Source organism: Mugil cephalus, chromosome 15 (assembly GCF_022458985.1).
Source record: "Mugil cephalus isolate CIBA_MC_2020 chromosome 15, CIBA_Mcephalus_1.1, whole genome shotgun sequence".
In the NCBI taxonomy this organism is placed as follows: Eukaryota; Metazoa; Chordata; class Actinopteri; order Mugiliformes; family Mugilidae; genus Mugil; species Mugil cephalus.
The window spans coordinates 22239504-22374654 of NC_061784.1; the positions used below are offsets into that span (position 1 = coordinate 22239504).

General features: G+C 41.2%; 2 protein-coding genes across 3 annotated transcripts; one reads left to right on the plus strand and one right to left on the minus strand.

Moving 5' to 3' along the window:
• Positions 1-12916: 12916 nt before the first annotated feature.
• On the minus strand, positions 12917-69085 carry LOC125021726 (gamma-aminobutyric acid receptor subunit beta-2). Its single transcript, XM_047607879.1, has 10 exons — positions 68521-69085; positions 68266-68363; positions 67501-67568; positions 45231-45451; positions 34749-34831; positions 23607-23744; positions 21063-21215; positions 18276-18520; positions 17301-17441; positions 12917-17014 (listed from the first exon to the last, which is right to left on the minus strand). The coding sequence occupies exons 1-10, from the start codon at positions 68601-68603 to the stop codon at positions 16667-16669; spliced, it is 1578 nt and encodes a 525-aa protein (XP_047463835.1). The 5' UTR covers positions 68604-69085; the 3' UTR covers positions 12917-16666.
• Positions 69086-78961: 9876 nt separating this feature from the next.
• On the plus strand, positions 78962-105425 carry gabra6b (gamma-aminobutyric acid type A receptor subunit alpha6b). 2 transcript variants are annotated; one of them, XM_047606576.1, is made up of 10 exons: positions 78962-79565; positions 79729-79847; positions 80227-80294; positions 81242-81462; positions 82757-82839; positions 83138-83281; positions 83563-83715; positions 87095-87366; positions 95273-95529; positions 102229-105425. In XM_047606576.1, the coding sequence occupies exons 1-10, from the start codon at positions 79477-79479 to the stop codon at positions 102239-102241; spliced, it is 1419 nt and encodes a 472-aa protein (XP_047462532.1). In that variant the 5' UTR covers positions 78962-79476; the 3' UTR covers positions 102242-105425. The 2 variants fall into 2 exon arrangements, with proteins under 2 accessions (XP_047462532.1, XP_047462531.1); XM_047606575.1 differs by having other exon boundaries at positions 78969-79565; positions 79723-79847.
• The last annotated feature ends 29726 nt before the right edge of the window (positions 105426-135151 follow it).

Below are 135151 nucleotides of genomic sequence, written 5' to 3' on the forward strand. Positions count from 1 at the left end.
GACAAGAAGATCTGCAGAAAGGTATCTGTCAATCATCCGCCAAACTGTCAGAGCACTTAAAAAAAAAAAAAGATTAGTAAAAGGGTGTGCTCCCGTGACCAACAGCACCCCATCTCATCCTCTTATGATGCATTAGTTTAACCTAGTCCATTTCTCACACCTCGCTGCATACATCCGTGCACCTGTGTATATAATAAATTAATATACTCTACCGCAAATATCAGTCTTTTTAGTGTCACAGCAGTCGAGCTATACTGATACTGTGATTTTTATATATCATGTTCAGTATATTTCAAACACCCTGCCCTTTTCAAGGCTAGTGTTCCCTCACCATTTCTTTGTTTATCTTTCGATGCACCAAAATATGTGAAACAGGTATTTTCAGAACAAGCTTTCAATCGCTGAATCATTTGAGCAGATGAATAAACGATCGATGCCCTGACATTATTTGAGATAATATAAAAAGTTGTCATTCTTAGATTCCGCTCGCTTGGTCATTGAGTAAAACTTGAATTTGGTTCCTCAGAGACATCGTCACACGACTTGTCCAATATTGTGTATCCAGGTGGGACATTTACGTTATTTTACAGGAAAAACGTTAAAAAAAAAAAAACACCCCAAAAGACAAGCTCCACGTGCCTTTTGGTGCTTTGTCTTTGTCGAAACTTTTAAGTTGCTCTTTCAAATCAAATTCACCTCGAGTACAATGCAATGTCAATATAATAAACCATAAAAGCAAAGATTAATAAGACTGACCTCACACAAGCGTAATGTAATAAACTGCTGTGCCAGAAGCTGACGGTTAGTTCACTGGTGCCAGCTGTTCCAAGGGGTTTTACCTGTGAGTTTTTTTACACTGTACTGTGCAAATGTTTTAGGCAAGTGTGGAAAAATGCTGCAAACTAAGAGTGCTTTCAAAAATGGAAGTGTTGGTAGTTTGTTTTCATCAATTAACAAAATGCTGTGAATGAACAGAAATCTAAATCAAATCAGTGTCTGGTGTGACCACCCTTCAAGACAGCATCAGTTCTTTTAGATACACTTGTGCACACAGAAACTCAGCTGGTAGCTTGTTTCTAAACATTTTGGAGAACTAACCACAGATCTTCTGTGGATGTAGACGTCCTCAGATCCTTCTGTCTCTTCATGTAATCCCAGACACATTCCATGATGTTGAGGGCTCTGTGGGGGCCATGGGGTCTTTGTCGTGCTGCAGAATAAATTTTGGGTCAACCATATGCATGATGGATAAGTATCTGCCTGTATTTCTCAGCATTAACTCCATCTGCATAAATGCAGCCCCAAACTTGCAAGGAGCCTCCACCATGCTTCACTGTTGCCTGCAGACACTCATTATTGTAGCTTTCTCCAGCCCTTCTTCTGTGAACAAACTGCCTTCTGCTACAGACAAATATTTCACATGTTGACTCATCAGTCCATTTTTCTTCACCCCAGCTCCTATGTTTTTGTGCAAAGTTGAGTCTCTCAGCCTTTGGCTGCAACTCTTCCATGAAGACCACTTCTGGCCAGACTTCTCCAGACAGTTCTGAGCTGATGGACACCTTCAGATTTTGAAGGAAAATAAGCTTGATGTGTTCATGTTTCCATGGCCGACCACTGCACCTACAGTCCTACAAAATCCTTCATTTGTACCTATAAGGATAGTAACATCAAATATTGATGTGATTTTTCTTAACTTTGCTAATTTTGTAAATTGATAAAAATAAACAGTCATTATCTAGATTTTTTTTGAAAGCATTGTTGGTTTACAGCATTTTGTGTAGCAGGAAGGCAGGACCTCAATGCAGACCAAGCATACAAGAAAGCAAGGACTGGATGAAATATTTTTTTTTTACTTTATGAGGACAGTCGAGGTAAGAAAGGGCACAGCAGACTCAGGCAGAGTAATGAAATAAACCAAAAGCAAGACAAAACTTAGAAAACAGAAACACCAGGAAACACAGTGGTGCACGAACAAGGAAAATACAGGGTAAGAGAGCAGGTGAAAAAGGAAAGGCAGGACTATATATACACACACAGTGAGACTAATGAGACTTGCTGTGTGGGAGCACAGAAGGAGAAACCATTCACTCAGTAGAGGGAAAACACAGGAAGTAAAGAAAGAATCAAAACTCAATCTAATGTATGCAAAACGATGTTAAAGCTAATACCATGACACGTCTCAAACCTTTACAGTTGAATCATTTTTCACAATGCAACGATCAGGTTGAGTTTTTGAGATCCATCATGGCTGTCAGGACATTTTTGACACTAGTGTTTCCCATTTCATGTATCTGTGCAATCCCTAACTATACACTGAGTTACAGAGGAGGCACTTAAAAGATTCAAGACCTATAAGCTTCTTATTGTGAACAAGAAGCATGTATGACTTGCAGAGTCAAACGAGTGGAGCAGCATTGACTCAATATTAACAGATGATGTGGAAGAAGGAAGCGCTGTGGTTGGCCCGGACACAGTGAGTTGAAAGGAAGTAAAGGTTCACACACCTGTCCACACAAACACAACTCTAACACAGTCATGTCACACAACAGTCTCAGTCTCAGACTCCAAGATCACAAACTCTTGCTGTGAGTTCTCAACGCCCCGACTAACAAATCAACACTTCTCCTTTCCTTAGACTCAATTACTGAGTAACATGTCGATAAAGTGACTGAGACAACACCGACGCAGAAATTAAATATGTTTCTTGATGCATCGTAAGATGAGAAAATAAATGAAGGAAAGCGAATCAAAAGTTTTGCCAGTAGTAGTAGTGCCTCTGTAGTCTGTGTTTCTTTTTTTTTTGTTGAATAAGAGAACAGATGAAAAGGGAAACCAAGACTAGGGGTAACCCCAAGCTCAAAACTAAAAAACAAAAAAAACAAAAAAAAGTAATCATGCCCTTATTCTGCTTCATTACAATATATCTCTTGTTGTGTTTGGAGTCATCTGTGCTTTTGTTGCTGTCTAGGGCCTTTTTTTCCCCCTCACTGTGTTTACAGCTAACAAGTTACTGCTTCCAGAGTCCACACTTCTGCTCCTCGAGTAGTTTATCAAACGGCGCAGACAAGACAACTCGCGCTCACAGCTTACTGGTGTGACGGCAAGTGTTACAAATATGAAAAGCAGTTTGTACGAGTATACAACCTGGGTGCATCTTTCCCTCGTGAGACAGGGACTCCCGAGCTCTGGTGACAATAATGTTTCTCATCTCTTTGCAGTGGCTGGCTCAGGCCTGGTGGAGGGCTGGACACATGGGCGTTTATGGAGTAAATAAAAAAATGATGCCACTGTAAACACAGAGTAACCAAACAGTCGCTCTGCTAACGCGAAGTGGAAGTCAGGCCAAATATTTAACCCCTTGGCCAATCAGATCACCTGTGTTAGCTGTACGTTTTATAAATCTAAAATCAGTTTGTTTTGGGTGTTTTTTTGGGGAAAGTTATACATGAGTGGATATTTTATGGTTATGGTACCTGCTTTACATCATGTATTTATTGAAGGTAATGTGAGCCTTACCTTTTTTTTTCTTTTTTTAATACTGCAGTATGCACTCACAAGTTTTCAAATGCCAAAGCGACCTTAGAGACGGACTCAGCCTTTTGATCATTTCGAGGGTTTTCAGTCGCTGACTTTTCTTGAATTTTAGAACCTATTTCCTGTATTAAAGACTGCAATTCATTTTTCTTAAATGGTTAGTGGATCTCAGAATAATCAAAGGTTCTTTTAAAGTTACAAATGAATCCAACCTACACGGTTCATTCTTCGATGCACATATCAGTGCTCAGATAGAAAACTGATAATCTACTGGGAAATGAAGAATATTCTGCAACAAGGAATTTGGAAGAGGAGGATGTAATAAGAATAAATGCAGAGGAAGAAATGGAGACGGAAAGAGAGTGTAACTCATTATCTGGGAGGAAGGAGTCTGGACAAAGAATTGTTAACTGTCTTATTATGTTGCAGGCCAACGTAATCAATTCTACATTCTGGGTGTGTGCAATGCATCTTATGCATTTTCTTTTTTTAACCAGGAGAAGGATACTAATCTTAAATCTACTGTACCTAAGTGGTTTACAGCTCCTAAGCTTGTGGGTCAGTTTGACATATATGTTGCACGGACTCCAAATTAAAATGTGTACACTCACTGGATCTAATTGCCAAAACTAAATTCCCCCACACATCACAGTGCTACAAAAGGTTATAGTGAGTTTTAGGTGAGTATTTTGGCTCTTGTGTGCAGGGTAAGACACAGTGTGTTTCCCTCTGTGGATGGCAGTGTTGTTCTCCATCCACCAATTTGGCCCAGACTTAGATTTTATAGATATATAGAAGAAATTTGGCTCAGACACAGGATGAATCTGACTAACTTTGCTGAGCCTACGGCTTTGTAGCGTTTAAACGTATAACTGATGAAGTGTTTAACAAGTTGCCTTGTGATTTGCACGACTAGATACTGTCTTTATGGGGGCAGCTGTGACCTGGTGGTTGTTGAAGCAGTTTAGGGGCAGTAAAGTCCCAGGTTTGCACCCCCCGAGCCTCCTCAGTCCATGGCCAAGGTGACCTGAGCAAGCATCCAACCCCCGAAACTACTCCGTGGGCTGAACACATGGATGCTTCGAATGCAAAAAAAGTATTTCCCCCATGAGGGATCAATAAAGGAAATTAAAATAATGAATAATGACGGGGCGGTAGATGATATTAATGAGTCTGAAGAACTCTTTTTCTCTTGCACAACACCAAGTCAAAATTTGAAACAGTCACGTACTGATGCTGAAGACCAAACATCTGGTCATGTTACATGTTACACAATCAATGTAATTTCAATCAGCCTCAGCTTCTCTTTGTGCATAGTTCTAATGAGCCAATATTACTGATATAAGACAGTCAACATGGTAAACCTTATACCTGCGTTGATTGGCTTAGTTGTTCTTTGATTAACCAATCAGGTTGCTCCACACAATGTCCTATTTTGAAATCTGTGACCTCTGGTCATAAGAATTACCAATTCTTGTTTAATTAAATTCCATTCAAATAGCTACATTTATCCCCAGAAGGCAATTAAAAAGAGAGCAGTCAAAGACAAAGTATAAAAACATGTTTTTAAGTTTGCAAAGATATTCTATCTATGGGACAAGAGAATTACAAGGATATTAAGTTAATATATAAAATGGGGAAAGAAATGATTTATTCTATACTGAATATAGACTTAGACTGAGACAGACTTTAATGACCCACAAGGGAAATTACTTGGTCACAGTAGCCAAGTTGCACATAAAAGAAACATTTTTTAAAACCACAACTAAAAATAAAGGTAAAATACGATTGGATTAAAATAAAATAAAATGAAATAAGTATTATCTAGTAAAATAAAGAACATTATGAACAAATTTACAAAAGTAGTTGGCAAAACAGTGTCTAAGGTGATCCAGTTGCATAGCAACAGTGGCACTGATCGTGTCGCATGGTGTTTCCTTATCTGCTGAGGGAGTGATGTAAACTCCAACACCCAGGAGCCTGTCTCCATCCGCCCGTAGAGTCCCGAACCCGGACACAGACGCACCGTGGTCCATATGAACCCAGGTCTCCTCAAAAAACACTGAACAACTTCAGCGAGGCATCCCCAGCACTTCTTCTGAAGTTCAGCAAGAACCTCAGGCCCCAGCGCTAACAGCTGATCACTGGAATACACCAAAGGACACTACAAACTCCACAGCCAGCGCCACAGAACGCACTGCTGATATATTAGATGCAATGTTTATCTAGCAGACGTAGTGTACGGCATGAAGTAAGAGTCTCCAATTAGCTTTGAGCATGAAGCGACATCATGACTGCGCAGCGTAGCATGCGCGTTCAAAGTGCCACCCTGCAACACAACAAAGTGGTAAAAAACACAAAGATGTAAGAACGGTCGCAAACAACTAAGAGAGAAACACGAAAGGCAAAAAGAGACACGTGCACACACCCACCCACACGCACAGGCAAACAAACCCATTATTAAATGGATCACCGTGTTCCTGACTTAAATTCAGCCTGCAGTGTTGTGCATGCCCAAATCAGGACCCTGGTTTCTACCTCCCACTCACCAAAAATCAACCCCACCTTCTCCGTCTGAGTGAGATAAGCAAACCTGATGTTTTTATAAAGTTGACAATTCGCCACCAGAGTTGAAAATCAGTTTCGTTTTCATTTTCTAACCAGAGAACGGGAAGATACGGCACACTGTGTAATCTGTTCACGCAGTGCGTGTTAGAGCTGGGGTGATTTCCTCGACAAGCGAGCCAGCGGCAAGACACACACACATAAGCAGACGCAATCAGACGGGTGCACACAATGGGACCCGGCTGACAGTATCTTCTCTCTAATCAGAATCTTAATTAGTCTGCTAGCAGCGTCCCATTAACATATATTCCTCCTAATTAACTAGGGACACACACACACACAGAGCGAAAGCGGCAGAGACGGATAAATTAAATATGTTTCTTGATGTATCATAAGATGAGAAAATAAATTAACGAAGCAGAATAACAAAAGTAAAGCTTTAATCCGTCGACCTTATTCTGCCCGGACAGAAACAGCTCAGCTCCATAACTTCGCTGGGTAAAGTCTGTGCCAACCAAAGTCAACACAAATAACGTTTTGCCATTATAGCTCTCAGTACTCCGAGCAATGTTTCTTTTGTTTTTGTTGAATGAGAGAACAGATGAAAAGGGAAAGCAAAGCTAGGGGTATTAGCTTCTACCAGGGTGAGTGGAGAAAAACCAAGAGGGCAATTCACATTTGATGTCAGTTGGCTTTGAACGCACACAGCTTCAAATGAACTCGTCTCACTTAGAACATTATCAATGCTAATTACAGCAGATGTGTCATGTGATGTAGCTATCTAGCTCAGAAAAGCCAAACGCGAATATTAAAATGAAATTTGTCACTTCTGTTACACAAAGAAATTGTTAGTGTTGTTCACATGGCCTAAATTTTGATAACACGTAACACAAAAAAAATGTCAATTATAAAATCACGTAGAGCATCTACAGTAGGGGTGGGTCTTGGCAGGGACTTCACGATACTTGAGTCACGATGTGATACATTATCGCAATATTATGATATTGCAATATATTGCAGTATTCTACATTGTTCACTGATGTATATATGCTCATTAGCTCCTTCTTCCATCAGAAAGCCAAAGTGCCTCCAAAAGATGTGGAATTCGTTCACTATCGACCCAAAACATGACTTTTTCTTTTAAAATCTTTATTAAGACATTTGAAATCGATATTGTATCGGAAGAGAAAGTATATTCTATTTGATATTTTTTCCCACCCCTAAACCACAGTCTGTTTTTTTTTGCCCAGAAAGCAATGTGCAACCTGATTTAGCTGTTAAAAAAAACATGTGAAACATGGTTTTTAATGCCAATAAGTGGCATTAAAAAAAAAAAAAACTGATGGTAATATGGACACTATTCATTAAATTAAATACAAACTAAATAAATTTCATGGGTAAATTCTGAAGCTGTTGAACGTTTGTATACATAAATCAAAAATTAACGCTTTTATGCAGATGACACTGCTGTGCACCTACACCAAACCAGGCTTTTTGTTATATACAATGAACTCTTAATATTGTAAAATGAACCTTGCGTGGTTTCAAACACATTCAAGATAAGAAAAGAATGTAAATACCTCAGCTTCCATAACTGCAATACCTTGTAAAGGTGAATATCTCTATTTTTTAAACCTTACACTCTGGACTGAGGTTTTATTTACGAAAATCTTGACCATGGAGAGGTTATACTGTATTTGTGCTCACACCTGCTGGGTTCTATCTACCTTGGAGCGTTGCAAGTTACTTTAAAGCCCTTCCTGGTCACTGCTCATTATATACCAGGGTCAGATTTTCTGCCTAGCCCACCCACAGACAAGACTATTCTTGGTCTACTTCAATCTTACCCACTCAGCGGACTCATTAGAAAAAAGGAAGGGCTTTTAAGTACATGTTAGGGGCTACCTCTGCTTCTAATCAGCTGCAAATTTGCCTAAAACCTGAAGAACTGGTTTCACAAAATACATTTTTTACAAGATGTACACATCTGGCAGAAGAAGTTTGACCCCTGTTATTGTTATTTTTTTTAGGATTCATCAACTTGCTCCTTGTTTTCCCAACCCAAATGCAGGACTAATGATGAGACAGAAAGACATCTTGTGTCTGAACCAAATATCTTCAAGTTTTTCATAATTAACAAAAAGCGCTGCACAAGGCAGGAAAATCCAGAATCCAAAAATCAAAAGAATCGTGAACATGGCGTGGAAACATGGTAACATGGAAAACAAGGAACGTGGAAACATGAGGATAACATTGACGACGCGACAAGGAAGAAAGGGAAGGCAGGGCTATATATACACAAGAGGGCTCAGGTGATGACAAAACACAGGTGAAACCGATCAGGGCATTCACAGCAGGAGAAACCAATGAACAATCAAGGGATACACAAGGAAACAGACGGGAAATCCAGAACTTAACAAAATAAAACAGGAAACACAAGATGACCCAGACAGACATGACAAAACCACATGGAAACACGACAGAAAGATAATCCAGAAACTGGACAAAATATAACAGGAAACTCCAAAACGTGATGACAAAATAAAAAACAGACATAGGACCTTCACAGATATAGAAATAATATCGACCATTTTTTTGACAATTCAAAGTTCTGCTGGGAAACTTTGGCACCTGCCCTTCATGTAGATGTTTCTTAGACCTCCTCCCTGCTTTCACAAGATATTAATATTTCTATGACACCGAATCTGTAATCAGTTCCCAAGGGAGCGCAGGGAAATGTCCCCACACCTGAGACAGACCTCTATGATGGAAGCCCTTACATTCAGAGAGGCAGGTAATAACCAGGTATATCTATGGAGGGCACGCACGTGATGTCACAGCAAGCTGGAGTCTCCATGGTAACGGCCACTGAGTGGCAAAAAGTGACAGATGAACATGGAGATTAGCAGCATTAGTTTGAATCATGGGCTTTAACAGCGTCTAAACTGTAAGATTAATTAAAAATGGGGAAGAGCTGTTTGAGATTGACTGAACCAACAGATCTGAACAGCGTCGGATATATTTTTACAGATATCTGCCAAAGAATAGAGACTGTTGCATTACGGACAAACAACTGGAATGCAGGCACCAAAACCTGGTGTTGTGGTTCACAATTAGTGTCAGGTCATATTAATTTATGCTGTAGTTTTTGTCTTACCTTAAGTGACGTGCTGGAGGGCTGTCGTTGTTGTTTTGTTGTAGTTACGGCCGAGTTCAGTTCCAACTATAAATAACAATAAAACAATGAACTGAATATTTGTGGTCACTCCTCGTCATCCTTTTAACGCTACAGTGTTGTTTGGCTAACGGTACTTCTCAGTAAAGCTCTTAGCGTTAGCATCTTATATTTATCCACATTTATCATAATGAAATCACCTAAAACTAACTGAAAGTACCTGAAACTGAGACTAGTCCACTTTTCCAAATCCATACTAGTTCATGTGGGTCACTGTCGAGTCCGTTTGTCCTTAATTTGATCTGATAATTCACAGTCTTCCCGGTTTCGCTGTATTTACTCATCACCGCGTTTTGTCACCTAGGGGGGCGTGGCCTCAGGCGGTAGTGACGTCATGCATACCTTCTTAAATGTGATTTGCTCAGTTTTTCAGTTGTCTTTTTTTTTGCAGATGAAGTCTGACATTTGTCAGCTTCTTAATTCTTAAACAGAGGTGTAAATGTATTTTACATAATTACATTCACAGATGTTCATCTAAGTTCATCATTTTCATATAGTAGACATCTAAAAGTACTGATATCAGTATCGGATCCCCATTTGGTGCACTGTTCTCCCACCGGTGGTAATGAGTATTGACCGACATTACAGGTAATATCTTCACTATTAGTCTCCTCCCTACAGGCCATGTTCATTCCCTATGGGGTAACCTTGACTTTGCATGTACATAGCAAACAAACTATTTGAATAAATAAAACTTTATGTACACTGATCGTATTAACATCTCCGCTTGTTTGTTTGTTTGTGACAAACATGGACAGGAAGAGAAGGTTACAGTGATAATCTTATTATGTATTTAGGCCTGTGAAAAGATGTTTTATGGGATACACGACCCAACACATGATTTATTTTGGAACTTATAACATGACACCACCATGAATGTTTCCCACGCTGTTGATTAGGTCCTGAAGAACCGTGGTTGCGGCTATACAGAGCTCTTTGTCTCTTTGGATATTTATAAGACCATAAAAGACTAAGCCCCTGTTATGTAACCGATTTATCCACGATGGAGTCCTTGGAAGGTATCTGTGGCTAATTCTGCCACATTGGAAGGTACATCACTAATTGATCAGTCATGTCGTAACATAAGGTTGATGGAGCAAGCCTTGCAGTGTCTTGGGCACACTTCCGGTGGCATCTTCCAACTGATTCAGAGGCAATTTCTCACAAAGTCATGTTTTTGTGTTACACATATCCGTCAGTAGTGAGTCACCATTTGCGATAACGCTCGTACGATATCTGGGCTGAACAAACACCGGCTTCCCTTTTGTCAGTTTAATCTGAAGCCTAAGACTGTGGGTGATGACCGAAAAGCATGTTGTGGGTGAAAGATGAAAAGGAACATTTTGCATTAGATTCTAATGTCTTTGTCTCGATGCCAGGCCTGCCCACAGATCCGTGTCATGACTCACGTCTATCCGCAGCCACCACAGCTCTATTTCTACACCGCTCTGTTTCAGATCTCAGCGTCACACTGTGTTTGTATGAAAAGGCAATGCAAATGTGAAAGGATCTTTGTTGCCATGGGATGCAGATTCTTTTTTTATTGAAATGGCTTACACTGCGCTACGGTGTACAGCTGTGTGGGGGGAAAAAGCACATACCATGGAAACTGATGGTTATTTTTGACATATTTGGGCAAGCAAATATTTGCTCTTCTTTGAAAATGTGCTTTACTGATACATGGGTTTACCTCAAGGAAAATCACTAATTTCTTCCACCACAGATGTAATATTTGCCTGTGTTAAAGGTAAATACACACTTGGCATCAGATGCTGCTGTCACTCCCTTTAAAATAATTTTATCTGCGTTTTGCATGATTGTTCATCGGTCTCTGATGTTGGCTCGCTGGAATTTATAAGCACACCTCAATGCATAATTCCTTCCATTCCCTAGCCACCGATTTAAATCATTTGAATCAATGCCCAGTCCCTGAGGCGGTGATGCAACCTCAAACAATAGCATTTCCAACACCAAAATCATAATTGATATGTGTCTGTTATTGTGCGTTAATATCCCTGTGAATGGGCAATTTTGCGCGTGTGCTTTGACACCAGCAGTTGCAAGAGTTCGCAGATCAAATTATTCCTCTGTTTGTTATGAACTAAGCCGTTAAAACGGTAGCAGTGCTCCTTAATTTCACGTAATCCAATTAGTTTTGACATTTTAATTTGTACCACAGATGTACGTGATGTGATGTCTTGAAATTTAAAATGCAAACTCACGAAGCCAAGTGGCTTGGAACATTTTGTCAGTGACTGGGATGTGAATAAGTTACAAACTTTGAATATACTCTTAATAAGGAGTATTAAATCATCTTAATAAAGCATTAGTCTTCAACAGGGGGTCCGGGACCCAGAGGGGGTCTGCAGAGGTATTGCTAGGGGGTCGTAGAAACTTTGATTGATTAGACATTTATATATATATATATATATATATATATATATATATATATATATAAATATAATTTTCCTCCACAAATTATTGTTTTAAATACACATACACATGAATCCAATATATTTTAGTAAAGGGTTAAATGAAGGCAGAACACGTTCTCTTAGTAGGCCCCACCCCTATCGCTGCTGAGCCAATCATGAAGCCATATATTACATGGTGACTCTGTTACGTTCCCGCAATTGGTCAAGAGGCCTATTCAGTCCCCAGGTAAGATCCCAGCATTATTAGCATAAGAGATGCTAATAGTGCAGCTGCTAACATTAGGTATGTTTATGTTTATGGCACTTGCACAGCCACCCTACTGCTGCACATGTTTGAGAAAAAAAATTGTACCTGTGTATTATTTGAATAGATTAATATTGAGCTATTGGGGTCCTTTCTTAATCTCTTCATCAGTTTGAGGGGAATCCTGCTTTAAAGAGCACTTTTAATCTAAATTAAGTTTTAATAACAACTTAGAAAAAGGGGGGAAATGACTTAGATTTAGTGTTTATGGTGTTTGTATTAGCTGCATCAATAAGTGTCAAATAATTATATGAGTTAGCTTGAGTCTATGTATGTCTGGTCTCATGGGAGTTATTTGGTGGATGCCAGTTTGGGAATTCATATTACGCAACACCATCTGGGAAACACGTGACTGGTTTCAAGGGAGCCCGAGCCCACACATATAAACCAAAACGTTCCGTACTCCCACTCTCAGTTAAATGCAAACACACAGATTTAGAACTGTATACAATATTTATTGACAATGTATTAATTTCCATTGGTTTTTCATAGTAAAGACAGACACTGGCTTTTACAGGGCGTATCTTTGAGAAGGGGTACAGCTCTGGGTTTCTGGGAATGTTCTCGTGAGTGGCACATACAAGGATTTCTCAAGGTGGAGGGTGTCGAGAGGGTAAAAAGGATTGACGCCGCTTGGAGTGAATTCCAGGGCAGCAGGAGGCTAAGGCTTCTTCTGTGAGTGTGTGCAAACATACACTGTCACCGAGATGTGTCGTTTAGGCTTTTAAGATGTCAGGCTGTTGTTACTCTCCAGAGAAGACTCTGCCGTCTGATGAAATCCTTGCATTTCCAAAACCCTCAACTTTCCAGGTATAATAATAAAAAAAAACATTTTCAAAGCATTTACAACCATGTACTTTATCAATTTTACACAAGGTATTATGAAAGGATTTCATCAGTATACATACATTTTCTGTATCCCTAGAGGGCGGTGTATAGTATAAATATGAAAACTGCCAAAATCTGATTTACAAGGTTTTTCCCAAACAACAGCGTTCCCCCACAAACACACATACACACTATAATATAGAAGTATAAAAATATATGAAACAAAAAAGCGCTGTGAAGTACAAGCACATATCCAAAGTGTGTAACTTATGAAGCAGAACTTTCTTGCCAGTTGCCGTTTGTGCGTTTGGAAACACGTTACTATCTGGCAAAACACACACGCACACTGCACACTCTCACACTCAAATACCACACACACTGTATAATATGAAGATTAGGAAATATCTATGTCTATATCTATGGCTGGGGGAGGGTATCTGCCTATGCTGAAAGACCGTGCCATACTGTTAGTACTGTAAATGTGTACCGTATACAGTAACTCGTGTTAAACAGAGAAAGGAAACAAATCATCAAGAAAACATCTGGAACAATCTACTTTGCTTAGTACAATTACTGGGTGTCATTGTGGTGCCGACTGTGTAAATTGTGCTGACCTGAGAGGGTTGAGTTTGGGCCCGACACAAAAGCATCACTGGCCTCTTTTAACACTTGACCCTTTGTGTGTGTGTGTGTGCATGTGTCGAAAAGGTGGTGTACATTAATCTGTACTTAGTTAATCATTGGTACAAGAAATCGTCGCCGTACGTTTGCTGACGCGCTGCAGCAGATACATGCTGCGAAAGAATATCAACTACATTCATGAATACATGTTCACATTTTGGCAAAAAAAAAAAACAAAAAAAAAAACAGTGAAAGAAACGTGTGTGCTTTGATGAATAGAGCAAAAAAAAAGAAAAAAAAGAAAAAGAAACCAATACTTAACATTGTAAAATAGTCTATATACATAGTAGGTTCACATCAGCCTTTGCATTCTCATTATGTTACGAATGATACTGAAAAGTTCACTTTGTCTTTTCTGTAGGAAGCTCATAGGTATTTATTTACAGGAATAATATGTTCCAATTTATGACTAACAATATGTTATACGATATATACATATTTAAATGTTTTATTTATTTATTCATTTTTTTTTTCAAATTGTTATTACACGATTCCAAATTAGAGTTTATCTCATCCTCATCTATAGAAAAATGTACAACGCCAATAATTAATTTTCTAATAGGTCTCTGGATACACAACCTAGATCCTTCTGTGTATGTATTTTAAACGCACTTACAAAATAAACTACTTTAAGAGAAGAATATATTCAAAATGAGATATATAAGAAGAATTGCTGACACAAATCACCAGAACTATAAAATAAATAAATAAATAAATAAATAAAAACAATCCACTAACTTTGTGCAGATTTCAATCACTAGAAACACAAACTGACTTTGATAAATAACATAGAAATACCAGTGAGGTGAACTGCATGGGACTGTTGTTAATATTTAAGTTCCTGGGCATCGTGAGTGAAGATGCATCATAATGTCATTCTTCAAATAGTTGCATTTTTTTTTTTTCTTTTTTTTAAGAATAAAAACATATTTTCATCAGGAATGTCATTTGCAATACCGGGCGTACTTCTTTTATGCATCTGTAAATACACACATCCTTATGCTTATTAGTGAGGCGAGAGCACGGATTAAAAGGAACCAACTGGATGAGAACGTGATTAAAAACAGAACATCAAGGAGTTCCTACTGTACAGAGCTACAGAGCATGCAGTGAGTCATGATGTGTGGCTGCACTTCAATTAAACATTACAATATTAATGATTGAGTGATGAGTATTCACTCCAAACTCAAAACGAATGACTTGCCAGGAGCGATGAACCCTTTTGTGCTTTTTCTTTGTTGATTTAAATAAACTCAATAACAGCCAAAAAGACGAACAAAAAAAAAAAAAAAAAGGCGAAGGAGATGAAGCCTCTGTTCTCTCTTCTGTGTGATGTTTGGAGTTACCTTCTCTTCCTGTCTCTGTTTGATATGCGTTTACAGTTTTCCATTTCACCACTTGATAACTGACTGTGAACTTGCAGAGTATAAGCCACAAAATGCCATAAAAACACAATTCATTCGTAAGGACAGCGTGGCAGATCTATGGGGAGAGGGTTTGTGACAGTGTATTATAGCCCTAGGTTTAATTTTACTTTTTTAACTTCGAAACTGAAACATAACGTGTGTTAGTAATAATAAAGTTCCTCTTAAAACTCCCCCCACCGATAAGCACCAGATATTAGAAGAACTATGGTACAGCCTCTATGGCTTTTAAGAACGTGTGTGCAAAACCCCTTATAAAATCTTCCATGTGACTGTAGAGTCAAAAGCACAGCATCCGCAGTTATCTGTAATGAGTTCTTTTTTGGACTGACTGCTGCGTCATTTTGTGATTATCATCCTGTTTGTTTTCTTTTTCCACGTCTAAGAGGTTTTAAACCTTCGTTAATTATAAAAATCTGACTTTGGAGGCAGACACGGCACATACTGTAAACCCATTAGCAGAGTCAAAACAAAACAAAAAAAATCCTCTTAACACACAAAAAAGAATGCAATAATAATAGTAAATTGATGATATTTGTGCTTTTATCCGTTCTGAAGTTTGTCAAAGTTAGGAAAGTGTCTTTTTTTTAAAACTATTAATCTGCGATCGAAGTGTTTATTCAGGAAAGTGGGTATACAGAGCTGAAGCTGAAGAGAATTTTATACAATATCCCTATAATAAATGCCATACAGGTGACATTTACATTAACAATTGACCAAGGACTAGACTAATTACTCCGGATATACTTTTCCCCAAATACCTTGTATGTATGACATGGGGTAAAATGAATTATTATTAATTATAATAGCATATAAATACAACCAGTTTGTTGAAAGGCAAATATTAATATTTCCTTTCTTACTTTGCTCAATCATTTATTTATTTTTGTTCCTTATTTTCTTCTAGCGTTTCGACACAGTGGATAGTTATGACAGTCCAAATGGGATAATGAGTACCATTACTTTACGCTGCTTCACACAATTTAGCATTCGACAGGCTTGTTGAGTGCAATCTGAATAAAAACCTTTGGAGGTTTTGAAATGCTCTTGAAAAAAAGTTCAGGATTGGGCAAATACTTAGAAATAAATTGCATTGTGCCCCCGTGTATATTAAAGTAGAAAAAGGTTGATCAGATTTTGTATTTTTCACATGGCATGATTATGTAAATTGTGACTTTTAGGCCCTTTTACTATGGTAATAATAGAATTGGTTAATACACTTAACCTGTTGACCTGAAACTTGCTTTAGCACTTTTAAGTAGTGTTAGTGACAGTAAATGCTCATTTAAAAATAATGTGTCCACTTCTAATTGACTAATTCATATTTTGGCAATGAATTACCTTGACTAAAAAAATGTAACATAATAATTATGATAATAATAATAATATATATATATATATATAAAAAAAACTCACAAAATACGTAAAATTTTACTCATGAACAGGCACCTTATATGTTTGTAATCTCTCTTCTATAAGGTTTTCACGTGTTAGCCAGCAAATGTATCCCATGAGATGACGGATCCAGTCCTGAATACAGCAGCTCAGTCGAGTATTAGAAGATCACGCAGACATGAAACGAAACAAAAAAAGAAAAAGAAATGAGCGACATATTCTGCTGTCTGTTCTTGCCCTCACTTGAGTCCTTGTTCTTATTTTAATTGACATAATAAAGCCAGTAAACAATGTTGAAGAAGGAGAAAACAGTCGGGAAGATCATCCTCGACCATTTATCGATCGAGTTCACGTCAGTCAAGTCTGGGATGGTGATTTTTAGCTGAGAGGCGCGTCTCCGTAGTCGGCTTTTCTTTTGAGTCATGTGGCGCTCCAGCGCGTTTCGCCCAAAGTTGTGCCTTGCCAGCCCGGCTTTGCGATATTGTAGAGTTGAGCTGTCGTACGTCAGCATGGTATTTCGTGGGTCATTGAGGCCCAGAGCCAACTCTGAAACGCCCATGTCGTTCTTGATATCCAGGGTTCCCAAAAGGATGTTTTCATGTGGGTCCATCTGCCCAAGGAAAAGAGTCAAGTTTGTCTGGAGCATTTACGTCATTCAAACGCATTTTTTAAAAAATGTAATTTTTAGAAAGATAAAACACTACAAGTGAAAGTGAAAGGAATACGTGTAACATGAAGGGCAGCACTAGTAGAGGCAAACCATCAGAGAGTTATATTTTCTGGTTTTAGCATCTTTCAGCTCATTGTTTTGGTTTTATCAGTCAACACTGAGGTGACAAGATGTTGGATTTCCGTTAACATAGGCTAACATAGGCTAACATAGGCTTTTGCTTTACCTTATTCTTTTGATCCCCGAGTCCAATTGCCGGATCATCCACAAAGATCGGTTCCCACATTGAATCGTGGCCGTCAAGATCCCGCTGCTTCATTCTTGCATACAAAGTATCATCTCTGCCAACTACATTCCCCACCAGCCACTGCAGAATCAAACACACAACAAAAAGTGTTAGGTTAGCACTGAAAGTTGGTAACAGTGCAAATGTTTTTCAAATAATTCTTAAGTGAACAATTGCAAATACTTGTGGACGTGTGTTGCATGCTTCACAATACATAACTGCTGCATCACTCTTGAGAAAAAAAACAATTTAGTTATAATAATATTCTTCCTTTTTTTTCATTCACTTGATGGACGGACATTAGTGCAGACATTTCCCAGCTCAGTTAGCGTCTGTTTTCTTTTAAACATATTTCAGCGGCCCATATTAAGCCATGTTGTGGGGGCCATTTGCATCTCCGCTGGTAAACATTTACTTCATTTCATTTGGGAACAACAAAATGGAAAAGTGAATGCAATTCTGTTTTATTGAGACAAAGTGCCAGGTGGCACAGAGATCCTCATTCCCTTCGTTCCTGCTGGCATCATGTCACATTTGGCTTTCGAACTAGGAGAGTACAGGCTTATTAGACCGGCTGCACAGTGATGGAAGAAAACATTGGGTCAACCCTCCTTTTGAAGTGAGGGCCTTTCTTTTCTTTGCTAGTGATTATTCTAAGCTACTTAGACAGTTTTATGAATAATTAAATGAAGATTGTACCACAAAGAAAACAGGGAATTCTGTGAATTAGAGCAAAGGAAACTTCTTTGGCTCAGGTTTAAGCATTTAGAAGTTTGTGTGGAGAATGTGCTTGGAGATTGTTTTTTTCATTAATTGAGGCGTTTTCTGAAATGGATTCTGGGAGTCAAGTGAAATGAAGTGAAACGACAACGACGTCAGGCCTGCAAAACTGCAACGACGAGCAAAACAACTAACCTTGTTTGGATCCATCCTCATCTTTTCATTGTTGGCTGTAGTTATTTTCTCTGCTGCCTTTTTCTGACGCTGAGGGCCCCGGCCAAAGAAGATGTAGTTTACCAGCGCGTACTCCAGCAGAGCCAAGAAGACGAAGACGAAGCAGCCCATGAGGTACATGTCTATGGCCTTGACGTATGGGATTTTTGGGAGGGTCTCTCTCAGATGGGTGTTAATGGTAGTCATGGTGAGCACCGTGGTGATACCTGGTAAAGGAATAGTGTATTATACTATAGACAGTTAGTAAACAATGTGACATCTTTTGAGGGGCGGGGCTTAACTGGTTGCAAAACATCTGAAACACTATAGCCTGTAAACACCCTGTTAGCATATTTCAACAGACTGTTTCGGCAAGAATGGACGAGGAAAACACATATTTTAGAGAATATACTAATACGCTCACTCCCTGAGACCGTGAGTGTTATTTTAAAAAGCTGACTCTGACTGATGGAAGTATATTCACTGACCCCTACACTCTCATTCACTGGATGGATGATTTGACCAAAGGAGGACACAGAGGGGACGAAATAATGCTGCAATAGCTAGCAGTTAGCATTAGCATTAACATGTAACAAGAATCGCCTAAATAATGATTAACTAAACACAATTTGTCAGGACTAGTCACCGTACAATGGTAAACATGAAAGTAAAGTTAAAGGCATACAAATCGTTAGATGACTATACCAATGTCTTGAATGGACATGTCCAAGATTTGTAATAGAAGAATTTGTAAAAACAACGCCTTTTGTCCATACAAACACAGGGGGGCTCTTTTTATCAATTTAAGTCTTTCCAACAAAGATATCACAAGACGTAAGTTGAGCTACTGTGGAGGGTTACGTAGCAAATGCTGCTTCTGCTTCTGGATACCCCTGAAACACGTAGCTAACGTTGCATTAGCTAGCAGTTAGCATTTAACAAGAATCCCCTAAATAAGCGTTAACTTAAATAATTTCAGTCACGATTTAGTCTAACCTATAATGTTATCCAGGCTGAAACTGATGATGCATTACATATTAATCTGCCCTGTTATGAAGTGTGTGCGTTGTTGATTGCCTCACTCCAATCATTTCTTTTAATTGCTAAATCCAAAACAAAGTCCTCTACGACTGGCGGTGGGTGAAATATGACAAAACTTCAAATTAGTGCTTTGATTTTTCAGTTTTGCCACCAAAAATACAGCAAGACAGCATTTTCATGGCTGAAAGAGGCTGCGTTCGCCTCAAGCTTCCTTCTCTTTTGCCTCCAGCTAACTTCGTGACGTGAGACATGAAGCAGCCTATACAAGAAAAGGAGTGAAATAAAAAATGTTAAATGTTAAAATGAGTTAGTGTCACTTTCTAAAGTTCGTCTCAGGAGCGCGCCATTTTTTCTATGTAATAACTATAAATCAGGGGATGAGCACAAATTCACATCTTGCATTTTTCTCATCTGTTCAACTGTGACAATAACTCAAACTGACTGGATGTGCGACAGCTTTAATCCCCCGGCTGTGAGACATCTTTGTGATCACCCCGCTGCTTGATTAAGCCTTTCAGGATCAATGAAACCTAGGGGCCGACCCCCATGACTTTAAAACATGCTCTGGGAGACAAGGTAAAGGACTTGCACCTGAAGTGTTGGAGCAATTTGAAATTCAAATGTCAAACTTGATCTTGTTCATTAGCTGAGAACTCCTGCAGAGAAAAGTTGTTTTCAAAAAGGCTCGCCCAGCAAGCCGTGGCAATAGTTACTGTCAGACTGACTGGCTGTGCATATGTTAAGATTGAGCTTATTATGACTGGCACGATAACTTTTGCTGGCAGCAATTTTGCCAAATTTTTTGTAGCAAAGGATTTGCGACAAACAATGTGTCTGTGGTGCATGTAGAGGAATTATAGCAGCACGAGAAACCTGATTCTAAAGCTTGAATATCATTTTCCATTCAAGGGTAAAATGCTTGTGTTCTCAGCTCCTGTAGCGCCTGTTTTGAAACTGCATGCAGCGCCATTATTTACCACAATGTCAATTGAGAGTCTCAGTAAACAATTACTAAATTACGGCTGTCATGCTGCTGTCAGATGACCACTATTCAAAATAGGATTCAGGCAATTTTCCCGAGCTGTTGCTGCAAGAGCTTATAACAATAACACTGAAGGATTTCTGTACACGGTGCCCACGTGGTTTTAGCCATTACAGGTCAATTTTAATGCCCAAAACCAGGTCAAAGTAAAGTGGTTCCTGAATCTAGTGTAGAAAGGGGGGTGACCAAACATTTCCCAACTCGGTTGACCTGCCTCCATTACGGAGCATTGCCTTTTTTTTGTCATTAAATCCCATGCACGCCTTCCCTCTGGATCACTAAATGCAGCTCAGTCGTCAATCAGCGAAATTGCCCTGTCGACTAAAGCGAGGGATGGGTAGAAGGATGGATGGATGAGGCTTGGTGGATGGAGTTGGGCAAAAAGAAAGACAAGCGAGCTTCTGACAAACACAGGTGCTCAATCCACACCTTACTGGCTACATGGGGTTTACATAAGCAAGGAAAGCACAAGGACTGGAATAAAAGTTGAGACAAATCAGTCTGGTCATCCATCACAATATGTCTGTGGACTAAAGTAATACTGACCCTGTCAAAAGATGAGGCATCACATGACGACTTCGTAAAGACAGGAGGTACAGTAATTAATGAACTAGTTCACAGAGATTTAACAGAGTTTCTACAAACTAATGCTTCCCCCTTCCAGTCCCTGCACCCTTTGCCCTCACCTAGAGCCACTCTTGCAGCAGAGGCGTCGTAGTTGATCCAGAAGGACACCCAGGAGAGGATGGTGATGAGGATAGAAGGCATGTACGTCTGCAGGATGAAGTATCCAATGTTTCTCTTCAGCTTGAAACTCAGGGACAGACGGGGGTAAGCACCTGTGGCAAGGAGGAGGAGGTGAGTAAAGAAAGAATTACCGACGTGGAATTACCGACATAGCTGACACAAATTGCATATTTTTGGATGTTTGCAGTATTTTATCGTCGGTATTGTTTCTGGATCAGTTTGACTCAAGTGATTTCATGCACTGACACTGTTACAAAGGCTGAAAAAAATAACTCCTTAAAGAAGAAACACTTTAAAATGTTGAAAGAGATTATGCCAGAGTCAGACAGCAATAAATGAGCATCAAAAGACTAACAGTTGAGACAATTCCGTTCGTAGGAATAACTCTTAACGGGGTCATTCAGAGACATTTACCATTTCTTTTATATTTCTACCTTGTACACGATGAAGCTTGGAGACATTTACTATATTTAGCCTTCGTTAATGGCGGTGTTGGTCTGTCAATCCACCAGACTGAAAACTCTCTGCAGCTGTGTTCAGGTATTTGGGACAGATGTCAAATCATGACAACTGGTGATCTAATGAGGTTGAAAGTGTTAGTTAATGGTCGGTTTTGGCGATCATCTCACTTCTATATGCAAGATGTCACTTGTCGAGGAATTATCACAACATCTGTTTCATGGATTGCCCCAAACCTTCAGCACTGTTTAACAACTACTCCTAATGTCTTCACTCGTGTTCTATCAGCCACAGATGACATGTTGATGATGCATTAAAGTTTTGGCATTATGGTTTCATATGGTATTGGAAACCCAGTGCTACAACATGAGACCATACAGATACAAAGGTACTGGATTCTTGGGCTCATCCCGAGTATAGGAGCTCCTACTCAGGTGGTCCACCGCAAAGTCTCAACCGAACTGAGTAATCATCAAACCTACTTTACTCAGTGACTTAATCAGCCATAACATTATGACCACCTTCCTAGTACTCTCTTGTGCCTCCAAACAGTCACCAGAGAATGGACACGGGCCTTCTGAGGGTGTTGAATGTTGTTAGTGGGGGTCTTTGGGATCTAGTGAATTTGGAAGCCAGGTCAAAACCTTGTGCTGTTCTTCATCATCAAGGAGTGTCATTGCTATGGAGTGGGGGTGACTCGTCTGGTCTAGGTGGGTGCTACATGTCTAAGTAACATCCACATGAATGAATGTCAGGTTGAAAAGCTTCCCAGCAGAACACTGCATTGTCACAAGATGCTCCATGTCATTTATTTCTCCTGTCCGTAGTTTTAATGTCATAATGTTGTGGCAGATTGGTGTATGCATAATTGTGGATGGTATGATGGTTCTATGGGTCTCTATTTTTCATTAGTTTTTTTTCTGCTATATTTAAAATGAGCTCATAGTGGGGTTTAAATCAAGTTCCATCAACATAGCATACTTTTCTCCTTAGAAAACTGGCTCCCGTTGCATAACCAAATTGCAGCTGGATGGTGCCATAAGCAGAGCTAGAGTACACAGCACTTTACAATTTATTCGAAAGTCAAGTAGGAACAGACAAAGGGCGAGGAAGAAGGATTAAGTCTTTGTAATCGAAGCGCAGACAATCCACCGGGTCCCTCTTTAAATGTCACCACTTAGTTTTGCTATTTCAATTAGCTTATGGTATCACGAACCATAGAGACATTTGCTGAATTATTTTCCTATGAAGTGGGGAAACTGCTTGGGTAGATTAGAACTGGAGGGGGGGTTTAAACATTATTCACGAGGATAACATTGACATTGCTTATCCTTGGACGGAAACATGACACTTGCATCGGATAAAAGCCCGTGCACTTGTGCTGATGTTTGCATTCCTCAGTGACCACGAGGTCAGTTCCTTCATCTCGCAATACACAGCATGAGAAAGAGGAATCCCCCATCTACCGTATCTCTGTTTAGGGTAATGAAATAAAGCATAGCGCCGGGACACACTTGGGTAAACTTGCGTAAGTGTTTTAATGGAACACACACGCACAAACCTTGGGCTCTCATTGTGTATTTAATGAGCTTGCGCTGAATGTGTGACCCCTGCAGACAAAATAAGCTTGCATTGGGGGGAGTCTTCAATAGCTAACACAGAAACTATATTCCAATAAACAACTGTTCCCATTTACAAATGCTCGCCTTTATGGCAAATTCATGAATATGACATTGTTAAAGAAATTCATGTTTTATTGCAGCAGACAGCATTCTTTTTGTTTGTTCATGTTGAATAAGTCATGGCGTGTTGTGTTCGGTCTCTCAGCCACTGCAGCACTTCGTTTAAAGACGTGTATGTGTTTTTAATTTACATTTAAATTGCTCTGGCGGAATTTATTTTTCTTCTTCATCGCAGCAGAATAACAATAATAAGGAATTGCGGCAAATAAAGGGAGAGCGACAACAGTTAAACGGGTGCGTGCAGAAAATTGAACTCTTTTATAACCGCTGTGACATATTTACCTGTGGAGAAGACGACGTTCTTGGAGATGAGCTTATGGTCCACGATGGAGAACTGGGGCAGTTCGATCTTGTCCACGCCCGTCACCGCGTTATCTCCTCCTCGCCAGTAGAACTCAATGTCATCTGTAGTGTAACCATCTGAGCAGAGGGTACAGACAACATGAATCGGTGAGGGCTGTTACAGGTCTACATACGTGTTAATGTGTGTTAATATCCATCTGGATCCTGGGCCGTGCCGTAATCGCTTAGCATGATTAGGTCTGTGTTTGGCACTGTTGACAGCAGGCGTAGTAATTAACTAAATAAAACATGTTCTAATCCACAAGGAATGGATGAATCTAATAACCCGTTGGATTTGTGCGTGTGCTTCCTCTCCCGTGTAATGTTTGCATTTGCTCGTTGACTACTGCTAAAATTTGATTCAGATGCATTCACCCTATCTTTACGTGCGTACTATATACTGTATTCACAGGGGAAAATGTAGTGCATTCTGAATGACTGTCGGCCATTGAATTCCAGTTTGGTCTAGATATGAAAAATTCAGTTAGCACGTCATGTCCACATGTACAAAAACATATTTTTGTAGCAAGAAGTCAAATGTTTGTTTTGAATTGGCATGAAATTGCTAAGGTGTGTGTACGTGCACAGAATGAAATATTATTACAGTCGTTTTATGCGTTTTATTTTATGCTGGCGCTGAACTTGCCTAACTTCTGATACTCCAATGTTACAAAACCTTCATCTAACTAATGACTAATGCTGGCTCGATACTGAGACCGCCAAGACCAGACCAGGCGCCCCCGCCCCATAGCAATGATACTGATACAGCAGGATGCAGCCTGACACAGACACACACACAAACCAGTTTAGGAACAACTCAAAAAACCACAAAGAACAGCACAAGGTGTTGACCTGGTCTCCAAATTCACTAGATCCCAAACTCATCAATTATCTGTGAGATGATCCACGGAGGACCCTCCCCTCAACCCATAGACAGACAGTAGCAAATTAGGCCACGCCCCCATTTAAGTGAAAACAAACCATTAGTGGTTAATTTATCATGACTTAAATACAGCACAAAGCTTTGCCAACGTTAACCCTTTTGATAAACACTTTACAGTAACCTAACTGTGATCTGTCGCTACCTACTGTCATTTCAGTTCATCATCAACTGTGACCCCAGTGAGGATAAGCGGTAGTGATAAGATGAGATGAACTGACATGATTGAGTGTTTGCCGCCAACGTACACATATTGATTATCAGGGTCCCATGACTTTCCATCTTTGTCCACCTGTTTTATGGCCTGAAGCCAAACATTTTTTCAGCTTTTATTCTTCTCTCTTGAGGAGAGCAGAGAGAATCTCAGAGTTTTATCTTTTAAACGGTTCACAGAACAATACAATGCAGCAACTTCTCCTTTGTTTTTGACCATAAGGGGGCGTGGCCTTTTCAGTGACGTGAGGTTACTCTCTTCCATAGGCCCCCACCCACTAACAACATTCTGTTACCAAGTCCTTTCTCCGATGACTCACAACTGTTTTGGAGGCACAAGGGAGACCTACACAATATTAGGAAGGTGGTTATAATGTTTTGCCTGATCTGTGTATACAGCTGCACAATCACAGTTTAGAGTGAGCGATGTATCGCTACGTTATTTTCCTGCCTTATTCAAAGTTCTTTCAGGATGTTTCAGGCACCTTGAAGCCAGGTGTGTGCTGATGTCTTTGTACTCAGCTCTTGACAAATATTGTATCGTGAAAACTATAAATTATGAAACAAAGTTAAACATACTGTGTTACATCCTTTATAGTGGATGGGTGCAGCCCTCTGCAGCTCAGCACATACGCTATGAGTAAACTTTATTGTGCTTTGTCCCCTGAGCAATTAAATAATTAATATCAAGAGCAAGGGTGATTGAATAACCAGGAAGCATATCCATTATATATTAATCGGAACAAAAGCTATTCCCTCGTTTGCTCTCATTTTGGCCAACTCAGCGGGTACATCAACAACGGTAGTTATGACTTCGACCGGGCAAAGCTACCGTTAGTAAAAGCTAAATATGAAAAGTAGAAAATCTTTATTAGACCATGAAACCAGACTCTCTGTTCTTGTGCAGTTGCCATGTTTGCTCGCTTCGCTAACACTGCATGAGTCGGCAACTGGCAAAGTCATTTTAAAAACATATACTGCCAAGGAGAATTCATGCTATAATTCTGGGAATACACAACGTCAATCTTTTTTTTTTTTTTTTTACAGTACGTTGGCTTTTCCACTTTTTAACGTGAAGCACACACCACGTTTCCTGACATGAACTGGCAGCGCTTCATTACTTCTTCCATCACAATGGGAAACTTGCACTAATACCCTTTTTTTCCTGGTCTAAAAAAAACAACCACTTAATATCATCGTCTTCCATCTCTTCATGTGCGTTTGCGCTCCTCAAATTCAACCAACAGCAGGAGACGGATTATTTTGAACAATAATGATGTTTTCTGTTTCTAAACACGCAACGTCATCAGTAACGGCTGCAGCAGGAGCTAAGACTGCACGTTTTATGTTTTTATTTATTTAAAAAGGACATTGCACATTAATCAACCTCAAAGTAAATGTGCCAGTGTCCTTTTTGTTATGATGTTTTAAGAACCATTATCATATCTGTTAAAAATAATTAAAGTTTGCAATTTGCAAAGAGTCCATCCATTACTAAAAAAACAGGCATTAGGCTAAGGCTCAAAGCTAAACCAAATACAACAACCAGAACAACAGATGACAGCAGAAACAACATGCAGGCTATACGGCAGATACAGCTAATGATGTTCACATTTCTGGTTCTTCAGAAGCCAGTCTTTCAGGTGGAGACTAAATGTATTGTAAGAGGTGCAGTTTCTTGTGTCAATAGGTTTTGTATTTCATAATTTAGAAGCTCTCACAGAAATGTTATGAGGGATCGCACAGTCCCCTCTGAGGGCTGACCTTGTTACTGTGCTGCTGGAATTTTTCTGCTTTACAAAGGCACAGAGTGGTGGTGGTGGTGGTGCCTTACCATTTATGATTTTTATTAAGTTCTCCCAACTTTATAACAACATTATAACTAAGAGCTCTGATGACTGCCCTGCCAAAGGTTGCCGACCTGTCCAGGGTGTACTCTGCCTCTCGTCTGATGGGATAGGCTCCAGCAACCAGTGAGACCCTAGTGATGATATGTGTTAAGTGTTAAGTGATAAAGTAAATAAATAAATAAAATAAAATAAAAAGAAAAAGAAAAAGAAAAACTTTTTTCAACCCTTATTTTTAGGGGTGCTCGACATGACTGCTAGTATTTTCCAGCTTCTGGCTGCAGGCACTCTGCTAGTGGGGGAGGGGCCATGTATGGGCTGCATGAGTCTGCAGCATCTCCAGCAGCACAAGGCTGCTCGGGATGCCTGTAAATCTTACTGGGGTTGAAACTAAATAATGTCTCAGCAAACACACCCATATATCATCCAATACCATTAAAAAAAAAAAAAAAAATCAAATATTGGCCCAATATATAAATCTCTCATGTTTTCTTTATATTAAGATACAGTTGAGAGTCAGTAAACATGAATTTGATATGATATATGGTCGCATGCACAGACAAATAGTCTCCCCCTTTGCATTCTTTTACGTGCAACCGTTACAGTGTTGAACGCCGATGATGGGAAGATTAGAGACTGAAAGCGAATTAGCATGTTTGATTACCACGGTACAGGATATGTGTGTGTGGTTGACACATTAATACATGTTTGACAGAACAATTTAGAGGAACTCCCACGCTACTTCATTAATTATTATTAAGTAAAATATAGGCTGTTACACCACTCCTCCTTTCTCCTCTCCTCTCCCTCCTCCGGTCCACACCTCCCCGCTGTTTTTACCCCCCGACCACCACTTTCTTTCCCTGTTTGATTGCACAATCTGTCATAACTACTATTACGTGTCCATCCACCTCTCACTGTGCCGCTCCACATCTCTCTCCCCCATCTCCTGCTCGCCTTAATTAATACTTGCGTGACCTATTTAGTCTCTCTGCATTAATGAAGCAGACTGTTCCGTGGCTGATTTCAATACTCTCACGGTCTCCTCTTCATCCAAGGTGCTCACAGCACTTTACTGTTTTTTGCTATGTTTTTCCGAAACATCCATGTAACTATGGATTGAGGTAGTTATCATCATTTCCATCATCATCATCATCATCATCATCATCACCACCACCATGTGTAAGATGTAATCAGCAAAATCTCAAAATGTATTCCTAAGGGAATAACTTGCCAACAGATGGGTGGTAGAATGAGATTAATGTCTCTTCTTCCGTCGGCCCCAGTGAAAAGCACAGCAGCCGATTTTTTGGACCAACTGCAGCCGATTAAATGCTTCTGTACTAAGTGCAGAGTATGAGGAAATTCTATTAGTCGAGATTGGATGAAATAAAGGCAGGTCAGGTCAGAGGCAGATGAAAATAACTTAATTTTGGATACATTTCCTAAGTGATAAACCTGCAACTGAATAAGACTTCTTCAGATTCAAACTTTAAATGTGAATCAAAGAGTCCGTTCAGAGTCTGTCTGCGGCTGAATGAAACTCTTGTTTTTGAATGTTTTCTTTTTCCTTGAACAAATCATTGGACCCACATTCAGAGTCATTTACAAGACAATGACAAAAAGATTTACAAGAATTATACATATGATTATTTCATGGCAATATTTCCCTTTTCCACCAACTCACAACTTTTCAAATAAGACATCACTGAATCCTTGATTATTATTATTATTGCAAACTTCTGTTTAGCTTTTAGTTCAGGGGCAGCTTTTATAAGAACGGGTTTATATATAGTATGTCTTTAAAACAACTACATTCAAAATGCAAAGTATATACCCACAGTACAATAAGAGCTAATATGCAGCATACCTTAAACTATGAACAATTCAACATTATTTTTATTTTTATTGTTAGTATTTTTTTTGACTTTCCAATTTTCCATTATTTTGCTCTTGTGCTGAAGTTACTGTGTCACAGTGTTTGGCACAGATAACTTAAAACTCTAATTGTCATCTTTTGGAGTGGGAGGGAGAAAAAATAGAAAGAAAAAAAAAGGCAATCTTTCAGTTGTTACAGTCATTAGTCTAGAGCTCAGGTGTCAAACATACGGCCCACGGGCCAAAAAAGGGACGGCCAGAGGTTCTAATCTGGTCTGCAGCATGAATCTGCAAACAGAGAAAATTCCATCAAAGACTGCAATTTTTTGTAATGAAACTGTTCTAATGTATCCACTGTTTTCAGAATCAGAATCAGAATAACATTGTTGATCCCAAGGGATCTAAAAGTATACTAAAAGTATAAACCAGTGTTCACAACAAAGAGCAATGTAGGCAGTAAGAATATGTAGAGTAAGCATGCAATTAGAATAAGAATACACATATATAAAGGAAGTAGAAGTATATAAAGAAGTATATGACAAGAAAGTGTCTCTATCTATCTATTGCACAAGAAGGAATTTATCCAACCACAGAAATGGGCAGGACCGGTTGCAACACCGAGACCCAGGACTAAACAGCAAATTTCGCTCATAATCTTTTAAGAAATTTCAATTTGAGCTTGACAACCCTGGTCTAGAGTATCTTTTAACTATGAAAGGGCAAAATGAGAAAATGACTTCTTGGAATCCTTTCATCAGCACGCGATGCAAACCCGAGCATTCATTTAAAAGAATGCAGCCGTGAGAATATGCCTTTTACACTAACACAAAGGACTGTCGTATGGGTTCCACAGTCTGGGGGAGCTGGGAGACCAAAAAATAAATGAAATGGTTCACGATAACATCAGAGGAGATAGCAGTACAATACTAAAGCTATTTAACTGGGACTCAGGCATATCTCCCTGACCAAATCTGACTCAGGGCCTTTCATATCAAGCTTATGAAATAATGTTTCAGTTGATTTGTTTTAATGGGCAAGGAAGGATTTTGGAGGGAGATAAAACATTGGCTTTGATATTGCTTTGGGCAAAACATAATCGGGGAGTATTTCTCTTTTCTTTTGGCCTTACTTCTAAAACGGACTGTGGAGCATCATAAATCTGTAAAACAATGTAAACAATAGAAGGATAGACACATGTTCTCATGTGTAATCAAAGGCTTATCAATGGCTCATTCTATAAAAAATCATTTTATTGGATTGTCCTCATGTTTATAATGAAAACACAAGGGGCCTTTTACTGTGTGATTCTTTAATTAAGGAATTCCTCAGTGAATTGTTTAAGAACAATAGCTCCAAATGAAAAGGTGCCACAACTCCCTAATTTATTCCACATGAATGGTGAAACTCCAAAACGCTGTGAAGCAAACACTGCGTCTACGGCGCAACTGTGTATGTACCGAAAACCTGCAAAGTTCAACCAGTGAATGGTTTGAGAGACCCTGCTCTTCCCACAGTTTACGCGCCTGCAGGATGACTTCATTTGCAGTGCATGAGCAAATACGTGTCCGCAAACACATGGAGACGCACACGCTTCCATGTGCACACAGAAACATCCTCACACACACAACGCACGCACAAACGGGCACTTCAAATCAACCCCCTCCTGGCGGCTGCCTGATTCTCGCCCTCCCGCTCCCGCGTGGAGGGCTACTCCACTCTTAAACACGTCTCAGATGAATTTTTGATTCCGCCAAGTTCAAAGTGACTTTAATGTTATTTCTGGTGTCGTAATTAAAAATGTCTTCTGACTTTTTTTTTGTGGTCGACTGCGCGCCTGGACGGGGACAGAACATCTAACGATAAGTTAAATAAATAAGCCCGTGCGTAGAAACCGTCCACACCCCAGAGGACGTCTGCAGCTTCTAAAAATGGCCTCTGATAAGCAGAGATAGCAGCGGAGAGTCAGAGAGTGGAAGTGGCTCAGTCCATATGATGTGGATCGCTGGTGCAGAAAATATAACTATTACTTGGCTGTAATGAAATGATAGTTTCGCTGCACTGTGAGCGCAATATCAATTGTAACGTGCATCCCGCTTCCCTCTCTGTGTACACACAGTAAACACTGTTTTGACATGCATGTGAGAGGACCTATTTGTCTTAATGTCAGAGCAGCCTCCCTTAAATCCCCGATGCTGCCTTCTGCTGAAGAGCCGGTCACATCTGAGCCTATAGCTAAAGCTAAAGCCGCTAATCAGGGCCAACGTGCTTCTGTGTGGAAGTCGGCGTTTAACAGCTTACTGACCCTGCTATGATTTATTGAAAAGCTGCACAGCTGCTGTTCTTGTGAAGTCGATGTTACATGTTTTACGAGAAACTAGATTCCGGTTAAGGTGGGTCCGCCCTACGGCCGCACACGCATGTACATTGCAGACTGCATTACTGTAACAGTGACCAACAACCTGAGGGGTTTAACCGTTTTAAATAATGCAGCATTTCCTTGCACCAAGTTAAGATGATGTGTGGCCTGCTCCGCTCGCTGAAGTGCTGGATTACATATGCATCGCAGAGACGAGACAAATGCAGGATGACACGGCTTGCAAGGTGACGAACCTGGCCCTTATCCACTGACGCTGAATGTGAGAGTGTGTGCTCTTTAAGCCACGTGTAGGTTGTCCTAGTTCTTATTATTCTCATATTTAATGTTTTATTCTGCTTTTCTTTTACTGCTTTTTTTATCATTATTATTTTGCTAATAAATGTCACAGTTTTCTCTAACCTTTACCCCTAAATCTTGCAAGTGCTGCCTGTAGATGATCACTGGAACGTTTCTGTGCATCATAAGTTGAAGATATTGTTAACATAGAAAGGTGGCTATATCTCTATTTGTTCTGATGAAGCAAAACAACTAGTTACTGTCAGATAAAAAGGTGTTTATTAATTAAACCAGGATGTCAGGAAATGTAAAAATGACCCTGCCAGCAGTGAGTGGGTGAAGGAGGAGGTGCACTGAAGAATTTTAATAAGATAAAGCTGCATAAAAATATTGGTATGGCTCTTAGTGAGGACACTGAATAAAGTCTTAGCAATCAAACTGCCTCCTAAAGAAGTGCAACTAGCGCAAATGTCCTCACTCCAGTGGTGTAAAACTCAGACTGGTCCTCAGAAAGATAGCTGCACACACACAACACACACACACATCGATGCATGCATGCACACAGTTACTCTTCCCCAGCCTGCGTCTTTTAAGCTCGGTTGGAAAAAGCCTGTCACCAAATTAAAGGAGAAGGACGTGTGCGCGGGGTACTGATGACTGGCTGTGTAGCTGTGCGGGTCACTCTCATTTACAAACAGCCAATGTTCCTCCCTGCCTCCCCACTCCCCCTTCGCTCCGCCATCATTCTCTGAACTAGGTTCAAACAAGTGGTGTAAGTGGGCACCGCACAACAGGAGGCAACGTTTGCAGTAACAACATCAAGGAGCTTCTTACCAGGGGTATACTCTGTTCCCAATTAGGCTTGATGAAGGCATTTGGCTTGTTGGTCCTCTTCATGAGAGGAGAGAAACTATAGATGACATGTGAACCGCCGTGTGTACAGTGGTGTCAGCATAAAGGTCGTCCTGGCGGGAAAAGCATGGGCACACGGCTCCTTCTAACATGAAAGTCGGAAAAACGAGGATTTGTTTTTTGTATTTTTTCTCAGATAAAACACAGTGTGGTTTTCTAGAGTAGTTATCTGCTCAGATGAATTGGGTTGTAAGCTTTTGAGTGTCTCTTTAAAAGAGACTCACACAGCCTTAGTCACCGCACCCCATCCCTCTTTTCTGGAAGAAAGTGCAACCTGGTTCACTCGTCACTTTGAGTCAAAAGTCAAAGATAAAGTCAGAAGTGTAAAGTTGTAGAGAGTCGGGAAGATTAGTCTGTACTGCCGTGTTATAGGTGTTCACAGAGGTCACCGTTTCCACTTGTAGTTTTTTTTTTTTTTTGAAAAATGTTCAAATGGCTTGATAGCAGATAGCAGCATTCGTACAAAACCATAGACGGCAGCCGGTTAGTCTCTCAGATTTTCCTTTCACATTCGGTCCATCATACAAGCAGCATTAGAATCTTAGAATAGTGATGATAACGGACAATTCTGAAAGCTTTATGGATTTGAAATACAACTCTATGCCCATTTTCACGTCTCAGGAAATCCAACTGTGGGCACATGTACTTCTTCGTAATCTTCTAATGTCTGTGATGTCTTCTCAATCCATCCTAAAAAGGTTTAAAGGTTAAACTACATTTACAACATTATTTTAAACAGTCCTACTTCTGCACAAAGCCTTTCGCACAAGATCCACGATAACAATGTGGCAGTGACAGAAGGAATGGAGAAGGCGTGGAGAAGTTGTATATTTGATGGACAGGTGATATTTGATAAGGAGCTGAGATGCCAACTGTACTTTTGTAACCAGAGATAGATGGAGGCCTGCGTAGATGACCCCAGGTCGCCTTATCAAACCTGCAGGAAATAAAGTTTAATTGGTTGGATCCCTCCTGGTTCCCTTCAACCGTTTGAAGCTTTTAATGTTCCTTGTTGTATTCTGCAATCTTTCACAGCCACATTTTTAGTCCCTGCTTTGATGATGTTATTTCCCTCGCTAGAGTTTTTTTCTTTTTTCTTTTCTATGCATAATTGCAGAAGCTATGAATCAAATTTATCTGAAATAGTATAGAATTAAGTACAGGCTGTAATGCAGCTGTATAAGCTTGTGTGGCCATTATGCACCGAGCAAAATACATTCAAGTCCATTAGCTGACGACCACACAGCAGAGCCTTCGTGCATTAAAGCAAGAACACTTTTACAGACCTGGTTGTAGCAGGCTGCTTCTGGACAAATGGCCTATGTCTGAGTACAGAACACTTTGCAAAGAGGCTTTGGAGCTGTGTGCAGCCTTAGCCTTGCATCCAGAAAGTTCCAGTCTCTTATTTAAATAATAATAATAATAAAAAATAATAAAGTTGCTGGAAAATGTAGGCGCATGAACGTATTTGCAGTCTCACCAACAATGGATTGTTACTAGAAGGACAAATTTTAGAGTATCAAGGCTCAGCCAAACTTCAGTGTCTACACTTGACTGACACAAAAATAACTGTCTTTGCTCCTTTATGCTCTAATTCCCTTCGTACATAAGCACCAGCTGTAGACCTTCAAGCTCCGTTGCTCAATTCAGTGTAGCACCCCTCAGCCATTTCTACACATTTCTACAGATGTATCTTGACTTATAACTACAACTGGTTCAAGCTGAAACATGTTTCATCCTCCTGATGTAGGTGAAATCTGTTACAGATTCACACGTTGTTCCTCACAGCAGCTTTCAGTCCTCTCTAGTGCGCCAGCAACTACAGCATCTGGGTGCATCCCAGTTGTGCACGATTGTGCAACGTTTTTGTCTTTTCTTATTTTGCCATAATTAACTTAATAGATGAAAAGCTAAAAGTAAACTGAAAGAAACTGATGTGAGACAACAAGAAGGATGCATACAGGCCTAGAACACTGTGGCTCCCAGGTGCCTCGGAGATGCCACAGCGCCTTAGAACATCCCTTATTATGCACTTGCCATGAACCGTCGTCGTCATTTGAAACTGGGCCGCACCTGTGCGCTTTAGCTATCATTAGCAGCAGCTCTTATTCATCACTTCAGCACCACGGACAGTGCACATTACACAAAGTACACCACTCGACGAGAGTGGAAGTGCTTGAGCCGTAGCTCGTTTGATGAGGGCCATCCATTCATTATCCACAGCAACACACGATGAAACAAAACAAAGCAAATATAATCCTGAGCAAAACTATTTTGCTCAAAGCAACATTTCTTTGGAATTTCTGTGTAATCTAAAACATCTCTAAGGCATTTCTTCAAACCAATACAATGCATCACCTTTACAAGAGGAAACACCGCCGTGGGTATATTTATCTGCACCAGGGGAACTTCTATGAACTGAATGGAAAGGATTGTGCTGGGAATATTAAAATTAGACTGTATCCTTGTATTATAGTAGAGAAAGACAAACGCTGGAACCCAGTGCAAGCCCAGTTACACACAGTTCTGAAACAGCTGTCTGAACAAAGCTCCATCATTTTATAAGGACACAGTTAGTTGCAGTCAGTTAAACCTAAATGAACATCAGCTGGTGAACAAAGGAAGGAACTCCAACTTACAACTCTCTATCTCAAGTGTGCAGTTTTGCTCATCCAGTGGATACCGCCTTAGGTCCATCATACAAGCAGCAGTGGTTGTGATCCTGAAAAGAAACAAACATATATTGACTTCACTGGAAAAAACAAAAAACAAATTTGAAGACGGTGAACAGCAACAAGATGTGGACAAAGGTAACAACGATTAAGATGCTGTTTGTCATCAGCAGCTAAAGTCAAGCCCTTAAATAATTTAAAGCTAATTTACACGTTGATGGAAACAAATGTGAGGTTTATTTTCTGGCAGCAAAGTGTCTCAGTTTGCTCTCACTATGGATAACAAAACAAGACGTAAAATACAGGTAAACACTGGTAGATGCTTTGGAGTTGCTGGGCCGGGTAGTGGGAACTTCACTGGGGATTACAAGACCAGAGCACATCCTCATGTCCCAGTTTTAGCAATGTTTGGATAATCCTGTGGGTCCTCTGCTAGGCCCCACCTGAGACGTGAGCCACTGCAGGGATCAAACTCCGTGGGACAGCAGTGACAGCACAACAACTGCAAGTCGCGTCAGGAAACACTTTCAAGTCAACATTACTCCTTGCATTAGATTTAATCACACCCACACAAGAGACAAACCTTTTTTTATACTGGAGGATTATTATTTTTGAAATTTGTTACCTTTATTAGTAGTTAAAATAAACCTGCCAAATAACATAAATGAGATGACTTATGTAACGTCTCTTATGCTTCGTCTCTCCAGCGTCACACAGATTAATTTAAGTGTATGATTTCTGGCACAGTTTTCTGTCCTTTCCCTCTCCAGATCTGAGTGACAGCGCTCTCCTTTGTGAGTGTTCAACGTAAATGAACAAGAATAAAACAGATTGTGGGAGGCTTGTTTTTTTTGTTATTGTTGTTGTTGTTTTTTATGTTTTCCTCCATTTTAGAATCAAAGCCCTTTTCATACTGTTTTGAAGTCCTTAACCACCGGAGTGCCACTTGAGAGTTGAGCGTTTACGGGACGTTGGCACGGGTCCACAAGAAGACGGGAGAATGCACGACCTGAGTTATTGCAAGGCATCGATTTTTAGGCTAATGAAATGTATCTCCAAGCAGCAGTGAAGTTAAATAACTTTCTGAGACAATATTATGTATCATACCCATAAATAAGCCTGACGTTGTTCCTTGAACACTGCGCAGCTGAAGGGAGGTTGTTTTATTGAGTACGACATAAGACTGATGGAAAAGGCCCTTAACACTTTTTCATACCGCGTCTCATATAAACACTCTTTATTACCAGACGTTTCACTTAAGAAAGTAATTTAAATGACAAATCATATTAACTTGTAACAGGCTGAAATGGGACCCAGCTTCCTCTTAAGGTGTCACAAATCAACACCGCCCCAGCGCCGCAGCACGGTGAGGAGAAAATGATCGATACGGCCGTAAATTTATTGTTCATTTCGGGCGAGATCGCGCGGACGCACACAAGAGCTCCGAGGCAGGGGAGCGTAAAGCTGACCTTCAGGGCTTAACTTTTCCCTCTAGGAGAAGCCAGTCCTGACACAAAGTCGCGTCTTCTGCTTTACCGCTCATATCGTATTTTGCTTATGCGTGTCGGCGCGAGAGCGTTTAGCCGTCCAGTCATCTATGAAAACAAACAGACAGGGATGGATTATAAGGGATAATAACGGCAGCCGACCACCAGTCAATAGAGGGTGGTTATGTTGTCCATCAGACTTTGTGAAGTGAACATAAGGATGAGGCTGTGAGTAATAGGCTGCCATTCTTTCCCTGGCTCTGGTCTTGTGTGGGAACTTGACTCCCACTGAGAGAGTTGCCACAGAGCAGCACAGCATGGTGGGTAATCGTCTAGGCACACCTGACAACACAGATAAATTTGTGCCAGAGGAGAAGCTCATCTTGAGTCCAATCCTGTGCGTTACACAGCAGAGATAATCACCCTTCTGTGTCTCTGTGCCTCTCCCTCGTTTGCTCTCTACCGTCTTTGTTCTCTTCTTCCACTATTCCATCATCTGAACAGCCTCCGCGGTGCCAGTGTTTGTAATCACGAGCCGCACATTTCTAAAAAGTCCGAGCCAAAATGTGTGGAATTCACGCCGGACGACGATGCAAAACACTTCGCGTGGAGTAAAGATTTTGAAATGACGATGCAGAAACGCTTCGCCATTTTCACAAAAGCTCTTGTTGGAGCTTGTCCCGGCGTCTGTGTCTGAGCAAGAAAGCTCTCAGCAGGCAACATATGGCGGAACCACGCCTATCTGACTCCAAACAGGCTTCGGGGTAAAACCGAGGTAAGGCTGAGGTCAGACCAAAAACGAGGGGGAAAGGGACACCTGCGTTCGTGCTTTTATTGAATAAACTGTTGGGTAGAAGCACCGGGACACGGTCTCCTCCAGTGTCCTACAAAGAGCAGAGACTGCATCTTGTGCTGACGCCAGACAACTCCACTTTGAATTCTGGACACAGCGCAGCAGCATCTTTTCTATAATAATTTGCTTCGCCATATTCTACTTGGCACACAGTCTATAGAGTAAGTATTACAGTAAATGCTATCTATTTAAACTATAACATTTAAAAGAAGTGACTTAAGAACAGAATTGGCGTAGATCCTAAGTAGATAAGTTTTATATATATATTCACAATTGAATGTTCTGCTGGGAAACTTTTGGACCTGGAATTCATTTGTGTGGATGTTACTTAGACACGTAGCACCCACCTACACCAGACCAGACCAGGCACCCCCACCCCATAGCACCCCGTGACACTTCACACAAAAACAGTTTAGAACAGCACAAGGTGTTGACCTGGCCTCCAGAGTCCCTAGATCCCAAACTGATCAAGCATCTGTGGGATTCAGAGGCTCCTCGCCTCAAAGGTCTCACACTAACATCCTGGTGCCAGACACCACACGACCCCCTCAGAAAGTCCATGTCCATTCTCTGATGAGTCACAACTGTTTTGGAGGCACAAGGGAGACCTACACAATATTAGGAAGGTGGTCATAATGTTATGTCTGGTTGGTGCACATTGTTTTCACAAATTACAGTGGCTCAATTTGAGCCCTTTTTTAAGCTAAATGAATATTGTATAAGCCACTTTCTAATGTCAAATGCCTACTGGTGAAATTATTAAGTCCATGCACTTGCAGCATTATGAACTCGGTGTCTACTTTCCTTCATCTACCAATAGACACTTTGCTGAGTGTTCATCAGTCTCTGTGCAGTTCCTTTCTCTTTTATCCTATCTGTCACTTCTATAGATATTTCCATGATCATTTTGAGTTCTGTAATTACCGTTCGTTTCCAAAAAATCTGGATGAGTGCTGCTGGAACTGCTTCGCACTGTACGCTGCAAAATCTATATTTGATGTCTTGAATAAAATGTTGGAAAGTTTACAGTGTTTGGCCACTCAGACTTTCAAAAGGACAGATAATTTATATTTCTTTTATGCTTTGCTGGCAGTCACATAATGTAATCTGTCCACACAAAGCATATCCTCAGCGTCTCTGTACAAACAGTCACTTCGTTTCCCTTCAAACAAACTTTTTCTTTTCTCTGTCTTAATATTTTTTTTTTACTGACAAATAACCATTTCTGTTGTTTACTGTGGGTATAATTCCAAACAGTGGGTGGGCAGCGAGGCTAAGGAGACGATGAGAGAGGAGTGAAGAGAGCATTTGAGGACAGAGAATGTCAGGTGAGACGGTGAGGGGGATATCGTAACAGAGCCTTTTAATACCAATAAAGAAGTTCAAAGGGAAGAGTTCCAGCATTAACATGCTGTTTCATATTACACACCTCAGGGATTTCCACCCTGCAGCGTGTGACAGTAATGTTGTTTGAGTCTAAGAGGTTTAGATGGATTCTCCTTTTCTTTCCCCCTTGTCCTCTGTCTTTGTCAGCATTTATTTCTCCCTGACGGATTTGCTGCCGGTGGTGACGCTTCGTGGCTTCCAAGTGTTTAACCAAGGAGTAAATTGCCGGTTACTTTCTGGCAACTTTCTGATCTCTGTGTCAAGACGGAGCCATCGGTGTAGAACTCGGAGCGGGAGCCCCTGGCGGAGTTTTTGAAACGGCTGTTCTGGAAAGGTAAAGGTTATTCATGGCTGTGGCGGGTAATGAGTGTGCATTTGTGATTGCTGCTGCTTCCACTCTGTGGACGTGTGTCCCCGGGTGTCTGATTGTGTTTGCAGCTGTCTGGCTCTCCATTTACCCTCACATGCTTTCTGACTTGTCACATCCGTTAAATGATGCACGGATGAGATTCTCCGCTCAGTCTTTGTGTAGTTCACGGTTGCCTGGCTACCGGCCGAAAACACTGCCAGCCGCTCCGGCCGAGCTCCATATGTTGCGTCACCTGCAGTGACCCCCCCCCCCTCCTTATTTAGCGGACCGCTCAAACATTTTCTCCCTGGATGGATAAACCTTGTGAGGTCAAACCAGGAGTCGCTGGGATTTGGGCTCAGAAAATGAGAAAACTGAAAATCTAACAACTAATTAACTAATTAAGAGTAACGTAATTATACTTTCTCAGTCGGGGGAGCCGTGCCTCAGTAGGTATCATTGTGATTGTGAAATGCTTTGTGTACAAGTTTTTCTTGTTCTAATGCAGTAAATAATTTAATTCATTGTTATTTGTCTTGTTATGAAAAATTAAATAATGCTTTACTGTAGAGCAGCAAATGGGAACATGTAAAATATGTACTGCAGTATTATAATTAGACATTTATATGCAGCTACATAGTTTTCCTAATAAGATTTAATTGTAAGTGTGCATGCACGTGTCCTTCAGTTGTTTAGTAGTTAAACTTATTTATGCAGATGACCGAGGTAAATGTTTGTAGATGGTTCAGACTCAGTACGACTGTGTTTGTGACATGCAAAATAAAATGTAAGTTAATGTTTCCCACCGAAAACTGATCGGTGCGGCGGGTTCTGAACCTTTGAACCTTCAGCCCTAGCTAAAGTGTCAGTGGAGGTGGGAGAATCTGGGAGTCTGAAGTCTGGTTTCCCCATCAGTCAGTGAACGTGACGTCCTGGTCAACAGAGTGAAACTCGAGCTGCTAAGCAGCCACAGTGTGGGAGTTTCAGTGGTGATGAACCAGCTGCTGGAAGAAAGGAGCAGGTGGGTGGGTGGAAAATATGTGTGCGTGGCTTTTAAGGCATGTTTTGACTTTGTGATGGGGCGCTTTTAACTAAAATGAGATGCTATTTTGTACCGTTCTGCTGCATGGTAAAGGGAAATACTCCACTCCAGTTCGCTTATTTGACAACACCAGACAGTTTAGATCTATAGTTACTTTGCACATTTGAATTTTTCTTAGAAGAATGAAGTAGAATGGAGAAAAGGGTGACATGAAGGCTACCTGAACACCAGACTGATTAGTGAAGTCTGAACAGCCATTACTACTAGAATACTTCAAAAGATGCATTACTAATATTTTTTAATCTATTTCCCATGCTTCAGTAAATACCGAATGCACAACCTGCATTTTGGAACAATAATTGTGTAAGAACCATTTCTGTACTCACAAAGGAGAGCTGAATACTTCACTCCCACTGCATTGCTCTACGTGTTTTCACCCAGGAACCCACAATGTGCTCGGTGCCGGAGATCCATTATTTGATATTTAAGATAATGACAGCATTCAGGGAGCACTCATCCCCCACAGCCAGCTGCTTCCCACCCACAGCCTCCTGTGAAAACATAGGGAGTAGGCTGCTCATAGAAATTCACTGCCGTTTATTGTTAAAAGGCAAAATGTCTGCCATTCATTGGGAATGCTTAGTTAATCACTGGTTAATACATTCAGTCATCACTTGCTTAATTTCTCTTCTTAATTGTTAAAAAAAGAAATGCAGTCTCATTGCCGTGTCCCTGTGCAAACTAATCTTCAGCTCAACTCATAACGATATCCAGGCCTTTTATTGTTTACCATTTCATTTTGTACTGTTGTGTCTTGCTTCTTTACCCCTCTAAACAACTAAAACAATGATGGGCATGCTCTTGAAGACTAATGCGAGGGTGTTTTATAAGTTGTACGTCATGTGGGGAAAACAACTTCAGGGTGAACGTGTGTGCACAGATGTGAAAAATGAAATCTGTGATGGGATCTATTGGCAGCATAGTGCATATGAATGTGCTTTCTATTTAAAGCTTTTACTGTTATCAGCACAATTGAATATTGAATCCAATTACTGTTGTTATTATCAATTCCATAGCCACCAGGCATGTCTGTGATAGGAGCAGAAGAAGAGACTTGAGGGACATGTCAACATTATTATTATTATTATTATTAATAATAAATAACTCCTAATAAATCATTCTGAGATACTTTTGTATTAATCTTGTACACCAGGGGTCTTCAACCCCCAAAACTGATACAGATATTAAGCAGGGACCCCCTACCTACTATGTGTGTTCTATATTAAACTAGTGCTATTTATAAATATACATAGTAATTATAATTTTGCATTCAGTATTAAGCTATTTAAATAATGCACTAGTTCAAGTATATATATATATATTTCAAACATGTGCAACATACATACATAGATACATATATACATAGGACTTTGTCTGGGGAATGAAAAGGCTCTCTTCAAATTTGTGGGGGATTTGAGGGGGATTAAAATTAAAAAACATAGTTTGACAGCCTAAAATCGTAAGTTTTGAAAGTCTGCATCATGCTGTAAGTATTACTTTATATCAGAGTTTTCTTTCTTGCCTTTAGTTTCTCGACATTTACCGTTTTTCAAAGTTGTTCCCACGTTCTCGGTGTATTATTTTTAATGGCGTGATCTCAATCCCGTGGTTATGAGCTGTTAATATTTCTTGATGAAAAACAAATCTGCTCAGCACTTCTGCCCAGAATTCCATCTGGTCGCGTGGCCCTCTCGTCGGGATGTCATGTTCATCAAGATGCGCTTCCAACACATACCCACAGATTTTTATTTTTATTTGTGGATTTTGCATTTGACGAGGCGCTGTTAGGCCTCTAAACCCATGACGGAGCCAGGGTGGCTATTTCCACCAGCCTGCGTCGAATGTTCAAAATGATAGCTTAATCTATATATTTCATAAATGTCAAAATCTCATTATATATATAGACATACATACATATTCATAATCTACAGCCAAGAACAGCAATAATCATTTAGATGAACTGTTATAATTGCTTGTTGATTTTCTTCCATAATGACTTCTACAATGGAACCAACTGTCAACTCATGGATCATTAAGGTTTCATGCAGTCTTATCTAATTGATTGGCGTAATAAATTAAATAACTGCATCATTTTTATTAGGCTTTAAGGGGACAGTAATACGCTGTATCTGCATGTGCTCCACGGCTTTATGATCCCATGACCCAATTGAGGATTTGCAAAAATCTGTTCATCCTACTTACATGATATTGAGTGTCAAGGGTGATGGATTTCTTCCTCCAGTTTCAGTCTAATCCCACTTCAGCCAGAGTAATATTTGCGCTGACTTTGCGTCGTAAGTTCCGCTGCGCGCGGGGAAACTTTAAACCCATATTCCAAGTGATTAGGGATTTTTCATTTGCATATTGGATTCGGTGGAATGGTTGAAACCGTAGGCCGGTCATCCATACTGACGCAAGAAGGATTTGTACTGCTTTCGATCGTTCGAGTTTGTCCGCTTTTGATGTTCGAGGCGAGGACGACGTTGGCTCTGAGGCAAAGTGAGGAGAACTTTAACACAACGATTCAGGCAGCGTTAACATAGATACAGTGATTTTTGTTGATGTTGTTGTTTTTACTTCCCACACTATTGTAAATCTATTGAAGAACTATATTATAACCTCTGTACTATCTAGCATAACATTATGACCACCTTCCTAATATTGTGTAGGTCTCCCTTGTTGCCTACAAAGCAGTTGCGACTCATCAGAGAATGGACATGGGTCTTCTGACGGTGTCCTGTGGTGTTGGGTAGTTTGAGGGTAGGGGGTCTCCATGGATCGTCTCATAGATATTTGATCAGTTTGGGATCTAGTGAACTCGGAGGCCAGGTCAACACCATGCGTTGGTAAGCGTAGAGTAAAGGATTGTATGTTTGTAGGTTTAAGCTTCATTCGCCTCCAGGGCGTCGGTCGGGACACAATAACAGGAAACTGTAATTCAGTTCAGGCAGTTTACTGAACCGATGCAGGCACAGGTGAGTCACAGGGATGGCACTGGATGGAATGATAATAAACTGTGCAAGCACTGAGTAGGTGTGTGTGGTTAGTCAACAATGACACACACTACAGTAATGCACAACGAAGAACTTCAGGGGAAAGAAAGAAGTGAACTTGATGGGAGGTCACATCTCCGTCTCTACTACAATGACCAGAACACCTTTTGGTACAGGTACCATTACTCAGCGGTAACACAAATAACAAGCAATAATAATTAACTTTGTGGGTTTTTTTTTTTGAGATGTTCCTTGAGTTGTGTCCGGTCTGGTCTAGGTGAAATGAATGCCAGGGCCAAAAGTTTCCCAGCAGAACACTGAAGATTGTCACAAAATGTTATTTACTTCTCCTGTCTTTGTGTTAAAATGCTGTTTTTCTCCTTTCTTTAATTTTACAAAGTGTAAGGCTTTTGCTCTTCCTCCATAAAAAATCAAATGATTCACTCCAGGGCTAAGAAGTCCTTGGCTTTCCCTCAGGAATTTCCTGCAGCACCTTTCTGTCCCCAGTACTTATTTCTTCGTCTCTTCCCTTTCCCAGGAATGACAGTGATTGCTCCTCCTTCCCTGTCCCTCGGCCATCTACCAATTATCGTCCCCTTAATTGTCATTCGAGTGTAACACGGTGACACCAGGTGCAATAAACCTGAGCAAATGATAACATGCTGAACACCGGGTTAGTGTTCAGCTGGGTTAGCAATGAAGACGGACAGCACTGATGAAGAAGTCCGACGAGAACAATCACAGCGAGATTTCTTTCCAACCCTCCCGTTCTCTCCGTGTCTCTCAGCCTCTCGGCCTCTCTATTTAATTTCACTCTCCCGCAGCAGTGCCAGTTCGCAGCCGTGATGGCCATTAAGATGTTATGATTTTCAATAACTTTTTATGACTTTGGGCATCAGAGGCCTATTTGCGAAATGAACTGACGAGGCATCGGCGAGGAATGAGAAGTGCGCTGTCATCATGTTAACTCTGAGAGGTTACAACTCTGTGGAATGGCTCAATCAGTTTATATGGTGCAATGGGGTGGGTGTGGGTGGGGGGGGGGGGTTGGCATCTGGGAAACAGCTGGGGCATGTCATATTAACATATAAAATTAGGGAAAACAAACAAAAATAATAATAATAGAAGAAAAACTCATCTTGTGGAAATAGTTGTACATCAAATAAAGCGGGATTCCCCAAAGAATTATTACAAAGATCAAACTTGTGATTTTCTTTTCTTATTTCTTTATTTTCACTATTGTTCTCCAGTGCTGTGGCCTTAAAGTACTAAAATAAATACTAAAAGACTTCATCCATCACAGTTGAAAAACAAATGCCCCCATATGCTCTTAATCGTTCTTTATTAAGAAGCATGAGTTCTTTAGTAAGATGGATGGATAATTTTGTCATCTGACTGTATTATATTGAAATTCATTTTCCTGTTGAAAAGCCATTTCACCCCCAGCCACCGGAGGGCAGTGCACACACAAGCATTTGATTGACACGGATCCCATGATCCAAGCGACATCATGGGAATGGTGAGGAAGAGTGAGCTAAAACTTTGTGCTGCCGAGCCGAGGACAGAAGGTGTTTTGTTCTACTAAGGAGCAAGAACCACACCAGCATCCAGACAAACCAAAATGACGTTTGCAGGAAAGTTTTCTAAGTGGCTTAATGTGCTGCAGCTGACTGCTGCTAATTAGCCTGCAAACTTACATTAGCGGCGCCCATCCCTGGCGGATGTTAAAACAAACAGAGAAGTAATTTCATTTTAGCTGAACTGGAAGGCTTTACACCTGCGTCTGTGCGTTGTTTGTGTGCTTCTGCCGGCGACGTGAGGTGTGCGGACAAGCTGCAAAAGAGTCGCATTTTGTGTTCTGTGAGGCCTTTTGCTTGGTGATGTGCACTTGTCCCGTAAATGAGGGCACAAGTAGGTCATCAACGTTGTAATTTTCCCTCAGGGGCGATATTGCACCTCACATCAGTAGTTTTCTTCATCTGGCTCTAATGAGCTAATTACCAACTTGGTCCAATGCAGCAATCGTTGACTCATTGTTACATTAGAGCTTTTTTTTTTTTGTTTCCTCTCAGGTCATTTGTGCCATCTTAAAAATGAGAAGCGCGCTGATGCTGGATGAGGACGAGAACCGCTTGACATCACGAGGTGGAAAATAATGCGGTTTTTGTGCGGCTCGACGTGTCGCTCCCTTGCACCGCGCTTGTGTTCGCCCAGATAACAATTTACAGCTTCTCGTGGAGTTGTCAAACGTGTTATTTTAAGAGAGAAAAAACTCTCACCTCAGGCCGTACAGCACGGTGCCGTCTGGGTGCAGGCGGATCATTCTATTTTTCACCGTGACACCGTGCACGAACGATTTCTTGTCGTTGAGGAAGTACGTGTCGGGGACCCAGAGCTGATCCGCCACCCGGTTATCTAAGGTCAGGTTGAGGGGGATCTCGGAGTAGGACAGGCGCTTGTCTCGCCAGGCCTGCTGGAAGTACATTGTCAACGTGTAGTCCTGTAAGTGCACAAGGAGGGGGCATGGGAGGACAGAGACCGAGGGGAAGGATGAGGACAAGGTGGGGAGGAAAGGGAAAACAGAAAAGACATGGTTACTCCTCTGTAATACTTTTCCCCTGCAAGTTCTCAGATTAGATCCGACCGGGCTTCAATATTGGATGAAGTTCACTTTGAAGCAAATGGAACAGTAGCAGTACAGGCAAAAAAATAAAAAATAAAAAAAATAAAAACTGAACTCTTCCTACAAAGCAATGGGGAATTCCTTCTGTTCATAGGAACATGAACTCAAAACAGACAGTGTGAAAGAGTGTGTATATGTCAGGGAGGGGAAGACAGACAGAGAGGCAGATGGTTCAGTTTTCATCTGTGTGTGTGAGTCAGTTTTGATCTGATCCATACAGTGTGTATATACGGCCGAGGGGTGCATATGTGCACGGCCTTTTTCGGTTGGTTTGACACAAATGCTTGAGTTTTCTTATCTTTTTTTTCTGTGCGAGTGACATGCTTAGACAGAGGGAGAACGAGCAGACAAACGAAAATAACCTCAGAGCAACGTCAAAAATCTGTTTTTACAGAGTACCTCCTATATGCTCTATTTGCTCTGACAGCAGCTGTCTTTCCGGGATTAAGAGTTGTTTGGAACGGGCTCGCTAATTCGCGCTCGCGTAGCATATTCACCCATTTTCTTGCATTTGTTCTTCCCAGAACTACCAGACCATCCTCTCACATCGCATCAAGCTGCACGCAGACAGCACGTAGCCTTAGAGGTAAATCCTCACACGGCAGAGTCAGGCATCAACGTGTTTTGTTTTTTTTCTGCTATGAACTCAATGACATTTGAGAGATTTTTTTTTTTTTAAATTTATTATAGACATGGGCAGGAAAAAGCAGCTCATTCATCACTGAAATGAGACAAGCTATTAGGACAAGTAAATGCACTGCGTGAACCTTCTGAAGGCTGATTTGTGTTTTATTCATTTATCGTCTCGGTTTCACATGCGACGTTGCAAAACACACCCGCTCAGAGATGCGACCGACGCAAAAGAAAATGTATGCAGTTAGCCGATCAACAGTTGGAGCGATTCTTTGCCAACGGCTGCATCAAAACCTATGCAACCTGTATAAATGTTTTAACTGGAATTCCGACTGTGATTACTCGGATCATACACGCGGGGATCCACTTTCTATGGCGGCAGATGCACACGCCAAAAAACCTGACCTAGCGGGTTAAAAATTCATAAACAAATACAACTTTGATAACTTGCACTAAATTTCCCTGACAGTAAATCTAGGCCACGTTAAAAACAGTCAAGCCAGCAGTCAGATGCTCATGTGCCTCAATGAAGAAGTCAACCAATCATCCGTGGGAAACTAAGTTTAAAAAAAAAAAAAAAAAAAAAAACTTGCTGTCTCAGGGAACTTTTTGTCAAGACTTGCACATCCACTTCCTGGCAAAGAGGCTGAACATGCATTTTTGAATATGCCCGTTGGCTACAGATCTGACATCCCACGGCACCCTGGGAACTGAAGACTTGGTTATTGACTGGATGGAGTGGGGGAAGTGGGAGCAGCTTTTCCTCTCTCAGGTCCGTGTTTGACTTAAATAGGTTTTGTCGCGTTGCTGTTGTTTGTGACTTAGTTGTGACGCCGACGACCACGGCTCTGACGAGTGAGGGACGTGAACAGTAAAGCGGCAATCCCACTGCTGAGCGCTGTAATTGGACTTAGAATAGGAACAGAATGATTTGAATAAATTCCGCATCGATCACAGGATAGGACTGTAGATATTTTCATTTTGACAATCCAAAGGAAACACTGAAATGCCTCGTTTTAAACGGTTTCTGGAGAACCATTTGAAGTGATGCGGAGAGACAACATAATGAAATGTTGGAAGACACGAGGCGGTAGGATCTCGCGTTAAAAAATGCATGGAAAAGTCTGAACAGGCTCGCAGGCAATGGTTTATTTTTCACACTGTAGAGGGCTGATGTTCGGGTAGCCTCAGCCCTGCATGTGCCGCCTTCCAAACACTTCCATCCCTGGTCGGTGGTTATGTAACAGCTCTTTGTAGCACACTGTGCACCACAGCACGTGTGGATGAAGAAAAGCTCGTTGCCATGTCGTCCTCCTGAAGTATCCTCTCTGTGAACGCGCAAATTGAATTCAGTTGAATTCATAAACTCAACAGTGCAAATTGTCTCGAGATGCTTAACAGAACCCAGAGCAAGTGCCAGAAGAAACCAGCTCATGTCGGGCTTCCCATCTGCTAGTGGTAGAGACGGAAAAAGAATGAGAGAGAATAAGAGGAGATATGGAGAAAAGAGAAGGGAGGGATCGCTGTGAGGTGTGAAACGGCAGGGATGCTTATCTACCGCTCCTCCGTGGACACGCACACTCGCAGCACCTCTTCCTGTCATGTCAGAACGCTAAAAATGACATCCGCATTCTCTCCTTTCTTTGCCTTGCCTGTGTGTGCTTTTTGTACATTTGGATGTACACAGCACTTTGAACTCGAGGGATTACAGTTTGGGATAAACAGGGAAACAAAAAAAAAAAAAGTGTTTCCCCTAGAACGACTGAATATTCCCAGTTTTTTCATCGCTGTAGAATCCTGTGCAATATGTAACAGCAAGAGATAGTAGAGTCGTGATGTTGTGTCGTTACATCACTTGCAGCCTTTCATGATGCTTTTTACATCATTAGTAAAAGCTATTGGCCATTCTGGCATCTGCCGCCACCACTATTTGAACCTGAAGCAGTAAGTAGCTGGGAAAAGTTAGACCACAAAAAGACATTCACAGTGGAGACAGAAGAGCGTTAAGTGACATGGGGCGTAGATATTAAGCTGAGCGAATGTTGCTCTTGTCATCCCAGAGAGCCTATTATTACAGGCCTATCTGCTTGAGAAAGCTGTGGTTTGCGCTGTGGGACCGGGACCAGCGGAGGTGCCACTGTGGCTAGTTTACCGCGAGCATGAGGAGCTCCGCAAAGACAGCTACAGGGCGCCTCTCCTTCTCTTCTCAGCGTGGACGAGGGAGGTTGTAAATCACCAGAATAACTGCAGCGGGTGTGCGAATGCAAGTGCAAAGGGAGGCTGTCATAACAGCGGCCATAATGAGCATCAGTACGTAAACAGCGGCGGGGAGAGAAACGGGTGATATCAGAATTATGAGCGCAGGGCAGGGTGGCGGTTAGCACTGATGCCACATCACACAGAAGGTCTGTGTGTTTCTGTCCTGTGTCTGCCTGGGTTCTCTCTGGGTACCCTGGGTACCTCGGTTTCCTCCCACCGTCCAAGCACAAGACAAGCTCATTAGGTGAGCTGGTGATCTTCTGGTGTTAGCCCTGTGTCTGTACCCCCCCAGAGGACAAGCAGCTATAGAAGAAGAGAAGATAATGAGAATAGGATGTGAAATTGAAAGTGATTATTAAGTTCTAACTAACACTTGCTACTACAGGTTCGATTAGAATAAATAATTATTAATTAAATATCCAGCTCTGCCACACACTTCCCACTCTATTAGTATATTCCCTAATTTAGTGTATATTATATATGTTCAACTGAAGTATGACGTCCATTATAGCATACAACTAAAATTCCAATATACAGCACAGTTAAAAAAACATTTTTCAAGTTTGCAGAAAAAAAGAAATGAGGTTAGAAAGAAGCTTATCAAAAAAAAACATCAACAGCAACATAAGATTTACACTGTCAATAGACAAAGACTTAAAAGAAATGGCCGCGCCAAGCAGATAAAAAATGATAATACCACGCCTAAGTTGGTTGATTAAATACTTTTTTCATTTGGTCTTTGAAGATTACCAGTGAAGAGAGATGGTGGCAGATTGTTTCAAAGATGTTCCTGTATAATGCAGTGAATGTTGAGCTAAGGGAGTCCGGCAGAAAGGCCGATGAATGTCTGTAGACTATAGCGTGCAAAATATGAAAAACCCCTGAACATCATCTTATTTTGGCTGCTCATTCTCCATCCATTACTCTGACTCCAATAAAACATGATAAAGAACAAAATACACTTGTTTAAAGTCACAACTTATATTTCAGTGACACACAGGCTGCTGCAGCTACATCATCTTCATCATCAAAAGCCTGCACGGATGTCGGGCTGTTGCGTGACCATTTCTATGCTCTTTGCTGACTCTGCTCACCTGGCCCAAACACACACACACACACACACACACACACACACACACGCTGCTACACTGCACAGATAGGTGCTGTCATGGCTGATCTGCAGCAGCACCTAGCTATCTCAGCACGTGAGATGCAAATGTATCCGGCTACGATTATTAGCCAGTGCTTGATGAAACGGGTCGTTTGACCTGCTTTTCATTTTGACTCATCTTTCCCCAACTGCAGCGTGTGAGTGGATGAAAAGTCTCCACCGGTCCCGAGGACTAGGATCCCTTGTGACAGATAAGCGGTTAATGTTTTAATGTTAAAAAAAAAAGAGTTTACAGCAAAACAGAACAGCCTGAGCACGGTCTTAATGAAAGCTGCTTTAGAGGTGTGTTTTTATGCCACAGTAGAGTGATGCAGAACAGAAGAGCAGTGTTCCTCCTGCAGTATTTGTTACTGGTAAATGTCGGTAAAATATTTTCAGAACAAATTATCTTAAAAATGTTTCAACTCAAACTCAAATCTGACACGACTACCAATTGGCCCTTCATTAATGTTCACAAAAGTTAATATATTTCATTTAAATTACTATTTTCTAAACTTTAATTACTCTGAATCAGTGAAACAGCTCCACAGGAATGAAATACAAAGATGAAAAACGGTTCCATATGAAGGTTGATTTGACTGCTCTACTGCATAAAGGCCGGAGGCTGGAATCAAATGAGAGCTGTCTGGTACAAATGGGTTTGTGCGCCTGCATACATATATGTTGTTTAACTGAGCACATGACCTGTGACACGCTCCATTCCCGGTCCTCTACAGGACCTCATTCAGAAAAGCAAAAGCACACCTGCGAAATGTCTGTCTTCACTGAAAGTGCACGTTTCACGGCCAGAGTCACTGTGTGATGCAAAGATTCCAGACTGCGATGTATTTGCAGATAACGTTTGGTCAATGGGCTCCTCAGGCAGACAAAGTGGGCAGAAATGTTGCAGTTTTATAAAAAATAAATCAATTTGTTCCAAATCGATTGGTGGAGATCGGTATTTTTAAACTTGTGGAGAGCAGAAGAACTATTGGAAATCAAATCAACAATAAAAAAAAGAAAAACGATGCTCCAGCTGCACACTCTGACCTCTTCAGCCCCGCTCATCCTCCAACCTACCCTGTCCACTAACCCCTGTGCCACATGACTTCCCCTTGGTCCTAAGAACTGATATTTGTCTTATTTTACTTGTGTCGTGAACCCTTGTATGAGCCTGGCTTCCTATACTGAATCTCTTATAGATATTTTACTTTTTGTCTCTGGAGAAGCGACTAATGAAAGACACAACCAATGACATAATTACATGCGAGCATTTTCCACGGCTCGAATGAGCGAGGACTGATGTGATTTAGAGCATGAAAACCACTTGTTTAATTGGCTATAAACTATACTTTTATGATCCGGACGGATTAGATCACCATGTCTAATGTGAAAGAGGTAGGAACAAACCTGCAGAGTATAAATCTCACATCCTAATTTCTGGTAAACAGCAGGCAGCAGCAGAGCCTGAAATCTTTCCTCAGTCATTTTTCACAGATGTCTTATTACAGATACAGAAAGACAAAAAAAAGAAGCAAAAGATTAAAATGTTTCCATCTGACCTACTCCTTATTTGGTTTTCTGATTCTGGCATAAAAGGGAACATCATTTGGAGAAGAAGAAAGAAAGTAAAAATAAAAGAAAAAGCAAAAAGAGAAAAAAGTTGTTGAGTGATGAGTTTTGATTGTAAGAGGACAAGGTTAGACAAAGGGGAATGTAGGCTGACGTCTACAGGGACAGAATAAAGACTGAGGATCTGGATGAGGATGACTGAATAGCGAGTACTGGTTATACATCTCTTTCTTCCCACTACCCTTGAAGCCCGTTTTCCATTTGAGAGAAGTGGAATGGTGTGGAGAGTTGGCTGGAAGGGATGGGGGTCGGGGTGGGGGTGGGGGTTTGGGGGAGGGAGGAGGGTACGGGAGGGTTTCATGGGGGGGTAAATGAAAGGCATCGGAAAGCTCAGCGGAGCAGTGATGCAAATTGCTTTTATTCTCACAGCTCTTCACTTCCAGTCTCTGATTTCAGCACCAGCCACGGCCTCCCTCTGCTCAGCTTTCCCCCTCCTCTTTTATCCTTCTCCTCATCTTCTCCGTCCATTCATTTTTCCCCTCTTTCATGTTATTTTTTGGCCCATTTGATCTTCCATTTTCAACAACTCCTCTGCACGGATCTCCTTCCCTCTATTTCTGCGTATAGCTTCCCCTCTCTCTCTCATATTCCCTCCCCGTACAGCCGTCTGTCTCGACGAGCTCCTGTTGCATGTCTTTGCATGCAGTATGAAAGGAAAAGGTGGATGGGGATGCGTAGGCTTCGATTATTACCGCTAAACAGACACACCTGAGGGAGTCGTCCAGAGAACATGACAGGTGGTGAATTAGGCTCTCATAGGTTTTTCAAGGAGTCAGGTTTGAATAATTCCTCCACTCAGGCAAAGAGGCAGCTCAAGTCGTTAGTCATGGAGTTGATATTGAGTGTTAATATTGACCGTGATATGATTGTAATCTTAAAATAATTGCTTTGTTGCTGCTGGCTTAAGATATAGAGTATATGTCACTTTAAATGATTTCTATATAGTGCACTGACCTTGAAGAGTGGGGTGGAATTCACAAGCAACCTGACAATACGGTCTCCTCTGACTGGGCGCGAAGCACTCGCATCTCCTCTGCCCTCTTTGAAATACATACAGCCGGGAGGAAATGTGATCAGTCTGCCACTCAGCCATATGTTCATCCTGAATTCTTATCATCCGCTCCTCAAAAAAAGCCCTCCAACAACAAGTGGCTTTCAACTTCCTGTCTCGCACGGTCCTCATGCCATCAGCGCCTGAGTGTGAGGAACCTGGCACAGGGCACAGCATTGCCAAATAGGTCTAATAATAAACCCGCGGGTCCCTGCAGAGTTGAGTGACATATACAGCATCCGCCACCCCCCCCAGTCTGTGGAGAACCACGCATGGAGTCCTTAGGATTTAGCTCTGGATCCGGAACAGCTTATGCACTGCGTGCAGTAAATCGGCAACAGGAACGCACACAGGGGCGACCGCGGGGAGTTTGCTCTAGAATAAATAATGTTTTGATGCTGTTGTTTAACAGGCTGAAAGATTACACACAATGCGGCATTAAAATCATCTAAAACCACATGACATAACCTATAGAAGTTTTATATATTAATACTCATCATGGCCTCAGTGCTGATTGGTTCTGAGCTGGTCACGTGTTTCATGGGCGCCATGTTAGATACATTTAACCAATATTCACCCATAGAGAAGTGTCAATAACAGAGAATAAAGTTGGATTAAAAGTTAAAATATGCCACAGTGCTCAGCCTACGGCTCCAGCACAGGATCAGGAAAACACGGAGGAAACTCCACCGTTTCCCCAGTGAATAAAAACAGAGAAAGTTATGAAGCAGAAGATTAAAAGAAGGAAACTGGATGTCAAACTGATTTCTCTTTATTATGTGATGAGGTAAATGTCAATGTCTCTGTTTGATGTTTGTTAAGATTTTATGTAGAAAAATAAAGTCACACCATCATTAATATGAACCTTGATCTCAAAAACACCCAACACCACTTTACAAATAAATAAGGTTTGAAGTTAGCCTAGCCTTATGCTAGCTAGGTGTCTAGACTAAAGTCTTAGAAAAATAGCAGCTAGCATCATATATACTGTGAAACCTATGTGTTCCTGTAATTTATGTCCATGTAGATTGACACATTTAATTGATATGTAACTTTGCCTCGGTTACTACTCTAGTTATTATGGCTATGAATGATGATGGATGAACATGAAGACTGAGGAGAAGGTAAACACAGCTCCATGACTGATGAGGTGATTGGGCTACAAAACATTTTACAGGCTCATTTAAGATATTTAAAGGAAGTAGACGCTGGGACATTTAAGTGAGCGCCTTTTACATATTGACAGACATTGGCAATAACATTTATAGACCTGTTAATGGTGAAAATAATACGTTTAGTTACACTGTAGAATCTTCCCTCAGACTCTCTCTAATATACATCTCTGGATGTAGAGAAAGTAGAGCTCCCCCTGGTGTCTGGCTGTAGTGTAGGTCATAGGTCGATATAGGGGCTCTGCATGGCTCCACTCTCGAACCGTACTGCGCCGACTCTGGTATTTATATACAGTCTGTGCTACAGCCTCACATTAAAAGCGTTAAAACCTGGCAAAACATGAACCAAGTATTGTCATGTGACCTGTTTTGACTGTAAGCTTTAAACTGTTTATGAGAAATGTGTCCACAAAACAAATATTGGACAAGAACGAGTAGCCACAGTGATCTCTTGGATGAGGAGCTGCATCCAACAAGTCTCCCACTCCCTCTGACTCTTAGACTGAAGGGAAAACCCTATTTACTGCCAGACTTATTTGGTAAAATATCAGACGCATTAGCTGTTGCCAGCAGTAACTATAGGTGTCACTTAATCAATCAGGCCAGTAATATCATCCAAATATTAGTCTCACTAAGGCTCTGATTGATGTGATTAGGCCGCAGCAAAAACTGCTTCTCAGACAGTGAGCTTGTGCTTTTTTTGTGTGTGTGTGTGTGTGTGTGTTGTCAAGGTCTTGAGATTGAATTCGACAAGCTCTTAGACTCAGCACACTTTTTGTATTTTTCTTCCCTCAGAGCTACTCCCCTAGTTCATGGCATGTCGGAAACTAGATGACGGATTTCAATGAAGCCCGGACTCTTGTTTGTTTGCTTGTACTTTGTCGAACCTTCCCTTCCATCACAATGGTCCTGTGTCTCTCAGTGCCTCCTGCCTCCCTCTTTCTGCACACACGCCCCTCCCCTCGACTCTTTCATCATTTACTTTGGCTTGGACATAAGCTTTCAAGAGAGCTCGCTCGAAGGTGAATCAAATTTAGAGGAACCTTTTTTTTTCTTTTCTTTTTTTTTCTTACCCAGAGTCCTCCCGAAGCGGAGGTTCACAGCTTTGCCAGTTGGCAGTCGCGCAGCTTAACTGGCTACATACAATTTATTAGAGTCGATTGGTGCATCTGCAGGCCCTTTTTGCGACCCTGGAGAGGATTGGAATGGAGTGGCAATTCAGAGAAGGAGAGAGAGATGGGTGGAACAGAGCAGGACGCAGATTATTAGGGTGCTTTTGCATCCCACTGGAAGACGGGGAACGGGGGCTGATGGCGTTCTCAATCTCAGCTGTCATTCACATGAGACGGAAGGTTAGCTGGCCAAAGAAACGAGGGGGGGAAAAATGAGTCCATCTCGGTGCACGTCATTTGTCCCACTTACTGCTTCTCCAGCTTGAAGAGATTGCACGTGTGTGTGTGGATGTGTGCGGGCACAGAGGAACACACACAGTGTATGTTAGCTCTGGGCAACATGACCGAAAATATAGATTTTTCAAATTTCTGATGCTTTTTTTTTTTTTATCCACGATCACAACATTTTCTACTGGTTGAGAGAGGAATTATGATGAGTAAATATTGTATAATAATCCCACAATAGTAATAAAACAAGTTTGCATGGCCCTGAGTTAGCACAGCGAGATTAAAAAAAAAGAAAAAGGATTAAATGTTATCAAGATAAAATGAAGAAAAAGGGACAATTACGGTTTAATTCATTTTGACATATTTAAACATATTTAAATTACTATGTCTCTAATGTCAATAGCACCGCTACTGTAATCATTGTAGTCTGGGCGCAACATTTTTTTATTATTTTATTTCTCATTTATAAAAAGCAAAAATTTGGGGCACTTTCAGGGACAGCTTTAGCTGGGGGACAGGTCATCCAAAACGGGGACTGTCCCCAGAAGTACGGAAGTACATTTAGTCACCCTAAAAAACCTCGATTTTTCAGACCTTTCCATCTTCACCACACATCACAGTGATGCAGACGCACTGTGAGTGTTTAAGAGCAACAAACTGAAAATGGTCAAGTCTGAAACAGTGTCTCAGCTTCACGGACGCTGTCTAACCAAATACACCGGTATTAAAAATTCATATCACAATGGAAAAAAATACCGGTATTCAGTATTTTTCGTCGCCCAGCCCTACTAGCATATATGCTGCATCTTCATGTGCTGCAATCATGCCTGTTTCCTGCAAAATACATTTCAGTGCAGCTAAGGTTCTAAGCTGTTTTTTTTTTTTTTCGTTTTTGACTAGTCCACATACACGATGCATATACAAATACCCTGAGACACTGGGGAAGTCCCACATCTCATGCATTATGGAGGTTTGACGAACTGAGGAAGAAGCTGCTTGTTATTCAAGCAGAGTCCCAGAAATCACACACAACACATGGAGACATGAGGCAATGCAATATATGGACATCTGTGGATCAGGGACACATGTAGAGCCTCGGTGAGTACACATAAACTCTACACATATCTGAATCACAAATTTACATGTGTTTGTTCACTTCTTTTCCCTTTGTCCGCGTAGAGAGTTGCGTGAGTCCAGATTTGACGGCGCGTATACGCTGTCTCCTTGAGCAAGGACACCCTGGAAGAAGCAATATCTCCTCACAGCAGGAATGACCTGCAGGAAACGCAGGGGTTCTTTAGTGGCGTCAGCTCTGGTGGGTGTGTGTGTGTGGGTTACAGCGACATACGAGGATGACTCTAAATATATGTTGTTGAGGAACTAATCCAAATCTATTTTTTTTCCACACTTTTAACCTGGCGAATAACACATAACGGAATATTGATGTGGAGGACATAAATAAATAAAAATAAATAAAATCCGCTTCCACTACAGACACAGATTGCATCGTGACCAGTAACAGCTCGGTGAAATATTTTGAGTGAGACACATACATCGATCAGCCACAACATTAAAGCCACTAACAGGAGAAGTAAATAACATGAACCATCTTGTGACAACTCAATGTTCTGTTGGGAAACTTTTGGACCTGGTATTCATTGGTGTGGACGTTACTTAGACATGTAGCACCCACCTAGACCAGACCAGGCACCCCCACCCCATAGCAATGAAACATTAAAACACTTTAGGAACAACTGAAAAAAAAAAAAAACCATGAAGAAAAGCACAAGGTGTTGACCTGACGTCCAAATTCACTAGATCCCAAACTGATCAAGTATCTGTGGGATGATTTACATAGACCCCTCCCCTCAAAGGCCCCCACTAACAACATCTCATCTTATCTCATCTTATCTTATCTTATCATGCCTGACTGGTGTACATTTGTCATCATACAGTGCATAGTACATAGTGATATTAACTTGATGTGCAAACAGGAAGCTTTAATACTCGCATTAGTCCGGAATGAAAGTGCATCTCATACAAACGCACTCATACCATACATTACATTACATTACAACACTAATCCTCCCATGTCATTTGTTTTTTTCTAGGGTTCTGTTCCTTTTCTCTCCAACTAAACGGTGCAAGCCATCAAGATTGTTGCATACAAAAAAGCTGCAGCAAAAAACGCAAAAACACTTCTTATTCATTGCCTCACTCATGAAATCAGTTCTGATCTCTTTCTAGGTCGTATGCATGCACTTCAGCACATGGACCATTTTCTTATTTTTTTGTGTGTGTTTATTTATTGAACACACTCGTTAAACCGTTACAGCCCTCGTGGAAATTGTGAGGGAACCTTTGTGTTTAATAAGTGGCCATTTACCTGCAATAACCTCAGACGAGCCGGTAGCGGAGGATCAGACCGGGACAATATCCAGCAGGGATTTAGGACCAGTCCACAGCATCTGTACTGGCCTAATTGGGCTTATTTTATGTTTAGGTTCACTCACCTGCTACAAACCACTCTGACATTACTGTGATAAACCTGGGAATTATTTTTATCACGTAATTTCTATGTTTTTGTTGTACTCATTAAGCACTGTGGATATTTGAATGATGTTACCAGTCTGAGCAGGAATAACTTTAACTTCGATGGAGACCTGACCAAATTTTAAAACAAATTTGCACATAAATGCAGATAAATCTAAGAGTCTCACTGTTCCAGTGCACTGTGTTGTGCATTATACATAACCAGATGTAAACTGAAGAAGAAATGTAATGTAAAATGCAAAGCTGCGTTTATTTTTTCTTCTGCTTGGTCACAACTGACTGTATGAGGCTGAATAATTGAATAAAAGAAGGGAACTCTTTCAGGCTTCATCTTTTGCATATTTTCCTCTAATAGCGCGGCAGCAGCAGCGCTTGTTCTCAGCTTTGTTTTTTCCAAAGCCCACCAGGTCTCTTCTCCATCAGAAGAGAGAGGGGAGAAGCTCTTAGCCAAGACAAAACAAGTTTGTGTTTTGCACTGCACAAACTGGGCGCGTCAACTCAAACTGCTCAACAAACCTTAAAAGAAGATATAGCAGGAGCTGCATTCGAGCTACGAGCGAGGCCTGCATTATCCCTCTCAACACTATCCTATTATCAGCTCTCAGTGTCATGCTCAGCTGCTGTGAAAACCAATCCACACCCGCCGCCGCCGCTTCTGTTTGTCCATTATCAACTTCTTGTATTTTTGACAAGCTGCGATAAAGCAGGATCTGGGCGTGTGCTCCGCCGACAGCGGGCCGCACGAGTCTCCGCGACGTGCGAAATCCAAGGGTACGCGTCACGCACGAGTCAAATCCCGATCAGCCATAAAGGCTAATCATGAGGCAGGGATGACAGGACACCAGAGCGCCAGAATCATGAGGATGAATCTACTCAGCTTGTAAGAAACACACATCAGCAGCACCCATAGCACACAAACACTAAACAGTTGTTGACCTCTTATCATTCTGAGTTCTTTTCAAACAACAAACTGCAACTATATTTCCATCCGGACTCATTCGATACGACCTCCGCCGATAAATAAAGATCATGCAGGATGTTCCCAATGAGCTTTTCTGACTTAATGGAAACAGTTAAACAAGACTCATTTCATCTCAGTTATTTTTACATATTCCCTTTATGCAGTGAATCCCTTTACAGAACACACACACACACACACACTTCGGGAACATTTTGAATAAACCCATTCAGACAGATAAGTAGCTCTGTCTGGCATCTCTTATTATCTGGGACTTGAGGCAATAGTTAGTTTTCTGACAACAGGCAATAAACCAAAAACCTGAATGTGCACACACACACACACACACACACACACACACACATTTCATTTTGACCTCTGTTCAGCCTCTGCAGGTGGATGAGCTGGGATGAAGCAATCTCTCTCTCCTCACACTTTATGGGATATCATACTGTGTGTGTCAGTCTGAACATGTTACCTTGATTAACAATCTAAAAATAGGCCCCACACAGTGATGAGCGTTATTCCCTGCACACAACATCAAGCAGACACGCTCACACAGTCCCTCTCGGGCTTAAAAGATACGCGGTCCGCCCTCATTCAACTTTTTTAAAACACATTAGTCCTGCATTCACGAGAGGCTCTTTGCTGAGCTGCAGTAGACGTGTGGTTCCTTTTCGGCTTCTTCAGAATGACACAACAACATGCTGCACCGTTTCTTATCCTCTGAGACATGTGCACAATGTCAGAGATAACGAACCACATAGGAGGTTATGGCGATTGCATAGACACCAATCCTTTGGTTTAAGTTTGAAGCTCGTTTACTTGTTGCATTTATGCATCGTGTCGTAAGACGCGTGCAATTCCAAGACTTCACAGTTGTGGTAAACTGTGGCGAGTCTACATGAGTGTCTCAATGATATCATTTCAACGCCTCCTCTTGAGGATTCACTGTTAATTACGTATTTATATAATATTTAATGATGTATACACATCGCTGCACATGCATTCACGGGGAGTCTATTTATGGAGCAGAAATAACCTGCCATCCTGTCAAATTTGAATTTATTTGCCCTCAACAGCCGATACCATCTGGGCAGAAATGAGCTGTAAGCCAGCTTGTGTTGACTGTAGAACTCATTTAAAACTCTGTTATTGTGTTGCAGCCCCTTGTCCTTTCCTGTGTTCAACTAAGCCCTAGCAGATTCTTCATTTGCAGCGAGTATTAAACTTACTCAAGCCACACGACTACCTGCGCCGACTTCCCATATTTTAGTTAAAAATGTGCCCAAGCTTCAACTACAATTATTTAGAGTATATCCATCTCCTCAGCCTAGATCCCAGTGGGAGCAGTCTGCAGACAATAGATTGTGCTGTCACTCCTAATATGTCTTTGAAGGAAAGTGTGTGAAAAGTAATAAGCTGTAAGTGTTGTGACTGATTGGTTTCAACGCAACTTTGAGAGGGTGAGTGCGCGCCGCACAAACACATGCGGCGGTGGGGCCAGTGAGCCGAGAGATGCCTCCTGAAATGGTAGTCTAGCCGATTAACCCACTTCGATTTGTAACTCTGCCTAATCCCCCCGGTAGCAGCAGCAGCCCCGGCGCTGTGTCATTACCAAGCAGGCCGAGAAAACACGAAAACGAGCCAGGAAGAAAGACCGTGGAGGTGAGAGCGACAAACACAGGGACAAGCAATTGTAACTGACACAGAGAGAGACATAAGACAGGTGTGGAAATGATTACCCCACAATAAGCACATTGCACAACTGTTAATTCCCCGCGCTCTGCCCACTGACAAGAAAACAAGATGCTGTTAGACCTACAGCTGCAGGGAATGGGCTGTTGTCTAAACATCCACCCCATCATTCACTGTCACAAGCGGCAGTGAATCAGATGCCTAACTAGTGAGCTTGTTTAACCTGGGGGAATTGATTACACGCCTTCCTTCCCCTGACATTTAGAGCTGTGGACTAATTGTACAATAAGCTGTGTGTATCATTAATAACGTTCTAAGCAGGACACGTTCGGTGCCTACTATGACGCCTGTATGCTGCTCCATTCATCGGTCTTAGATGCTGCAGATTTTTGCTTAAACTATAACCGAATCTCAGCTGTGCTGCGAGAACACAGAGCAGCGGTAATGGCGGCGAAATGCTTGAAGAGTTCCCGCGCACATCACCAAAGTGTAGCTGCAGGGTTCTTTGTGTGGCTTAATGGAGTCAGCTTTAAAAGTTTTAGAGGAGCTTGTTTGTGCGGAGGAGAACTGAGAAGGGGCTGAATTTGAATTTCTATTATTGTTTTTCTCCATATTTTTCTTTCTTCTTTTCTCTTCTTTACAATTCATTTAACAGGGAAGAGCCCACATGCTAGGCGCTAGCTAGAGCTGAGGCTATGGCCACTTAGGAAAAACAATGCTTCAAAGGAAATATTACCATGACAATAATCTCCTGGCTGCTCGTCTTTGAGATGTAACTGATGGATTTGCTTTGCAAATGAAATTTTTACTCGATCATGTTGCAAGATGACAGCCAAGATGACGACCTATATATATTTTTCCCTTCAAACCCAACGTTGTCGACCTGCTGCAGCAGGCGCAGGATGTAAAAGCAGAGGCTAATCAAAGCCTTGTAATCTAGGAGCCACCTGGGCCAAATTACCAAATAAAAAATAATGATACCTGCTGCTGTCAAAAATCAAATAACCCCAAAAGAAATATAAAAAAAGTTATGTGTCACTGCGCTGCAAGCTGTGCTAAAACATGGAGGAACAGGTAATGATTCTGCTGAGAATAAAAGGAGAAGTTTGGGAGACACTGTCGTGAAAAGGCAGCTGATAAGATTTGCAGAGATACCTGCAGTGGCAGCAGAAATAACGGCTCTGATGCTTCAGTCACCGTTTGCTCAGACATCTTTGTACACACAGCTAATGAGATTCTGACGGCACAAAAACCTGCGGTAATCTTGTCATGGCGACAGCTGCTCCGTCTACCTCGCCTCCCTCTTCTGCCTCTAGTACGTCTCACCAGTCCCTCTCTTAGCCGTGCGTTGTTGAAACTTTATTATCCCAGCCTTCAATTCTAGTCTCCGACTCTTCACCTGTTTACACGACCGTCTGTCTGCACTTTCATTCACTTTACATATTATTTTCGTTATAGTCATATCTGACTGACTTCAACTGTTGCCGCGCTTATTGACCAAGTAAAAAGTTAATAAACTGCAGATTGAGATCAATCTGGAATGAGAGCGCACGTTAATACTTTTTCCAGGTGTTTAAAAAATCCCAGGGCGAAACAAAAACTGTCAAAAATGCAATTCTCACCTCCCCGCCTGTGAAGCCCCAGCTGATTCGCTCACACTAAAACAGGTGACGGTAGAATCCACACTGTGCACAGGCACTTGGCTCAAAACGTCTCCCTCAAAGTGGATGATTTATTTTTGCCTTGACAGTTTCTGAACAACAAAAAGAGAAGATCTGATTTGATAAAGTGCCCTGTATCTCAAACACATGAACTAAATACTGATATTACAGGCAGGCGGCTTTCAGTCGTGAGGAGACAGACTTCCCACAGTCTGACTCACGGTCTGAAACATTGTTCCTCACATCACTCTTGTACATTAACGTAATGAACTCACTTTCAAACCACCGGGAAACTGGTAAAAGGCTTCAAAGTATGCACAGCGAAATGCCAAGCCTTGTGAAGGTGCCCACGCTAATGCACTTTTGTTACCTGAACTTCTCTGCACTTCCTCACTCTGATCTGATGTGTGCACAGGACATTCCCCAGGACATTTATTTTACTTTGTTTTACTTACTCATTACAGTTATGGAGAGAGGTTTGTGAACTGACTTCTGTTTGGTCCTGATTCCATCGTCCAGATCACCATCCTCACTCCCCACAACACAGCCTTCATTATCATTAATGTGGGCTCTGCCAGTGAGAAAATGCCTGAATATATGTCATCTGCTTCAGCTTAACAGTCTCATTTCAGTGTACAAACAGCCCACTTACTGCATGTGTGCCTCTTACTACGTTCCACTGGCCCATGAGCGTCAGCTAAACAGATTCCTAAAACTCTGTAGGCGGGAGCTCGTATAAAAACACCTACTGACATCAGTAATGCGAGGTGGACAGAGGGTTCGCTTCAGCAGTCTGCTCACACATCTCGTCCACATTTCCTTCACCTTCCTTCCCTCAAGTATCCTTTGTGATTTTCCTCCGCGCACAGTTATCCGTTTTCTCTATATTATACGTAATACATACAGGCGCCTCTCCGGGGTTCTTGTTTTTCTATGAATATATTGATAAGTGTAGCAGGTTGCTGCCAAGCTGTCCAGGCGGGAAACAGGAACCAAGGAGGAATAATGTACGGCTCAGTGACGAGGTGCAGCCTAAATAAGACTCACCGTGGATTCAATAGTGGAAATGAACAGAAAACACTACGACCCAGATGTTTAATGTCACTCTTAAATGATTCTGAATATGTTCATGAGTTCTCATGTACGGTGGCAAAGCGAAAGTCATTGACAATGCTAACTTTAAGAGTGCAACTTTATTATTAAACTTTTAACAAGATTATTTTTGATTTTTTGTAGTCCAACGTTTGGTATCGATTAGTGGCGTATATACTGAAAACGACATGCTTCAAGAAACATTTAACAGTAGTGTTTACTGTGTTTAGAGATCTATCTATAAGTTCTATCATGTTATATCATCATCATCATCATTACTTTCAGTCTCAGACTTAAAACAGCTCTATGGGTCTTTCAGCTGATTGCACATGTCCATGCCTGTCTTATATGTGCCAATAAGCTCAATGTGGACTGAGGATAAGAAAGTGACACTTCCGCAACAGGAGTTACTCTGAAGGACTTTCTGAAACTTCAACAGTTTTGATACATAAACCTCCATAGCCGACTCAAAACTGTTTTTGTATCACCGTATCGTTTGCAGATTTTGCCCATAAAAGGAAACGGCAGCATCGTTGCCTATTTGGCTATTTCTCTGTGCGGCACTATATCCAGACCAAACAAACATGTTCCATTAATCTCTTTAATTGTCTAATAAATACTTTATCACCCAGGAGTCTTCACGGGGACTGAGGTCAGTCCCAATTTGCTCATTAGCTCGTTATGAGTTTTAAATATAGAGTGGAGATGGTTTTAACAGTTGTTTTTTAAAGCCAAGAGTGTCTTCGTGAATTTGCACGTTTTAATGAATTTATCACATTATTTCTTTTTGTTCATTTCCCTCCACAACTGGGAGGTGCTCCAGTCTGTCTGTGGATCTTCACACATTGACCCTATGCTGTCATTATGCAGCCCTCACAGAGCAGGACCATAGGGATAATAGGATTTTTAAGAAAGAAAGTCATATAGTCACTCCCCATATAAGACAAAGAGTAGACCAGACCAAGTTGCATTCATCTTATATCTTTGAAGATTCTTAATGTCATGCAATAACTGTTGAGTATTATTGACTGATCATGGTGCTGTATCCTATTATCCTAAACTTATTTAAAATAATTTTAACTGATATCAACTGCCCACCAGTTTATAATTTGGTCTTCATCATCAGCAGAATATTGAAGGTGGTTGGAAAATAGATTTAGACACAACAACAAATGCAGCCTTAATGTAATTCTAAAGCTCTTAGGTCATATTGAAATATTGCGCAATACCACGTACAGTAAGTGCTTCCACAAACATTCCTCCGCTGTATTATCATATTACAAGCAATAATCTCTTCCCTTTCCATCAGCATCCATCATGATGTATCACATCTGTATAGCATATGGCACGGGCCTAATTTTCGATGCGGTCCTAATGCATTTACAATAAAGACGCTGAGAGGTGGAAGTAACAGGGTATCATCAAAATGAGGGATTCTGAATTCCACAGTCCTTCTCCGACAATCAATAAGCTCCTCTTGACCTTTATGTGCATCAATAATGGTATTTCTGACTTTTGGAGGAGGATAAGAACTTTAGTTCATCCTCAGACAGGAGTATTTCTCCCCAGCGAAAACTGCTGGCTTAGATTTCAAGTGCCCAAGAGCTCAAGCCAAAGCAAATACTAAGACTTGAATGGCAGTTGTGAAAGCGCCCAAATGAGAATTTCTGGGAGAGATGAAAGAAAAACGAGAAATAAAAGAAATGTACTGAGGCTTCGACATGCCTACACATTCTCCAGTGCGTGAGTTAGAGCTTTCAAAGCCGCTTGCCTTGGGTTGGATGTCTAACGTGACATTGGTATTCGCTACATGTGTCCCTCTCTGTACGTCCACCTCTGAGTCACGCAGAATGAACCCTCAGCAGCACTAGGTACACGACCTCCCCGTCCAACACCAGCGCCACTGCCGGCCCTCCACATGGTAACTTGTTAATGTCAGCGCTCTGTCTCCTATCTGTCTGTCTCTCAGTGTCACACACTCATAGGTGAAAAAACTGACCCCTTGGTTTTACACAATCACATCCTACCCGCTTCACCCCGAGGGCCTGGGACGGGAACAAGTGACCTTTTATGAGTATGTAATATAAAACAGACAGAACCTCATTCCACGTCATGCTCCCGGCCTAAATGACAACGCATCTACGTGATAATGTGACTGCAAATAATCCTGGTGCATTTCAGAGGCGTGTCTTTCATTTTTAAACAAGAAAAGTCATAGTAGAGTTTTGGGCTCACGCCCTGCGACATGCATGAGTCCAAGTTGTGCATTAGGGCGCAAGAACTGCTTACATGACAAACACCAGCGAGTCCTCTCCGACACCGACCCTTGCAGGCTTGCATGCTTACTTTGGTGACTCATCTAAAGTGAGCTATGATTCACTGTATCTAAACGTGATTATTTTCCATTTCTAACAAAGTGCTGAAACAGATGGTTTAAGACAACCCTGTTAGTAGTGAGCTTTAAGCCCCAATCCCCCGATCCAGTAATGCCACCTGCTTGTATCTCCACTTCTAATGTGAGGCATTGAACGGAGAATAATGGCGGGTAATAGAGGATTCGACGGGTAAAATATACCAAAGAATGGATGTCTTGCTCTGCCATAATGATAAATAGGAAACTGTCGGATACATTCCTCTGTGACATCTTTCCATTATCCTCAATCCTGCGCCTTATTTGTTCACTAAAGAAAGTACACACGGAGGTTCTATCCCCGCACCAAAATAAGTGACGGACAAAGAGCCAGATGGGGTAGAGGAAATGGAAGAAAGGAAAGTGCTTCTCCACCAGCTGCTATCCTGAAAAGTGGTTACATTTGTAGGAAGCAGATCAAAGATGCTGAGACCGTTGCGCGCACATGTGGCCTCCTCTTTTTTATGAGTCTCCAGTGGGTCAGATGGTAATGACTCCCCTCTCGCATTAGAGGGTGTTTAGTAGGTCAAACCTAACAAAGGAATGGGGAGATCAAAGAGGCACGGACTTTGTGTGTTTGGACGGCTGTGTGTGTGTGGATGTGTGTGTGTGAATACATATCCCAGCCCTGACGCACTTCAGAGAAAGATTAATGATGCTAGGATGTATTGTATTCTGTTTATTTCTGAAAGCTGCTGCTCAAGGGGCAGTAGTGTCCAAAGGAGAGAGAAAAGCACAACAGATTCTGTCTGTTGTTGAACACATACTGTAGAGTTATATCAGAAATATGGAACGTCTCTCATGCTCTGACTGTGTTTCCTCTTCTTCTGCCAAGAATAATTAAAATAAAATGAAAAACACCTTTTCTAAGAATTCTACACTTTGGATCAGATCATTCTTATTAAGTAGGTGATTCACATAGACAAGAATAGCACCTTACATAATGCTTGGACCTGAGTCTCACAGGTACATGTGCAAACACAATGTAAGGCAGCTTTCGAGCTCTTGCGCCGAGTAGTAAGGGACAACATCCCTTTAATGAAGATTTCATGGCCTGGTTTGATGTCTGTGGCCTTGCATTGGGTGTGCATGTGCAAGAGCCGATGGCTGTGCAGGTGTTGTGTGCATACGCCTCCAATTAGAGGCAGCATCGTGTTTTCTCATCGCATCCCTCCACATCAACAGGAGGACGACGATGACAACGTGAGCAGGAGCCTCTGGGTGCTGCTGCCAAAAGATATTCTAGTGTGTAATCATTCCTTTACTCACACCACAGCTAGTTAACACCAACACTACTGCAGCCGGCACCAGGACACATCTGTACATATTATGGAGAAGTTGTAAATGAAAATGTGCCACATCCCACACTGAAGGTCGTGCACAGGAAGAAAGAAAAAAAAATCAAATGACAATGGAACTATTGGAAGCTCATTCCTATTACCATAAATATCCATTTTTTGCTCATCTTGTCAACTGCATCATAAGTGTCAAGAGTGACCTTCCACGATGATAAAAGGCAGCGTTGTGTTTCTCTACAAACTGATGCGCAGTTCTGCCATCTCGTCGCTAGGAGGTGCGCTTGCTTGAAACTTCATCCCCACTCATCTCACATCCACAACTCTCACGTTCTCCCACAGTCACTGTTCCTGGTGAAGCTCTCACAAACCAGCTGTAGCAAGCAACCTGAACCATTCCTCACGAAGCAAGGCAAAGAAACACCTGCTGGAGAGTATGCTTAAGAGAGTTGTTTTATGAGGCTCGTAAGAGATGATGAAATTGCACCTTTGTTTATTTATTTATTTTTAATAACACTGTTTTTTTTATGAGGAGGTCACTGAAGCTTGTCTGCACAGCCTCCCTGCTCAGCAAATGAGGCAGCAATCAGCTTAAAAGACCAAAAACAAATCGTTCATCTTTGTCAGTCAATTTTAAAGCCCCAAGAGAGTTCATGTCACCTATCCTGGCTCACACTGATCATTGTATTTGAAGTCTCAAACACACAAGTCGATGCGAGTGATCGCAAAAAAAAAAAAAAAAAAAAAAAAAAAGACACATTTACGCAGCCCTCCATTAAGAGGGGCTTCCCCGGTGGTTTTGGATGGTATTTTCCCTGGTAGGTTCATGCACAACAGGGATCATTAACACAGAGTGGTCACCCTTTTTGGGGAAAAAGTACAAGTGGTAATGACCTACTTACCATATTGACTTCTGATACCATGTCTATGCTGGCTATGTCTATATTCATTCCCACTCCAACCGGAGGACCTGGGGCAGATTAAAACAGCGGTAAGCAGAGGAAACACTGTACATCAGGTGCAGCCCGAGTGATACACTGACACATTTTACAGGAGGCACTCTACGAGAAACGTCAATAATGAGTACGTGACGGGGACACAGATTAACACTTGCGAATACAGCTGTTGTCAGCCGGATAATAGTTTAGAGCGTTCATTTTGGGTGGGACTGGAAGCGCTGACCTGCGGAGGAAGAGTTGGTCTTCCCCCTAAAAAGTTGTTGACATGAAATCACCCACCCACCATCAAAAATATCTATGTAGCGCTGGACACATGAAGAGGGTGGAAAAAAAATAAATAAAAAAATAAAATAGATTAAATTACAACAAACGTGCAGTGGTCGATGGCACACATTTCCTTTATTAATTTATTTCTGTAGTAATTATCCATTGAAATAAATGAGCTGCTATAATTTACCGTCCGCATTCCTCCCTCACTCGTGTAGCCTCACTTCATGTCGATTGTTTTTACACATTTTAACTCTCGTGTGTCACATGAAACGACACAGACTGTGAAATTTTCAGATATCTATAAGAAATGTATCTTTTCCCACTGCAAACCCAATTAAGACATCGCCGTTTTGTTGCAGTCGTTTGAACACTGTACTATTACGCAGGCTGACAAGGCGCAAACTCGAAAAGAGTTGGTGATAATACGAGTTCATTTACCTCCGAAATCTGGCCTCAATCGTATATCATAACCTTTCAACAGTCTATCCACCGTTTCTTTGACCAAAGACATATTGCTAGGATCATTGACACCGGCACTATAGAGGGAAAAAAAAGAGAGAGGGGAAAGGTAGCAGAGCAGATATTTAATGCGAGATATTCTTGGAGCATAAGTGCCCAAGTATTTTCCATGCCGTCTCTAACACAGTCACACTTAGTAAAATCAGAGGAGCATCCTCCGACTCTTTCTCTTACCTCTGGGCGCACACCACAGCCATAAAGACGGGGAAGAGCCAGGCACAGAAACACCTCATCCTTCTTATTCTGAACACTGCCATACTTGAATTATTAGTTTTTTTTTTTCTTTTAGTGAAGACAGACGAGGTCCAACTTATTCTTGCCAGTGCAGTAATTCCAATGCCGGGCGCATGCGTATTCCCGACCACAACATCAAGAAGCAGCGCCGCTGCTGCTCATGGTAGTGGCGGATCCAGACACGGAGGGAATTTAAAGGAGAATCCAGACTCCCGAGTTACTCAGGGACACACGGGGGTCTCCCCTCTTATTTTAACACCGAGTCTGACTGTTTGCGAAGAGTGGGACTGTGACGGGAAGGTCGGTAGTTAGAAACCGTGGAGGAGAGGGGTAATATATGGGTGGGGTTGTCTCTTTCCATTCGCTCTTAAGACACTCGTAAGCCAACTCGTCTAACTGTCCCCGAGCAAGGCACTTAACCTCACTGTTATCTGGACCGGACAGATGCTAAAAATGTTTTTTGTTGTTGTTTAAATTGAATTAACAAGTTAAGCTTAGGTTTTCAGATGACCACCAACCCAAACATTCACCGGAGACCAATTAAGACCAAATGACTATAAAGCGTATTATCAGTTATACCAGTAGGCTGTTTGTTTCATGTGTTTTATAAAGTAAAAATATAGATTAGTGGCATCAGTCCCTACGTGCACAGATACCGCGCAATGTTTCTGAAGCAACACAACAGTTTGCTCTCTGCTTTAAAATAAAGAAAAGAAACCAAGAAACTTTCTCTCTCCATGGTGCTGAAATCAGTAAATCCAGCCACTCCCCATTGTGCGCTGTCTGTCTTCACACGAAAAGGGGAGGGAGGGAGGGAGAGATCCGTCCTATTTCTATAAACGCATCCCCGCACCAACAGTTGCTCTCGCATCGATCTCAGTGCATTCAGGCCTCTGACGAAAACGAGAAGCGTGGCCTGATACTCTTGAGTGGCGCGGTGCCAGTGCACCGCCTCGGGGCTGGAAGCGGGTAGCGTGGAGCACAGCAGTATGCGCTGAAGCCCACACTCAGCACATCTCTCACAGCCATGCCACGCTTGTGGCTCCACGCACCGGTAAGCAGGATGTGCGCCGCTGCGTAAACTCGGACACGAATCGTCATGGATATGGTGGGATCACTGGCGGATGCTAGAACACTGAGCACCACGCCGAGGTCCAACAGCGACTCTCCTGCCTGACAGGGGAGCACAGCCGATCCTGCCATGAAGCTGCTGAGTGTTCTCGACTGAAAAAATCACACTTAAAACTATTTTCATGTTGAGACATTTTGAGACTATTGGAACCAATTATCATCTTAATCATCTTAAATCGATACATTCTTCATCCAATTTAATTTGCTGTTAAATTCGTTAAAATATGAAATGTTTTAAAGTTGAGCTGCCATGCCCACTGGAAAATAGAAATTATCTGCAGGGGGTTTGCGTGAAATTGCCAGAGAGACAAAGATTAGCTTGGCAGCCTCGTGTCTGGATTTAAATTCATTTTTGTAAGCCCCCACACAAGACAAAAATTCAATTATGAAAAATATGCTTACAGTTTATTGCGCTTCACTTTTTTATTGCATTGTCAGAGAGGCCATGAGGCAAATATGGAGTACTTCATAATGGTTTACTTCAAATTATTCACTGCACCATAATTGAACTGATTCAATTTAAGGAGGCGCAGGCAAGTTTGTGCTGGCCAGTGCAAAGTGGCTCCACGATGGAGGATGTCGTCAAAATTTGAAAATGTTGAAGGAATGACAATTTGACCATATAAAGGTCTGAACATCCACATATAAGTTTATGTTTAATGCCACACATGTAACTTTCTGGTGGCTTCTAATAGTGACTCCAATCATCATTGTGACAAGTTTTTGTCATCGATTACAATTAGTTCTGACCAAACAATAGCAAGCCATAACCACACACAAACAAGAACTAAGCTGAGAATCTCAGGTTTTCCTAAAGTCTAAAGTAATTTCGGTGAGAAGAGGCCTACTAAGTCGTCTGTGCAGAGGGCACATGGTGCAGATTCAGTGTAGCATGCACACATGTGACTTGAATGATGCAAGTCAGGCTGTTGTGATACCTGGTTCCCCCCTGGTAGAAACACTAAGAACTCAGTGTGTTCCTCACTAAGTGCCTGTGTGTGCTCAGGGGAACGGAGCAGGATCAGCACCATGGATAGCACTCCATGGTTCATCTTTTCCTAATGTGCCTGCCATCATGTTTTATATCAGTTATGTAATCAACCAAACAAAGAGCTGGCTATAAGGATCAGACTGTTGTTTTTCATGCATGCACGGATTTCGAACCGCTTGAAGTCAATCTATTTAAGTAATGTACAAGTTTGGTGATGAGGATATAATGGATCACTATTCATCTGGGGTTTACATACAATGCCATCTCATTGGCCGTGCGTTTCATATCTCACGAAAATTCATTAGGGAACGAACAGATGGTGGAACAATAAAGTGCTTTGCCAATCATATTACTGAGAGAGGAAAGGACCAAGTTGTCTTGTAAGCCTCGATTATCAGCGTATGGATGTTGACATCCCTCTGCAACTGGCACTGAGGCAAGCGAACAAATATTTTTGACCTGCTACACTCTTCTTAATGCCTGATTTGCTCAATTGTTTAACATTCCTAAATGGGCTGTGGCTCTTCTGTTCCCCCCTTTTTCTTTCTGCATATTTGCACTAAGAGGAATATAATGACTACTCCTGAACAAAACAAATCTCCGCCAGTGCAATGGTCAGACTGTCTCGTCTCGATGAATAATAACAATAACAAAAAACAGGGTGTCCGTAGCGTCTAAAAAAAAGAGAGAGAGAAAAAAAGAGGGCATTTGTGTTGTTTCATGTCAGTAAACAAGGGTCTGTTTACTGGAATCTTGGCAAGATGATGGAAATTCTGCATATGGAGAAGCTGCCTGTGATCCTGCTCCGTTCGTGTGTCTGTGGGAAAGAGAGAACGAGGACTGTGCCTGAGCACACAGACGACGCATCTCGGTTAATCATCTGCCATGACATTGACTTTTACTTTTTCCAACATAGTGGAAAAACGCAAGCAGCGACATAGGACGGCACAGTGAATTGTGTTTCCATGGACATTACGTTCAGTGATGAAATCGTCTTCACGCATGCTCCACCTTGTTCAATCTAAGGCCTTTTTCCCCCAAATCGAAAGAAAGATTCTACAATCTTTTGAAATATATATATTTGTAAATGCAAATACATACTACAGAGTTTTAAAACCTCAACATAACCCTTTATTGTCTTTACATATATATGTATAAACAAAAGCTATTTAACTAGAAATACAGGTATATACTACGATATGGAGTTCATCCATGTTCATCAGTCGGCCTGTTACTCTGTCTCCATCCATCACATGCCTCAGTTATAATTGCTTCCACAATATAGTCTTGCTAAAGCTAGTGTAAACCTCTCCAGATACTGGCAAACTAATAAAGCCGGCGCTATAGGCTTTTATTTGCTTATGGTTTTCAGCCATATTTAGAATGAAGGTGGGAAGGAGAGCGGGTGGATTACTATGCAGTGCTTAATAAACCTCTACAGCTTGTGGTCTTACTGTGGAGTTTGCACCTGGTCTGTTCTCAGCAGGTTACACCTCCCGCGGATCGACTGTCTGATATCCATGCAGCCTCGTAGAGCGGTGGTGGTGGTGGAGCGGCAGTGTGCCAGAGCACATGGCCAAAATAAAAAACCATAATCCACTCACTCGCTGCTTTCTATCCGTCAATGTCATTAAGGTGTATTAGTTGTCAACAGCATAAGCCCGAACAGTTAACATACGTAACATTTATATTATAATCAATTTGTCAGCCAGAAATGGAGATCGCACTCTGGTATTCCCTGTAATTAAAACACCTCTCTGTATTTCTCTTTTATGTGTACTGCAATTACATGCATTGACACTACTGATTAGAGCTCCTTAACTCAGCAGGACGGCTCTATTAGAGGCTTCTGGAAGGTGCATTTAGATGGTGGCGTTATAATTATTGACAAGGTGAATGTTTGGGTCAGTGAGGTGCAGAAAGAATTCAGAAAAAAAGGTAGAAATTTAATAGTTAATTATCAGCAAAGTGTTGTGTAATTGTAACTGATCAGAGGATGATTGATGTTATTTAATTTACTTATTTCTCAATGCATTTGTATCAGTTCAGAAAGGGTATAGCTCAATATTTACTGGGATGAAGATGCAGGAACTACTCGGATCATTTGTCCAAGTTGTCTTGGCTTTCCCATTACACAGAAACTTTTCTGGAAAGTGCAACTTTCAAGCACATGCAGTGGACTTCAAAACAATAAATTAGCCTGTCAAGTGGAATAAAAGTATGAATAAAATCAGCTTAAAAAGGCATCAAAGTAACATTGCACCCGCCAAGGTTGTTCTGTGAAGTAGGAACGTAGTCGCACACCTTTGAAAAATAAATGTACTGTAGCGTAACAAACACTGCTAGTCAGACACACTATAGCAAATTTATGAGCGATAAAACATAAAATTTTTGATTGCTGTTTCACTTCTCTTTCAAATAAGACAGACACACACTAGTCTACAGCTTCTTTTTAAACCTACGCAAATATTACCATGGACATTTCCTGTTATTATCCAACCTATGAGGACTGAAAACATGGTTTCAAACCTTAAAGCATATCTGTAAAATAAGGAAAGAGCATTTGAACATTTGAGTGACCATTGCTGGCGAAGCAGCCAGGAATCACCAACCAGTTCATACCAGACAGAATGCATATAAAAGAGCACAGCCAGGAATTTCTCATGCGAACAGAATAAATAAAAAAAAAAAACTATTTGGCTCGTTTGTTATGCAGAATCCCCACATCTTTGAGGTGTAGTCACATTCCACCACTGCAGTGCTTCGCCATAATCCAAGCTCACATCATGTTCGCTGTAAAAAGACACAGTTCACTCCACTGCAAAGAGGATTTGTTTTTGTATTTATGATTTCCCATCATTGACGAATCAGGACCACACTCGTCAATCACCGACTAATCAAAATGCCAATACGCGTCCCCCACTGCACTTTCAACAGCAATTATGTTCATGAATTTTTCATCTATACCTAATAGATCTACCGTCCATTCCTTCCATTACTCCTGCTCATCAATATCGCTTTGAAATACCCTTAGATGCGTCCTAGATTTCAATGCAAGCCGTGGCTTGGTCCTGCTAGTGACCAGGAAGTACACCGTTCCCAAGCAAGGTGTCGCGACCGTAGTTTCGACCTCTGGAGTGTAGATAAGCAGGACAAACAAAGTCCATCATCCCACCTTTCTGCCTCATTACCTTCCCTCCACCAAAGGAGGCGCCACCTGCTACCTCCTCAAGGTTGCGGTGTCCTTCCCCGCCTAGCTAGCACCAAAGCAGCAGATATTTGGCCGGTTGCGCGCCTTCCTCCACACCCTCTCTGAGTCTTTCACTCTGCCCCTGACAGACGCTGGTCAAAGCTGCCAGAACTGCTGACGGGAGTCCAGGGTGAGTGTCAGCTTTAGCCACAGTCGGGTGGGTGGAAAGATGAAGGGAGTGATGGAAGGAGGGAACGATAGGAGGATTATTTAAGGGACGCTGCCAAAAGCCCCTCTTTTGGTGTCTTGGCATCAGAAGTGGTGATTTAGACCGTGACACAGGGTGATAACTCAGTGGTTGGCTTCCAGTGATGCTGTTCCATTATGCCACCTGCAGATTACAAAAATCAGGGGATAGTGTTCTATTCAAAGTGCCACTTTAGTTCCAGTATGGAGTATCAGTTATGTAAATAGGGAAGACCTAATCTTGAGTAGTGAGTACCAACCCTTTAATAAATCTTTTCTAAATATGCTCTTCTCTTCAAGTATGAACTTGGTCTTTGTGGTTGATTATAAATATGAAAACAAACATGAGACAATGAGCCAGCCTTTGTGCGCTTTCAGCATCCTTGACTGTCACCAGTAGTTTTGACCAGGTCAAGTTTAATCGGATCAACTCAGTGTGAAGACACATCTCTGCAGAGTTCTCCAAGTAGCACCTCTGCAGGCCCACTGACTTTAACTTGACATTGATTTTCTTTTTCTTCTTCTTCTTCTTCTTCTTTTTTTTTTCCAGAAGTGGTAACCATGGAGACCGAATACTAATTCTGTATCCATGTGCTGAAGGAATACATATATATTTAGCATCACCATCTAAATGGTTTCGTAACGAGACAAGCGTCGACAGAATAAAACTCATTATGGAAGTTTGCAGTTTGCACGCTGCTGAGTGGACCCTTTTTTTTTATTATTAATCTCATTCGCTTTTAGGCCGCGTTTCCAAGACATTCCTGGAGGCTTTGTTTAGTTTTTATCAGCACATGACACAAGACAAAGGATGACTTTTTTTTTTGCACCTGCACAAGACTTTCAGATTTAGCTCAGATATTATAAAGGCAGCACATATTAAATAAATACAATGCATGCAACACTGGCTTCTGCATCGCATTTGTGTCTGTCTGATAAAATAAAAGTCTCATTTTGCATTCTGGTGGGCTTCTATCGACTTTCACGGCCTGCTCTGTTTTATGCTGCTAAATGTTTTAATCATTATTTCTGTTTAACAAGTTTTATTCCCACTCTCTCCACTGCCCGTAGCTGACTGTAGTGCAGCATAGCTAGTATGTAGTCGATCTTTTGGCTGTAGTCAGGCAAGGGTTCAACGGAGCCGGTGAGGACAACATTTCATCTTACTATGATATGGTTCCGTCTCCATGGAAACTGCAGCGGATTTTGTTTTTCTCCCCTACTGATGTACCGGAGGTGGTGCACCACATCACGTCTAAGGGAAAGAGATGTTAAAGAACGGCCGTTTGTGTGTGTGCTGATGCGGATGTGCGGATGACTGTAAGAGTCCCAAAGTTTTCAAACGATTAACTTAAATGCGGGTCTTGAGCAGCGATGTGGCTCGAAACGAAACACAAGGAGTCTCTTCACTGAAACACTAACCTGAGCGCACACACACACACACACAAGCGACGCTTAACCTCAATAAATCTCCAGTTGCCATATTTATTTCCTGACTCTGAACGCGGGACCTCCTTCCATTACCTAATCCTCTAAGTCTTAAGTCTTAAATCTTTTTTTTTTTATTTTTATTTTTTTTATCACAGGAAACAGGTTGAAACTTTCACTAACCGTAACTAAATTCTGAGTGACCCCTAAATCTACACCCTGACCGTGTTGAAGTCACTTTTAGGAGCCAGAAATTCCTCAGCAGGCTGGAAACACACCCACATTCCAGCACACATGCCGAGTTTCTTCTACTGTAAGTGGTTACCATAGATACCACACGGCGAGGCTCATGGAGTACAGTGGGTCCATCTCACGTGGGAGAAATTATGTATTTATAGAAGCACTGTGGCGGGGCCAGAAATGAGTTTAGACAATGCACTTTTTTTAAAAAAAAAAAAAAAGCAACAACAAGCAAAGAAGTAGTGTTTAGTATGTTAAGTATCTCAGCTTTGACTCTGAATCATTGTCATTGTGGTCGGTACTTTAGTGCAATAAAAAACAAGCTGAATGTCAGAACTGTCCGTGAACAATATGCACAGCACAGCATTGACTTTACTCCAGTGGGTTTCTCTCTTTTGTCTTTTTATCTGTGTTCTTTGTCTTTTTCCTGCCTTTGTCTATATCAGTCAGTCTTTTTTTTATTTTTTTTTTCCAAAGGAAAATCTTGAATCCTTAACACTAGGCATCACGCAGCTGAAGAAAAAACCCACCCGGGTCCCAGCGTCTGAAAGCCCCTCCCTCCCTCCAGAGGTCAGCAAATTTGCAAAAGTTTAGAAATAATCTGCTCGCTATGCACCAATCTCCCTGAGAGGGTGCTGTAAGTGATTCAAGTACAGAACGCATATCATGAAATGTTTAATTAAATTCTATTTTGTTGAATAATGAACCAATTAACAAACTCCTGCTGAAGCCCTTTTTGTCCCTGCTTCATCAAAACACGCTGGATCTCGAAGTGTGTCCCCTTATCTTCCCAAAGTAATTGTATTTCCTAAATTGAATTGCTACCCACCCTGGCACACAAGGTGTACTGTTCTAAAGGAGTGAAGCACACCTAATTGCAATCCATCATAATCACGCTGCTTTTTCATCTCAATTCAGACCTCGCGTCTAATGAATGGTTTGGTGATTGTATTTTGTGGAAATATTGTCTATTAGATATAATGACTTCCAATTATTCACAATTGTTCGCTTGACATGGGCTTTAAAACCTAATGACCAGTAACAAAGAAGGTGTGAATCGGGCCAGATGGAATTAAGAATGAAATGTCGGAACGTGTTAGCTATGGCAGGATAATCAATAACGACCGGTAAAAGGATTCGGGTTGTAGGATTCATATTACATAATGTGCGTTTATATGGCTCCCAATTAAGACGGTTTAACCATCTGGCTTCCTGGTCCCTTCGCTTATCGTGGATGTTTAGCTCAGTGACTGACAGAGCACATGTCTCTGTGTAATATCCAGGTGGGCACTGATCCAGCAGGCGTTGAATTTTGTCACTCAGTCAGTCAGTCTGGCATCCATCAGACATTTAGCCAGTGAGTCACATAAATAATCACACATGAGGGATGCATATATTTAGAATCATCATCTAAGCCAAACAATACTGTTCACCTGTAGACGTTTTCTCTCTTTCTCCTGCTAATTTTACGCGAATGCTGATCCGTAGTGGTTGACTGAAAATCAAAGAGATTAAACACATCCCCGTGGGTGTGTCCATTGCTACTTATAGCTATAGAGGTGGATTAAAGGGTGCTGGCTCTCGCCTGGGTCATGTGAGCGTGTTTGTGCCTCTGCTTTGTACGTGATGTCCGAGGACCCGCTGAGCACATTCACACCAGCGAGGAGCAGAATGAGTTCCTGTTTTTTCCCCGGCTCATGCGCAACACTGGCCAGAAACAGCGAATGAGGCCGGGAGCATTTCATGGTCAGCGCGCTCTGGTTGGTCGGATGCGTTGACCTCCTCGTTGATAAGATCACGCCGATCATGGCATTAGGGTCAGATGACATTTCCTACCAGCCAATGCAGAAATCACCATTACTACTGCTTTTAATGCAGTTCTCTGTGAGACTACCAGCTACTGCTTCTGATTTTCTTACTTCTCCTGCTGCTATTCCTTCTGCGATCCCAACAATAACGCTTTTATATAAATTATTGTTCCTCTTCTACAGCTGCAACAACTGTGATCTTCTCCTATACCTCCCGGATAGTGGGCTTGAAAGGAGATCAAAAGATTTATGTTTTCATCCCTAGTATGCCCAACAAAGTTACAGGGGTGTTTTCTATTTTGAACAAAGCACTATATTTGTTTTTCACTAAAAACCTCCTCAAGTAAACTAGAAACCCTTCTGAAACCAGTTTCCCTTTGACTACTAAAGTTAAATCTAACACTAACGCTCTGCTTTTCACAATCTTCTGAGCCGTCAGAGACGTTACAGTCGTGCCTAATCTTCTCTGAAAGGTCTAACCCCGTGAGGGCTCGACGCCAAAGTGATCGATTGTTGTTTGCATATGACTGGAATCACATTCTTGATATTATATAACTTGCGTTTTGAGTACAAAGAGACCAGAGTTGAAGGATTATGTTGCATAATCAGCCTTCACATTTTAATGCCGTCAGAAGAATAGCCTATATTTTTTCCTCCCTCGTGTGAATTATTGATAACACGACTATGATACCACTTGTCATGAAAAAGTAATGCAGCTCTGAGGGAAAGTATGGCGTCTCATTGATCACCGAACACATAACAGCGCAGACGCTCGCCGGCGTTGATCAGAGAACAGTAGGTTTTATTTTTATCTACGTGCTCTTGTTCAATTTTCTCAACTTGTTTAGTGCAGGAGTCATAATTACAGTGTTTGTACAGTAGTGGTGGTTCAGTGGTCTCACTCCCACGCAGTTCTTGCTTCTTTAAATGTTGTTATCTCGCCAACCTTTAAATCGATTGATTGTTGTACTGAACTGGTACAAGTGAACAGCTTTTTTTCCCTCTTTGCCGTGAAATGGTGCCTGTGCTGTACAACTTTACCGAGCACCAGTGAAGATGATGCAATTTCACAAAATATATTTGTGCAACAGATATAAACGTCAGTCAGCTTGGAGGGATTGCTGGCTTTGACCATGTGGTGTCCCAACCTCCTCCCCCTCCCCTTCCCTCCCCATTCCCCTTGTTCTTGGTCTATGGAGTTTGAAGAAGCACTGAATGTATCTACCACCCACTCCACTCAACCACCCAACCACTATATGAATCATGCTTTATCTCTAGTGGTCTGTTTTTGCACCACCAACCCTGTGATTTTACGCACACACTCACACAGCTCAACAAAAGCTGAGAAGCAAAAAAAAAATAAGGCAAAAAAAGAACAAAAAAAAAAGCTGAGAAGAAAAAAAATTAAGAAATGACGCATTCAGAATATCTCTGCATGTACTGTCCACTGATATAACAGCACTGTATTTGCACAAGCTCCCTTCCTCTGCTGCTCTCTCCTCGCTCTCTGTGCGCTTCTCTCCATCGCCCGCTTCTCTTATCAATCAAAACGGCACAGTGACCGTCATTATTTCCATCAAACGGAGAGAAAAAAAACATCCCCTAAATATCCGCTGCACTTGAGACCGACGTTTTTCTTGTACAATGCTTTGTTCTGTTAATGTTAAAGCCCCCCTCGTCCCTCCTCTTCACTCTCTTAAAAAACTCTTTAGGTTTTTCCAGCTGAGCGATTCAGGCTGAGGCGGGCGCAACCGCACTAGAGGGAAAGTCAAGTCGTGCTGGACTGGCGCGATATCCTCGCACGCTTTACAACTAGAGGAAGGACCTGGCCCGTGTTTAACCATGCTTTTAAATGATGGAATATGCTGATTTTAAAAGTTGACCTGGGATTTCTAGTTGTCGGGTGTTTGCGAGGCATGGCTTTCCTTTTAAGTTGCTTATTTCTGTCTTGGTGAGTATGGCAACTCTTTCCTCTGCATGTTCTCGGACTTTTACGCACGGCAAAACGCAAACGACCATGGATTGATGTGCATTTGAGAAACTCTGTATTTGCTTCAGTTTTTATTTATCTGTTGAAATCAGCTTTAATTGGTATTTATCTACTTAAGTTACAGTGCGAGCAGTGTTTTGGGGAATCAGAACGGTGATACCAGTATCTATTTGGATAACATCACGCGTATATTGGATAGGCTACTGGATGGCTACGACAACAGGCTACGACCTGGGTTTGGAGGTATGCTAGTGACCGTGTCATGTTGCATTCTTTGTGTAATTTTGCATCATAATCATTAAATCAGTATTCGTTTCCTCACAAGGGAAAGTTTTGCTCCTGTAGTTGTCTTTGTCTCGTTTTCACATTCTGTGCTGTGATAGATGAATATAACATTTTATTTTAAAATCACCAGCTAACACCTGGAAATTGAGTTCAAGATATTACTTTAAATAATTTTTGTTGTTGACTAAACACATTGGATTTAAAGTGGTCATTTCACTCCGTGAATGGATTATGCATTACTTGTATCTGTATTTTTAACTCCTTTATCTATATATTTGAGTCGTCCGATGCAAAGTTTTTGGCTGCATCAAACAAAACTCCTATCCTTCTGCTGCAGGTCCAGTCACGGAGGTCAAAACTGACATCTTTGTTACCAGCTTTGGACCTGTTTCAGATGTTGAGATGGTACGTAAGCCACGCTGACCACTGACAACAAAGATACAGCAAACACGGGCGAATTCATACGCCTGCGTTTCCTTCTGTGTTAAATGCCACAGCACAAAAACAAGACAAAATGTACACTATAGCAGTGCATATAGCCTCAACTCATGGTTCTCTCAGTCTTCATTATTCCAGCATTTGAGCAGGATGTCATTAGTGCAGCTTAGGATTTTAATCTGGTTGACAATCCCCCCCACCCGCCAGAGAGTGATAGAGCGATGTGGCCGATGTTGGGACGGGATAGGCTGGTTACTCCTGCCATGGGATAGGCTGAGTGATGTATGTCAGTTGTGCTCTACACTGTTTAGGCTTTAGGCTTTAGATACTGTTTCACAGCCTCTAAAGCCTACTTGAAGTGCCATGGGTTATGCTGGCAGCAGTGGCACCGAGAGGCACGTAAACAGCTCTTCACGGAAGCAAGGTCAAACATTTGATCTAAAAGCAGGATGTGCTCATATTGCAGACTTTATGCTGACTTTGCAGATGCGATAAAACAGGACTGTGGTGATTATCAAGCCAGTCACTGAATTCATTTAGCTTTCAAAACTGGAAATACAAGGAAATATGTGGTAAAGCTCTACAAAAACTCTAAAGAAATAAGATGTATTGTGTCTTATATTTGCACACACTAATTCGGGGCTATATATAGATATCCCAACTTCTCAGTTTCATTAGCACTGGCAGCAATAGTAGAAAAAAAACAAAAAAAACAAAAGAGAAAACAACTAATCACATTGCCAATACTCTCTCCAGCAGGTTCCTATGAAACCATGGCTCACACACCCATCTGTCATTCTCTCAGGGGGTAGTAGATAATGTCGGCAGGAGATATTAGATGCTGGAGCAGCACAGAAGCACCAGCAGTAGGGCTGGTGATGATAGTAGTAAATAAAACTCTATCTCCCATCCAGGAATACACCATGGACGTGTTCTTTCGTCAGACGTGGATTGACGAACGGCTAAAGTTCGAGGGCCCCATCGAGATCCTGCGGCTCAACAACCTGATGGTCAGCAAGATCTGGACGCCCGACACCTTTTTCCGGAATGGCAAGAGGTCGATCTCTCACAACATGACCACCCCCAACAAGCTGTTCCGCATCATGCAGAACGGAACTATCCTCTACACCATGAGGTAAGAGTGCTGGACAGTGAGATCCGAACCCAGCCAAGACCGGAATAGAGCACAGACCTGGAAAGCGAAATCAAGTAAAATAGGCATCCAAGAATATGCACAGACATGAAAAGAAATGATGAGCTCCGTTCCAAAAACACGATATGTGCCATCTGACACTGAAAACAGGCCTGGAAAGCGATTCAAACAAACATGACTTCAGCTTTGTTCCAAGAAGAGATACGATGAATGAAAAAAAAACAAAAAAAGCCTCTCAAGTGACTGATGCCACAAAAACAGATTTTTAAAGGAATAATTTGATTATCTGAGTGGATGAATCTTTCTTTAAAACACTTAAAGATAAGGTTCAAGAGCTTTGTGTAATCTATGTGGTAGACTATGATATAATAGAAAACAGATTAATACAGAGTCTTCAAGGGAGTTTGCTGCAGACAAGAAGGCAGACATCAACCCCGAAGATTACGTGACCTCCAGTGCAGATGTTGTTCTTCTCGGAAGCATTAAGCACTGGGATAATATTATACAACGGCATATTGACTCGTTACAGCCCAACATGGGAACATTGGGAGGAAAGGAAATCAATTTAAATACTTTTAGATCTTCACTTCTTTGCCCGGGTGTTTTGCAGATTGCAGTTAGCGACTTGGTTGTGGAAAAACATTGAAATGACAACAAATGCACCCAGTTAATTGGAATCCTAGGAAAAAGTGCTGTATGGACCATTTTAGCATTTGACTAAAATAGTTAGCCTAGATAGAGCAAAAAAAATAAAATAAAACTTTTTCTTGAGTGCGTCAGTTAAAGTGTTTGGAGTGGTAAATCATTAAATCATTTGGGATCAGTTGTCCCCCTCCATCCGTGTGGCGGTGAGATATCTCCTGAAAGTTTTGACCTACTTAGTAATGCTGGCTGTGTGCATTCGCTCTGGTTCTGGTGAGCGAGAATACATAAGGTTATTGCAAGCAACTACAGTAAATGCTCCTGATATTTAAATACGTAGAATATGTAGAAATGTGGCGTTTAAAATTTTAGAGTTTAGGTTCTAAAGAAAAGAAAATGTGCAACTGTTTAAAAAAACAGTAAGGTTAAGGGTGGTGTGAAAATGGTTATGCAAATAACTGAAAGAAAGTTTTTAAAGAAAGCTTTGGGCAGACAACAAACTTGACTGCATACTGCATGTGGGAGATCATGTGTCCTCCACAGCTAAGTTTCACCGTGTTGTGTTTGCAGCCTGGATGCCGTTTAGAGTTCACCATGCACAAACACTCACTTCAGCTCTTCTCTATTCTGACAGATTAACTATAAATGCAGAATGTCCCATGCGTCTGATGAACTTCCCGATGGACGGCCACGCCTGCCCACTCAAGTTTGGGAGCTGTGAGTTTGTTTTTGTTGCGTCTCACTGGTCTGACAGATCATGTCATTGGGTCCGTCACTCTCAAATAATCATCCTGTCACTCAGAGAAGGACTGTTGAAAAGATTACTCGTGTTGCACACTTTACACCTGTGAACAGTAATGCATGGGTTTACTTATATGTTGCGATTGGATGCTGAACTTATTTGGTTTCTTAGTTTTAAGGGTGATGGCAGTAAAGCCAGTTCTAAAGAAAGTACTTTCTTTTCCTCTTTGCATTTTAAAACCTTTCAACAAATATCTTCATTCCTCCCGTTTAGATGCATACCCGATAAGTGAAATCGTGTACACGTGGAAGAAAGGACCCCAGTCTTCTGTCGAGGTGCCGCAGGAATCATCCAGTTTGCTGCAGTATGATCTCATTGGGCAGACGGTGTCAAGCGAGAGGCTAAAGTCCAACACGGGTGAGAAGAGGATTTCGAAAACATGCTGAGCCTGGTCCAACCTGCACATTTTCTTGAGATTAAATGTCACAAAATTGATGCTTGACGCTTTTCCACTGAGTTTCTGGGTAAAGTAAATAATAAAAGAGAGCTATCGCTCCAAATCAGCATCTTTAAATACAGTTCATATCACATGGCACATTTTGGAAAAAGATGAATTTTAGTCATCTGAATCACTTCTACAGTTGTGTGCCTGTGAAACCTTCACCACCAACACATGTCTTTGGTCCTCACCGTCTCAGGTGAATATGTCATCATGACTGTCCACTTCCACCTCCAACGGAAAATGGGCTTCTTCTTGATTCAGACCTACATCCCCTGCATCATGACAGTCATCCTGGCCCAGGTCTCTTTCTGGATTAATAAGGAATCGGTTCCAGCTCGGACTGTGTTTGGTAAGTCTGATTTACATTCACGTTGTCTCTGTGCTGTATAAATTTCAATGTCAAATGTGTTTTGAAGGAGTGAAGTGAAAGAAAAACACAGTATTTTCCCGCTGGAACGGAATCATTTGGGAAACTTTTCCCAACTGAATTGCATGAGTGCACTTACTTTAAAGAAGGTTGTACTGTGGGAAAATGTAAAAATCATGTTAATTCATTGAAACAGAAGCAGTCAAGAATTGCCAAGGTGAGGCTCAGAATTCACCGAATGAGTTTTAGATTTACATGCTGTTGTTACTGCAGTATTTTTTCTTCTTGCTAAATTTTCATACTGTTAAGTTTCTTCAACAATCCAAAACCCAAATGAAGATTAACTTTATTATTGACTCGCCACCCACTGCTTGACCCAACTCTAGAAACTCTAAGCAAACAAACATTCCTTCCTGCTTTTCTAAGAAACACAACCATCTGCAACAGAACAAAGACGTACGCAGTCATCATTGCCGGTTTCAACCTTTCCTCATTATCTCATTTCCTCCTCCACTCTGGTAGAGCTGAATTAATTGGGAATAAATGTCCCTTTTTTTAAAAAAATTGGTCATGCAAGGGCCGAGAGGGGGAGGATGTTTACTTGGCCCTCTTCCGAGCACTCACAGGTTCCGCTTGCTCACATTACATTACGCTACAGTTGCCACCGAGCTCTAGCCTCGGGAGCACAGAGGGTGAGAGACGCTGAACAAAGGCAGAGATAGACTAAGAGCAACGGCAGAAACAAACCAGAAAAGAAATAACATGAGGGGTGAACAGACATTGCTATCGCTTTTAATTAATAATTTCGCCTTCTTGTAGGAACTCAACAAGCTGCAGCTGAGCGGAGCAGCACCGCTGGCCCGTGTAGATTATGATTCTGTGGTCCACGCTTTTCATTGGAAGTGAGCCAGGGCTCCAACAAGCATCCACTCTTCTTCAGAGAATAGATCCCAATCATTAGTGTGAGGAAGTTGAGGCCCCATATGGAAAGCACATCTGTGGCATCTCATTAACTTCACTCATCCCGCTGTTCTCATTTCACCCAATATTGGGTATACGATAGAAAACTGCTCTTCCTTTTTTTTTTCACTCTTTCTTCCGGATTGGCTGTAACTCAGGTTCTAAAAAAGGCCATACACAAAAACAAAAGCTCTTAAATTGTACAGAAAGTGATAACCCCCTTTTTCTGCGTAACTTTCATTATCTCTGAGGACGGTGCGTGTGATATAAAAGAGTGGAGGAGACAAATTGCCGTGTGGATGCGCTGCACCCTGACAGTACATTAAGCCATAGTGTGTTGTTTCCTGGATTGTCAACAACCTCGCTAAGAGCTGAAAGTCCCTTGAGCACAAGTCTTACAGACTTAATTGAGTGTGGCCTAATTTGTACCTAGCTTTTTTTTCTCCTATAAAAGCACATAAATGCCCCAAGCATTTCATTTCTATCCTGTCTTCATACTTCATCCCCCTCCCTCCCTCCCACACTCTTTCTTCCTCATTCTCTTGCCTCTTATTCTGACAGCCTTTCTTCCCATGTCCCTCCTCCCCCTTCCAATCATTTAATGTGAGCTTGAGACCGAGGAAGTCGGTGCTGGTTGACTCTTGGAGGAGGCCGTCTTTGAGAGTCGTTCGCGTTTTTTACTCACTGAGGTGATGTTTACAAAATGCGTCTGAGACATTATCAGGTGCATTAATTCGACCGCTGTTGATGAAATGTGAACAACTACAACGCACATTTGGCAAAAGCACGGACAACACTGTTCAATGATCCCTTTTCCCTGCTTGCTTAAGCTTGATGAAAGTGAATTAGATATGTACTTTGTTAATGGGCCATTAAAAGAGATGTTCATTGTCAGCATCTTTATCTGACTTAATAAGGACGGAATCTGGGCAAGACAGAGAAAAATCCTTTCACAGTGATTAAATGGGACCTGTAATGCTAAATTCCAGCCTCTATACAGTGTTTTAATTTTGGAACTCCATGCAAGTAGCTTTGCACGACTCTGTCTGTCTCATACATTCATCTCATGCAGCCCCTCGGTTCAGCTGCATGAGCTCTTTGAGGCCAACGTCTCACTAAAAGCCCATTTTCTGATTCTGATAGGTAGGTTTTTTGGAAGCATTTGCGCTGCCTCATTCATGGATAGAAATGGAAAATTTGAAATATTACACTTGTCAGCCGCATATTGTGTGACATAGCATTCATTATTTGTATGCTGGAGCGCCTAATATACTTATATAACACAACACAAGCAGTTTACCGACACAATAAACAAGCTGGTGTCACAGTTTTTTTTCACATGCAGTGTTACTTGTGTATTAATATACGACTGTCCACTAAAATTCGCCTGTTTTTGATTTTATGTGGTCCAGACTAGTGCAAACCATAAGTTTCAGATGAGGTGGAGAGATTTTAAAAGTTTTCTTGGCAATCAATGTTTCGACCTCTAAACATTTAGAGGAGCAGGTTTCTTTAAAAGCACAGTACATTCTTTCGTGCAGTGCAGTACAGTGCATTCATGTTTCTTTTGCGTGTTACCTTCATGTTATCACACATCCATTCTTCCTTCTGTTAAATCTTCTGTCCCCTCACCCTTTTTTATCCAATTATGAGATAGGAGAAGACAAATCAGCAGATATCAGAAGTTACTTTGTTGGTCATTGTTTACAGATGGCACAGTTTCTATCTTATGGACAGATTAGTTTTCCCTCACTTGACTTTTTGGCACATCGTACTGAGCTGCAATGCCATATGGTGTGACACATGAGTTATTTGCCATGAAACAGAGCTGCTGCCACGTCTTTAAGATATTGTGCAATTCATCATCAGTTAATCATCAATTGTATCAAATTTTTGTTGTGCATGCTGTAAGTCAGTCAATAAAAGATTGTAGTTCCCAGTGATACCATGAACCAGATTTTACTCTTTGCTCCATTACATTTTCATTCACAAAGTGAGTCTTTAGAGAATCAATTTGTGTCTTTTGCAAACTGGATTGCATCACTTTATCATAGTGTTACTCACTTTCAGACACGTGGAAATGATCAAGGTCTAATATCTACCAGGAAAATCAATGCTTAAACTCCTTCTGTAATTTCTGCAATGCTGGATTGATTTGTTTTATTTGACGGCATATTTACTTTATAGATTTAGAGGAAAGAGGACATGAGTTCACCTGAGTGATGAACTTGCTTTTTTATATATTTATAGAGTAATATTATTTCAGCTCCTGGAAATGTTCACTGAAAGAACATTTCCAGGAGCTGAGCCATAAAACGCATTCTTAGAAAGAGAAAGAAGAAACAGACGCAGAAAGCTATAAATGTTATGCTCCTTACTTCTGCCTCATCTTTGTATGCAGGCATCACCACTGTCTTGACCATGACGACCCTCAGCATCAGCGCCCGCCACTCCCTCCCCAAAGTCTCCTACGCCACAGCCATGGACTGGTTCATTGCCGTTTGCTTTGCCTTCGTCTTCTCGGCCCTGATCGAGTTTGCGGCCGTCAACTACTTCTCCACCCTGCAGGCCAACAGGGAGCTGCGGAAGGCAGCGGCCATGAAGGTGGCAGCTCAGGAGGCAGCGGCCGCCGCTCCGCCTGCAGCCGCAGGGAACGACGCAGAGGTGTCATCGGTAAGTCAGCTAATGTCATACACCGTGATACAAAATCTTATGTGCACCGATCAAGCTGCAGCATCGTAGACTATTAAAGTAATACCAACACTCCTTTTATCTCCGTTTTAAAACCTGACTGTGTGGAACTGATTAAGATCACCTCTCCATGTGTGGGATAACATTTAGCTGTAATTATGCATCAGTTCTAAACTATTTGAAGCATTTCTGTACACAAATATCCTTAAAATAGTGGTTCATAGGATGACATACTGGTGTTGTGTACAGATGGAGACTGGGTTGAATGATAATCAGAGCTGATGTTGCGCACACAAACAAAAAATATTCATTATATGCTTGTACATGTTTTCATCAAGCTGCCAACTGCCATGTTTGTTTGTAATATATATTTTATTCTTTTAGTCCACCCATATGTGCACTGTGTCCACTGATTGCTGAATGACTCTGCTGCTAACAACGAGAATTTCCCCACTGTGGGATGAACAAAGACATATCTTATCTTATTGTAACTCCTAGTTGTATGTTTAGGTTAAAGTTGGTGATTGTTACTACACGCGGCCTGAGTTGTTCTCCTTTATTTAACTGTGGCGACAAAGTATCACAACTAGAGAAGGGAAAAGAGCTTTATAAAAAGCTTTGATAAGCTTAGCTACTGAGGAGATGACGAGAGGAGAGGGTAGCGCTGCAGTCGGGTGCTACTCTGGATGTATACGACACATGTGATCTATCACTGTCATCTCTCTGTACTGTACATCTCGTTCAATTTCACACTCGTTGTGCTTTTCGTATTTGTGGTTTGACTTTCACAGTTTTAGCGTCTTGCCAAGCTTGTCTCTATTTTTTCCATTTATCCTGTCTGTCATATTCTGTTTGTTTCTCTTTCTGTTTAAATACTCTCTCAGCTCTTTTCGCTCAACGTAACAATTTATTTTGTTGTTTTTTTCAATTTCTTTTTTTTGCTTATTTGGCATGACATTTGCCCGTGCGCGATGCAGAAGCATAAAAAAACGGTAATCATGGGGAAAAAATGGCCACAATGAGTGAGTGTGTAGCTCGCATTGGTTACAGATACACTCCTCTGACGGCTTTCATGATTTCTTGCGATCCCACTCTTTTGATGGTATTTTTATCTTCTTTTTTTCAAACTTTTTAGTTTTAAAGACTCTGCTGTTGCTTTTCTTTGGTGGAGGACATTAAAATAGATAGATAGAGGCCATCCCCAAACTGTTCCCACAAAGCTGGGAGAATGGAATTGTCCAATATCTCTTGGTCTGCTGAAGCATTCAGAGTATCCTTTCACTGGAACTTATGGTTGCAAGCCCAGTTCCTGAAAGATGACCTCACACCAAACTTCACACTTGGCCAAATGAAGAAGATGAAGAAGTGTGATTTGTCACTCCAGAGAATGTCTCCACTGCTCTAGAGTCCAGTGGTGTCATGCTTCACACCACTGCATCCCACACTTTACATTGCACTTGATGTATGCATGGCTTGGATGCAGCTGCCATGGAAACCCATTCCATGAAACTCTCTACGCTTTGTTCTTGAGCTAATCTGTAGACCACATGAAGTTTGGAGGTCTGTAGCGATTGACTCAGCAGAAAGTTTGCGACCTCTGTGCACTAATTGCTCTTGTCTGCCACTTCATGGCTGAGTTGCTGTCAATCCCATTCGCTTCCACTTTGATATAATACCACTGACTGTTGACTATGGAATATTTAATAGCAAGGAAATTTTATGACTGGACTTGTTGCACAGGCGGCATCCTATCGAGGACTATCCTGGAATTCACTGAGAGCGACCCATTCTTTCAGAAATGTTTGTAGAAGCAGTCTGAATGCCTAGGTGCTTGATTTTATACACCTGTGGCCATGGATGTGATTGGAACACCTGAATTCAGTTATTTGGATGGGTGAGTGAATACGTTTGGCAATAAGCTGCAGATGTTGATGGATAAAACTATTCTGCGGCGTTAAGGTTGACTGGGTGCACCAGTTAGTGCGGTGAAGGACATAGCAGTTACTGTATTTCTGTTGTTATACAATCACATAGAGCTGATTGCTCAGGAAAGTGTTGCATGAAATTGTGTTTCTGTTGGTTCTTCCTGGTTCAGCTGGCTTACATTGTTTTTAACATCACCCATTGCCAACTGAGCACCTTGTAAGGAACAGCGTCTACACATGCTTTTTTAAAAATGCAATTATCCACTAACTTTACAGCAGTGCAATGCGTGAAGTCATGCTGATAAAGGACAGGAGCTTAAGTTAATGTTCACATCAAACACAACAGCATTAAACAGACACTAGATCTGAGTGACTTCGACTGTGATGTGACTGTTGGTGCTAGAACAGCTGGTTTGAGCATTTGCTGCAACTGCAGATCTCCTGGGATTTTCATATATAATAGTCCCTAGAGCTTATGCAGAATGGCGAGAAACACTAAAAACCCATCTATCCTCCCATCCACGCAGAAGCAATTTTAAAGAGGTAAACACCTTGTTTACAACATGCGACTAAGGCAAACTGACATAATGTACAACACGGTCATTCCATTAACAGCTCCCTACAGCTGTGATGAGCCAAAATAAAATCCTATAATGCGCAATATGTCAAACTGGAGGGTATGGTAGCAGAAGTCCATATCACGCCAGGCAAGACCCTAAATCTGAAGCTGCATTGGGCACAGGCTCACCGAAACTGGACAGCTAAGGAATGGAAAAAATGTAGCCTATTTTGACGAATCGAGGCTGCAGATGGTAAGGTCACAATTTAGCATCGACAGCATGAATCCACGGACCCAACAGTCCAGGCTGCTGCTGATGACGTTATGGTGTAGAGCAATGGTCCGGGGTGCCAGAGATCACAGGCAGTGTGCCAAAACTTGCCTGATCTGAGCTCACCATCAGTTTTCACCTGATTTATGTCCCCCTACATGTACAATATGCAGGGCTCAAAGTATTCCGACACCGTGGTGTTCCATTGCCACTAAAAAAAAAAATTCAGCATTTAGGAAAAAAAAATGTGGAAATGGGATATTGTTGAGAAGTCGAGAATTTCCAAGTTTTCATGAAGGCATCAGACAAGACAGTGTTTTTTTCATTGAAGTTACTTCAAATTTATGAAGGTAGGAGAATGTATCCATATTTGGTCCCTAAGGACCAGTCAGCTATGGTTAACCATTGCTACCTCCACCATAATACCACATCTCTTAAAGTAAAATTAAATCTCAGACTGGTTTCTGGAATACGACAATTACAAAGTGTACATTACCGGATCTTAATTAAACGGGACACCATTTGGATGTGGTAGAAGAGGAGATTGGCAACCTGAATGAACAGCTGACAAATCCACAGAAATTGTGTAATGCAGTCACGTCAACAAGGATCTCAAGCACTGTAACAAAGGGAGCCAGTATTACCATCGTGTTCCTGATAAATTATCCAGTCAGAGTACATATTTGTCCCCTTTATGAATTGCTCTTCCTGCAATATCCATTCTGCCTCTACCAGAGTCACACATGCAGAATGTACAATGCAAACAGTTCCCAATACATACAATCTCCCATCGCAGAAGCAATAACACTCTTCCTTATAACTCCTCCATCCGTGCCCACTTTCTTACCGGTCATGCACACACTCATAAACTCAGAGCCATTTAATCATTTATTTTCTAACCTCCAGTCTCTCCTCACACTTGTTTTCACACATCTCCTGACCTCGTGTCCTGTCCACACATCCACATTTAATCTGCACCACACATACAGACACATATATGGCCTCACATAATCTGCAGCAAACTATGCACCCCCACCACCACCACCACATCCACACAAATCACTCTACTCAATGTCTTATCCATCATTCTATCTACTGTATATCATCCATCCATCCCTCTCCTCTGGTCATATATTCGTCCCTGTAACTGTGTGATAACAGAGAGAGTGACACGAAGGGACAGCCAGTGGCTCTGTGAACAATGTTGCTGCAGATTATGTAAGAGCCATAGATTAAGGGAATATCCAGCAGATCACTGCAGGCTCACAAGAAGGAGGGCAGCGGCCACAATGAAGCAGAGCGGGGGGGAAGAGAGAGCTGGCCCAGTCCATTTTTATGGAGCAGGATGGATAGATGGATGTGAGGGGCCACTGTGGTTTGTTTTTGTGTTGTGTGTGCGTGCGCGCGTGAGTTAGAGGGAGTTACACTGACAGAAAGAGGGAGTGGGAGGGATGCATCATGGAAAATGACTGCTTTCACCAAATATGTAGGAGGAAAGACTCTTCATTACACAGAGAAAAGGGAAAAAAGTAAAACAATGGCGTAACACTGGGAATAGAAGCAGCCGTGCACCAGTCACGATTTAAAAGATATGACCTGTTCCGACTGTCACGTAAAGCCAAAAAAGGAATGGAAACCACACAACATCATCAGGTAAACAGTTCATTTAGTGAATCAAATATGAAGCTGTAAACATAGAAGACAAAGGGGGTGTTTGTCAGTGTTAAGTCAAGGGTGCTGCAAGCACCGTCAGTGGAGTGGATGAGTGGGTGGAGCAGTGTGTGCTGCAGAAAATAAAACATTTGGGTTAGAAAAAAAAAAGAAAGAAAAGAAAGTGGTCTTTTTTTTATATATGCCGAGCCACAGGTGTCTGCAATCACAGGACTGTTGACGACTGTTTGGGTGAAGAGACTTACTGATTAAATCAGGACATTTTTTCTGGACAGTTCTGATTTTTAAATTGTTGCTGCCCTCCCAGCTTCCTGGTAATGAGACTGAACGCATGTCTGACCTCAGGCAATAGCATTAATAACAAAAGTAAAGCTAGTCTGTGCTGTTGTTGGTGAGCTCTTATCAGCTGACGGATGTGTTGAATACATCTCTCGAGCAACATTTGCAAAATTGATAATCTTTTAATGTTTTATTCTATATTCCATCAGCTGGCAGGTTTTCATCTCCTCGCATTTATTTGACACATGTTTTTTTTTCTTTGTCGGTTTCTCAAAGCGAATGGTCGATCAGTGTCATGACATGAAATAAGATCATAAATAAAATTCCATCACAACATTATGGCTCACGGGCATTTCAAATCAGCTGGCAGTTCGCACAGTCTTCAAATAAAATCATTTGTATTGCGTCAACCAGTTGCTCTTGTGCACGCTCTTGTGTGCTGGTACAAGTGTGTGCAAAATTTCGAGACGTAATCAGAACTTTCCATCTGTTCGTCAGCAGCTTAAAATCTATTTCAGTCTTCCAACAACTAGTTTCTGTGTGTGTGTGTTTGCAATAGCAACGTAGCTGCCAATGCTTCAATCCAAAATTTGGTCATAAAAACAAAACAAGGACATTTTTTTGGATAATTGGCGTGCATTACTGAAATAGGATTCCCATTCCTTTAATATCCCTGTGGTACTAAATCATTTGTTCATGTCAAACCGTGCTGTAATGGTGTTACTGATGTTTTTAAAGGCTTCGCCGCTTTCCTTTAATCCGCAGTTCACGCTCAAGTTCAAGAGAGTCATATAAATATTTCAAAGCTTAAATTTGAGCTGGTGATGAGTAAATCTGGCTTTTTTTTGTTATTGTGAGTGCCACACTGATATACAAAGTCCATTTAGACACATATATCCATCTATATCACTTCTTGACGATCCCCTATATCAGCATACACCCACTCAACACCCACTGGGTACTCACTGATAGCGTTCTCTTCATAAATCATACACAAACACATGTAGCCCCCCTCATGGTATAGATAACCATACCCGGAGAGCATCCATACATGCATCAGTCAGTGCCCGTCCAGCCTCTATCTAAGTGGGTCTGTTGAAATCTGGAGCAGTGGATAAGGGGGAGAGGAGCTGATCCCTCTGGGATTTGAAGCCAGTTGTCATCGTGAAGAAATAGCTTGTCATTCGGATCAGCTGCACACATGTACAGTGTGCTGTGTAAAGGCATTTCGTGTAAAGTGCACTCATTGGCTGGCCTTACCTAACAGGGAACCATTATGGTGATAGGTAGTTGGCATGTGAAGGTGCTGAAGGGAGCTATGATGAACTGGACATCGAGACGAGAAAAGAAACCGTCACAGCAACTTCCCCAATGTCCCGTCACTATAAGGGCTTACAAATTCTTTGCTTCATCCCTTTCCTACATCATACACCTGTGGAAGTTTGATAAAACGTCACAACCTATTGAAGCATGAAGAAAATGGAACGACTGGAAATTATTGTGAAGCGTCCTTCTTCCCTTTTCTCTCTCTCCTTCTCCCTTTGATATGTCCTTGTGGGGTGATAGTGCTGGTGGCCTTAAAGATATCAACACCCAGTACTTGTAAAAAGTTTGGAAAATCACACACCTCTCACAAAAAAACTGCAGGGTGCTGGATCATGGACGTGTGACAGCTGTATTTACTGGTGTTTCTTGACCTTTTAAATAGTCTCTACAAGGGGTGTCTCATTCTTAGACATATTTTCACGACAGTTACCAAAGTCTAGTATATGTATGTGTATTGTCTGTACTCATATTAGGCTATGGCATTTGAGCTTCTGCAGGTTTTACAGTTGTAACACCCAATACTTAAACCTAATACCCAATAAAAGAGATTCAGTAGGTTTTGAATCATGCCAAAGCACTCAACATATAAGGCATCTAAGACAAGACCGTCTTCAAGGAGGAGAGGAGGTCAAGGAAAGATCTATCTACTGCAACCAAGTACAATTACTGTACATGCTACATCAACAAATATATCACATTTAGTTTTATTGTAAAAAGCCAGTAAATAAATAACTCAGATTGCATCTTAGTTTGAGATGGGCCACCAGGCATTTCTGGAAGGGTTCCTCTAAGCCAGAGGAGTGTAAACAGTTTAATAGTTTCTCACCCTGTAGAGGAGCATGTAATCCCGTGGCCTCACAAATCCAACCTAAATCTCAAGAAGTTCAGTTTTTGTTCCAAGGCTGCGGCAGAAACATCCAAAGGGAAATGAATGTGCCTGACGACTAGAAGCTGCACAGTTTGAAGGAATATTTCATCTGGAATTTGAGCTAAACTATATCTACATATATCTATATCTAAATATTTGATTATATTTCTCAGTGACTGTTCATCAGGCTCATTGGAATAATATTGCATTGTTCAATATAATATTCCTTGAAGGCATGAAGATTTCATGCACCTTTCTCTTTGATTTGAAAAAAAAAAAAAAAAAAAAACACTCTCTTTCAGTCTCTCTCCTCTTCTCTTTAAATCTACCTACCGGCAACACAGCATTCCTTGACCCATTTCCCAGATGTACTCTTCTGCCTCCGTCTCCGAACACACACTGTATCTGATTTACAACTATTGGAGCAGGGAGCATGTGTTGAGATCACACTAGTTTACTGAAAGCTGATGAGGCATTGAATAACCATGTGTCAATATACTCAGCTTCTTTTGTTTAATACGTTTTGTGCGCTTCCCACAACTACATCAATCTTAATGGAATGGGTTGATTGAAATCGCATCCAATCAAAAGCAAAACATCATTGATTTTCTTTGTTGGGCGTAATTACTGTGGTACACATTGGTTTTCTACGCATAGCGCTGCAGACTACACACGTTCCCACTTGCACAAATTAATCCACAGCTGTGTCACTAACGTCAGGATGATTTTTAATTAATTTTTTTGCCATTTTGCTCAATTTTTCAGTGAGTATAGTGAGTAATGACTTGATGTTATATGGGACTACCATTATAGCATGTGGACCTTTGCCCAATTCTTTACTACAGTATTAACTGTGTTAGCACATAAGATTTTATGACTCTCTGGGTGAGTGTACCCATTTAATTATTAACAGCCTCATATTACATCACACAGTAATTTTTTCATTGAGTTTTATTTATTTTTTTATCTTTCTCCTGCATCTCTCCAAGGTGGATGCCAGCAGTGTTCTGAAGAAGAGGATGAACTCTGCCCCGCTGTTTGACCGGCCTGCCAAAACATTTCCCAACCCACCTGTCAATGCCCAAGCTTTCCTGCAGCAAGGCTCAGCCGTGCCGGCCAACAACGTTCTCACTGGCACCAGCATCATCGACAAATACTCCCGCATCCTCTTTCCCCTTTCGTTCGGCGCCTTCAACCTGGTCTACTGGATCGTCTATCTTACCAAGGACACCATGGAGATGTCCAGGTGAACAGATGGCATGGCTGTTACAAATACTTCCAGCACTTGTTTTTGTTGTACTTGGAGCACAGTGTGATGTTTACTGCATGAGAGAGAAAGAGTGACGGCGGAGCTATTTTTGTGTCACCTCAGTGAATATAATTGGTTAATTATTTTGTCTCGTTGGATCTTGCACAACCTCAGCGCAGCTAATGCAAAAATACACGCTCAGGTTCTGTGGTTGTTGGAAGGAGGAACACCACTTGAAAACTTTTTCTAGTCTGCTTTCTGTTTTACCGATACACACTCAACAAAATACAAATACTACACATCGCGACATGCAACAAAATCCACGGGTATTACAGACAGTTGAGCAATTTTGGGAAAACCTGTTGAATGAGCAATATATAAAGCCGCTGCCACCTTTTTCATCCAGCTGGTATGTATTACGCTACCATACGGCGCATAAATCTCCGTGTGAAAATGTGTACACGTGTGCGTTCGTATTACTCATGTCGTGGGGGCATAAATCTGTTGTTGGGGCTTGCTTATCTATGAATGAATGTAAGTAAACGCCCGAAGTGATGGAAATATGAATGGGGTGAATGTGTGCGAGAGAGAGAGAGAGAGAAGTATGAGAATTTACCGGATGTATCTGTCTCCTTTATATGTTTTATTTTTTTCTTCTGTACGTGTGTTTGCCAGCTCCAGAGCCCAAATATTATTCTCTGGCGACACAAAGATCTGATACGAATAGAACTTATTACTTCCAATTTGTTTTTCCAATTGTATTGAAGAGCGAGCACAGGCTTTAACCCGTAACTGAGAAATACCCGACCACCAGGCAACTTGTTGGTGGCACCAAGAACTCTTAGTTTTTATAGACTGGCGTCTTCCATACGCAGTATTTATTTCCCACTAATGGACACCCATGCTAACTTTGGAAGGCTAAGTGGTGCTAACAGATTATGGAACATTAGAAGAATCATGGATTGCATGGTTCTTTGACTAGAATACATTTCTTTTCGCTAGTGAGTGCAATGAGTTTAGATCAATAACTGCCTGAGCTCATCTTATAGTCACCTTCTTCCTATACTCTAGCCAGCGGACTATGCAGCTGAGCTGTGTCTGACTTTAACTTTTGAAAATGAATCTATTTATTTATTCATTCTTTTTTTTTTTTGGAAAGAAAGATTTGGAAAATCTTGTGAAGACCGTCTGCTAGTTAAGCTCCCATTCAGAACTGTTGCGCTTTTGACTTCTCAACCCGCAAAATGTGATCTCAAGTGAATCTCTCAGTTTTAGTTCATAGAAGTAAAATTGGTAGATTACATTTTAATAAAATGCTTTCAAACCCTGTGTACTGCTGATGTGCTGTATGGTTTTAATCAAAACTACTTTTATTATGTGCAGAAAACAGAGCAGCTGCTGTTGTCAAGGTGACTTGCGAAGGCTCGGCGGCGCATTAATGCGATTTCAAAATTGCTTTTTTGCTTTTATTTTTGCAAGAGCCGTCTTTCAAATGCATGTGATGAACTGGAGCATCTACCTAATGCACGGCCGTGTTACTGGTATGCACAGCAATTTCCATCTCTGTTAAATAATCATCTCTGTCAACAGATGAAACAGACCTGCTCTCCACAGGTCATATAGTGTATGATAGATAGATGGATGGATACTTCATTCAGTGTAAAGTAGTTTATGTGCATGCAGTGTTTGATCTGTCCATGCTCTAAACATATGTATGTACATCCACTTGTGCATTTAAGTGCTCATTATCGATGTGCATTACCGCTCCAGACTCCGGGGCTTTCAACTGTGTGGGTTCAGCTCCTTTCATTCCCTGCCGTGCTCTTTCTCTAAAACAGGAAAAGCCCCAAGGCACGAGCTGAGACGAGTCAAATGACATGACAGTGTTGGCAGACATCAGGATAGCTCTGTGTGACTAACCCTCTTAGTGACACTCTCTTAACTGTTTCTATTAATTGATAGGGACTTTAAGCTTGAAAGCAGATCCTGACTGACTGCTATTAGAAAGAGTGTTGGGCATGTAATATAATATGCACAGATGTTAATGTGTGTATGTAAATGTCCAAACCCCAAGAGTGAGAGGGGGAGTAATGGAAGGACAGAGAGGTTGATGCAGTGCGGAGTGCCCCAAGGCCAACTACTGGAAATCCCAGTGGCGTTAGAAGCAGCCAGAGCAAAGAACATGCATAACCACAGGTTGTCACTCTGATCGATTGCGGTCGCATCGCTCTGACTGTCAGACTCAAGACGTCTATCATCAACAGATACTGTCACCGAACACCCCTGCTGCAGGTTGGCTGGTGCAGCCTGTTGAGTTCATTTCAGCTAAAAGAAAAATGGCTTCAGATCAAATATGACAAAAGGTTTTTTCTCAATCCAGCGAACGTTTAGTTTAGTTTATTTGCACACGTGTTAAAAATAGAATGAGTGTGTACAGAATAAGAAAGAAGCTAGTGAAGCTACTGAAAGCTTATCAAAGAACCACCCCTATCAAATATCAAACATAAGACTTACACTGACAATCAACAAACAATTACAAGGAATATACACAACAAACAGAGAGAATAAAAGATAATGTCACGCTGAAGTTGATTGATTAAATACTTTTTCATTTGGTCTTTGAAGATTACCAGTGAAGAGGATGGTTTAAGAGATGATGGCAGATTGTTCAAAAGAGATGGTCCTCTATAATATGATATTTATTTATTCCTTACGTGAAAGTGGACAACACAATTTGTACATAACTGCACACTACATTTTGAAATCGACACCTCCATGACTGGAAAGGAGCGGCAAGATATTATATTATATTATATTATATTATATTATATGATATTATATTATATTATATTATATTATATTATATTATATTATATTATGTTATATTATATTATATTATTATATTATATTATATTATATTATATGATATGGTTTTCAGTAGCCTACTACACAAATACACACAACAAAAAATAAAAGTACATACATACAAGTACAGATTTACAAGCTCAAAACAACTCATCATTAACATCCAGTTTAGGTTTCGAGTGCATACTTATACATTTTTTTAAACTTGTGAATATTTGTGCAACCTTGTAGTTGGGAATTCCATATATTTACACCAACAACCAAAATACACATTTGTTTTAAAGTAGCCTGAGCAACTTGGTGCTTAAAATCAAATCTTCTATGATTTTCATCCACGTAAACACAAATAGGTTTTGCAGGTTGTCTGGTAAAACTCTTTTAAGCTGTTGAGCTAAAGAAGTCAGGTATAAAGAGCGATGAATGTCTTTAGACCGTCTAGTGGAGTAAGAGTGAATATCAGATAAAAAGAGAAAAAGTTTGAAAAACACTCATGAGTTAAATGAATAAATTTATACATAAATACACAAATCTGGTATTTGTCGATGTCGTAGATAGATAAAAGTTTGTATCCTCTGTACCGTTTGATTGTCATGTACTTCTCTTATGGATATTAAAAAAGAAGATGCTTTACCTTTTAGACACATTTAGAACAATATATAAATATAAAAAATAGCTTTTGCTGCTTCCGTTGAAATCCGTTGAAATAACATAATGTCGAACAGGACACAACAATATAATGCAGTTCTTCGCACGGTTTACTGGCCTGTCCCATCAGGTGCTGGGAGATTTTATTAATTTATTCATTTAAACCCTTTTTGTTCAAGTACAGACACATATTGTATCATTGTGATTTCCATAGATGGCGTCACGTGTGTTGTGTAGAGCTTACTGGATGCTTAATGAATAGAAACAATTATGGACGAAATGCCTGATAAGGAACCATGTCGATGGGAATCATTACCAGGACTCATCAGAGAACTGGCGAAAAAAGACAAGTATATATCATTTTTTTCATAAAATTATGTTTCACAATTGCATTAGCAGAGTCTGAATAAAGCTATTGTTGAAAAAGAATCCATTCCCGCTTTGTACAAATAGCTCATTGTGTAGTGGCGCATGCCTCACACTTTCACAGTTAACACCTCACATTTCTTTGCTATTTTCATGCAGAACCACCCACGCTGGCGACCCCGTGGCCCCTAAGTTAGATCTACCTAAATCCAAATATCGCATCGGTTAAATGAAAGCTCTTTTCACTCCACAGAAAGAAATGCACAACTCCAGTGGCCCTTTCTGAAAGCAGATAACATTGTATGCGACGGACGCGTTTTCTCCTTTTGTGTCAGTGCTTTTATTACAGAAGGCCATCCTGCAGAGATGAGCTGGACGAGAAGAAGAGATTTTCTGTGTGTGTGTGTGTGTGCGTGTGTGTGTGAAGGTGGATTTGTGTGTCTCCACTTCTGTGAAGATACAGCAGTACAAGTGTATAAATGTGCCGTGGCAGCAGTGCCTACCAACTGCAGGACGTTTTAATGAATAGCACCATTCAGGGGCAGACATGAAGGAAACAAATTTTGCTGAAAACACTTCCTTCTGTGAAGTGCCCCAGCTGGTTGGCTGACTGGTTGGCTGGCTGGCTGCTGGCTGGCTGACTGGTGTATGTGTGTCAGAGTGGGTGCAGCGGGCGATAAGCTTTGCTCCTCTTTATTGGCCATCAGAGTGCGAGGCTTGAAAAAACAACCTCCCCATTGTTGCTCATAAATCAAAACCACTAAATGCTGTTTCCAACTCAATCCCTGTTTTTGACTGCAGGGCCGTAGCCATAACTTCGGTGTAATGATCATTCAATTACAGGCGACTCGGACAGGGAGCAAAGAAGAGCGATATAAACAGTGATCCTCTATCTATCATATTTCTCTCCTGGGCCTTGTGGGAATTGCTACAACTGCCTTTGTCACCTAGTTTGTCTGTGCACGCATGGGTGCATCTCTCACACACCCACCTGGTGTTTACATGAATGTCTGTGTGCACACTCATGCAGAGAAATGTGAACAATTTACAATTCCTTATAAGACAAATTGGTATCCCGTATGAAAACGTCTCTCAGTCCCAGACATCCTCCTCACAAATATCTCCTGCCCTCAGTCGCTTTCTCTGTTTCTCACTTCATCTCAGTGTCATTCTTTCAAACACACACACACACTCTCTCAGCCTCCCCACTCCTTGTCTCTATACCCCCCTCCCTCCCCCTCCCCTCCCTCCCTCTTCCTCTATCATGGTGCACTGCCTGTGCTCTTTGATAAGACGGGACAACTCAACAGACTAAGCGGAGTGGCGTCCCTCTACCTCGTCCACTCAGCATTAATCATCCAGCCATTCCGGAGCCAAGAAGAATCTTGTCTCTGTAGCGCGACGAGCACCGTCTGAAGAGCAATGGCGCCATTAACAGAAGTCACGAGTTCAGTCTGTTCAAGAGCCAAAGTGAGGCTATCAGCAAATGCACAAGCATAGAGCCTGACTCATGACTCAAAGCTAACAGTTATTAATAACACTTTTTTTTTTTTTTTTACTTGGTAAATAAATGAAATATAAAATAAAATGGCCAGAAACTTCTAATAATGCTACATACAATGGCTTTAAACATGAAAGATAAACAAAACAATATGTAATGATATTGAGATACATAGAGTATGTCAGAGGGCCTCAAACTGTATCAAAAATAGCCGTATCAGACTCTAAATGGCTGTTTTGTCGGTTCGTTGTCGTGCTGTTTTTGTTTCATTGTTGTTGCCAGTGTTACCTGTAGTGTAACAATGTAAAAGGGTCGTAACACTAAAGACGACTTGAATCAGTTTATGTGGCTACGCAAAGGAACTAGAAATGAAAATGAATCGATGGATTTTACAAGCCTCAATCAAAAACAAGCATATGTACCTACTCCTGATCAGCCACAACATTAAAACCACTGACGGGGGAAGTAAATAGCATCGGCCATCTTGGGACAATTCAGTGTTCTGCTGGAAAACATTTGGACCTGGTATTTGGACCCCCCCAACAATTATTTCGGAGGCCTGAGACCTACACACTATTAGGAAGGTAGTCATAATGTTATGCCTGATCGGGGTACGAGCACTCAACAACAACCAAAGTTGTTGGTTTGGACTATACAGTAACTTTAAAGTTTAATGGAAGTCACACACACAAAAAAAATAATTCCGTAGTGCAACTATTAGCTGAAATTAACAGACGCTTTTCCTTGTGTTTGCAAATTAGAGAACCAGGGCACAATAAATATTCTACCCCAACGCGCTTCTTCACTTCTCTGCCAAAACCGAAAACACACAGAAAAGCTCGCATTCCTTGCCACTAGCCATGTAAGTTATCAGGCTGAAAATGGCTCTCAGCGCTGTCAAAAGTGTCTCCTGCGTTAACACATCCTGCAGAGGAGGTGGAGGTGTGAACTACCTGGCTGAGATTCCCAGATGAGTTTCACAAGGTCTTCGTGGACAACATTGGCACCATGGGACTAAATAAATTCACTTTTTTTTTTTCCCAATTCGGCCTGGAATGGATGCCTGCCTCTGCAGCGAGGTTACATCATACCAATGCACATTTGTTCCAGTGTGCAGGCAGATGTGGACGAATGTGAAATGAAGTAGGTGTGCGTGTGTAGGTGTCTGTATGCATACATCAATATGTTTGAGTGTGATAAACTATGTATATATGTATATATATATATGTATATATATATATAAAAAAACCTCCGTCTTCTTTAGCACATGCTTAGTTCCACTAATTCTACCTTTCTCTCTTTCTCTTCTTGTCTTACAGGGACACCATCTAAGCCCAGAGTTTGTCTTCCTGGAAATCTCATAAACACACTTTTGTACACAGATGCAAAAGCATGCACACATTCACGTAATACACAGATGACTGACGTTTTGCCAAGCACCCTTTTATGCCGCCTCAGTGCATTGTATTTCTTTTTAAGTATCCCCATGGAAAGTGAGTGTTTCAACAGCAGATGTAGCTGCTCCTATTGAGACTTGACCATGGAGCTCAAAGCTATGGGGGCGCAAGGCTCTGGAACCATTTCAAACAGCTACTACATTTCACTGCCGCTCTCCTTTATTTATGTCCCTCCACTCATATTTGAAAGTAAAAAGTTTTTTTTTTTTTATTGTCCAGTGAGTGTACCTTGCCTGAGTGGAGTCCAGCTAGGTTGCAGAGCCAGAGTCACTACACATACCGGCTTTTTTGTTCGTATTTATTTTACGTGTTATGTGGAACATGCATGCATTTCCGGAAACTAGAGTGATTCTGCATGTGTGTTTGAAGTGACACGTTCCCCGCCCTGATATTTTAGAACACACTGGAGGGAATGAGCGTACACCATGTCCTGACTGGATCCATTGTGACTGACTGACTTGCCAGAAATGTCTCTCTCTGACTGCCAGCTCTTCTTTCCACTCTTTTCCACTTTTTTTTCCCTCCTCTTCCCCTAACAACACACTATTTTTTGGTTCATTGGCTTAATTTCCCTCTGCTGATGGAGGACAGAGGCAAAATCTTCAAAAGGGTTTATGCGCAGTGTTCCACAGATGCATTGGCCGGGTTGAATATCCACCGTCACATGGGCGTGTGGATACAGAAACATGCACACGAGATCAAAATATACACTTCGTAGACACTTTGTGCACACAAGCCACCCACTTACACTTCATGTTTTCTATAATTACATGTCCTAGATTTGCAACAGAAATTGGTGCAGAGTTGAACGGCGACCAAAATTAACTAGAAATATACAGAAACACACATAATCTTCCTACAGGAGCAAAAAGTTTAAATTTGACAGACAGTATGAGTTGACAGAAGAGCTGCATAAGCTATGACAGTATATAAATATACATATATGTATTAATAAGTGAGGTGACGAAAGACAGAAAAAGTCTTCATGAGCCCTAGCAACAAACCTTTGTTTTATTTATTTAGTTTTTATATAGATGTAAATTGTTTATTGTGCTCATTTTAATTGTAGTTAAAGGATTCCTGCACTGGTTGCCAATTATTTCGTCCTGGTTTTCATTAAAGAAGCTGCAAAAAATAGAAAATTAAACCTGTCATCATCAATTATACAAAATGTCAAAACATATTCATTAATACTCCACTTGTGTGGATTTGCATATGATTATGCACTCCTTCCAATTAAGTAGAGAGGGTGACATGTTAAAGCCACGTGGCGTCTAAATATAAGCTGGTGTGTTTACGTCTTCATGACATCCATCATCTATGGAGATGTTCTCATTAAAGGTGTCTCTTATTAACACGCCACAAAAAAAAACAAAAAACATTACAGTAGGGAAAACAGTGGGTTTGCGTGTGGCTTGATTTGGATGTCCTCACCCAAAACTCTTTTTTTTTTTTTTTTCCAACTAATTGTTCCCGTGTTGTTACACAGTTTTGCACATAATGAGAGTTTGTATTTTATATGTTTGGCTTTGGTTGATTTGCAAACAGACCAGTATGTTTGAGCTCGGTCCAACAGCACAGGTATATTAATTCAATAATAACAGGAAAAATATGCAATGTTTGTAATATAATAACAAAAAAAAAATGCAATATGGACTCTGGCTGGACCCCAACGATATTGCAAAACTTTTACGGACTAGCTGCGACTTAGCGGCTCGAGAACATCAGTACTGGACAATTCTTCAAACCCTGGGATAGCGTCCAGCGCCAAGGATTCTGACTTGTTGCTTTGTACAAGATTTCTGCATGGCAGTTGAGTTATAACCAAGGTAAGGCTACTAAAACACGCCGGAAAGATTTTTTGCAAAGACTGTGGCTACACTTTAATAGCAGGTCTGTGGAATGACAGAGAGTCTGATCTTCCACATGGAAATCTAATGTGCGAGGCTTGGACTCGAGAGTGTGATTCAGATCTTTGTTCGGTTGACACTGAACTGAAGTGTAAATATGGCTTAGTGTTGTAAATTATGGAGTGCAAAGGATGTATTTATTTTAAGGCCTGCTGTTGCATGTTTGTCTATTTTTTTTTCCACATATACACGAGAGGAAGAAAAAGGAAGAACAGTGGTGTATCTTCCTGCGTTCTCCCTTTCATTCATCACCCACCTCCCTCTCCGTCTTCAGGCGGAGGATGAAGAGATGGGGCTTTTCAAACTGTATTGCTCTGCACTGTAGGTAAACCTGACTGCCAGTGAATTCAGATGGCTAAGGAACTACTGGCTAAAACCCCAGCGGAGCCTCGGAGCGCTAACGACCTTCCACCTCCAGCAGAATAAACTTCAGTCGAATAGTCAAACAGAAATAAACAGCAGTGTGTGTGTGTGTGTGTGTGTGTGCGCACGCGAGCGTACCTTTTCTAGATGACTGAGCTTGTTTGCTTTTATCATTGATCTGCACTCTGACCCCAGCCTAGCTGCTCAGCTTCATCACACCACCACCGGAGCCACACATGCATGACCTCCGACCCTCCGTGTGCTTGTTAGGGTTGCTGAATGTAGACTGTTGTGAAGTCCGCAGAATATAGAATTCCATTGCTATGGCGACTGCGGCCACAAATTGCCCCACGGTCATTTTTTATTTCATCCCACGAGCATGGGCTTTGTTGACTCCTTATTTAAGACGATGAATGCTCAGTGTTGTTATTTCTACGTGTATATTTTGTGAATACGATTAAAGCGTCCGTGTAGGTTTCTATTTGTACTCGTGCTTGAGGATCGGCTGCGCCGCGTGAACCATTGGCAGCGGTTAAAATGACAGATTACAGCTTTTTATTTTAGTACTTTGGCTCCTCCACGTTTGCTCCTTGTAAACTTTACTCGCCATTAGTTCTTATTGTAGAAGAAGGTGGGCTGTTTTTACAGAAAACGATGTTGGTATATTGAGGTCTTTTGTTAAGAAAGGAACTCCTACTACCTTTCCCACTGGATTGTATATGATTTTGTTCAATAAAGCAAGAGTATGTATATATAAATATATATACATATACATTCTCTCTTCCACTTTGTGTAAAGCTGCCACTGTGCAGTTCTACGTAGTCTTTCTCATTTTTGAACCATGCAGTTCTCTCTCAGTGGGGCATTTTTCTTATCATCATTGTGATAATTTGACACGTCGGGAAGCTCCTTCCAGCCTAAAACTACACTTCTAGATAACTCCCAGAGGTTCTCCCCGTGTGGAATATCGCTACATTTTAACCACACCGCGTGATGCTGTTAATTCTCATTTCACACATGAGTGGTAGTGTACACCGAATGTGGCCCTTTCACCACTCACGCACTGATCACAGTAACGACGTGACATGATATGTCATGAGAGAATGGCAGAGATGGGGCTCGGTCAGTGACTCACGCGTTTATGTAATTCGGCGTAAGCATTTTGTGCTCTGCGAGTGGGTTCCGCTACAGCTTATGCCACTTAGTGCTGGTTGACGTACACGTACAGCTGCGTTTATGTGGCCCTGTAGCTGACAAGTTCTGCAAGGAAAGGAAATCCACCATCTCATAACCATGTCAGTGTTTTTCCTTTTAACCTAAAGTCACATATACACGCATGTAGTCTGACAGGAAACCCCAGCACAGTTAACTTTCCATTCATTCATTCATCCCGTCACTCTCTGCTCTCTACACTGACAGCAGGCGTCCGGCAGAAATAACAGAGCCGAGGTATCGTCCCACTTCCTGTTCCGTTTGGACACAAACACATGCGCTTCCACCTGTCTTGTTCTGGGTCACTGTAGCCAATCACAAAAGGGTAGAGTGCCATCTATTGGTGCACAACTCGAATCCTCTCTCCTCTCCACCGCCACCTATCCACTCTCCCTCCCCCGCAGACACACACTGGCGCACGACTCCTCCACACTGACTCACCATATGTTTTTTTACACAGGCACAGAGAAAATCACAGTTTGAGCGCACACACAAAGACAGACGTTTAGAAATGTCCCGGTATTCCTTCATGTGTGGGCGCGGACAGATGCTGATATGCGCATGAATATGTAGAGAAACGGAGCTAAAGCTTAAACTTGCATCTCAGTAAGAAGTCCTAAATGTTTGAGTGAATAGAATTTATATTTGACGTTATAGACACCTAATTATTATTTTTTTACCTCAATAATTGTGCTCAATATTTGTTCTGAGGGTTTGACGTATATTAAGGGGTACATTATTATTATTATTATTGCTATTAATATTATTATTAATTTGAATAAACATATTCTCAAAGGGAGTCCAACAATAACTTGGACACAAACTAGAGAAAATCTATTTGAAAACATAAAAGCTATTAAATGCCTCATTGGAGGGGGGGCTCTGTAAATCAAATATACTTTATAGGAGCAGACAAGTGTCACAAAGGCAATTATTTGGTGTAATGAATTACAATGAATGTATAAATCCAACTGTGACTTTGACAAGAATGAGAAGTGTGTTTTACCAGACCATGAATAAAAATTAATGTGTCACTTTAAACCAAGTGTAAGGGAGGCATGCGAATCATGTGCTGTAATAAACTCAGTTTATAAACCTAGTTAAAGTTATTCACACCTTTGTAAAAAGTTATATAAAAGTATATCAATGTGTAAAACAACGTTGTTTCCTCCAGATCTGTCATCATGAAGGTGTATTTATTGCTTTAATTTATCTGGTGAAGCTGTTTCCCGGTCATGGTGATGTGGAAGGAGGAGCTGTTTGAGCAGCGATGATACGTGCAGGGGTGGCAAAAAAAAATTGCACATTATTTCGCTGACCTTTGACACTTGGCACGAATTGTTATTCACGTGCAAGTAAACAGATGCTACAAAATACACGGGCGCATTAACAAGCGAGCAGAGCAAAGTTGGGCTGGAAATACACTGTATTCAGTGCTCCTCCATCGTGAACGATTTCCGCCACGCTGTCAGCAGGCACCATATTAACCACATCAGATTCACTCAAATGCCAGACTGTCACATGCAGTCTGATTCATCAACTTTCCACACTGTCAGCCCGGGAGAGATGAAGACAGAGAGACAGAAGGAAGGGACGAGGAGGAGGAGGAGGGGGCGCAGAGAGAGGAAGGTTAAAGGAAAGACGCAAAGAGCGAGAGGTGAGAGAAAAGTCAGGAAAACTTGACAGAATCAGTGTGAGTGAGAAGGAGCAGAAATAGTCAGGGGGATAATGGTTCCAGGTGAAAGATAGAACAGAACAAAGGGGGAACACGAACAGAACTCCAGCTCGCCCGTGATTGTCACGCCAAGCTGGTGCTTTAAGAAGGAATACAGTGGCACAAATCAGCCAATAACCAGGGAACGCTGAGTGTCATACAGATGGGAAACAGCCTGTGTCCGGCTCCGTCTCCCTGCTCCTTCCTCTGTGACAGGGCCATGGACACACCAGCAGCGCCGTTTTGTGTGGAGGTGCCGACTGAATCTCATTCGATTTCGTTCCATCTCCTTTTCCTCCGAAGGATGTAATGTGATGTCATGCACACAGATCTCAGAATTCCATTTGCTCCTCGGTGGCAGTACAGTACATGGAACAATGCTTAGGAGCTTTCACTTGATGGTGGAGTATTTGAATAAAACACCAGTATCACGTTTTAGCTGTTGAACATATGGAAATACAGTATATGGGCCTGAAGTGTTTTTAAGAGCACCAACGCACTGAGGCTTCTGTGGCCTTTATTCAGTCTATCTTGCACCAAACCAGGGAGAAAATCCTTAGTGTGTAGTGATATTATACAATGTGTCGCTCTATTAAATGTAAATGAGGTCTGAAGAGGCACATCGCAGCTGGAGTGACTTTATTTTACATTTATTATATTTAAATAGCATCATAAATAAATTAAATAAAACATTTACATTACAATATACATTTACACATAACACATATAATAACATTTAGATTATTTATTTAAGTTATAGCAACAATGGTAATGGTAGTTATTTGGTTTCAATAAAAAAAAAAAAAAAATGGGAAAAACATTTAAAAAATGAGCATATAAGATAAGATGATACTTTATTGATTCCCAATGGGGAAAATTTGAATATAATTTTAAATAAAATGCAAAATTCAGCCATCCTGTAAAACTGGCTTTAGCCTACATCATGGTAGGGCATAATATATGAAAAGACTCAGTGTGATTTCATGGAAAAAAATACATTTCCTGGTTAATTTGATGAGGAATATCCTGTTCTGATTAGACGTGCACATGGGGAAAGGTTAAAAATAACCTCAGAATCAGTGACAAACGACCTCTTTTGATGCTCTCCAGTGCTCCATACGCTCTATGAACAGAGCGATGGGAAGATGAGGAGCTTTTGAGGAGTATCCCATAGAAGATTTATTCCAGAAAGAAACAGAAGCATAAAGCCATACTAAATGAATAAATGTATATAAAGGTGAACGTCACCCTTTGGTGTCTGAAAGAGTGATACTGGAGTTCAGCGCGGAGGCTTCGGCTGACTCCTACTGACTCAAAAATAGGAAAAGAGGTGGCACATTAGTGGAGAAAGCTGATTTACACCCAAGCAGATCAGCCCATAATGCACCTACCTGTGACTCAAAGCGGACACACTCTGAATTATGCATAACCCTAATACAATAAAATTGTCAAACAGTTGTTATGCAAGAGCGAAACCACTCATAGAGGCAAAAACATGGTTTGTACCAAGCTGTAAACGTGTTATCTGTGTTTTTCAACTGACTTCATTTGGAAATTTTGGCCAGAATCAAGTGGACATTTGAGGAGCTGCAGTTTTTGGCCGACTTTTTTGCAGCCTCACTAGCAGAGGGGAAAAAAACAAACAAAATTTAATCTGATGTTAAAAATCTGAAATACAAAAGCACCAATCAATTTTGAGATCCCAAACTCAAGTAGTCAGCTCTAACGTTAATTTAAGCAATGTTCATGCCCACTGGATGTTGGAGATCGTGTCTCAGATGTGAGGTAGCGGGAGTTCTCCTAATTTTAACCTTGTGCAGGTATCGTAAAGGTCAGTGTGTGAATAAAACTCTGCAATAAAACCCTAAATGCATTTGGCTTAATAAGCATATACATCACATTGATGGGTAAATGGTATTGTGTGTGCAACACCCATATGAAATGGAAAGCAACATGCGCCACCACCTGTGGCTCACTCAGAACAGAGCATTGTTCTAATCACTTTTGGCAGTTCAAATAACCGACTGCCGTTGTACACATGAAGACTTGGCTCCCTCGTCGGCAGCAGTAAACTGGTCCGTGTGAATTCTCTACATAGCAACACCTCCGAGCATATTAAAATTCATCTTGGTACTATAGCAACCAACTTTTTCTCACTGCAAGAGGTCAGCTGGAGCTTGTAGAGAAGACGGCAGGGTACAAATGACTGGATCTCCCACGCTGACAGGTTAAAGGTTGCATCTCAACCTCAACAGCATCCAGCTTGTACTTTCCTCCAACAATCCACTCATGAGACCACATTTGTATTTTCTTTTTCTGTTACTCACTAACCAGCTCTCAGTGTATGCAAAGTTTTTATTTTGATTCTTGCAATGTTCACAAACACATTTTGGAGAGTTTTCGGACAGGGCTGCAGAGAAGATGGTCTTGTTTTTGTTTTTTTTCTCTGTGGTTTCATGTTTCATACGACTCACAACTATCAGATTATCAAGTTCCCATGTCAGTTAATTAAATATGATGTATTACAAACAGACTTTGTCCACAGGGTAACAAAATAACATTTGGTCACACGGTATAACAAATTTAGTCGAAGGCTCCAGTTTAATAATGAAGCTCCTGCAGTTTGTTTGACCAGTCTTTACAACTGGTCAAACAATTAATAGACAAATTCAGTTGTCTGGGCGTCCAGCCACTTCTAATCAAATCCAACTTATTTTAACGAGGCATTACATGTCTTAGTTTCAGAAACATCTCTTCATCGTCTTAAATACAACTATTAGCAAGGCCAAGTTACTTTTTTGGACGTTATTAGTCCACAATTGTCAGGTTTGGTTGGAAGGTTGTAGGTGAGGACCCAGATTCAGGACTATAGATGAGGCACAAAGTTCAAACAAAAAGTATTCAATAACAAACAAAAGGCGCTGCAAGCATGGCAGGGAAATACAAGAAATCCTCAAACATGGCAGGGTAACGTGGAAGAAAGACGTGAAAACATGGAACAAAGACATGAAAACATGGAACATGGCATGACATGGAGCTGACATTAAAGACACGACAAGGAACAAAGGGAAGGCAGGGCTATAAATACAAGGCTGAGAAATGCCAAGGCACAGGTGAGACACATGAGGACAATCAACACAGGTGAGACCAATAACCAATCAAGAGACAAGGAGGCACAAGACAGGAAATCCACAACTTAACAAACTAAAACAGGAAACTTCAAAACGAGATCACAAAATAAAAGACAGACATATAACCTTGACAACAATCAATTCTAAATTCCAGGAAAGTGTATTTTAAACAAAGAGCATGGCTCAAGTGATCTCATCTCATCTTTTTACTACCACTTTATCCTCACTAGGGTCGCGGGGGTTTTCTGGAGCCCATCCCAGCTGTAATCAGGCGAGAGGTGAGGTACAGCCTGGACAGGCCGCAAGTCTATCACAGGTCCAAGACAGAGACAAACAACCATTCACACTCACACCCACACCTAGAGTCAATTTAGAATCACCAATCAACCTAACGAGCATGTCTTCGAAGGTGGGAGGAAGCCGGAGTACCCAGAGAAAACCCACGCAGACACAGGGAGAACATGCAAACTCAAACCACCCAGAAAGGCCCGAGTCGGTCTCACTGGAAGGCATCAGTGCCGGCAGGAGGAATTAAAAAGTACTTGTGCATTGGGAGGAGCTGTGCTGTACTGGTTAGAGATGCAGCTCTGGGACCAAGGAGAACAAAGGGCCCCAGGTTTGGGACCAAACTCCCCCAAACTCAACCCCCTCCACCCGTGTCCATGGCTGAGGGGCCCTAAACATGCACCTAAACCACAAATTGCTCCCTGGGCACGGCACCTTAGAGACAGCAGCCCACTGCTCCCACTGCTCCAACAGCCATACTCTATTTTATGTGTGTGCATGTAATATGCTGTGGAGTAAGCAGGAACATAATTTACCCCAGTGGGATCAATACAGTATAAATGATTAATTATCATTATGTATCAGATGGGGGGTTGCTGATAAACAGTTGAATAGGAAAATGTTAGCAGGAAATAACCATCTAAACACTTGATCCAAACGTTCCTCTCTGGGTGTGCGCTGAATACAGTCTGTTTGCACAAGTTTCCCCTACGGGCCCGGCAAAACAACAAGTTGTTTAAACAGGTGTATTAATGACAGTGAGAAGTCAGAGGAAGAGAAGAAAACGTCTGCCATGAATAAGGAGTCCTCACTCTTTTTCACACCCAGCCACTGGGTGTTACATAGCAAAAGGGGATTGCACTCAATTCCCTGCCTCGTCCTTGTGGTATTTACCCTATTACTGCTGGATGCACACGCATAATGCAATTCATTGTCAACTGATCCTTGAAATAACACCGTGGTGCCACACACTATGACTCAGAACTTAGCCCTTGCCCAGATGCATGACAATAGGGAAGTTCAGAATGCTGAATTTAACCAAATATCCTTGAACTGATGTTAACATTGTAATCACGACGGCATGTTTCCAAAATGTTCAGCTTTCAAATGGTAACGTCAAGTTGTGAGAACACCTTAGCTGGGCAACTGTCTAGTTTAACTAGGAGCTAGTGACGGAGCTGATGAAAAGATGAGGAAATGAGAAGAGGGAATATAAAGCTTTTCTTTTCTTTTAAAGAAAACTCTATACATCTAAATTACAATACAGTTACCTTAACCATTCACCATTTCTGAAAACGTCAGCAAACATGTGGTGGACTCAAACCTGATGGAACCATTCCAGTCCATTCTACGAGACTGTGATTGTGAACACAATAAGAGGGGTATTGCATATGGATTTTTTCAAACAGCAACATGGCTAACATGTCAATTTGGGACCAGCAACTGTGTGGTTTTAATGATCTGGTCTCTGTAAGCCACAAAAGCACGATCTACCCCAGTGGAATGCTGCACAAGTGCTTTACTGGTTAAAATGTCTTCTCAGACAAATAATAAAAAAGGTAAATAGCTGAGCCAAGGCATGCAAAACACAGCTCATGGCTGAAATTCTTGTCAGTCTCTTGAAGGGAAGAATTGCAGATAGAACAGAACTGGACATAAACACATGAGCTCATCAACACTATGAGCTGCAGACAAAATGCAGTCTATCTCCTCAGTCGTTTTTATGTCTGGCAGCTAAAGGTCTAATAACTGTGGACAATGAAATTCAACATCAAACTGTTGACGTGCAGCCTCCTTCTCTCTGTAGCCCCGGGATGTCTGTTGACTGGCGTAGATGCCTTTTCAGCTGAGTCTGCATTGCAGTGGAACTTTTGTTGTATTTCAGGACTGACATGTCATGGTTGTATGGGCTTCATCTTAAATGAAGCATTTCTACATAATTGATAAACGCTGCTATGACTTGGCTGCACTGACCCACTGGACTCCTCACCTGTCTTCTAGGAAGCGTCCATGTTGTTATTGTCAAATGATCAGCGACTAGTCAACTTCCTGCTGAAAGTGTCGTGGCACAGGAGTAAAGTAAACTAGTCGGTATAACCTCTAGGTTATTGTGAAGGAATGCATGCTTCACATTTGTTTATCATTTATATTCAAAGCACATACTCACCATTAATCAGTGCTGCTAGCTGCTCAGACTTTCCTAATGTGTGGTGTAAACTTTCTCTTGCCCAAAAACTTGTATCTCAGTCTCACATTCATTCAGAGTATGACGCAAAGTGTTACTCCTGGCAGTGCAATTTGGGCAAGATACATTCATTGTGACAATTACAGCAGGGGAGAGTGACAGAGGGAGACAGTGTGTGTGCACGTCTATCTGAGAGTGAAAGATGAAGAGAAAGAGACAGCACATAGTGGGCGATGGGAAAGCTGATTTGTATTTACTGTGCAACCAGTGCTATTAGGCAGCTCGGTGTGACCTCAGCACTGAGATTGTACGCCAGATATAAAGTACTGCTGATAGACTGGGCCATTAATCCGAGTAAGATGAAGTAAGAAACTTGCTGACATCCTGAGAGTAGAGGATCCAAATGTAAAATATTACCCTGGTTTCCATATATTTTTTGTAATTATTTATTTTCACAAGCATATTAACATGCACGGGATGGGAAAAGATTTAAAATATGTGGATATGCCTACATCCTGTAACCCGACCAGCACTTACAGTACATAAACATCTATAGAAGCAATTTAAAGCATCCAACAGTGCATTAGGTGCCATAATTTTTGCATTAAAGCACCTCTATAGATCAAATAGGTTTCCTGGCTGCAAGCATTCCAAACATAGTTGTTTACTGCCTTCTTAGGAGTTAGAACTCTTCATAGAAATCAATGCATTTGGCATAAAAAAAGGCAGCTTGAGAGGATCAAGGGCGTTCAAACCCAGCGAGCCCCTTGAATTTAAAGAAGCTGGAGGTTCCCTGTACAACAATGGTAAAGTAGCACAGGCAGGGCTTGACATTAACAACCTGGGCAGGTAGCACAGTCACTCTCACCAGCCACTTTGGCCGGCTGAATTTTATATACATCTTTCATTTGTAGTTTTCTCAAACGGCAACTGAAATAATAAACAAAATGCAAAGTGACACCGCAACACAACAACTCCCATGAGCGCTGCATGCCCACAGTGCTCCTTGCTCACTGGTCCATTCGTGACCAACGTCACTATAACAGGTGTTCATGACCACGAAAAACGGTTGTGAAGCCTTGGAGCGAAAATGAAAACCCAGAGAGGAGACAAACAAAAGAAAACCTCAGGATGGACAAAGAAAAAAAAGACGTTTATCGCAGCTCTCTTGAATACTTGATTCTGATTGGCGAATCGCCAATATTTAACGTGATTGTTTCTCGATGGACCTCCGCCGTCCCTGGCAACAAGATAGGAACTGTTGCCCCTGGCAACCAAAAACACCCAACTTTAACTCACTTACTAACAAGAAATATGGACTATTTTCAGAATATAACATTTGGAGATGACGAAGCACCGGATACATGGCTGAAGAATTACACGTCACCTGCAAAGAAGAAGAAAAGAGCGCAGAACGAACTCACATGAATAAAGTCTCCTTGAATCATTATTTTGAGTCACATTATTGAATAATTTAGTTGTAAGCAGTGTTCTAAATGGACTTTTAATATGTGATAAGAAACCACACTTTTTATTACTATAGACTGCATATTTTCATATAAATGGAGCTTTAGGCCTGATGCAGAACCTTATCGGAGCTGAATACTTGATAATGACCTGCAGCGTTTAGCATTTCTTGATGTGTGTACAAGGATTATTCACATTTAAAACGTTTGGAAATCTTTTTGGGGCTTTTGCACCTGTATTAGATGAAGAAAAGCAAAGGAATCAAACCCACGCTGCCGTAATTTCCCAATAACAAAATTGTGGCTAGTGAAAATGTTGAGTGGCTAGTAACTTTGGGAAACAACTAGCCACATTGGCTGGTGAACAAAAAAGTTAATGTCAAGCCCTGAGTACAGGTTATGTTAATAATAGTGCTGTCAAAACTCCTTCCTGTAGAGTGTGTATAATACTTTTTGTTGGTCCATTGTTCCGTCTTGTTTTTTTGTTCTCAAATGTCCCATGTAGAGGACGAGCGTGCTGGTTAGCATCTTTATCGGTTGGTTCCGCTGCCTGTCACTATGGGATCAACTGCACATTTGCACATGCGTGATGGTATCTCTACTCGGACAAACTGCCTGAAATAAGACAGTCAGAATCATTCTGAGCTGCAGAAGGATTAATTGCATTAAAAATGTTAATCAGATTAATTGTGATGATGTATTAATCCGAGTTAACGCGTTAATTTTCACAGCCGTGGTTATTAACTTAAATCACATGCTGTAATGGGCACAGAGATCATTTATATATTTGTGCAAAGATTTACATATTTATGTACGTGCCATAGCCATAAATACTGAGTCAATCTGTGCAGAAGTGAAACTGTAACTCATTTTTCACTGCATAGCTACTCACACGCATATTTACCACAAAAAATACCCTTTGAACTGGATGTAACACTACGTAGATTAGGTAAGATTAGATAGATAATAAAAAAAAGTGCAAATGCAATTAAATCAGTTCATGAACATTCACAAAGAACACAGGTCTCTTCTCCCAACAACTGCAAACTGACCTTTTTTTTCCTGCAGGTTTGCATATCTTAAGTGGAAGATTGATGACAGACTACATTCTGTGGACAGAACCTATGGTAATGAGGAACACAGGAGACCTCCCCTGGGTTTAGAAGCAAGTTGAATGAGAGGAGGCAAGAGTGACTCTGAGCACAGCGGGTGCTGTCTAATCCTTTTGCAACTAGGTGTGTACATTTGCATGTGGGCAAACTGGCAAAAATATATGTGTTTTTTTTTTTCTAGACGAGTGTTTTATAAGCATGAAAACATATCTGTCTTATTAAAGAATAGATGTGCGGTAGAAGGAGTAGAAATATTAGACACAAATAAGGTCAAATCCACATTACCATGGTAACCCACTAGAAGAGACCAGCTGGTCCATCTGTTCCTTAGCTAACTTTGAGCCGGTTCCCCCACACCTCATACCAGCTGCTGTTATTATACAGTCATAAAAGATCTGACTGTTCACTCAACCGGCAACATCCTGCGTTGTTTCACTGAAATTTAATTGTGAGAAGCATGTTCACTAAATGCCACACAGCAAAAAGAAAGCAGAAAGGATTCCTTGCTTGCCCCCCAAAAAAGGGGGCTACTGTATTATTATTTATTTTTTTATGAAAGGAGGGTAGTCTGACTTTATTTTTGGAGAGCAGGAGACGGTTTGTTGTGCCATTAATGACACAGAGTAAGAAATCTGTATTAGGGTTTTCGATATGTTCACATTAAAAAACGTGTTCATTCTTTTTCTTTTATTAACCTACACTGTCACAACATTCAATATACATCCCCCACACTGAATTGTCAGCACCCCACCTTTCATCATTAGCCAAACGGCACAGTGAAAAATATCTGCATTTACAGTAGCAAATTAGATGCTAAAAACAATTAATCTGTTACGCACAAAATAGTGGGTTGAATTGCTCAGAACAATAATTTGACTTCAGACATTTCATTTAGGTCTGTTTAGTTCTGCTTCCCACGTTCTCCTGGAAACTTGAGCTGCTGTCATATATACGAGATTTTGTTATTAAATGCTTCCAGTTTTACACCAATCAGGCATAACATTATGACCACTATTATTGTCCTATTATTGTGTAGGTCCCCCTTGCTTCCCCGCCAAAACAGTCGTGACCCATCAGAGACTGGACATGGTCCTTCTGTTTGGGATCTAGAGAATTTGGAGGCCAGGTCTTGTGCTGTTCTTCTTCTGGCTCCTGCCATCGAGGGTTGTCAGTCAGTACGTTTACATGCATGTGAAAAAAAACAACAAATTACTGCCTCAATCCGACTTCAACTGGACAACTTAATGCATGTAAATGAGTTCTCCTTATTCGATTAAGTCACCCAGATAGTACGACTGGAAATCGATTTTTCCCAGACAACTGAAGGAATCGTGTGTGCGTATGCTTCACAGCTGCCGCGCTGGTGCATGACCCCAGAACAGAAACATCCAAAAAAGCCGGTCTTAGAAGAAGAAGGTAAACTGAGCAGGTAGAAGAACAAGTCTGCCACTTCAAAGACTCTTGTTTATTATATGACATAATGAGTCAACCAGAAAGGGGTTAACCTGCTATAAAGACACATATCGCCACCTAGTGTGGAGGAGGAGGACATGTTCCCGTCAGTTATTCAATTTTCTCCGTTGCATGTAAACTGGGACTACATTCAGAAAATCTGAATCTGAATCAGAAAATTTCGAACATAGCTCGATTAAGCTGTGCATGTAAACGCATCGACTGCTATGGGGTGGAGGTGCCTGGTCTGGTCTAGGTGGGTGATATATGTCTCAGTAATATCCACATGAATACCAGGTCCAAACGTTTCCCAGCAGAACACTGAATTGTCACAAGATGATCATTCTTGTTTACTTCTCTTTGCAGTGGTTTTATTGTGCGGTGAATATGACAATGTGACATATCACTCACACATACTGTATGTACAAGTTTTTTTTTCTTTGTTGTGTGCATATTTAATAGCAAACCTCAATGGAAACCTACAGTTTACCCCAAGGACACTTCCACATGTGGACTCGAGGAGCTGAGGCACGTGGACACTCTCTACCCCTGTCAGCAGCATAATGTGTACAACATTTCTAAGCATGACTTGAATTAAAGTAAGGTCAAAATACCTGTTAAATGTTAAAACCACCCAGAGTCAATAACCAGTCCCATAACACACGCTGTTTCTGCAATCTAAACTCTATTTAACCACAGCTACTCCATTTCCTACCATTTTAAGTAGCAGGAGAGGGGCAGCAGAAAATAACCTTTTCTGTGGAATTAAACTTTATCACAACACAGCGCTTGTTCCCCAGAATATAAGTTCAGAAAGTGACATTTTAAAAGACAAATAAAACCGTGTCCTTTTAATCATCAGACGAGTGGCCTTTTCTACCCCGCAAAGCCTTTACTCCTGCAGTGCAACGAGATCAGGGTCACATGTTGTATAACATGTCCAGCTGGAGTGTTTTCAGTCTATACGTCAAATGGACATTTTTCTGGGTGATTTCTCACCAAAGCAGCCACTCTGATTATCATGTGAATGTTGGGGGGGGGGGGGGGAAGGGGGTCCAGAACTGATAAGCTAATGAATTGCTTACATAAAGTCTTCCGCCAAGGTTGTCTCTCCCGGTCAGGATGTCTTTGAAAAAACTCACAGTTCACTGGAGCGGGGTGTTCGTAACATGGATGAGCTTTGGAAGAGAGAGAAACCAAGTATGAGTGCGTGATAGAGAGAAGGGAGAACAGATGATGGAAGAAGAAATAAGGAGAGCAGGGGAAAAGTTGAGAAAATAACAGATGGTCAGCTATAGTGTATCTGGCTGGTTGGGTGGGTGGATGAACGAGAGCATGAGTGGAGCACAGTTAGCTAGATTTAACCATTCTTAGAGACACAGTTGGACGATTTTAGCTCGGAGATCTTGGAAATGTGAGAACCTAAATGCAACTGACATTTTGCGAGAAAACAATTTTTCCCAACACAGTGCCCCATCTCAAATACAGCACAAACAGAGTAAGATCACGCCACCAGTCGACCTGATATATACGAACAAACACAGCACATCTCACTAAATAACAAATCTTCAAGTGAGTGACGATCCCTGACCAGACAGTTTTGTCACATGGGTCAAGTCATTGCTCTTTTGAAGTGTGGTTTGCTTGTCTGCATGGATATTTTCAGCCTAACTCAGAAATTCATGAAACGGAGAAAAAAAACAAAAAAACAACAACAGATGAACAAGAAAAAGCTCATAAAACATAATAGAGAGAGGCCCAATAATTCATGTCAGCGTCATAATCAACAGAAAAATCACAGAAAATGTTAATGTTTGTTTGGCACATTTAATGGCTCCAAAAGGCCAATTCTACTGGTTCATTGAGCACATATCAAATTTATACGGAAAATAGTGCCTATAATTTTTTTTTTATTGAGCCCTGTTTGAATGCAAAAAAAAAAAAAAAAACCCAGCAGTTGAAATATACTATTCAGTACATCTTAACACAAAAAAGCTCTAAGCCCTCTACATATAAATAACAGTCTCAAATCTCATTTATGTACTTTCCTGACCTCACTCATACTCACATTACCCACATTCTCCTTGGCATTCTTGAACTTTCTGTCTGAGAGCACCGCAGGAGCAAAAATGAACGGCAAATGTTGACAAGCCAACAAAACGTGCAAAACTGCCACGTTCGTCTTTTTTCAGACAATAGAAAATCATCCAATACTGTAGAAACTCACGGAGGAAGGATGTGGAAGTTGGACTGTGCTGTCCTAGCAGTTCTTCCACCTGCAGTTGGTTTCATTTGGGTGTTCTGTTGCTAGGGGAAACCCACCGGCCTACTCACAGTGTAGAGGGAACTACTCGTGAAGTCAAGGCAAGCGTCGCGTCAGTCTCCGTGGTTACGGCCACTGAGTAGCAGTGGAGGTTAGCAGCATTATAGGCTTTAATAGCATCTAAACTGTAAAACTACATAAAAAAAAATGGAGAAGAGCTGTTGCGTGATTTAATGTACCAACAGATTTGAAAAGATACTTTTACAGGATCCCAAACGCCAAAGAAAAGATAATTAAATGGATTGTTTGAATTTACTAAGAAACAGCTGAAACCTGGTGGTGTGGTTCACATTTTGTGCCAGGTAATATTAATTTATGTTATTATTATATTTTTTGATGAAATCTTAAGTAAGTTGATGCAGAGTCTTGGGGTTCTTGTTTTGTCCCACATATTGTCTGTTTCAATATTGTCTGTTCCATTGTTGTACACATACTGTATACATACAGTTTTCTGTATATTTGAGTGTGTATATGTTAATGATTTATTTTATTTCTTCCAACAAGACATCAAGGCAAATTCCATGTATGTACAAACATACTTGGCAATAGTCTATGCTGATTCTGAATATTGTCTATTGTGTGATTGTTGTTTTAAAGTCTTGTTGTGTACCTGCCTTGGGACTACGGCTAAAGTTTAGCATTTGTGCTAAGTCCGGCGCATTTTAAGAGGCTTGGGCTGTTTAAAGATGACATAAGCAAATATTCTGCAAAGACTGTAATAAGCAACTCTTGCAAATAATAATGATGATAAATGAAGAGATGAAGTGATTACCAGATCACAGACTTCCACTTCCACTTCTTGGACGAGTTCACGTTCTGGCACGTTTGTGGAAGGCGTGGTTAGGGCGTTCCTATTTCACCTGGCAACGACCAATATCATTTTCTGATTGGCTGATTGGTCCCTGATATTTTCTGATTGGTCGCTGATTGAAGCAGAGCAGCCTGCCTTTGCCTCATCTATTCATAGATAACTAATTTCTTTTAAAGTCATGTTAAAGTCAGGTTTATCATTTTTCGGCGTGAGAAATGTCATGTGTGGTGTATTGCATGACTAATGTAATTTCTCAGTTAAGTTCTTAGCATATTTTATTTAGCTGTATCTATCATAACTGAAATGACGAATGAACAGTAAGACCAACTGGGGTAACATCACAGACGACCTGACATAGAACAAGGGTAAGGCAGGATTATATGTCTGTGTCGATCAGTTAAGCTTCATCAATTACATTAGGGATTCCTGGTTATTTGTTGCACTCGATCCTGTGTAAACGTGTAGCGTGTCCCAGTGGTGGGCGGTTTTGCATGACCAAACTAAAAGCAAAATCCAAATAATCCCTGTAACGCCTACACTATGAGTATCATTGATTTTCATTTTCTTTCACAATAATTAAAACAACTTTTTTTTCCTTGCAATATATTGCATGTGTCATACTACTGTGAGAGAAGAATGTTGCTTCACCTGCAGGCAAGAAAAAAAGATTATTTTGACAGAGCTTTTGCAACAGTCAGCACCAACTGTACGACAGTCTTTTTCATATATTATAAAAAACATTGCTCAAAGTCATTACATAATGACAAGCATGCAACTCCCTTTATATGCTTTATTTGCAGACATACAGGATCATAGGGCCATGAAGTATGTAAGTAATATACTGTAATTCTGAATTAGATAATTCCATCTACACTAGTAAACTCATGTAAAATTTAAAAGGAAAGCAAATTAGGGAGAAGAGGAATGAGGAAAAATACAGAAATTAAGAAAGAGTGTGGGCCAATGAGGTTGTGATGCAGAAGGAATAATCTTTTTTTTATTATCTGGGAGCAGAGGGGAAAACACATGCTCTATGCAGAAGTAAGAAATATAGGGGAAGAGAAAAAACATCCAAGCCTGCAATGAGGATTGTGAGGAAAAAGGGTCTCTAGACAGGGTCAGGGGTAAGGCTGCAGCAAATGGGGTTAAGGTGAAATTGAGATGGAGGAAGGGGACAAGAGAGGAGAAATCAATGGAAACTGAGTACAGTTTGGCAAAAGACCAAAAGGGAAAGAAAAATCGGTCTTTTTGTGAGGAGAAGAAATAAAAAACAAATACATGTTCTGGTCAGTGAAGAGAAATCAGGAAAGCGGGAAGGGAATGAAAATGTGTGCAAAGAAGACACGACAGGTGAAGGATGGGAAACAAATAATTGGATCAAGTGTAATTTAGTAAGGTAGAGGGATGAGCAAAGAAGGAACTGGGAGATAAAGAAGATAAATTAGCACAGGGCTTGAAAGAAGAAGCGGAGAGACTTACAACACTGCAGGTTAACCGAGGATAAGGAATAAGGGATGTAATGGACACTGTAGTAGGAAGATAAGCGATTGACTGGGTGGACACATGAGTGACTATGGGAGGCATAATGGATGCATGGATGGATGAAGGTTGTAAATGGGAAAAGAAATGAGAGGCATCTGAACATGGTCAGCTGCTAAACGGATACCAATGATAGGAGCTCGAGACACGTGACAATAATGGGAAATAGAGACGTAGGGCATTTATTGGTGAACAACAATAGGGATGATGATAATGACGATGGCGTTGTGCCTCATAAAGTCCAACCCCCTCTATTCTGTCTCTCCAGCCTGCTAGTCAGAGATTGCTAAAATAGAAATACACATCAGGACCTGTACAGCTGTGTTCTACACCGACCAATTTACAGCCTGGTCCAATATGCTGACGGTGCTCCAAATAAATACCTGCTCCAAGGAGAACCTTCAGGCCAGTGTTGAGTTGACATATTTCACATCAGCATATATCATTTTAGGCCTGACATTCAGCCCAAACAAAGGAAAAGGTTCCCATTCCCATAGAACCTCTGACGTGCAGATATCATCCCACAGACCTCAACCAAGAACGGACTTTCTTCAAAATACTCCCAGGCTGTTTAACATAGACGCATTGCCTGGTAAGATAAAGGTCATGGGTTTCATAAATTCAGCCAGAAGTGGAAGGGGAGTCGTAAAATATTTTTAGAGGTGGTGCATTGATATAAGCATAACAATAGGGTCTGAGGTGATTATTTCTTTAGAGACTTGTCAGTGTGGGTTGCGCAGTGTGTATGGTAGCCAAAACAAATGACAATAACTGTAATAATGCAGTCACAGTGAATTATTCCAACAACAGCAGCCTCGGAGACGCTGGTGGGACCGCCGGTGGGAATGCAGCACTAGACCTCCTGTCCTAGAATTTACCAGCCGCTTTGACACAAGTGCCATGATCATAAAGTGGATAGGTCACAGTGAAAGGCTCCGGGCGTCCAATACAAATCTATTCCTTCCTTCTTCAGAGATTTATGTCTAAGCCTTAGGGGTCAGAAAAAGCATTAATATGACAATTCCAAATCACAGTCTGAGAAACGCCTCGGGTGCAGGACGCACACATGACCCGGGACAAAACGGAAGAGGATTACATTGTTGGCTGTAGAGTCCATGTGATATATGACAAAGGGAATACACTGCATGCATTAATATGTACCTCAAGTGACTGAAAGCTATGACTGACAACGCAGCAGCGACTTGTACTTCAAATGGTATCGTGCGATGACGGAAGTAGATAAAAAAGTCAAAACTACATTAGCTTTACTAGGAGAAACTACTAAAGTCCATTTGTATAAGAGCTGTTTAAAGTGTTGGTACTGAGTATATGTTCTGATCTGATCTGGAATACCTGCAGACTAAAAACGTCGTAATTCAGAAAGATGCAAAAAAGATTTAAAGGGATACACCACCTCCATGTGAAATTTAGTCCCTCACTGTATTCCCCAGAGTTGGATAAGTGAGAAAAAAGTGTTTGGGACTTGGCACTATACTGTATGTCAGCAAAGCAACGCTGCCACGCACAAAGACACCACGCAGCACCTGAAAACCCTCAGCAGTGACTAGTTTTCAGGTGCTGTGTCTTTGTACCGAGCAGCGGTGCTTTGCCAGAATATATTCTCAAGTCTATATCTGCCCTAGGCAATGCCTTTTTGTTAATTGCATTGACATTTGTACTTGATGTGAATGTACAGGTCACAAGAAATAATTAGGAAAATTCTTGAGTTTATTTGTCACTTTTAACGACTGGCTAATTGGCACCACTGCATTACAGCGCCTATGCTAAGCTAAATTTCATATAGGGGTGGTGTATCCCTTTAAGAAAAGAACAGAACAGTTCTATGTATATTTTATCCCATAGTAAAATAATTTGGTAAACTAAGACGCTAAATACTGGTAAGTTTCCAATTTGGAGAAATACACAGGCCATCTTTCTGTGTGATATCACTATAAGCTAATACCCCAGCTTCCTGTGCTGGATCTAATCCTGAACAATGTTCTCCTATTTGCTGATTCTTCCTGATTCCTGATAGAAAGGCAGAATTTGCTTCTCGCACAGATCTTGACGCTCGATTTCCGACGTTACAGTTTTTCATCTTTCTTTTACATTGGTGTTGAGCTGAAGTCAGATGATCATGGATTTCTATATGGTCGTCTGCTCGAAGGTCAGCTACACGTTTTTTGTTTTCTTTGATTTCCTCGCATAATAAGCGTCTACTGTAATATGTGTATTGCCCTGGTTCAGTATTTGGGACTGATTGTAAATCACATTCAGGCTTAAATGCATATGGACGTATTTAACTTTATTTTCTTTTAACTTTTCTATCACAGATCGGCTAGTTTTCACATTAACCAGTCAAAGTCAGATGAAAAGCAAAGGCTTCTGGAAGCTAGAAAAAGTGCATTTAGCAAGGGAGACTTTAAAGAGATTAGGCCTAAAACGGCTAATTTCTGAGAGTGGATGAACGGAGCGGCCACTTAAAAGGCCAGCAAATACAGAGTCTATGGGTGGAGACCCAGAATAAAATACAGAATAGGAAATGATATGAAAATGAAGCATCTGTGCCGTATTTCGGCAAGAGCGTTTTATAAAAGGGGATTGATGCTTGAGAGAATGTGAACCTATGTTCTACTGTATATGCCGCTAATACATTCACTGCAACCATCTCCACCGCCATCACACCTTATTACCTCTCTAAGCTCCAGTGGTCACCTCTCCCTCGCCAGTGTGGTGTGGTGTGCTCCATCAATCATGGTCAACTAACTACAGAGGCTGAATGGAGGCTTGGTGGGTGCTGAAAACCATTTGGATCAAGCTAATAGAATAGACGAATAGAATAGACGAGCAGGGTGCAATCACTATTTACAGATATGTGACATCACCTCTTTTTTTTATGTATTATTTATGTATTATATCAACATTCACGTTGCTTGTTTAGATATGCTTGTGTTTCCTCGTGCATGAGTACAGCAGAACACACAACACTGAACATTGAGGGCTGTCAATTTATACCCACATCACACCAGCATCAATCTTCATTACGCACTTGACCTTGGATGCCACCAGCAAACCATGTCTGATATCACCTTGCTTGAAGCTAGAGGGCCATTGTGCACTCGTGTGTGTATATGTGTGTGTGTGCAGGGATTACAGCAGGAATAATACATCTACATTGTGATCATGTGCTAGCTGCGCACTGCTGCGTTTTTCTGTAACAGCAGTGGAATTCATTCCCTTGCACCTTTCTTCAGTCTTGTCACAAGTCAATGATGGCAGAATCACAGAAAGGTGCCCACAATCAAGAAAAAAAAAAAAATGACTGTAGCTACGAGGAGGCTACTTATTTATTTTATTTATTTATTTCTCTATAACACCAGCATGGACTTGTTAGGAGGGTTTTTATATATCATCATACCAGCCACTGGGCCTGCAGCAGGTTGGATAAGGCTTTGTTACCAATCCAATTTAAAAGATATTCTTTACATAAATGCACAGGGTGTAGGGTCATCTCATAATCTTCACTTGTATATAGGAATCGCTCCAATAAGAGATTTCAGATTTGATCCCTATACAGTTAGAGATACTGTGGATTAATTTCTCAGTTTTATTGTAGATGACACTATAACTTATGTGCAATGACAATTAAAGTTCTTCTTAATCTTAATCTTCCTCCTGTTCTTCAAAACAGTAGAGTATTTTTGTCTCTGAGCCTTAGAGAGTCAGTCAACAGCAAAAGCCCAAGTTTTCTTTTCATTTCCCCCCAAATCACTGGCTGCTCTCTCCGTTATTGATTCACGGGGGTTTGGCAGAGCTCTGCAACCTGTTTAATGTAAACCTTTTCTTTCAGCTTTGGTTAGTCTGTGATTGGATATGACAACATTTTGCCAGGCTGTGCTGTAATCAGAATCACTTGTCAACCAGCAGTGGGGCTTTCCAAATCACAGATCAGCGAGTGAGTCCAGTGCAGCCTCATCATTGCCCCCATAATTCTAGCTGAGGGCCTGGATCTCTACACTTTATTCCAGTCAGGAATCTCACAGAGGATGGACTGTGATGTGACTGCATAGTATGAAAGTCTTGACCTTATCACTCTCCCCCAAAGGAAATGTAACACCAGGGAGTGGAAGGCAACAATAATAATTTCCACCTCGGGGTGTTCCTGTTAGACTTCGAGCCTACAGGTGGATGCACGGGTGACTTTTGAAAAGCTATAGGAACAGAAGAAGTTTACAAGACCAGTTCTGGTTGTGAACATCTGTGCTCTGACAATCTCTTAATTCTTTTGTACACTATGCAAAATTATTAGTGTAGGGCTAAGTAAATTGGACTGACTACTACAAGCCTTTGTATTTGACAGTGGTAAGAACACTTTGCTGCATTTCCACATAGAACTCTCTGCTAATGTACTACGAGACACAGCAGCTGACGATGAATGAGTGCTAAAAGAGCAAAAATAAGCACAGATTTTTTTTCCTCCCACTTCTGTTCCTGTTAGATACTGATGGAGAGGTTGGGGTACGGTAAACTGCAGGTCGACGTCAGCTGGGATTTGTTCATGCCAGTGACACAAAATAGAAGTGATGATGCATTAAACAAAGCCCAAGTTAATAAGATATCTGGAGGTTTCACTTGTGATTATGGTGTCAATGATGTTAACGTTGTCTAACTGCCTCTATGCTTTTGGCTTAGATTGACAGGTCTCGGTTAGTGTAGCGATTGTGTGTGAAACGTGTGCTGTTGTGACGGCTCCTGTATTGCGGAATGAGAATACATACACACATACACACATATATATATAAAATGTCTAATCAACCAAAGATTTTGCAAACATTTCCCCCCCTGTTGAAGACCTATACTCTACACTCATCACCAACTTTGACTGCTAATTCAACAACAAATCAAAAATCAACCAGAAAATGATCCACACACACACTCAAACAAATGTGCTCGGCCCGTCTCCAGTCACTGGAGGTTTTAACTGATGTAAGAAAGACGACAAGGACGGCGAAAATCGTCCCAGTGCTGCAGTACTGGTGCAGAAAAACAGAGCAGTGTTGACAGTGTGGGGCCACATTAGCCTCAGTGAATACTGTATAAAAGAAAAGAAAGCTCCATGTCTTCATACACATACATATACACCACCAGTGTGTCTCAGTTTCTCTTAAGCACAAGCACAAGTGCAGTGTATTATTTTAAATTAATTGTTACAGATGTATATGTGAGAATTAATCATGATATTAATTATGGGTCCAGTTTTTCCTGTGATTTGCGTGACACTCTGTGTCTTTCAGGTGCTTCAGGTCCAGTTTGGTTACATTAATTACATGAAGCGTGGTTATTCATTTAGCTAATTGAAGATCGTCTACAGGTTAGTAATGTCATAAAAAAATGCTGTCTCTCATGAGTTAACACATATAAGCATTTATGTATTTATTTATACAGAGTCCTAATGGCAATGGCAGCTTCAAAGTCTACTGCAAGAGCAAAAGGATCATCAGTGATTCCACACATTTTAATGAGACAGTCGATGGAGGGGGGTTATCTGTGCTTGTTTCAAAGCAGTTCACAGTTACGCGACGTTCAAAAGTGGTATATGAATATGAATTAACTGCAGAGCTTTTCTGTAGGAGTGTGAAGGGCAGGTCATTGTTCAGTAAATTTCATCATCTCACATTCGGAGACATGCCAGCGACAACTCGTCAGACATTCATCAAAAAAGACACAAGTTAAAATGTTCACAGTACTTCGCTGCGTCGTGGGAATCGGAGAGCAACTTTTCGTGGCTGCCGCCCAGAATAGTCCGTCTATACAAATTCACAGTTTTGCTGAATGACTGAATGTCAGGCTCTAATGAGTTAGGAGATGTGTTAAAAATCTTTATTTTCCTCCGCTGCCTCCTTTCCATCTCTGTTTTTTTTTTTTTTTTTAATTCTGTCACTTTCGCTCTCAGGCACACACACTGACAGCATCGGTTTCTTTCTCAATCATCCTCACACACACACACACACACACGCACACAAATACTCCTACACCTCCAGAAATAGAGGCAGCAACAGTCTCACTGAGTCTCTCAGCCCACATGTTGATAATGCCACCTTTTTCGGTGTTTCATTACCTTGTGCTAACAATCAGAGAACCTCGCTCTTTCTCCGTCTTCTCTCTGTCTCTGTGCTTTATTTTTGGATCAGCGGGATGTTTGAAAGGAACTGTCAATTCTATATAATTGCCATAATTAATCGGGCCTGGTGCCACACTGTAATCTCTGCATAACATCTGGAGAGGGCAGGGGGGTTTATGATCCATTAATGTCTGTTCTCTTAACTTGCGAGCACTCAGAGCAAACATAAAACGGGATGAAAGAATGGAAGCGAGGCAGTGTTTATCGCAGAGGACTCTTCAGCCCCAACATTCTGCTGATCTTCAACACATAAACGACTTGAGGACAGATAAGTCACATAGAAGCTCTAATATTATCGCTGTGTGCCTTTGCAACACTATTATTTCATAAACACTGATATCAACGGTCTGAATAACTTGCCCTTGACAACATCTACAGTCAAGAGTAAACTCAACTCAGTAAATATATTACTTAACATGCCACTGATTTAAGAGTTTCATCATAAAAAGCCCATGCAATCCACACATGCAAAGAAATCAAACCATACGCGTTCATAAATTGTGTGTTATAATGTGAAATGACACGGGGCAAAAGTGTTGAACACATGAAGAAAGGGAGGCGCAAAAAGGCAAAATTAGAAAGCGATTCTTCCCATGTCAGTGCAAATTAACAGCAGCTGGTTAAGTCCCAACTGATGGCATGTTAAAAGGTGTCTCATTACCGCGGTGTCACACAAGAAACATCTCATGACGGGTTAAAAGCAAAGAGCGCTTTCTAGACCTTCACAGACCTCATTGTTGCATGTGTTGAATGTTCGAGTGAGCACTGTTGGGGCTGTAATATGGATGTAGAAGAAACATCATGTCACCATAAACCCGGGCCACAACCAGGAGCTTCTCGCAAGACTTCTGACAGTAAAAGAGAGTAAAAGAGAATTTTCAGAGGAGCCGTCCAAGAGGCGAGGGCCTCTCTAACAGACTGAACACTTATTCTCTTGTGGAGAGCTTCAGAAAGACTGGGAATTAGGAGGTACAATTTTTATTTTCAAAGAAAATTATAAGTAATTCACTGATGCTGCCATAGCCTGTGTGCACAGTCACCGTCACTGCTGAAGAAAAAGCATGTTGAGGCTGGTTTAAAGTTTGCTGCACAAGATTTAAACCAGCATGTGAAATACTGGGAAAATATAGTCTAGTCAGATGAGACTAAAATTGAACTGGAGGTCAGGTGGCGCTGCACATCACCATCAAAAACACCAGGAGGTGGAGGTGGGAACATCACGGTGACGACCTGCTCTTCAGCAAACTTCATGTGATTAAAGGATGAATGGAAAAATGCACGAGACATCGACCAGAATGTTATATTATTCATTTTACGCCCTGTAGTAATATAGTACACTTCTCTTCATTAGAACATGTTAGTAGCACTAATAGTGCAGGCTACTAATACTGTTTGTCATTTGGACTTTTGCAAACATGAGTGAAGGAAAAAGACAAACAAAAAAACAGAAAACATAATATTTAAAGAAGTTAAATCTGCTCCTAACACATTGAACACTTACTCTGCAACATTCCTAAATAAAACCGTAAAACGAAAGGCAGCTCAGCAAATCTGGTTTTCATGTTTCTTTCAAACCATAAAGGTTTTATATAAAGTGATGTATTCTGCAACATTAACATAACACACAACAACATAAAATGTGTTCATCTGAAAATAGGACTTTGTTATGTGCAAAAGAAATGTAAAGTTTACTCAAGCCTGCAACAAACATATAAGACAGGTTTCCATTCAAGACTCAAACCTTCACATCAACAGCAAAGATAAATACTCATTAGGGATGTCATGCCACAGTTGATTAATGAATAAAGCTTTTATAATTCTTCTTTCTAATAAAGGTTAAAGGTGGCTTTAAGTGCTTTACAACAAGGAGAAATCTAGAAAGAAAATAAAGAAACATGAAAGCACTTGAGTAAAAGCATATCACGGGGTGGTGTGATGTGCTGAGAGATAAACATGAATAGGTTAAAGAGAGATGCAAACACAATGATTAAAGGAAAACACTGTATCTAAAGCTGATTATTGTGCTTTTAATTTGCTGTTAAACTGCTCTTTGAGTGGCAGCAGAGCTCAGTTTCTCGAGGTGGAATCCGGATCCGGATGGAAAAGTGTTTGAAGGAAAGCAACTAAGCACTTGAACAGATGGTCAGTGAGATTTTAATGCCCAGGCCGAACTAAACTGTTGCGCATTGGTTGGCTAAATCTCAGGGTTATAATCAGTGTTATGTAAACTGACAAGTGAGAGCTCTGCTGCTGCTGCCGCTGCTGCCGCTGCTGCTGTGTGGTCTGCCTCCGCTCCACGGCACTGCTTGCTTGATTCCACAGCACTGCTGGTGTGTATACGATTTGTGTGTTTTTTCTTACACAAGCGCCACATAAACCAAAGATCAGATGGAGGAACCCGCCAATAACAGTTCTGTGGATTCTGAGTGCAGTGTTAGCGACATGTTACAAGTCTTATGAGGACTTCGGTTTATCTGAGAAAGCAGCAACGCAGCAGCTGAGGATTCTTAGGATGCACGCCCTCCAATGGCCACTAGAGGCTGGGTGCAGTAAGCTGTTTTGAGTGGGGGAACGTCGAAAATAATAACAATAATGATAATAATAATACATACATACATACATATGTACGTGCAAAATACTTCAGATTCTAGTTATAAGTTTAGTTGGGACGAAGGACTTCAAATGTGTTCTCTCTCTCTCTCCCTCTTAACATCACATGTCACTAATGTGGAATTGACTAATTTTGATTATAAACCATCTGAATTGTGTAACTTGAGGAAAGTTACACAGTTGCCTTGGTATGTATGTATGCTGACTGTATAGTAGTGAGCATAAAAACACATTATATCTCAAGACATACGTGTCTTCATGTTGATGTGAGGCTGCTCTCAGTCGACCACATACAAGTAAATACTTTTGTAGTATTTTTTCCATTTTGTGTTAATTTAATGACTACAATTTTCTTTCTTTACTTCTCTACAAACCAGGGCTTCTGTTTGTATTTGCAACTTTGAGCAAAATAAAGTTTGGTTTTGTGAAAAAGACTTTTTTGTTTGTTCTTGTTTTTTTTTTTTACCTCTATCCTAACATAAATCTCTGGGGGTAATTTTTGTCTCACTCTGCAACGTGCAGTCTAATTTTGGGGGTATTAACTATGTGATCTATTACAGTCAGATAGCATAGTTACCCATTGTCTTCACTTTAACAAAGACAATGAGTGTATTTAAATATTTTCCCAAATGAAAATTAGTGGTGTATTGTAAGACAAAGTGTCTACTGGGACAAAAAATAACATTTAATACAGTACTTACATGGATCTGAATGCAAAACAAGAAAACTGGTTGATAAGCATTGTTCTTTGACAATGTTTGTGCTGGGACGTGGGCAGCTCTCTAGCACATTACAATGCAACACTGCACACTTCTCACTGTGGCTGAATAAAAAAAAAGGTTTGTCCCATCTTATTTATTTATTTCCTGTTTATTATTTATTTATATTTATCTTAGCGTGCACAAACTGGTTGCCTTGGTTTCAGTGCATGCACACGCGTAGTCGCGCACGCATGTCAGAGTAGTCCACGGAGCGTCTTTGTATCGAGAAAATACAAAGACGCAACAGAGAGGTCGCTGAATTTTTTATCTCAGGTTAGCGTGTGTATTTATTCGAAGCACGGAGACAGGCAGAGTATTTCTCGACATCCAGTCCTGTGGTGTTTATAAATCATGCCGTTTCATGGGAAATATGAATATCTGAGCGTGAAAATATCAACTGGTTACATAATGCTGTTGCCTACAGAGATTTGCAGGCATCTTCAGCTTTTCATTTACCTTCTCATTATATCCTGCATTGTGATTTTGTGTGTGTGCGTGTTGACGTGTGTGCGGCTGGAGACTTGAAGTCAGTTCACATGCTTTTACTTCAGAGTTCACGTGTTGAACCTTAACGTACTGTAAGCATGTCTGTAATAGTGGTTGCACTTAGTGAGTATATGACTGACATATATTTATGTGCTTTTGCAAACACCTATTTATTTTATTTATTTATTTTAAGCTTTTTATTAGTGTTTATGCATAAAAACTGAAATTTCAAACTTGCACATTCACACTTTGTGTAATAAGCTGTTGCTCTTATTACACGAGACGTCATTTTCAGCCCCTTGGTGCCCAGACAAACAATTTCAGAATGCAATTCCCTTTTGCACCGCTGTTCAAAACGGCCTGCCCTGTTTTATGATCAAAAACTAATGGGCCAACAGCCAGTGTCAAGATAGTATATTACTTGCTAATCCAGCAAGAACGGAAAGGAAGTAATCTTTGATTCTTGCAGCCTTTTATTACACGAAGCTCCCATCAACAACTTAAAGAGACTGAGCCACACATCTTCTTTGTCCTTCTCACCTCTGACATTTAAAGAGGTGAAGAGTCCTCTTACAGAGGGGTGTTCTTATAGCTAGATAACTGGCCATAGTAGGCATGAGGACAAACTCAGACAACACAAAACCAGAATGGCAAAAAGATGCACAACCTGTTACAGAAGATATTCCCACAAACTGCTGAATGACGTTCTCAGCCTGGGGAAATTCAAAGACACGTAGCAGAGGTGAGAAGAGGCTATTCAAAATTAGATGTAGTGGTAGTGTGTCACCTATAGGAACGGTCACAACTCAACAGATATTTCAACACTGCAGTGCTGAAGTAGCTTTTGATTACAGATGGTAAAACCACGTTCACCAAAGCACCAGATATTTGAACACACGAGTAAACAACGTCTAAGTAATGTGAGTTCTCCAGTGTGGTTAAATGCCTACTCATGTCAGTACTGACTGCTTTCTTCAGACTGCTGATAGGTGGTAGCGCAATGCATGTGGGAAAGGATCAAGGGATTCATAAATGCTCTATTTTGGCAGTGTTAATAGGAAAAGAATTTCTCATTTGTCTAAAATATGTTAAGCTGTATTTCAATGCTCTTTAATCCCTTTAACATAATTCTTAGAACTATTTTTTTTTGTCTAAAATGATACCGAGATGTTTTAGTTACAAACTGCACCAATCCTTTAAGTGCTTCTTAAACAAATGTCTGTCTTTGTTTTCATTGTGTCTGAAACTAAATGCAGACCACCACTTTTCTTTCTTTTTTTATCATTTCATTTCTACCACAGAGCCTTTTTATATATTATTATTATTATTATTATATTTCTTGATGCATACACACACACATACTGTAGATACGTGTGCATATTTGCCTATATGAGTGTGTACGTGGTGTGCACCTGTGTGTGCATGCGTCACACTTGGCCTGAAACAGTGAGTCAGAGAAGATGCCAGTTTATGGTTGATTGCAGAGAGAAGCTCACAGAGGGGAAGCACTCTTTTGCCATCTACAACAGCCTGAATTATTCCTCACACGGACTGATTGAGGCGAGTCACTGCTAATGCTCTAAGAAAAGGGACGACTCACTAAAACCGTACTGGTTTTGTGTCCACTACTGCAAGTGCTACAATGACAGGTACCCGGCAATTTGGCAGCATCACTGTCTGATTGTACATTCTAGTCAGCTCAGGTGATTTCTTTGTTCACGTTTGCTGGAGGAACTCTAATAAGACGTTGGTTTAATGAGCGTGCGCCTCATCTTCTTAGCCTACTGTGGATAAGGCCACACTGATTCATCCACACCTGTAGAAATGCTGCTTTACCGTGACTGGGGAATGCACTATGAAATGTGCACGGCCCAATGAGTGAAAAATGCAAATCAAGCTTTACAGCAGTCATCGAACTGAAGTACTACACTTTGTCTTATCTCTATCTGACTCCTGCTAGGTTGGAGGCAGCCAGAGGGGAGTCGTGCCTGCTGTTACCCACTGGACAGAGAGTGGATTTGAGTGACCTAAACGGAGCAACAACATGCCGCCGGCTAGAAAAATCTATGCCTGAAAAGACTCAAAGAGCCTCAGGAATCTCCAACATCACATATCACATTAAGAAATCCTTCCCCACAGCAAAGAGCACAATCCAACCGCTCCTGGAAACTTTATGTGTCTGTCCGCTTATTGACCAGGGCCGCAGAAGACTGTGGAATCGTTAATACTATGTCATTGCCAAGAGAAAGGTGTTAACTAAACTACACACACAAAAAAAAAAGAGTTCAGCAAAATCGTTCAGGGTCATGAGTGTTGAAAAGGCCTCTTTTTTTCTTTGAAGAACAACAATCCTGGCGCTTTCAACGCTGGACAAAAGCTCCAAGAACAAGCGATTGTGGACTTGTACTTAAAGGTCAAACGGACAAACAAGTCCGAAAATACATTGACACGTGCAAGACTGATGTGTGCACCTGAGCTCAACACAAACACAGATGGGCCGCACGCAACACAAACCCTGAGAAGGTATAAACAACACATGAAGGTTAATGTCTCATACAGAACTGGCTCTGCAAGACACTGCTTCTGAATGCCACTTTGCCACACTTGGTACTTTAGGTATGTGTGTAATTAAACAAACGATCCCCACATACAGCACAATGATGGAAACACAAACAGGAGGGAGGGGGGCGTAGTTAGTCAATACCCCCTTTTAAAATTCAAAAGCAGTGTTCACGGCGAGTGATTATTTCCCCATAACCTGCACATCTCTCCCCTAAATTACCGTCATCCATCTCTCTCCGTTTAAACCTGCGCGCACTCACACACACGGACACACACACACGCCTCACTTCGCTATCGGTTTTCATCACCTGCCCGGAGATGGAGCAGCGAGAAGACAGGTTGTCTTTGTTTGCCGTTTGTTTAAGACGCATCTCTGGGTATTGGTTTTAACTGATCACTTGCGCCGCTTTTCTTTTTTTTTTTTTTTTTTTTTTTGGAGAACCTGCCTATTGTTGCCCGCGGAGAGATTCTCCTCCTCTTCGACAGAAGATTATTAAAGCGCCAAGAGGAGGGAGAGTAAGAGGAGGCGGAGGAGGAGGAGGAGGAGGAGGAGGAAGAAAACGAAGACGAGGAGGAGGAGGAGGAGGAAGAAGAAAACGAAGAAGAGGAGGAGGAGGGCAGCAGCGACAGTCGTACTTTTCCCTCTCCGCTATATCCTCGCGTGCGCGTGCGCTTCGAGACC

What these genes read in the sequence shown, in the direction of transcription:
- gabra6b (XM_047606575.1), top strand. Translation starts at nt 79,477, where the DNA reads ATGCTGATTTTAAAAGTTGACCTGGGATTTCTAGTTGTCGGGTGTTTG. An exon ending in GCTACGACCTGGGTTTGGAG is followed by an intron (nt 79,848 to 80,226) that starts GTATGCTAGTGA and finishes CTTCTGCTGCAG; the next exon opens with GTCCAGTCACGGAGGTCAAA. An exon ending in ACGACGCAGAGGTGTCATCG is followed by an intron (nt 87,367 to 95,272) that starts GTAAGTCAGCTA and finishes CATCTCTCCAAG; the next exon opens with GTGGATGCCAGCAGTGTTCT.
- LOC125021726 (XM_047607879.1), bottom strand. Translation starts at nt 68,603, where the DNA reads ATGGCAGTGTTCAGAATAAGAAGGATGAGGTGTTTCTGTGCCTGGCTC. An exon ending in ACCGTGCTGTACGGCCTGAG is followed by an intron (nt 34,832 to 45,230) that starts GTGAGAGTTTTT and finishes GTTTCTTTTCAG; the next exon opens with GATCACAACCACTGCTGCTT. An exon ending in TGAGGATGGATCCAAACAAG is followed by an intron (nt 17,442 to 18,275) that starts GTTAGTTGTTTT and finishes TTGATTCTGCAG; the next exon opens with TGGCTGGTGGGGAATGTAGT.